At 44.6% G+C, this 124,923-nt stretch overlaps 9 protein-coding genes, 1 long non-coding RNA gene and 1 other non-coding gene across 28 annotated transcripts; 6 read left to right on the top strand and 5 right to left on the bottom strand.

Moving 5' to 3' along the window:
• Positions 1–5,656: 5,656 nt before the first annotated feature.
• aldh16a1 (aldehyde dehydrogenase 16 family, member A1) lies at positions 5,657–14,585 on the bottom strand. Its single transcript, XM_040189913.2, has 18 exons — positions 14,470–14,585; positions 13,922–14,235; positions 11,815–11,914; positions 11,605–11,731; positions 11,364–11,521; positions 11,211–11,288; positions 10,263–10,450; positions 10,022–10,180; positions 9,678–9,836; positions 9,300–9,456; positions 9,107–9,182; positions 8,765–8,870; positions 8,547–8,683; positions 7,944–8,114; positions 7,256–7,460; positions 6,940–7,125; positions 6,133–6,258; positions 5,657–6,016 (listed from the first exon to the last, which is right to left on the bottom strand). Exons 2-18 carry the CDS (start codon positions 14,009–14,011, stop codon positions 5,855–5,857), a joined length of 2,385 nt encoding a protein of 794 aa, XP_040045847.2. The 5' UTR covers positions 14,012–14,235; positions 14,470–14,585; the 3' UTR covers positions 5,657–5,854.
• Positions 14,583–29,203, top strand: LOC120827216 (histone acetyltransferase KAT7). 11 transcript variants are annotated; one of them, XM_040189917.2, is made up of 16 exons: positions 14,584–14,797; positions 16,235–16,379; positions 18,026–18,247; positions 18,981–19,262; positions 19,374–19,456; positions 19,855–19,941; positions 20,517–20,615; positions 20,716–20,826; positions 20,944–20,991; positions 21,614–21,805; positions 23,026–23,115; positions 23,848–23,988; positions 24,210–24,303; positions 24,645–24,791; positions 25,406–25,512; positions 25,638–29,203. In XM_040189917.2, the coding sequence occupies exons 1-16, from the start codon at positions 14,783–14,785 to the stop codon at positions 25,734–25,736; spliced, it is 1,962 nt and encodes a 653-aa protein (XP_040045851.2). In that variant the 5' UTR covers positions 14,584–14,782; the 3' UTR covers positions 25,737–29,203. The 11 variants fall into 11 exon arrangements, with proteins under 11 accessions (XP_040045853.2, XP_040045851.2, XP_040045850.2 ...); XM_040189916.2 differs by having other exon boundaries at positions 18,978–19,262; XM_040189915.2 differs by having other exon boundaries at positions 14,594–14,797; positions 18,026–18,259.
• A 1,347-nt stretch (positions 29,204–30,550) lies between these two features.
• On the bottom strand, positions 30,551–32,485 carry LOC120827837 (uncharacterized). The gene is made up of 5 exons (XM_040190961.2): positions 32,221–32,485; positions 31,468–31,564; positions 31,257–31,289; positions 31,113–31,166; positions 30,551–30,871 (listed from the first exon to the last, which is right to left on the bottom strand). Exons 1-5 carry the CDS (start codon positions 32,344–32,346, stop codon positions 30,840–30,842), a joined length of 342 nt encoding a protein of 113 aa, XP_040046895.1. The 5' UTR covers positions 32,347–32,485; the 3' UTR covers positions 30,551–30,839.
• Positions 32,486–53,627: 21,142 nt separating this feature from the next.
• Positions 53,628–57,470, bottom strand: LOC120827430 (uncharacterized). The gene is made up of 4 exons (XM_078084731.1): positions 57,335–57,470; positions 56,405–56,601; positions 54,469–55,318; positions 53,628–54,325 (listed from the first exon to the last, which is right to left on the bottom strand). The coding sequence occupies exons 1-4, from the start codon at positions 57,468–57,470 to the stop codon at positions 53,709–53,711; spliced, it is 1,800 nt and encodes a 599-aa protein (XP_077940857.1). The 3' UTR covers positions 53,628–53,708.
• A 1,468-nt stretch (positions 57,471–58,938) lies between these two features.
• eci1 (enoyl-CoA delta isomerase 1) lies at positions 58,939–61,902 on the top strand. Its single transcript, XM_040190304.2, has 7 exons — positions 58,939–59,250; positions 59,802–59,927; positions 60,146–60,273; positions 60,536–60,682; positions 60,771–60,892; positions 61,105–61,283; positions 61,494–61,902. Exons 1-7 carry the CDS (start codon positions 59,208–59,210, stop codon positions 61,658–61,660), a joined length of 912 nt encoding a protein of 303 aa, XP_040046238.1. The 5' UTR covers positions 58,939–59,207; the 3' UTR covers positions 61,661–61,902.
• A 664-nt stretch (positions 61,903–62,566) lies between these two features.
• On the bottom strand, positions 62,567–71,180 carry dnase1 (deoxyribonuclease I). Its single transcript, XM_078084730.1, has 18 exons — positions 71,060–71,180; positions 70,829–70,967; positions 70,175–70,263; positions 69,939–70,022; positions 69,488–69,582; positions 69,068–69,180; positions 68,774–68,925; positions 68,561–68,648; positions 67,957–68,003; positions 66,391–66,417; positions 65,690–65,828; positions 64,941–65,029; positions 64,752–64,838; positions 64,176–64,291; positions 63,829–63,941; positions 63,580–63,734; positions 63,361–63,454; positions 62,567–62,765 (listed from the first exon to the last, which is right to left on the bottom strand). The coding sequence occupies exons 1-18, from the start codon at positions 71,062–71,064 to the stop codon at positions 62,697–62,699; spliced, it is 1,701 nt and encodes a 566-aa protein (XP_077940856.1). The 5' UTR covers positions 71,065–71,180; the 3' UTR covers positions 62,567–62,696.
• A 1,304-nt stretch (positions 71,181–72,484) lies between these two features.
• Positions 72,485–81,858, top strand: naa60 (N-alpha-acetyltransferase 60, NatF catalytic subunit). Of its 4 annotated transcripts, XM_078084495.1 has the most exons (8): positions 72,566–72,780; positions 73,743–74,095; positions 75,350–75,465; positions 76,387–76,516; positions 77,989–78,085; positions 79,537–79,771; positions 80,080–80,246; positions 80,376–81,858. In XM_078084495.1, exons 3-7 carry the CDS (start codon positions 75,356–75,358, stop codon positions 80,234–80,236), a joined length of 729 nt encoding a protein of 242 aa, XP_077940621.1. In that variant the 5' UTR covers positions 72,566–72,780; positions 73,743–74,095; positions 75,350–75,355; the 3' UTR covers positions 80,237–80,246; positions 80,376–81,858. The 4 variants fall into 4 exon arrangements, with proteins under 4 accessions (XP_040046242.1, XP_077940621.1, XP_077940620.1 ...); XM_040190308.2 differs by lacking the exon at positions 73,743–74,095 and having other exon boundaries at positions 72,485–72,780; XM_078084494.1 differs by having other exon boundaries at positions 80,080–81,858.
• Positions 81,859–85,213: 3,355 nt separating this feature from the next.
• On the top strand, positions 85,214–95,642 carry carhsp1 (calcium regulated heat stable protein 1). Of its 4 annotated transcripts, none has more exons than XM_040190348.2 (5): positions 85,214–85,423; positions 93,446–93,564; positions 94,152–94,260; positions 94,421–94,543; positions 95,118–95,642. In XM_040190348.2, the coding sequence occupies exons 2-5, from the start codon at positions 93,495–93,497 to the stop codon at positions 95,278–95,280; spliced, it is 465 nt and encodes a 154-aa protein (XP_040046282.2). In that variant the 5' UTR covers positions 85,214–85,423; positions 93,446–93,494; the 3' UTR covers positions 95,281–95,642. The 4 variants fall into 4 exon arrangements, with proteins under 4 accessions (XP_040046282.2, XP_077940618.1, XP_077940617.1 ...); XM_078084492.1 differs by having other exon boundaries at positions 85,266–85,445; XM_078084491.1 differs by having other exon boundaries at positions 85,311–85,667.
• LOC144384611 (uncharacterized) lies at positions 91,154–91,724 on the bottom strand. Its single transcript, XR_013451417.1, has 3 exons — positions 91,584–91,724; positions 91,415–91,465; positions 91,154–91,296 (listed from the first exon to the last, which is right to left on the bottom strand). It is a non-coding gene; the product is annotated as an uncharacterized LOC144384611 (long non-coding RNA).
• A 3,640-nt stretch (positions 95,643–99,282) lies between the features above and the next one.
• LOC120827457 (neurabin-2) lies at positions 99,283–123,842 on the top strand. 2 transcript variants are annotated; one of them, XM_040190346.2, is made up of 15 exons: positions 99,283–99,518; positions 104,066–104,443; positions 105,588–105,784; positions 105,863–106,210; positions 106,320–106,991; positions 113,647–113,779; positions 114,174–114,294; positions 114,864–114,968; positions 115,116–115,251; positions 115,782–115,925; positions 116,013–116,066; positions 116,224–116,355; positions 117,667–117,764; positions 117,875–117,971; positions 118,215–123,842. In XM_040190346.2, exons 2-15 carry the CDS (start codon positions 104,146–104,148, stop codon positions 118,266–118,268), a joined length of 2,589 nt encoding a protein of 862 aa, XP_040046280.2. In that variant the 5' UTR covers positions 99,283–99,518; positions 104,066–104,145; the 3' UTR covers positions 118,269–123,842. The 2 variants fall into 2 exon arrangements, with proteins under 2 accessions (XP_040046280.2, XP_040046281.2); XM_040190347.2 differs by having other exon boundaries at positions 99,404–99,988.
• trnaa-agc (transfer RNA alanine (anticodon AGC)) lies at positions 111,462–111,534 on the top strand. The gene has a single exon. It is a non-coding gene; the product is annotated as a tRNA-Ala (tRNA).
• Positions 123,843–124,923: the final 1,081 nt, after the last annotated feature.

Genomic DNA, 124,923 nt, shown 5'->3' with positions numbered 1-124,923 from the left:
CGAGCCGACGGCGACAACCGCGGAGGTGTTCCGTGTCCCCGAGCCGACGGCGACAACCGCGGAGGTGTTCCGTGTCCCCGAGCTGCCGCCGCCGACCCCGGAGGTTTCCCGTGTCCCCGAGCCTGCCATTCTAGAGACGTTCCGTGCCCTGCAGTCGCCGCTCCGGAGCCGGCTTGGTGACCGCCCGCCGGGCCGACCCCCAGAGGCTCCCCGCTCGTCTGGCCACCCGCCGGGCCGCCCGCCAGAGTTTCCCGGGTGGTCCGACCAACGTCTCTGGTTTCCCTGCCCCCCCACCCCTTGTTTTGCTCTAGTGTGAGCCGCCTGGAAGTCGGTCCTTGAGGGGGGGGTACTGTCACGGTGTGGTTCACTTCCTGTCTTATTTTGTAGTTTTCTGCCACTCGTGTCCCCGGGTAACTTCACTTCCTGCCTTGTCGCGTCATTGTCTTTTGCCACGCATGTCCTTGTCCTGTCTTTTGTCTTGGATGCCCATAGTTTCATGCCTGAGTGTTTTTGCCCCTTGGATTTTGGACCTTTTGACTATTAAAGTATTTTTGTATTGGAAAAGTCTGCGTTTGAGTCCTGCCTTCCACCCCCAACCCTGACAGGGGGGCTTAGCCCCAAGGGGAGTGACGTGTTTGCGTGCGGCAATTATTTTTTTTAAGGCCCATTTGGGGCCGCGGATATCCATTGTTTGAGACAGTTCATAGATTGTTTTAATCAGAAATAGTGTGATTTTGCTCTGTAGTTTTGCTTGCATTCAGTATATGATAACACAAGAGACAGAATGTCAGGGTCATAGTGAAATTTGACAACACAAATATGAACTTTTCTCAAATAAAGAGAGAAATAATTTTCTCTGCTTTTATTTTAAAGGATTGCAATGTACAGAGAAAAACACTATAGGACTAGATCCAGGATAGCATTAGAGGCAGATAAAAATATACACAATACACACAATACATTCAAATTATTAAAAAAAGAAAGAATCCAATGCACAGGAGATTTCAGACAATTGGGAGAGGGTTGTATGGAATGACAGGAAAATGATTATTTAGTGGGTGGAAGCATCAAAAAAGGCCTTCTGTTTTTGATTGTGGCAAATCGGTCTATCAGTGTGCTGTGACTCAGTCCCCCTAGAATGTCACTTTCAATTGACATGGCTGCAAGACTGTGAAGCCTTTTCTGCCCCGTTGTCTTACGCAGCCAGGAGTGCAGGCGACGCAGTGCACTAAAGGACCTCTCACATGAGCAGCTGCTCACAGGCACTGTTAAGGCAACTTAAAAGGTTGCCTTCAGAGAAGGAAACATGTCGGAGTCTAGGAGGTTGTGCACAGCTAGCCTATCTCGGGGTGGACATCCAGCCTCTGTTTTGCGGGCAGGGAAGTTTCTGGCCACCAGAACCTCCTCTTTTTTCAGATTAATGCTGTAGTGCTTGGCAAGCGCATCCAAATGTGATTCACTTAAGAAGTTCGGAGATTTAGGGCTGCATGCCTGGATGCCTTTTAGCAGGCCTGCATCTACACTAGAAAAGCGTTGTTCAAGCTCACTAACCATCCGGTCCACACAGGGGGAAAGCAACTCTGTTATCAAGGTGTGTGAGCTGATCAACTCTGTGCCTGAACCCAAGGTTGATTCCAACACAAAATCCTCAATTTTTCTCTGTTTACGCCATTTCTTAGCATCTGGTTCTGGGATACTGTGGGTGTGGCACAGGGCCTTGGTTCTCTCATACAGCTCTGTGGCAAATACATCTGTCCCTCAGTGTGTCACATACAGCTTGTTTGCTGATAAAAGCTTCTGCCAGGTCTAAAGTCTCTTTCTGAAGGAACTTGTGTAGTCCTTCAGTTACAGACAGAAGTGTCTGAAACATCAGAAGTGAATAGACTGTTGAGAACTTGTAGAGCTTCGCTCTGAGACCAACAGCTATGGGGGATCCAATGGCAGAGAGACACTCAAAAATGGCAGGTAATGTCTCAAGAATTGCATTGATTGATCGTAGCTGGCATGCCCAGCGGGTGTTTGAAAGTTACGAGCTCAACTGCTGTCAAGCCAAGCTTGGACTGAGCCTCTTGGAACTTGTGATGATTAACTAGGGGGGTGCTGAAAAAAGAATACACACACTCCAACAAGTTGAAAAGCTCCACAGCCTCTGAAACAGCCCTGCAAGTATGGCACAACACCAGGTTTAGCTCATGAGCATAACAATGCACATATATAGCCTCAGGATGGAGCCTTCTAAAATGTACCTGCACACCTCCAGTGGACCCACTCATAACAGCTGCACCATCACACGTCTGTGCTACACTCTTAAGCTCTGCAAGACCACTGTTCTGGATCTGCTGCTGCAGCTCGTTTGCAATGGACTGGGCATCAAACGACATGATCTCTGTAAGTGCTAGAAAACGTTCCTTCACTGCGTGTCCCCCTCTGACACGTACCCAACACAAACAGCCAGCTGCTCTGACCGTGCATCCCTTGCCTCATCTGCCATAATGGCATACATTTTGGACTTTGTCATCTCAGATACAATGACACTGTTTACTTCTTGAGCACAACACTCAATCATCTCATTCAAAAGTTCCATGCAAGCAAGAAAGTTGCCTCTGTTTGTGCTGTCTTGGCCTTCATCACTGCCACAAAAAGGGAGTCCCTGTCGCCCTAACATGGAGGTGACTGCAACAATTCGCCTAAGATACTCCCTTCTCTCTACTATCTCACTTGCATGTGCAGATGCTATCATCTGTGCAACGTTTTCCCTATCGGCTAGTTGCCTGGTAGCTTTGCCATGCAACAACACTGTCCCTATGTGTCTGTGCCATCTCGTGCTTGCCAAAGATAAACAATGCTTTCTTCCAGTTCTTGCAACCACTACTGACCAAAGCATGTTTGATGTTTTTGCCAAACAATCTACATGGGAAGCAGAAAGCTGCATTATGGTTGACTGAATATTCCAACCAACTGTGCTTCTCAAACCAGCTGTGGTGAAATGACCTGTTCTGAGCACCAAAGCTGTCCTGTGGGTAACTCCTCAGCTTAACCTGTCTGGGCCCTGTGTCTTTTTCACCTAAATCATTAGTTGCTGCAGCTGCTTGGTCTCTTCCTCTCTCTGACTAGAGCAGCTTCCCTTTTCTGCCTCAGCCACTCCTTCTGCATGAGCCTTTAAGATAAGTTCAAACATTGAAACATTAACTGATCGAAATCCAGAAGCCAATTTTATGACTTGGCATAAAAAAAATAAAAAAATAATCCAGTTTAGGCTATGCCTTGGAGTAGCCTAGGCCCGACAACAAATGCCTATACATTTCTACCACAGTAGAAGAAAAAAAAAAAAAAACTCCACTCAATTCCTTCTAGACCTGTAGACCACTAACCTCCGTCACACCGGCTCCTTCAGCCCTGTCAATCTCCTGATTCTCTCTGTCATCTGACGGGGCGGAGCTGCCACCTCTCCTAAAGAATGTTCTTATATCCATCTGGTCAATGAATTGGATGATATACCGGCACAATAGCGTTATGAGGGACATTTAGTTTTCACTAGCATTAACTGATTATAAATAACAACATTCTATAGGGACTGATAATATTGTTTTGAAATACTAGAGAGATATATCAATGCAAAGAATAGAGAGATGTCGGTAGTTATTTCTTGTATTTCGAATTCGCTAGTTCACACTCTTAACTAACTAACTGGGGACAGTTTCTAACAAAGTAGCAAGCTAGCTTAGTTTTAACATAGCCCACTACAATATTCGCTTTCATTTGCCTCATATCAAGTAAACCTAAAGCAGGTAACACTCCTTAACAACTACAGATAGACACGTTCTGTAACTTCTTGTACTTACAATTTCACTCCGTGCATCATTTACTTTGAACTCCTTGGCTATAATACTGGCTGAGAGACGGCACTAGTGCCCGAGGTTTGTATCGTAAAGTATGATGAAAGGCTATTGGATTATAATTTGAAGAGGGAGTAAACATACAAACCAGAGCGCATGTATGTACATATGTACTATACATATGTAGCATGTTAGAGTTATAAATAACTTGTCCGTGTGGGAAACAATAGTTTAATTATTATTATTATTATTTTTTTTTTAAGCCAATAATGCCAAATGATTTGGGGGGGCTGAAGAACATTTTAGGGGGCCTAACGACGCCCCTGAATGCTCATATTTCTGTAATGTGAAAGTAAGTCACGAGATTAAGTCTCCCTACAAAGGGCAGATTGGATGACGAGCTTAAATAAAACAATGTCTTTGTCATTCCCTTAACTGAATTTAAAAACGTCTCTTCATTGTTATTGGTCAGCGTCTGTAGCAAACATGGTGCTAAAATGAGTTTCAAATTTTGATTTTGGGTTGAGGTTTGTCCTCATGTACACTTGAGTGCTTGTGGATATAGTTCAAGACATCATCTGTAATAAAGTGAAACAGCGACAAAGTTTTTCCACTTAACCATTAAGGGTCCCAACAATTACGTCTGATCTTTAAATCTCCGTTTTAATGTGGCTGGTGAAGATTACTTCACCGTGCAGATTGGTTTTGGGAGCAGTTATGCATCAGCTTAAACTATAGAAAGAATGTTTGCAGTGCTGACGTATGATCGTATCAGGTCTTGCTTACTTTAAGCCTCTTGTCTCATTTGGCAAACGGTCGCCATAATGACTGGCGATGACTACCACTAAAATAAATAATAGCATAAACACAGATAGGTCCTATCTCAAGGAGAAATGTTAGAGGGAGACGGGCTAGAAACAGGGCAGAGGTTAATTATATCAGATCGGGTGTAATAAAAAGCAGCGTAACTTGTGGCACAGACATATAGACAAATCCCACATTCTCATGCTTGGAATAAAGCGAGTCAGCGTTTCACAAAGCACCCGTCCTCTTTTTGCGCTGTGTCACGTCTGTCGACCTTGCACAACAGTGGTGTCAGGTTTGGGGTTTTTGCTGTGTCATTGTTGTGACTCAGCATTCCACAGACTCGAGGGAAGAGTCCTGTGACCAAAAGGAGCGTCCGACGGAAACTTCACCTCAGAGCTCAACTGGCTGAAACCAGTTTGAGAAAATCGAGGAACAAGAAAGTGAGAGAAATAAAGGAACCGAGTCGAGACCTGACCGAGGGGACGATGTTGCTGACGTTCGTCTGCTGGACTCGACCAGTGAAAACTCTCAACAGCAAGTTAGGCTTCTTTGTATTTTGGATCCATTATACTGCAAACTACTAAAAGACACGGGTATAAATTCCCAGATAGAAAAAGTGAATATTTAATCATGTTTTTATACAGTGAGACACCACAGAGCCTTTCCCTGGAAATACAAACAGTGTGACCTTTGACATGGAAACCAGTTTTCAGAGGGAATGTTTGCACCAAGTGTGCTTCCACAGAAAAAAGGTCACAGTATAATTGAAGTGACAAAGGTACATCGTACTGTACACATGACCAGTAGATTCAGACTCAGCGTCTTTTTGTTCAGTCATTGACAGAATTCCAAGGCCGATGTGGTTTTAGGTTGTAGATTGTAAAAAAAGAATGAATTTGTTTACATTTCTAGAGAAGAAGCTGAAAATGTATTTTCCCGTCTCATTTTTTTGCCAGGGCTTCGTTCTATGTTGCTCTTTTTCTGTACCCAATGTGTGAAAACAGGTGAAAAAATGGTTTGGGAGGGATTTATTTTTGTAGGACCGAAACAGAGAAGTCATCATCATGACACATCTGGATAGTTAGATAAACTAAGCAGATGTTCAATGGCTAATGAGAGAATAGAAGATGGAGGTAGAAGGTCATTTTCTCCGCGTTGAAGCTCTCCAAAACAGCCCGCCACCTTCCTCCTTCATTCTCCCTCCCGTCTCTTTATGCAGTTGGAATCCAGACACTCTTCCACTGGACGGCACTTCTCCACATGTCCTCCAGGATGGAGGCATGAGTCCAGTCCTGCCCTCCGTCCTCCTTTGGACAGGACAGGCGCAGGGTTTTCATGGGGCTGGTGCAGGCGTGCTGGAGGTACTGGCAGCCCTGTTGGCGAGGAGACAGAGAGCGGGGCTGAAGACGGTCGCACATGGACGGCACACGCCCCTTTTCTCTGAATGTAAATTTGAACACTGGTGTAGGTGTTGGTGCTCAGCCCTCACCTCAGCACTGCCCCAGTACCAGATGGCCTTAATGACGCTGTGATTAGCCAGAGCCACCGTCATCTGATCCCTTCTTCCCGAAATGATGTTTACCAATCCTGCTGGCAGGTCTGAAGACTGAAGCACCTGAGGAGGAAAATCCGTGTTTACGGATCCATAAACAGGCGTTCTGAGAGGAGATCACTGCTGCATTCATTACGCTCTCTTTTGAATGCTGTTAACCAAATACTTCACCAAAGTTGCAGAATAAGAGGAGAGACGGGGGAAATGAAGATAACATTGTTGCTACCGGTTACAACCAGGATTGTTGGTGGATGCCATTTGTAAAACGGGATTTGATGTTTTTCCGACTTAGTTGAAAATAGATTGATGTAACAAGTTAACAACATGCCTCAATGCAACACTATATTCTACTTTCTATTTATTGAGGACAACAGATGTTAAAGTTAGTGTTATGTTAGTGATGTTTGTGCGAGACATTTCTGTCAAATAAATGTTCCCACACTAAGAACACACTGTGTTTTCCCAATAGTTCTCTCTCACTCTGAAATCGTCCACTTTAACCGAACTTCTGTCGAAACCTCTGAAGTTAGACACTATGAGCGAGTCTGACCCGAGATGATAATCCTTTATTAGTCATTTATAGGATTTACAGCCGCAAAGGTCAAAGTGCAAACAGATCAAACCAGTACGTAGATAAGCAGTAATGAAACAATAATCCACAATAACTGAAATACTATATATAGTCAGGATTACATTTTTAACTAATTTAACTTTGACTAACTTGCGATCCACCTTATTACTTGCCTGAATGAATGCCAGGGCTGGTAGTGGATTCTCCTCACTGGGGACCATGACGACAGCGTTGCCATTGCCGACGGCTGCTCCGAGAAGCGTCACCATGGAGAGAAGGGGACTGTTGTCTGGGAGAACGATCCCCACGACTCCAAGGGCCTCTGGGAAGGAGAGAGCAGAGCCAGACTGTGGCAGGCTCTGCAGGAGAGGAACACAACAAGCAATAAATGCACTTTATTAATAATGCGGTCAGAAAAGGAGAAATCTAGTTTGATCATCATTAGAGGAGATTATCCTGTGAACTTTGAATAGTATAAATAAGCGTCACCGGAGTTCCTCCTTGGACTTTGTCACAGTAAGCCGCCCAATCGCTGAGTCTGGCGATGCTGAGCTCCACCTCCTCATCAGCCTTGTCCATTGAGTGGCCGGTCTGTACATTGATTGATGCAGCCAAGTCCCGCCTCTTGGCCTCCAGGCCCTTGGCCAGAGAGTAGAGGGACTGAGCGCGTGCAGACGGACTCTTTTTCATCCAGCTAGGAGAGTGGGAGGACGTTAAAATAAATAAAATGATACATCTTCGCTATTTCGGTTAAGAAACAAACTGTGAAAGCTGGTTAAGATGTACATACTGAGATGATGCTGTGCTGTACTGGTTTACGTATACTGACATTTATTATATTTCTGCATTTCGTTGCCTCAGTACTTGTACCCTGTGCAATGACAATAAAGTTGAATCTAATCTAATCATCGTTTGCTTGTCACGCAGCCTACTGGGTTGTTAAATAAATTGCCATGTCTCTGGAGGGCAGCCATGCTAGCATCTCAAAGCTGGAAATAAAAACGTTTATGAAAATAGCACAAGTTTCATGATTGTCCCCGAAACACATTTACATTTTCCCGCAGAAAGGAAGTGTGTTTCACCCTCGGCAAACGATGGAAAATGTGCCCTGTTTATTTAGTATGGTGGACAAATGTCTGGAAATAGTGTCTGCATCTCTGTGTGGTGAAGCTCTCACCCAGGCTGGACTTTGTCAGCAGCCTCCACGGCGTTCCGGACATCTTTTGGGCCTCCGTCGGGACAGTGGGCCAACACCCCTCCGCCCCCTGGTGACTGCACAGCTATACTGCAGCCAGACACCGACTTACACAGCTTACCGCCAACAAGCTGCAGGTAGACCTTCGGAGCGCTGAGGGGGGCGGGGGAGGCGATTGAGTGATGCATGTGGATGGAAATGCAACCCAGCATGTATTATTGTATTTTATTTGAATTATTTAATTTTCTTTATTCTGTTTTAACCCAGAATTTCTGCATAGGATAAGAGATTAAAACAAGATTCCAGTAGTGATCCAAACACTTCCAATGACTCAAGAGCATTGAATAATGAATAATAAGTTTTCTGCTTCAATCATTATTTGTTGTTATGTGTTTAGTTTTTAAAAGCATTTTCACTAAGGTTTGCTCTTGTAGTGCTTGTAGCACAAAATAATTATTTTTTATTTTTTAGGGGGGATATATAACACAAAAAAAACATTTGGTTCAGCCCCGACAGCAATAATACAACATGTTGCCATGTGACACCGTACAAACAGGAACTAAAATAAGGAAGAAAAGAGCTCACCCGGCCGGGTCTGAGTCCTCTGGAATGATAGGTGGGGATGCTGCTGTTCCAAACTTTGAATAGTCCATGGAGACAGGGGAGGAGCGAGGAAGAGGAGGGTGCGAAGAAGAGGACGGGCGTAGAAACTGGTACAGACCCTGGCAGATAGCGCAGAGGAGGTCGTTACGTCTGTTCCCGGTCGTGGTTGGTGATTAAATAATGCAGACACAACTGAATACCTGCTGTCCTCCGTCAGTGCAGGTGCTGCTGTCTTTGTGACCGGAGACGGGCAGACAGGGGTCCGACACCGAGTGGGAATTCACCCACACTGAGCCTACTGACAGGCTGAGGGGAGGGAGAGAACATCAGGAGGGAGTCAAAAGTCTCACGGACAGGACGAGTGAAGGGAAACAAGTAGTAAAGTAACTACATAATAAATGGACATTCAGGTATTTAAGCTGCGTAACAATTATTGTAATTAGGTATGTTTATCCTGCCGGTTGACAGTATGAGAGAAAATGTAAGAATGTACACACAAGAAAGGGGATGGAAGGTGGAAGAGAAAGGGGAAAAATGTGTACCTCTTGGCCGTCTCCAGAGCCAATGTGAGGTCTTCAGTCCAGATGGAGGCTGCCTGGCCGTCAGGACTGTGGTTCCCTATGTAGTGAGGAGGCCGTGACCGAGGTTCAAAGGTCAAATACAAGTGATATATATATATATATATATATATATATATATATGAATAAACATCTACATCCCAAGAGACTTCCTTACCGAGAGCCACTGCTTCTGTGTTGCTTCTGAAGGTCATGAGAGCCAGCAGTGGTCCGGGAGAGGGCTCAACCACAAATGGAGAGGAGGGGGCCGCCCCACACAGCACCGTGGGAGGATACTGAGCACTTGACGGGGGGGCCGCACATGACTGAACCAGCTGAAGAGCCAGAGAGGGAGAGAGAGAGAGAGAGTAAGAGTCAGAAAAACAGCTGACTGTTGTTTTTAAACTCCTTCATTTTTGGACTTTTTGGTCGAGACAAATAAAAATATTAATTTCTTAATACTAATTAACACCATTAATATTAAGAATTCAAGTTTCAACTGTCTAAATATTAGTCTTAGTGTGACCCTAGTGTGACATTAGTGCATCTGACCCACCGTGGCCCCCTGCTGCTGGGCGCCCTGCACCGCGGCGTCCACCAGGCCCCGGTCCCCAACGCTCTGCAGGGCCACACACTTCATCCCCGCCATGCGGTGGCCCAGGCGGGCCACGACGCTGTCCAGCACACTCTCCTGCACGCACAACACCCAGTGGACCTGAGAGGAAGGGAAAGATGTTGTACTCCGGTCACGAAGGAAGCGACTGCTTTGGCCAACGGAGTCCGGTAACTCTGAAGAGAGCGGACCGAACGGTTTAATAGAAATATAGAGACTATGTACAATTCTCTATTGCATAGAATTGCATACAATTCCCCCCCTTCATAGTCTTCAGCGTGAATCACCTCTCTTTTCTTCTTGAAGGCCGCCTCTATCACCGCGTCCACTGCGCTGTCGATGTCTGCGGACTCGAAGATGATGAAGGGACACCTGGCGCCGACGTTCTGGGAGACGGAGACGGGCACGGCCATCCCCGCCGTGGCCCTGCATAGCAACACGGCGTCCTGAAAGAGGAGGAGAGGGTGGTGGGACCACCAAGCTTTGCAACACATGGATAGACGGGCTGCCCGTTTCCCTCACACGTACCGGCTTGTTGCCGCTGTAGCTGACGTAGCTGACGTTGGCGCTCTGGGCCACTTTGGCACCCAACTGCATGTCACTTCCTGTTAGGACATTGAGAGCCCCGGCAGGAAGTCCTGCTCCCGTGAAAAGCTGTGCCAATAGGAGCACTGGGGGGGCGCTGCTCCGACCGGGGACAACGATGAGGGAGTTGCCTAGAAGGACAACAGGGTTTGATCAGAGCTGCAACACACGCCAATTACGCAACAGAATTGGCTCCAAACAAAACTACAGTTTGACAGAGCAGGAAGATACTTTCCGGCGGTCTTTAAACGCATCATGCGCGGCAAACGCTTCTGTCAGAAGAACGATTCTCACTTAAAATTGTGATATTGCAACAAAACATTTTATATCTAATATCTAGATATTTAATGTCTAGGTACTCAACCAAATAAACCGTTTGCATCAAACGAAATCCTCTCATAACGGCGCATACATTGATTCTATTGCTTTCCAATTTTTGTAAAACGAAATCTGCTTTTTTGTGGTTGTATGATTTATATATTTATATTTATACTAGGCGCAGCCTTAGAAGTTGTACGGTAACTTTTTGACGTGTATCTAATGCAGGGTTGCTCAATACGTCGATAGCCATCAACCAGTCGATCTCAAAGGCAGTACCAGTCGATCGCGTGCCATCGATAAAAAAATGACGTCACATCCCACATGCACGCTCTACCGCGGGAGATGACCGAAACTAACGGTAATGGGGTTTAGCAATTCTTGCTTACTAACGGACAAATTTAATTTCCTTCCAAAGCAACCCAGTCGCCCCCCGTCGGCCAGCATCGCCATGATCTGGTTAGTTGAAAAGTAGCTCACAAGCCGTAAAAGTGTGGGCACCCCTGATCTAACGAATACAGGGCTTGTGTGTGGTTGTGCGTGGTTGTGTGTGGTTGTGTGTGGTTGTGTTACCCATGGCCAGTGCTGGTAGGACTTTGAGCATGAGGGAATAGAGAGAGCAGTCATCAGAGGAGACCACTGCCACCACACCTACGAAAGAAGGAAAGCCAAAGGGTTGGTCTACCGAAGGCGAACACTTTACGCGGGATCTTGCGTCGACCTCACCGAGTGGCGTCCAGTTGGCGATGAGGGTGTCTCTGAGCTGTGCCCAGCTGCTGTAGTACTGCAGCAGTCGGACGAGGCTGGATGGCGCGCAGGAGGCCTCGCACAGCTCGCACAACTCCGCCACGCATGGGCCGTGCCGCCCCAGAGCGCTCGCCGACCTGTCAGCGAGGGGGGGGGGCGGGCCGTTAAGTCAGGTGGCCTCTGAGGTTCTCGGAGGAGTGTCGAGGTGCGGTTGTCCTACCCGAGCAGCACTTTGGCCCGCTGGTAGCAGCTCAGGTCCCCCCAGGCCTTGTGGCCCTTAACGGCCGAGGCGGCACACTGGGAAACGTCGTCCTCCGCGGCGCACGCCGTGCTGCACACGGTGCCCCCTGGGGAGCGGTGGAAAACACACGTGCAAATAAAAAATAATAATAATTGTAGGAGGTCTTCTTGCATCATACGCTGCTTTTACCTTTAGAATCAACGAAGCAGCGACTCCGTCTGTCGGCCGGTAGAACAAACTTGCCATCGATGAACAGGCCCAGAGTTCGGGAATGGTGGTCCAGCCAGGCCTGGGGGAGGAGTTGAGCCACACTCACTATTTAAGCTACTAGGGGCCTAAAAGGGCGGAGGATGGAACCTGATCTCAAAGGCAACGTTTGTAGTTTGTAGTTATTGATAAAAATATGTTTTGATGAGTAGACAGCCCCCAAAACGGCTAGTCAAGGTGCACCGATCCAGACATCCAATTTGTACCCAATGAAATAGCTTCAACAGGAAATCAATGACAATCAATTAAATTCAATGTTAAAAGAATGTATATTGAAAACAATATGTTGCTCATTGAAATAAGTTCACACTTGAATTCATTTTCAAAAAGGTTTTCAATAACCGGGAAATTGGCAATATAGTTCATGTCACATTTATTGAAACTCTTAAATGTGGAGTAACAACGCACACACACTTTTCAGTTACGGCTAAACACATTTCAAAAGGAAGTGATCATTTGACCTCTTCCAAACTACTACAAAAAAATATTCAACTAACTTGCACGCCTACTCTTTAATCATCGTCTATGTTTAATATTCCTATTACGCATCCACACAGCCGGCTTCTTTCTGAGGCCTGTATTATTCCACTTAACACTAACGTCCGTTCATATACATCACATATTTCACATCGACCTCACTTGTTTTGTTAAGTCAGTGAAATACGCTCTTGTAAAAGATTTCTTTGGTGTCATTTTTTTTACTGAACGATGTGCATGAAATGAGAGTGAAAATGATAAATGAGATGGCTCGATGTAATAGGAAAGGTTGGGGATGCACCGGACACAAAAGACCTCCAGAAAACTGACTGCAATCTCTCGGCCTCTGTCTCTGCAAAAGCTGGCAAGTGGTTAGAGGTCTGTTCACAACGCTAGTAGAGCACATGCTCAGACTTTGAAAGGAACAAAACTCATTCTCAATTCATGAGAGCTCATTCCAGGAACAAATAACATTGATAATAGTGCCCATCGAACATGTTACATGAGATCTAGAGAAATATGCTCATATTTCACTGGTCTGGAAGACACCAGCTATGCTGGACAGTGACTGATAAAGGACGGGTGCAATGTGTCAACTATTTACAGACAGAAGACCAAAGTTCAGATCTGGAACTGAATCTGTTTTTTAGAATTGTCCACAGCTAACCAAACACGTATCTTTAGATTTTGATGACCTCGAGTCAATGCCCTGCATAAAGACACACTGTAGAGATGACGTCAACTATAGAAAATTAGTGCCGTTACGTCAAAGTAGGACAACACTAACTGTAATTACATATCAGCGTTTTTTATCCATAGACAACTGCACGTATATGCTGATGATGAAGGCTATTTAAATAGAGACTTGCGGAGAATGATAGAAGTATGTGTGTACAGGACCCCCCTGACTACTCTTGTACAATAAATGAAATATTTTTACAGTAAAAATTGAGGTAAAAGCCCTATAATTGCAAGTTCAAAAACACCATTTCTCCACGTTTGAACTGCAATAGTTCCAGACAAAGACCAATGCATGTGTGTTAAGGACCTCTCGGACTACTAGGACAATGAAGACGAAGTGTTTTTATTGTACAGATTGGGAGAAAAGTATTTTTATTGCACTTTAAACTTGAGAAATGTAATTTGAACAATAGGATAATTATCTAACTTTGTACAGTGAAAGTATTCCTTTTTTGTACAACAGTAGTCAGAATTGTCCTGGACACACATACTTCAGTCATTGTCCAGAATCTTTGATTAAATAGCTTTTATTCCGGTTACTTGTTTAATACCGTAAACATCAGCATACACGTGCACTAACATTCAAGTGTCTGCTGTTTTGACCGCAGTCGGTCGTGTTGTTGCTATAGTGTCACGTGTTTGTCTTGCGAGTTACAGGCTGCTAAAAGTCAGTGAAGTGTGGGTGAAATGGTCTTAAAGGAAAATGTCAAATCCCGAGGAAACATGAAGCACAATACCATCAGCCCATAAGCAGCATGGAATTGGACTATGGCCACCATGGCCGTGTAATTAATAAAGTTGATAGCTTTACCTGAGCAGTGGCAGTGCTGGAACATGCTGCTGGTCCGTACTCCATGCTTTGAAAAATGTTGTGCACAGTCTCGGAGGTGCAACCAGCCATGATAGTGAAGTTAAAATACGGCGAGGAGGGAAGTCTCCCCGTTCGTTTACGTTGAGCTGTGTGGGGGGAGCGGGCCAGCAGGAAACAGAGGTCCGACTTCGCGTCAGAGGCGAATTGCCGCCAGCGTCCCGCCCACCAGCACGACGTCCCCTGGACGTGCAGAGATAACCGGACGTGCAGCGAGAGGACTCACTTCTTCTTACTTCCGGTGTTGTGTCTGGTTTCTCGGGGTTCGCTCGTTAGACTGGATGAAGCAAACAACGTAATACATATGTGTTTCTGTAAGCTACTGAAAGCACTAAAAAATTTGATGTATAATATATTTCTCACGTATTTCTAGTTGTGTTCGAACACTACTCGGGGGTCCCGCTCTTTACTACCCGAAACACGTTGTGTTCGTTTAGACGCAATTGGTGATGACTGTGAGCAGTTAGTTGCCTTGCGGTTTAGTAACTGACCTGTAATCACTATTTGTTGACGTTCTATTTTAGAAATTTGAGACGTTCCTGTCTTGCCATTATCCGATGGCGCGGAGGTCCGCCGCAGCTGCATGTTCCACACGGAGGCATTTTGTGGACGGACCCAAATACTAACGCGTTTGCGCTGTGCTCACAAGGAAGTGCGGAAAATTGGTGCACCCTTTTCAGCTGAGTTGGCTCATATAAGAAGCTGATGATTTCCTGTTCTTTTCATTTATACAACCCTAAATAAATTGTCCTCACAGTGGGACGTAGTAATTGGCCACGGGCGCCACACGTAACACCTTTGAAAATGCCCCGGAGAAAGGTAAGTCGGATGCATGCAGCAGACAGCCGTCAGGCTGCGGGGCGGACACACAACAACATAACGTCATAGTTATTGTTAGCCATCACCTGGCCGTGTGGAAGAACTCTGGACCGCCTTTTGTGAGCTGAGAATTCTACAAGATGTCGGTTAATAAGTTGTGGGTGTGTGGTGCATGCGGGCGTTCAGCAAAGCTCCTCGACTGGGCTGTCGGGTTTGTGTTGTTGCTAAAAGCTACGCTTTGCAGTTTGCAGGACGTGTTGCAGTTTATTCAGCGTCGCCTCCTCGTGCGATAGTGTAAAGCGCTTTGAACATTTGCTTAGCGTCATTGTGTCTGACGTCAAGCAGCCGGTGGCGAGCACGGGGAAGCTGAGCAGCTCTCGCGTCGATAACGGCCGCTAGAACCGTTTAAAATGGACCTGGCTGTTCTTCAAGTGCGAGGTTGGAAACGCGGCGTCCGGACCAAAACAACGCTGTGATTGGACAGAATCTAGAATCGCGTTTCTTTCATTGGTCCAACAGTCTCTAACCACACCTCCTCTTTAATGTGATTGGTCGTATGTAAATGAGCCTCCATCCTCTTGTTGTGAAGTTTGTCAAACGCGCTTAATGTCGAATGTGCGCTGTGTTGCACGCTGCACTGTACAATACGATTTTTGTATTTTTTAAATTTCGTTAATCGTTTTGGTACTGACTTCTACTTTGTTATTACCATTAATAGGCAAGTAGCCAAACAGTGAGGTTGTCATGGCTATTTTACACAGCCGCCACAATAATTAACACGCCTGAACTGATTTAAACTGGTATAAAGTACTCAGCTTGGTAAAGCCTTCTTATTTTAATTTGATTTGTATCTGTGAATAGCTTTAATATACATTTGATTCATGGTGTAGCTTTGCTCACATTTTCTTTTTTCGGGACACCTATCCACGTGCGTATCAATAAAGGGTTATCATATCCTATTCTAGTTTTCGACGGTGGTGCTGTGTAAAAAAAAAAAAAAGTCACCCAAATATTAAGGGCAATGTGTGAAATACACATAAATCCGCACTATTAATTTACAAATACATTTATAAATACATTCATATAAAATAGTCAGGGTATTCTACAGGGTAATATATATATATTATTTTTTTTTTTAAACCAATGGTATGTTGGCTCCTTCAGTACTCTTGGCCCTCCCCCTCCCTGCCACATTAGTGTCTCTCCTGGGGTGAGTTAAGCATCACCCCGTTCATTCCGTGTGACAGACAGACAGGCAGCCTGCACAAAAAATAGGAGGTGACACAAGTTTATGGGACGTTTCGTTCATTAATTTGTCTTGTCGACTAGGCTTATTTTAGAGCATGTATTGAGACTTTTTTTCAGGGAGGGGGGGGGGGCGGTCCCGCCCTCTCTTTAATCACGTTGGTAGCTGATGCACATTGTGTGTTTTTGCAGAGGACAGCGGGCAGCAGCTCGGACGGGACGGAGGACTCGGATTTTTCCGCCGACCTCGAACACACGGAAACAACCGAGAGCGCGCACCGGCGCAGCAGCGCGCGCCTGACCCGCGCGTCACTGCGCCTCAGCCGCGGCTCACGAGGTAAACATTCAAAGACAAGAAACAAACCACAGAAATGACATACGTCGCGAACTTATTATATTCATATGTGATGGGTAAGAACAATTGCAATATAGGAATGAAAACGGGGGAACAAGAAACAACATTAGGGCATTTTTTTCCGCACGGGGAAAGGAATATTTAATTAACTAGATGTAGTTTGTAGGGTTAGCATGAGTGAGCTACATGCTAACGCCTCGGCTCTATCAAAATAGTTATTAACGTTTTAGCTTGTTAACGCGTACATTATGCATTTACTGTTGAAATAATTGCTTGGGTCGGTTGTATTACCTATTTTAGTTAGTTGTCGGTGTCTGTGTAATGTGTTGCCTGGCTTAGCAAAGCATTCTACCATTTGTATGAATGTTAACACATTGTAAATTCAAAAGGAGCCTCATGCAACGTGGTTGTATCAACTTTTTCTTGCCGCCAGCCTTATTTGGAGACTCTTTTATGGTTTCGATGAAATATCTTTCTAAATTATTAATCCTAGTTTGGTTCTCTTTTTATTTGGAGTGGATTTAAATGAGGCAGGATGTTTTCATTGCCGCAGGGAAACCTCATCCCCCCCCCCTCCATCCTCTCCCGTCAACAGTGTCTAATAGATATAGGCTGGCCTAATTCATGAATAGGTTCAGCAAGCCTGACCGCCCCCACCTCCACAGACACACTACCCCCTGTGTGACCTCTTTCCGCCGGGGCTGCCAGGGGGGATTTACAATCCGCTTGTTGTTCCTGAGAGAAGCTGGCTGTGCTGTCCTCGGCCCTGTGGAGGCTTAATACAACACACACCGGCTATTTCTTCCCCCAAAACAGCGGATTCAAAGGTCTTCCTTTCTGCCGCAGGATTAATCTCATCCTGATCATTGAGGCCAGTTACAAGTAACTCTGCCATGTTGTTACCGTTTGTTTTGAATGGACTTTGTCCGCCACAGACCGCGTAGGTTTAAACAAATTCTTCCGGAATTTGAGCCAATTCTAATGCAGTAAAGTAACTTTCCTAAACTTACGTTTCAATTTGCTGCAATTTTTCTGATACGTTATAAGGTAGACAATGGCCGTAGAATGTTATTATTTTCATCATAATCCAATACGTTGATTCATTTCTTGATTACTCTCTGCTGATGAAAATCACCTTATCACCTAAGACCTAAATAAAGTAATTTGGCTACATGAGACAAAGAGTAACAGAATCTGAATCCTGTTTATTGTCAAGTAGGTTTTCAGACAAGCCTTGGTGTTTTGGTGCATAACATAAAATAATAGAAATATTAACAGCAGGTATTGCGAACCCATAGATACATTAATAAAGCAATAGATATTAATTCAAATCAAAGAGCTGTGCGATTGTTACAATATTTAGTATGAAATCCTAGTTATGTAGGCTAGGATATTTCTGCTTTTTAAAAAATAATCTTAAATGACCACTTAATCTTCAAAATCTATTAAAAACCCACTAAAATTAGCAATGCCATAAAGGAAAAGAAGAGAAAATATTGGCAGTAAGCTGCATCCAAATTCTATTTCTCAGTGGATTCATATTTCAAAGGAATATTATGTTGTTGGCAGTACTTAAAATCATACTGGAAATTATAAAGTGAGCTATTTTCTCGTATTGCGTGTTCTAGATAACTGCAGCTCGGTACGGAGCAGCTCTCCTGCGGCCACCGGTCCAGACGAAAGCCCAGATTCTGCTGCAGAGACGGCGGCGGCGGTGGCGGCAGTGGCAGCGTCTGTCTTCTCCTCCGGGCGCAGGATCACACGCAGCCAGCAGGGGGCGACAAACACCGTCGCCAAAACATACCCACTGCGTCAGAGCAGGTCATCTGGCTCAGACACCGAGGCTAATGGTGAGAGCACTAGTAAGTTCTTTAATGCTCCAGGGCGTAGGATGCTTTTTAACCGTTTCTATTCAAAGTGAACGCTGTTTGGTACTTTCATACAAGAAGGAAAAAGAGACGAGGGTAGACGAGGGTACTGCCTAAGTTAGGCAGTAAAGTCAGAGAAGAGTTTCTATCTGCGTGTTTCATTCAATGCCATTCCGCTAATGTCACTGTCAATGTAGTCCTGATCACAGTGCAACATTACAACAACCTAAAACACAAAACAAGATTCCTTCAGTAGCAACAGATATGAGGGCCAAAAAGCCAAGAGGCCAAAAGTGAATGGCTCCCCTTTAGCAGAAATCCTCACAATATGGCAACAAAATAACTATAAACGTATCATTAATAATTCTTTAACGATGAAATCTATTATTGATGCTTGCGCATTAAAAAATCAGTTTACAAACATTGGGAAAAGGCTGTAAATTGGCCCCTTGTGGAACACCAGATTTAATGTCAGTCAATTCCTCCCTAAATTGATCAGGACCATGACCTGGATTATCACATGGGACACTGGTGGTGCAGGAGTGAGTCCTAAAACCTGAATAAGTTGCTTACTGTCTCCACATGCAGTTAGAACAGGTGGTTCGATCCCAGCTCTGCTATCACCACACAGCGTAGATGTCATTTAAGTTAAAAACCATAGACTTATTTAGAGGTCACCGTCGTTGCAATCACTCATTCCTCATTGGCTCAGCAGACCTGAAGCAGGGGGCGGACCGGGACGAGACCCCTCCCCGGACCCCGACAGGTAACGCCCCGTCGTCAGAGTCCGACATCGATGCTTCCAGCCCCAGCAACGACCTTGTGTCGTCTAGCAACGACATTGTAGTGTCGCAAGAGGAGGACGAGAGACTGGCCAAAGAGCTGTCGCTCAAAGAGGCCGCCGCCCACGACCTCTCCCACCGGCCTAAACGACGGCGCTTCCACGAGAGCTACAACTTCAACATGAAGTGTCCCACACCCGGGTGCAACTCCTTGGGTAAGGGCGCAAACACTGCAGCGTATTTTTCATTTGGTTAGATGTTCCGCTCCCACAAACCAACCCTCAGCGCTCCGCTCATCTCTCTCTTTCTCTTTCCTTTTCTCTCAGGTCATCTAACAGGGAGGCATGAGAGACATTTCTCCATATCGGGATGCCCTCTCTACCACAATCTCTCTGCTGACGAATGCAAGGTACACACACATACGCACAAAGACGTCAACAGGGTAACGAGTAGTGGTAATGAGTAGTAGAAACCATGACAGCTAAAAAATATTCCACAGGAAGCTCTCACCAGTTTATGTATTATCTGGTATCTTCCTTTTTTCCATTTTCTGAGAAAGTCTAAAAAAAAATGATGCTTTTTATGAGATTATTCATTAGTTAAACCGAGTTTCCCTTGTGGGAATATCTCAGCCATCGCACTGCAACAAAGTGTCCAGTGCAATGAAACTGAAGGAATGCAACAGACTTAAATCAAAGTTGTCAAGCTGCGAAGTTTCCAGGAACACAAAGGGGTCTCTGCCTTTTTTTCCTCCCCTGTGGGGGTTGTGAGTCTGTGGTGGCAGACACAGTGCTGATGTTTTGTTAGGGCAAGGCATCGACGCGCGACAAACAGGCCGAGGAGAGGACGTTGTCACACCGCCAGGACGAGAACAGACACTCCACAAGAAACCAGGTAACACACACACACACACACACACACACACAGGCACAACAATGAGTCACACATGCTCCCACCTCAAACAGAGAAATACATGCACAAACACACACACACACACACACACGTATATATGATCTTATGTAACACTACTTAAATGATCCAGGGAATCATGAGCTAAGGGCGCGTTTGGGCGGCGGCGTGTGCGTGAATGGGGAAGTCCTCGTACTGCAGCATTAGTCTTAAAGCAGTGAGGCAGAGTTGTCCCATGTTTTCTATGGAATAAGCGGTTAAAGTAATGGCACAGTGTGACACTGGGTAGTTTGTTGCAGACTGTATGTAATAATCCAGGAGAAAAGCAAACACTCAAGGACATCGATAACTGAGCACTGAGAAGTGTTTTCTCTAAAAAGTCAGCTGATTGAAAACCTTTTGCCGGCTCTGGATTTCCGCAGTTTGTGTTCATTTTTCCAAGTACTAAAACATAAAAAAACACAAGTATTAACTGATATCGAAGTGCCTCAGGATCACATTATTTTTAATAAATTCTCACGCGGCTGTGAGTCTCAGCGTTTGTGTCCGTGTGGTCTCAGGCCCCGTCGGACCGCCAGCTGCGTTACAAGGAGAAGGTGACGGAGCTGAGGAGGAAGAGGAATTCTGGTCTCAATAAGGAACAGAAGGACAAGCACGTGGTAAGTGCGTGTGAAATGAAAAGGGTTTGGTGCCTGGCACACCTCCGCATGCTTGCACGCACATATTTTGAAAGCCCCCCCACCATCTCTCTACTTGCAGGAGCACCGTCAGAGCCACGGAGCGAGCAGGGAGCCGCTGCTGGAGAACATCACCAGCGACTACGACCTCGAGCTGTTCAGGAAAGCGCAGGCACGTGCCTCGGAGGACCTTGTAAGAGAGAAAGCATCATCACCTCCCCCCCTTACTCTTTTCTCCCGCTTCCCTTTATTTTTTGCCCTCCCCCTCTCACCCTTTTCTGCATATTATTCCTCTTCTTCTCTGTTTCAGTCAGAAAACCCTCCTCTGCAGCCACAGGAGGAGTCTGAGATATTTTTGGTAGTTTGGACAATCACTTCCTGTTATTCTGTGGGTTTCTTTTCTTCTGCTGTGTTGATTTGTGATTCAGATGAGAAGGTGCTGTTGTCCTCCGATCACACAGACGGTTTCGTATGTTTTTAGTTGGTCACCTACAGACGCCATGTGCTCACATTTTTAAACTGTAATAAACTTGGGTTGTATTTCACGATTTGAAAAAAAAGAAGCAATCTTTCAAAATGAACAATTTGTCAGAGTGATGTTCTCATTACAAGGTAAAGCAGCCAGTTATGAATTAATCTTAAATTCCTTTGCCATCAATTCAAGGCCTTATATCATGTCCACAGGATCAAAGTCATAGATTCAGTCTAAAAAATACTGAGAAAACACAATTTCAATGCAAGTCTATCCTCTTTGTTCCTCATTCTCATCCCTCCTCCTGCATCTTGTCATGGTTTTATGTGGCTGGTTGCCTCCACTGGGGTTGTCCTATGTATGATCTTTGGTTCACCGGATCCTCTGCCCAGAATAATTTGGATCTTTCTCCTTTCTCTTCTGTTCTCTCCTCCCCTCTTCTCGTCTTCTTTGTACCCTCCCCCCCCCCCCCCCCCCCCCCCCCGCACCCTTATCCTGGCCTACATAGGAGAAACTTCGGCTGGCCGGCCAGGTGTCAGAGGGCAGCAACATGATAAAGACCATTGTTTTTGGCCGCTACGAGCTGGACACGTGGTACCATTCGCCGTACCCGGAGGAATACGCTCGCCTGGGGAGGCTCTACATGTGCGAGTTCTGCCTCAAGTACATGAAGAGCCAGACCATTCTGCGCCGGCACATGGTAAAGGTTTTTCTACGGGTGTCTGAAATCAATCCAATGTACTTTCCACTAGCAATCAGTGCAATGCGTCTCAGGGTCTTACTGTATTAGACTCATCGACACTGTCGTCTTTGCCTTCTGATTTAGCTGGTTTACACATGAACTTCCAAGAGGTCCATGTTTATTCTCTTGGGTTTGAAAACTTTTATCTTAGTAATTCTTTGCATTTATGTTGTAAAAGTCTTTAATTCAGTGTTATTAGACCTGGCGGTGTGTCTAATATCCTCATTATGACGGCACAGTAACCGGTTAATATTTGTTCTGTGTAAACACCTCATATTCACATTACACTGTAACATTTAAAGGGAAACGTTACACGAAGCGCAACGCCTACAAATTACGGGATGCTGCGTAATTAACGGACAAAGTAATTCACAAGAACCAGTCACATTTATTTACAACAAACTATGACAGAATGCTGCAAATACACAGGCTGAATCTCTCTTTAAAACAAGCTGCAGTGGAAGCAGCAAGAGAGGAAGACAGGAGCTGTGCTGTGAGAAAATAAGCTAATGGGGAAAATAACTAATACATGTAGTGTATTTATAATAAAATAAAAAGCTCTAACAGAGAAGGCTCTCATAGAATTTTCTATCCTTATCCCGCCTATAAATAAGGGTAAAAGAATGCCGCTATATGCTGCAAATTCTGCCCGGTGAGGTGAGGGAGCGTCACTTTATCGTAGCTGAAATGTCTCTGATCGCTGATCAAACAGCTTCCATTCAGTGATGTCGAAGCATAAAGTGAAAATAGACTGCGGCACGGAATGCAGCTGCAACTCTGACCTCACTATCTCAACGCCTGAGGCAACTCATGATTGTCTTCCTGGACCATGCAGACTCTATTTAGATTTAGACTGTATAACTTTGCTCTACTCATGCAGGTCACACTGTTTCTATATTGGAGTGCGAGAAGCGTGAAGAAGACCTTTTACCAGAGCGGCGCTCTTCTGAACTACGCCATTGCCTGTGGAAGATTGTGGCCATTTATGCAATATTCATATGAATTTTCAAATTGAACGTGGAAACAATTAAGAACAGTCCAGCGGGATTAAAAAGATACACTATTATAGTTTAAAGGGCGTATTCTGCACATATTACATGTAATGCAAAAGGAAAACGTTTGCCATCTTTTTATATAAGATGACCTGTGCTGCTTGCTCTTATCTCCGTTGCATTAAGGCCAAGTGTGTGTGGAAGCACCCGCCAGGTGACGAGATTTACAGGAAGGTGAACATCTCTGTCTTTGAGGTGGACGGAAAGAAGAACAAGGTAAAGGAGCACATTCCCCAAGTTATTTTTCATCCTTTTTCCGAGTTCTAAGGGAACTCTCCAGTGCGTCAATGTGTCGGTAACACTTGTTTGAGGGCTAACTGTACTGCTTCATTACAACGGAACAAATGTAGCCAGCTCAGCGGTCTTCTTAGAGGACCTTGCACGAGGAAGTTGTCGGAGTGGCAGAACTTTCCAAACATGTGACTGAATGTTTTGGACCAGAATTTGTCAGAGTTGCATGAAACGAATGTAGTCTCAGTAAACCATAAAGCCATGAAGATATTATCAAAGGAGAGAAGAGTGAGATTTACCAGCGTCAGAAAGGGCCGTCTGAAGGTAAGGTCAAAATATCCAAACTATTCCCTGTAAGGAATTCTCACGTCAAATAAGGACTTGAAGGCAAACTACCTGTACATTGTGAATATCATTTATCCTCACAAAGACTAGAGCATTTACGAATGCTACAGGTTCTCCTAAACCCCTTTGTCACCGACCCCTGTCAAGGGTCCCTTCTCTTTTTGTTTGATAAGCTGTGTGCATGTCTACAAAAAAGGGCCCTTCTGGTTTGGTTTTTCGCAGCTTTTCTTTAGCTTTCAGTAGAACCTGCGTCTCTGGACTTTATAACCCATCTTGTGCCTGAAGGTAACATGATCACATGATCTGTCGGTGTGCGGTTAGCCAGCTGTGTCTCCTGTAAACTGTGATGAATTACTCTGCTCTTGCTCACAGATCTACTGCCAGAACTTGTGTCTGCTGGCAAAGCTCTTCTTGGACCACAAGACACTATATTACGACGTAGAACCTTTCCTCTTCTACGTCATGACCGAAGCCGACAGCACAGGGTGCCATCTGGTGGGATACTTTTCCAAGGTAGCATGGAAGACATGGATAACCTGTACACCAAATGTCCCGTGTTTACCAGAGAAAATAAACGCGCTCGAGTGAATATGCACAGCCAGAGTGAGATCGCTAAAAGTTTCTTTTTTTGTCCCCATTGAAAAGATTTAAACATCGGCTGAAAATACCAACTTCCTCAAATTCCAGAATCTTGGTACAGATGTATGACCTGACAAATTATTCTCCCTCTGCAGGAGAAGAACTCTTTCCTCAACTACAATGTGTCGTGCATCCTCACCATGCCGCAGTACATGAGGCAGGGCTACGGCAAGATGCTCATAGACTTCAGTGAGTGCAGACGTGTGTGTGTGTGTGTGTGTGTGTGTGTGTGTGTGTGTGTGTGTGTGTGTGTGTGTGTGTGTGTGTGTGTGTGTGTGTGTGTGTGTGTGTGTGTGTGTGTGTGTGTGTGTGTGTGTGTGTGTGTGTGTGTGTGTGTGTGCGCGTGTGCGCGTGCTGTCTGGAGCACTTTCCCTTTGCAGGAAAACACTTTTTAGCTCTTGCTGTCACTCATTTCACTTGTCGACTGTATTCTGTCTGTATCCATATTTCCTCAGTGGGAGGAAGGAATGTTTTGGTAGGAGTGTAGCCAACAAAAAAAATAAAGCTCTTTCTGATCTGCGATTTTTAAGGTTACCTGTTGTCCAAAGTGGAAGAGAAGGTGGGCTCACCTGAGCGCCCCCTGTCCGACCTGGGCCTCATCAGCTACCGGAGTTACTGGAAGGAGGTGCTGCTGCGCTACCTGAATAACTTCCAGGGCAAAGAGATCTCCATCAAAGGTCAGAGCTGGGCCAGCAGAAGATCTGTCTGTGTTTTTAAGTGCACTCATGCATTCATGTGTGTCGCCTTTGAACGGACCAGAGGACACTGTCAAGTCAGCGTTCAGGTGATGAGTGAAGGTGGATGCACCCAATACTTTAACTCAAGCAAAACGGGCTCATCCCAAACCCATTTAGTATCTCCTGGTTCTATCCATTCCAGAGAAAAGCCAAAACCCCAGACAGAGATTGTTTGACTAGGAGCTACAAATGAGTGTTATTTTCCACTTTTCACTGATAACCTACTTTGGTCCAAACTACCAAATATTCATTCAATTTCAGATTTAAAAAGTAAATAATTTCATTTTTTAGACCTTTTTTTTTCATATTTAATGTTGCATTTTGCAAACATTTAGAAAACAATCTACCTGTTTAGTCTTTATTCTAAGCCAAGCTAACCAGCTGTAGCCTTACGTTTACTGACACATTGGAGGAGCTTCCATCATCTCATTTAGCTCCGGGCATGTAAGCTACTACTTCTTTAACTTGTCACTGAGCTTTTTATCATACAGGTCTCAGCACTTAGCTGATTGTTGTTGAAAGCCGCCCCCTCTCGTCCCCTCCCGTGTCCACAGAGATCAGCCAGGAGACGGCGGTGAACCCAGTGGATATCGTCAGCACGCTGCAATCCCTCCAGATGCTGAAATACTGGAAGGGAAAGCACCTTGTTTTAAAGAGACAGGTATGTTACCAAACCATCGAATTTAGAATTTCTTTCATGCTTTCATCAGGGGGGACTGAGGAAGAGCACGTTTCAGCTTCATCCCGCTGCTCTAAATTAGGGGAGGGGGGGCTTTCTCTCTGCAGGACCTCATTGACGACTGGAAGGCCAAGGAGACCAAGCGCGGCAACGGCAAGACCATCGACCCCAAAGCCTTAAAATGGACACCGCCTAAAGGGACGTAGATGAGCCTCCCATCACACTACAAACCCAGAAACACACACACACACAGACACACACACTGACACAGATACTCCACCGCACGCTCACCGACCCTGAGCCCACACACTCTGTACAAAAGCCTCTCCGCGTCCACTCGTTGTGTCGGCTGTTAACTCTGGGTTCAGAAGTCAATGTCACGGCTCGGCGTGAGACACCAATACGCCGACTGTTTAAGCATTAAAGGGAACGCATCAGGATTCTGTCAGTCAGGGTTAGTTTACGGTTTTGATTTGAAGCAAATTAAAAAAATATAAATATAACAACTTAAAATGTCCCTAAATAGTTTTTAGGAAACCAGAGCGAAACACAATATATTACATTACCGCCCGTTTATATTTAGGTCATACATGTAAGCAACCGCCCAGCACACTGGCTAACACATGAAATTACACGGCACTTCAAATTGAGTCAAATTGAATGGAATTTTAATAATTTAGTGTTGATTTGCAATTCATTAATGTGATTATTAATCTAATACGGTCATTTTATGTGTGTAACAGTGACCACCTTGGGGTTCCGTAGGAGAGCGCCATTCCTCTTTACATTTGATATTGCCGGTTTCAGTGTGGCTGAGGAACAAAACCATGAGCAGAACAATGTCTCCTCGACCTCATTTTTTTTTGTCTGACCAGTGAAAGTATTTGTGCGTTGTTAGTGCACCTCCTCCCCGGACACTAGATTAGCACCGAGCACCAGCCACCCCCGCTAACCCAATCTGTGGCAGCCGGTATTGAACCGGTGCTGCTTTTCATTCCGTTCCGGAGGTTGCCGACACAACGCAGGTCCGCAGCACGTTGACTCACGCGGTGCGTTTCGGCAGACACACACCAGCTGGCTGTGATTACGCCGCGGCAGAAAGAAAGATGAATGGAGTTTATAGGAACAGGAACCGATTTGGCGCTGAGGTCACGTGGCTTAACGGAGAGAACCCCGACAGATCTCGTCGATAATTGGAAAACTAATTTGGAACAGGAGTAAAATCTGTTGAAGGCATGCGAGTAAAGAATTGTGCCGAAGCATCTTTGAGAGTCTGATGCAAACTAACAACTTTTATTTTTCCCCTGCAAATGTAAGGAAAGCAACATCAAGGAAATGTATCAAAATATTCATTTTATCACTTCCCGCTCAGAGCTTCTGTGAAAATGTTATTTTCCATTTTAGCTTTTGTCACTTCACGTGCTGTAGTACTTCACGTGTAACTGGGTCTACGCCAGTGGTTCTCAACCGCTCCGCCTGTGTGACCAACCGTCACAACTCAAACTGATCTAGATAATGCATAAAATATATAATAGTAATAATATACATATAGAATATCACAGTACGCTGTCACAAACTATTTCAACACAGAACCAAAAACGACAATTAGTTGTATCAAATTAGCTGTATTTGAATTCAAACCATAAATAACGCTTAAGGACGCAATGTAACGCAACATACGGACACAACAATCCAGTGACTTACAAACGGTGCTTTTATGCACAGACATGACATAAAATAGTCGAACTACTGAGTAGTTTAAAAAAAAGACTAAGAACCACTGGTCTAAGCTACAGTTACATTACTTTACATCATACATCTGCTACAAAACAATATTATTAAATAATAAAGTTAAAAATACTGTAGAGCCCATCATCCGGTGACAGATTTTCCTTTTTATTTAAACAATAGAACCAGACGGAGTGTACAGACGTTTATGGTTTGAACCCAGAGCTAACCCACAGCTCAGCATCGCTCTCATGCAACACACACTCGTCACGTGCACTATTGAACCCGCGGCACCAGCAGCCGCTCGGTCAGAAGGCTATAGCTGCCATTGGTCTTCTTTGGACCTCTGTTATGTCACCGGATGGGACCGACCTGCCTTCCCCTCGTCTTCGTTTCTCTCGGTAAAGGCTGCGTTGTCTTATGATGTCATAGAGTAAAGGCTCATGGGGGATCTCAGCCGTCCTCCGCGTTGGAGCAGAACACGTCGCCATGCTCTGTGTCATTTGTGGTGGTCTCAAGTTCTCAAGGACCTTTTTGTACGTGTTCTACCTCTGAGGTTAACCACTGTATAAAAGCTCAAACGGTCCATTTTAAGCGTTTTTGTGAAACTATAAAGTTGTGTTCAGCCTGTTTTGTTTTTTAACTAGAAAAGAAAAAAAGGTATACTATTTATATTCTTAAAAAATATCTTAACTGCGTATAACGTAAAAGAAAAAGTCCGGTAAAGGATTGAAACTCTAAAGAACTGTCTGCCTTGTGAATATGAATATTTATCTCTAATTTGATGTAGATTTGAGTGTAAATTACAGGAAATAAACCTGTGAAATGTAATCAGTCCTTTGCACAGAGACTAGAAGCAATAGCTTACTAAGCTTATGCTAAGCTAACTTGCTATTTGCCCTAGCTACATGTATAACTAACATGGGATGGAATCATCATTCTCATATTTTCTATTAAAAAATATAACTTTAAACATTGATCTCACGCCTAGACAGCAGCTGGCGGTGAAATTGGAGGTGTGCTGCCAACAATGTCAGATAGAATCATCTTTTTGTCTGTTTTGGGGCGGGGGGGGGGGACCTTTTCTCTTCTCACTTTTGTCAATGACAATTTTCATGTGTGGAGGAATCTTTGCGTTAGCAGCCTAGAGTTCCATTTGCTGTTCCTCTTCCACAGTATATGAAATGTTGCCTTTAAATACTAAAATGTTGGAGATATATTTCTGAATGTCTGGTCTTATTTATTTACGCGTTTGAAAAGGAAATGTTCGTCCACTAGATGTCTCGGTGGTCTCGCCAAAATCTTAAGTGCATTTACAGAAAAGTGCACTTTCACACAACAAAAAATCCATCCCAAAACACAATGAACCACACGAGACTGGGCCAATTCAGCTCATGCTTTTTGCTTTTGTGTAGTTGCGGTATTACCTGTTTAGGTGTGACTGCGCTGCCATTTTGTTCAGATGTTTTATGTGGAATCATTAACACAGAGAATATTTGCCAGAGCAGAAAAGGAACATAAATGTGTGGGTTTTTTTTCTCAATTGTAAAATGCTGATTGAACTGTGAATTAGAACACTAAAAGATCACAAATGGATCATATGTATCCCTGAGAAATGTCCCTTTAAGCCGAGTCCTTTTGGTCCGTCCGTCTCTCCATCCTGATGTCTTGCCCTTCCTCTCCGGGCCGGTGGCAGCTATAGACGGGCGGCGTCAGAGCTCCTTGCTGGTTACCGACACATCCGACGGCTTACGTAGAGAAATAACACGAGTTATTCCATCACCTTACAAACACCACCAGGGAGCTGTTGTAGTACCGCAGCACTTGAACGCACCGCGCTACCTGTTGTAAGCACAAACGCAGCGACTCATCGATGTGTAGCTCGGTTGTCCTTTGTACTTCTCCGCATTCGCTCCTCTTCAATAAATGCAAGTGATGAAACAAACATGTGTGTGTGTGCGCTGTTTCCCCCGGCAACAGTATGAGGGGGGTAGAGAAAACGAGGGAGGTGTCATTAAGTCTGAAGTCTGTGCTTACAAATTATTAATAGACTTTGCTAAAAGTTACTTTACTATTGTTTAGACCAGAGGTCTTCAACAGGGGGTCTGCGGAGTTACTGCAGGGTGGTCGCAACATTTTTTCCACACAAAATTTAAATGTCATCAGAATTGTATTTATTGTCTTTAAATACACAGTCACATGAATCCAACATATTGTAGAGAACGGAAAAATTGATGGAGAAGACGTTGTCTTTCAGTCCGCAACACACACACACACACACACACACACACACACTCCGCTTCCCTCAGCAGCTCACACGCTGGCACCGGTTCACTCACTGCGCCTCTCACGCTGATACGACAGCACAGGCACCAGCCAATCAGATCGCGTTTATGCTCACGTCTAAAGAGTGTGAAGCTCAAAAATAAAAGCTAGCGGACCAAACTCCATAGAATAGGGGGTCCCTGCTCCATCTCTCCATCAGTTTGGGGGACCTTGGCTTGAATAAGGTTGAAGACCCCTGGTTTAGACAAACCGTATGAGTGACTGATTTTTAAAAAACGTGAATGTCTTTACTTATGATATTACTGCTCTACGGAGTAGTTTGGGTTTACGGCTTTAATTTACAATGATGATCACAAACAGGAACCGAGGGAAGGAAGCCGACGTAAGAACGTTGTCTACTCTCTAAAGGAGCACCAGCAATGTTTCACACAAAGGTCAGTTTGGTCACTGTGGGGAGAGCTACTGTTGAAACAGCTGAATAATGAATAATGTCCTCCGTGGCTTCAGCCTGACAAAGTAAGGCGATGTCACAGTGATCACGGATCACATCTGGAACAGAAAGGATGCGTTGAGAACTGTCGACTGTTCACGGGGCAAAGCGCTGCTTTGGGAAACAGGGTGGATCCGGTGGTCTTGGAGTTGTATACCAGTGACTAAAAGTCAGGATTTCTCTGTTAAAGGTTCGACACTATAAACCACTTGAGTGCACCTTGAAGGAATATGACGCAAGCACAAATTTACCAATGTTTGATACAGCGATTTATAAGTAGCGAAATAACTACGTGGACAAAATAATGCTTTATTCATTAAGTTGTAACATTACGCAAATATTATATAACTATAGCTTTATTTCCTCAATAATGAAAAATACTTCAAAATCAGCATACAGTTGTTTTATTTGTCATGATGGTTCATCTCGATGGGCGTTAATATTTATATTCTCTATCGTCATGATTCATCCACATTAATCTTAACAGTGGCAACACAGAATAAAGACTCACGTAGATAATGTTATCAGCTTTAATGGATTTAGAATTAAAAAACATCAAGAATACTCTTAAAAGACATACGGCTTACATGTACATTGATTTAAATACTACTGATAATATTGATAACAATAAGCATTATGGATCAGTGATGATTTCAGTTATTCGCAGCAGATTAAAGACCTTTTGTCCGGCTGAGACACTCTACGTCCAGTTGATCAACAACAGGACCGAATTATACACAAACAATGATGTTTAATCTCAGCTTTGATTATGGAGATTTTTAGGTTGTTTCATTTTTCATCTTTATTATGAGTCAGAGTTCCATTCCTCTTCCACATCTGGAAAAAATAGAGAGAAAAAGAACAAATATCCGGAGTTGACAACGAGGAATGTCCTCAGGCAGAAACGATGAGAAGGACGCCATGAAGAATAAAATGTGCACAAGCGATGAAGAATAATTACACCTGAGACCTTTAGCACAAAATGACAAATATCCTGATAATGATAATGATCATAATACGGTCAGTGCTGATTTGACAGGAACAGAGGAAAATAAGAATTACAAAAAAGACGTATTACCTCCATCTAAACTCCTTCTGCCCATGAGTCCAACAAACATCTCCCCTTTATTTCCTGATGAAGATACCAAGAGATAAAAATGCAGGGGTTCAGAAGAAACCAGATTATGATAACAACTGGTGCTAAAACTGTTGTCTCACTCACTTTTCTTGCCCAATCTCAAAGGTTGAGATGTGCCTGAAACAAAAGGAGGGATCCAGTGTTTATTTTTCCTGCTGAGAAACTACAAGTTTTACTGCAAACTTTAGAGGAGATAAATAAAAATAATAAAAATACATTGTTTAAGCATAATAACTATAACATAAATAATCCAAAAAGTGTCACGATTGTGTGATCACTTGTTTTGTTTGTTTACCCGAGCTCCTTCCCATCAGGCCGTGGAAGTGCTGCCCGTTGGACCGCTTGATGAGGTCCGCCAGCCGGATGGTTATTCCTCTCTCCACCGGGTAGCTCTGCACGCACGCGCACACACACACACACACACACACACACACACACACACACACACACACACACACACACACACACACACACACACACGTCGTGAGTCATCGCATTGTTTGCCACAGGAACGTGAGTAAGTCCAATATTTTCCTAAGTCATCCACTGTCTGCTGGTGCTGTCCACGGTGCTGAAACTGAGGATGGAAGACGTCACAAACAAATAGACGATAAGCGGAGGACGGTTGTGAAGACTTCATCTTCATCCCCGTCTACCCGACACTTACAGTTTCAACTCAGTTCTACTTGTACTGAAACGTCTGTTCTTCACTAAAATGAGCTCCGCTCATCGTGTTCTGGATAACGCGCAGCTGTTCTGTCTGATCCACTTTCTTTGGTTTGGAGAGCACGCGTGTCTGCAGGCAAAGAAGACTTAGCTCATCTTAATAGTCGCTCCAACTAATGGTTTGGGAAAGAAATACAATAACTGACCCAATATAAACTTTCATAGGCGTCAATGCATTTCTTTTTCATTACGCACGGAAAGAATCTTTATCTCCGAAGACATGAATGCAAATGCATTAAGCAACACATCCACGATAAAGCTATAAACCAAAACGCATCTGAATCCGCCTCTAAACACGTATCCGGTGCCGGTTCCCTTTTACCTGCCAGTTCTCCACCGTCCAGATGTCCGCGTCCTCCTCCTCGTTGGAGATCGGCGTCCCGAGCGCGCCGAACACCTGCACGAACACGACCACCGACAACACGACGGCGAACTTCAGAGCCTCCATCTGAGGGCTGACGGAACAAAAGTGCACGCAGGCTCGGACAGGAGACCAAAAGCTTCACGCCCAACACGGAGGTAAAAAGAGGAACACGTGGGTTTGGTTCTGCACTTGGCGCGTTGGTCCTGAGTGCAGGTCTGCGTTTGCTCTTATAAAGTCCCTCCGCCCCCCGCCCCGCTCCCCCACGCCCACCAACCCCCACAAGTAAATATGTGTGTCCGCAGACCACGTTTTTTTATTGTCTTTGTCTCTCAAGTGACGTATTGACAGCGAATACTCCCCCCCCCCCCCCCTCCCCCATGTCTAAAGCTAACTGAGCACTTCTTAAACTGGGAAGGATGGACGCGTTGGTTTGTTGATTCTTCTTTTGCGTGCATGATTGAGGAGCTCATTAAGCAGCTAAATGGTATGAATGAACAGAGGGGAAGCTGATGCCTCAGTGTGTGTTCTGGTTATCAGGTGCACTGGAAAGAACCAGATGGGGAGGGGGAGGGGGGGCAAACCCAATCACAAATAATACACAGCTTTATTTTCAATTTCAGGCCTGCCTTCAAATCTGAACAACACCTCATGTTTTGTGTCGCCTTTATGGCTCGTGTCACCAACAATTTGATTGTTTCAGCTGTGATGTATTGCTCCTTTCTTTGTGCGTCTCTGCAGATGCGTGGGCAAGTGTTGTGCGATACATATTATACCATAAATAATCAGTGCAGACAACAATATTTGGAATTCGGCATTTGGGGCATTTCCATGATTCTTGTGCAACTCTAAGCCAAAGGTAGATTTTTGGCCGGCGGGGTTGTCAACACTTTTAGCTCTTTCTTTGGTTTGTGCATGCATCACCATGAAGATATATCTACAACAGTTTTCCTAAACTGTGGGTTGGGGACCCCCCAAATGTAAACCTGGGGATCCGCAAAGCGATTAACAAGGTAGGGAAACATTTTTTTACACTAAAGTCAATTTCTTATTTGAAAAAGTTTTAAGATGTATTCAAGTTGTTGTTTGCTGTTTGGAAAAACAACAGTTAAAATCCATCCGAACAGAGAAAGAGAGCGTGGCGTTGGTGGAAGTGAATGATGTTGTTATCTGATCGTTTTTCTTTGGTTACATTCCAAAGCACAACCTTTTTTAAATTGGTTGATAGCAGCCGGAGGCATCTTCACCCTGCTGTGGACGGCCTGTGAGGTCTGTGAGCCTCGGTACGTCACAAAGCAGGAGTGTGTGACCTGGGTATGAGAACGAGCTTGGGGGGGCACCTACACTCGGGGTCTTGATGTCCAGACAAGTCCTGAAAATACAAAATAAGAAGAAAAGACAAGAGACTGGTAGATAACACCTGAAAAAGTCAATGTCAATTACAGAAAACTGAAAAATCACTGCGACATTCATATAGTCAGGTTTATGCAACAAAAATATGTCCTGAGATCAGTCTCATCAACTCTTAATATTTATGATCCCAAAGGAGTCTTCTGAGCTTCTACAAAACACTTGATTCTTCCTGATGCCTGGGCTGAACATTTGAAACTCATGCACACACACATTCACACCGAGAAAAAAAGAAGCATGAGAAGCAAGTGATTCAAGTTTTCTAATCGGCCGGAGATATGTTCGTCATTGTCAAAGTTCATAATCTCTTAATATATATCCATGTGGGAAATGAAGCTCTCTGTCAAATGGGAGTGTACATCATCAATGTATCTTTTAGTCATCCATACTTGTTGAATCAAATTCAAGGTCACAGAGCTGACCTTCAATCAGTCATATTTAACTGCACCATTGACTGTGGTTGACCCTTGATTTTTAATGTATGTATCCACTTATTTCATCTAATAATAGTAGTTGGAGTTAAGGTTAAAATGAAATTGATGCAATCAGTCTCCTTTAAAAATCAGGAACTATTGAGAATCAAACAGATGACCGTTTAATTCAGTTTAAGCCCGTTGTTATTTGTATAGTCCAATATCACAAATTAGCATTTTAGGGTTTACCATCCTTTGCATCAAAAAAGAGAAAAAGTAAGCATTGACATGAATATATAGAGCCTTGCAAGTATTCACCCTTCATTTTCGACAGTTACAATCTGGAATTCAAATAAACTTTTCCCCATTTGGTCAACACAACATGCATACTACTTTGAAGGTGCAAAATACTGTTAAGTTTGACACAAACAATGATGAAAACAAAAAAGTTGACACCTGTTGGAAGTATTCACTGCCCCTCCCCACCCGAGCCAATACTAGGTAGAATGCCCTCACGGTGCAATTACAGTTGCAATTAAAGTTTGTGGTATGTCTCCACCAGCTTTGCACATCTAGAGATGGAAATGTTCGCCTGTTCTTCTTGGTAAAAAAGCTGAAGCTTAGTCCGATTGAAAACAGACATTCTGTGAACAGTAATTTTCAAATCTTGGCATAGACTCTCCATTGGATTGAGGTAAAACCATTTTACTTCAAGGATTGCCGCGTGTTTGGCGCCATCCAACTGTCCCTCAATTCTGACGAGGAATCACCTCCACCACCATGCTTCACTGTGGATATGATGCTTCCACCACCATGCCTCACTGTGGATATGATGCTTCCACCACCATGCCTCACTGTGGATATGATGCTTCCACCACCATGCCTCACTGTGGATATGATGCTTCCACCACCATGCCTCACTGTGGATATGATGCTTCCACCACCATGCTTCACTGTGGATATGATGCTTCCACCACCATGCCTCACTGTGGATATGATGCTTCCACCACCATGCCTCACTGTGGATATGATGCTTCCACCACCATGCCTCACTGTGGATATGATGCTTCCACCACCATGCTTCACTGTGGATATGATGCTTCCACCACCATGCCTCACTGTGGATATGATGCTTCCACCACCATGCCTCACTGTGGATATGATGCTTCCACCACCATGCCTCACTGTGGATATGATGCTTCCACCACCATGCTTCACTGTGGATATGATGCTTCCACCACCATGCTTCACTGTGGATATGATGCTTCCACCACCATGCTTCACTGTGGATATGATGCTTCCACCACCATGCCTCACTGTGGATATGATGCTTCCACCACCATGCCTCACTGTGGATACGTAGACAATTTGGTTTGTGGAGCCTTTAAAGATTGTTAATGGACGTTACAGGAAAACTGCAAAAAGCTCAAAGCTTTTGGGGTTCCAACGCACACATTGAGAAACGTTGTTTTCGAAACACGAAAACAACATTTATTTTCAGGGTTTTTTTCAGTTTTCTTTTTGTTGCTAATAGCTTTTTACAATAACTTGTGAGCAAAGTGATAAAGTTGAACTAAAATCCAGTTCCCCACCAAGGGAGCAGTTTTGGGTACACAAGGCATTCCTCACTCACTATCAACACAACACACCTGGTAGGACACACTCCAAGATATCGCCAATCCATTTAAGACACATTCTTAATTAATTTTTCCTCATGACTCTAATAATAATAGTAATAATGATAATATCAAATCACAGTGATGATACCCAGAAGAGGAAAATTAATCAGGAATCAGGAAACATTTATTGCCAAAATATGTCAAACATACAAGGAATTTGTCTTGGCGATCATATAAACAACCAAAAGAAAGTAGGTGACAGGAAGATAGTGTTGTTGAATTGGGGTGTATGTTTTTTTACATTGAGCAATTGAAACAATAACAGTGGAAGATTTACCGCCTAATTAGTGCTGTCATTTTTTTAACAATGAGTCCTCAGTTTTGCATGCAAGTAAACATTAAAAAGCTTCAGGTTTTTAGGCAATTATGCCGCTGTAAGACAATGCTAACACTAAAACTGTATTTCCAGTGAGCCTTTTAATGTTTACAGCTTAGGAAACATCTGAGGAAACATCATTTTTATTTTATTGCAGTGTGGCTAGCACAAGTATTTCAAATAAAATGTTAAAAACTGTAAAAAGACAAAACTTTCCAAACTGATTAAATACACAGAATCTCTCTTACTTCATGCACAACAGAAGTGTCATGAATATGTTGATACATGTAATTTGAGCTTGCTCCTGAATTCAGTCCCATGCGTCGCCACCTTTAACCGTGTCCTCCATTTTTCTACAAATGCAATTGCAAAAACCCAAAGTGACGGCGGTAAAACAGAGGAGCAAATAGGACATTTGTGTGCGGCGTGAGGGGTGGAGGCAGGTACAAATTAAAGGAAAACCCAGAGGTGACGAGAGGCAGCTTCTCTTTGGGCTGCCAATCATTTTCACAGCAGATGCAATCAGCCTTCATTTGTCCCGTCAGATTCCTCTCACCTTTCCCTCCCCGTCAGCTGACTCGATTCACTCTCGCTGTCTAACGCTGCGAATGAAAAACAGAGTGGGCAACGTGCAGCAAGCAGACAAAGGAGCACGAGGTCAGCACAGGCATTGCAGGGCGCTCCCTCCGACGTAGCTTGTGACTGTTTGTTCCCCTCTTCTCTCCCCTGTATCCGTCTCATGGATGCTGCATATTTCTACTCTAGAAAGCTCAATTTAATTCATGGTGTATGTACTATAGAGGCTCATTTTATCCCCCAACATGTTGCTTGCAGCGACATAAGAAGGGATATTTATTACCACAATTTTCCCCTATATGACTTTGGTAGTCATGTGGCCTGGGAGGCAGTTGTTTCTACAGTGGCAACAAGGGAGAATAAAGACAGCATAGGCAGCAGGACTATATTTGTGGTTTATTGAGACGGAATACAAACAGGAAAATATGTATCAGTCCAGGCGCGCAAAACACACATTGCAGCAATGACCATGTTTCGCTTAACCTTTAAATGACACTCCAGTCACTCAGGCTGGTTTCAAATAGTCCTCTTTGCTTTGGAAGGTTCCTGAGTGAGTGAAATGAGCTGCAGGTGGTGTAAGTGGCTGCCATGATAGGAGCTGTTCCAATTCTCTAAAGGAAGGAAAGGAAAGGAGCTTCAATGCTTCCTAACTAAGGGTCCTTTAGCACAGGAACCACTGCACCTTCCTTTACAAAAGGAAAGGAGATGAACGTGTCCCACAATTCCTTTAAGTTTCGTCACCACAGACTGACGTCTTCCGTCTCTTTTCCTAACTCCTTGTTTCCTTGACCCCGTGACGTTTTCCACAGTGGTTAGGAACGGACGTTAGGAGGTAACCTTTTGGACTAATCGAAAACGTAGCCTGCTCTCGTGTCTCCTCGCCCCCAGAGATCCTTCCTCGCTGTCAGAGCAGAAATAAGAGCACAGAACCACTTGAGGCAGCGAGGAGAAAATGATAAATACCCCACCTGGGACGGGGGCAAAAGTGGAGTGGTTCTTGTTCTTTTTTGTCTTGAAAAGGTTCCTAACTGAGTGAAACTTATGTTTAAAGTTATTTATTAGTAATTTATTCAAATTGCAAAAACCTCTATTGACAACCACGAAACAAAAAATAATGTTGTTTCCTCTCACACGGCCGTTAGATGTTAAAATGTCCAACTGAATACAATTGTTTGGTGCGTTTGTCGGCTATGTATCGTTCGCTGTGATGTGGGAGACTGACCTGAGGTAAACAGAAAATAGAATGCAACCTTCAATGTTTTAAATGTATACATTTCAATATGACAGCCTGAACACACATGTGCCGTCCTCTTTTTTTACGCCACCACGCTTTCGCTGGTTATCCCGTTTTTAACATCACTGTTGCACATTGTCTGCATCCAATGCTGACTTACAGAAAGGCTTCGTAAAGGGCTCAGAATGTCTGCTAGAGAGTCTCATCCACTCTGCAGTGAGACAGTGGGACAGGACCAAACCCTCACAGTAAGTGGGGGGGGAGGGTGGAGATTGGAGCCTCCGGTAGATGGCAATAATTCTTACACACTGCTCCTTTTAGACAGAAGGGAATGAGAATCACGTCTCCAGCAGAAACTACATTACACTGTTTCACTTATATTACTTTACTTAATGATGTATCTACAATTTTTCACAAATTATATAGCTTTGCAACACTACATTTGCAGTTTGAGGAGAAGTTTTGGCCTGGAGATGAAAAGTGTTGTTTGAGGTCTACCTTAACATCCCACATTTTTTCACTAGCCATGACAAATTTTAAGTGAAATGTGAAATGTCATGCTTCAGACAACTGAAATGATGACTCGACAATAAGCTTCCTTACTCAAATAAAGTAAATGTTTCTTTTTGTCGATTGACTACATATCCTTACAGATACCTTTTTAAAAGATATTTTGCAATTCATACTGGGTAACAAATGGCATCAAACATTAATGGCTCCTTTAAGAGAGTAGGCAACTTTACGCATGCGTGCATCTACATAGATATATATGTGCATCTACCTAAACTTGTCATCGGGGCTTTCCCGGCCCAGAAGCTCTGAACCCATATTGCATTGACTTGCTCCATACAGTATGTTGCAACAGTAATAAAAACAGTTTGTAAACCACTGGATTCCCCCCAACTTCATAATTAGACCGCTCAATCTTTGCCTTCTCGGGCCTCAGAGAACCAGATATCTGTGTGTGGTGGGGTGTTTTTTTTATATACCGAATCTGAGCGTGCATCGGGCACGCGCATGTTTATTCCTCTCGTGTGAATGTGTGTGTGAAAGCTTGCGTAGAATTTACTGCTGCATACATGTGTTGCCTCATGCCCTCTCTTCCTCTCTGAGGTCCCCTGGAATGCAAGAGGGGGATTGAGTTTGTGCCAGAAGGAGAGATGTATGCTGCTAATTTCCACATTGTTTCATTCCTTGGGATCAATTCCATGAAACCTTTGCTAATTTGCTTTTGCTAATTGTGTTCAGTACTGTTCGGAGTGTTGCTTCTAAGCAGGAGTTGCATGCATTTTTCTCGTCAATCTCAGCTCAATGACCAGCCGAATACTGTTTGTCTCTACATTATATATCTACAACCACTAGTTTGGCTTTAGTTGAGCACGAATAGTGAAAACAAGTGAAAAACAGGTGACCCGGCTGTCAAAAGGGGAGAGGCACATTTTGTTATCTTTGGACAGCTGCAGTCTAGCTCTTTATGCTAAGCTAACTATCCAAATGCTGGTTCTAGCTTCATATCTACCGTACAAACTTTAGAGTGCAATCAACATTCTTATTTAATCCTTGACACAAAAACAGGAAATAACAATATTTCTAAAAAGGTTTATCTATTTATCTTATTCCCCCAGAGCCTTTCACCACCCTGGAGAACAGCTGCTCTACTTGTTGTCATTACAATTATTATTACTGAATTAAAAAGGTCCAGACCAGCACGGATTGATTGATCCTAGTCACATTCACAAAGTGTTCTCTATGTGATTCAATTCATCAGGTAAATTTCAAATGCACACAGAGGTGGGTGGGTGAGTGTTGATTGAGTGATAAGGAGAACCTGTTTAGCTGATAACCTGGTTTGTGCACACAACGCTGGATAATCATGTCTTTTGACAAAACAATGGAACAAAATTAAGTGGATCTTAAATTGCGGCTGGAGGATGGAAGACAACAAACGCTCTGAGCAAAGGATGTAATAGGATGGTAGTTACTACAGTGAAATATATATTTAATCACAATAATCGATTAGATGAGAAAATGACTGTACTTCTCACTTGATTCACTACACCAGTAAATGTTGTCAACTTGAGCATCTAGTTTAAAGTCTTCTCTATTGCAGCATTATGTTCATGTTCACTCCTCTGGATCCCGAAGATGGTAACCTGCGTTCATTGGCTCCATAGTTACAGGCTATGCTGAATAGGCAATGGTTTGTTGCCTATTCAGGCAACAAACCATTGCCTATTCAGCAGAGGTTGGAATAACGGAGGATCTGAAGTTGTTTTCACTTCCCCTGCTAAGCATTTATTTGAACGTGACGGCCAGTGCTGTAGTGGTAAAATTAGAGGTGGGTAAACTCTGAATTTTGTGATCATACAGACCTTGACGCGGTGCGAAGCAACGCAACACAAAGCGTCGCGACTCTTGTAAGGCTGTCCTGGCTATATTGCATTATGTTATCAGTAAAAGTCATACACAATCAATGACAATGAATACATGTGTATGAACAACATAAGTTAAAGGAACACTCATGTACTACCTATGTCATCATAAATAGCCCATACAGCATGTTTTTTTCACGTTGAGAACTTACTTGTTTTCTAATCTACGCGTCACCAGGCGTTTTTCTTGTCCTTTTACCGTGCACGACCAGCGAACACAGAGCGCGCGACTACTACCCCCCCGTCGGTCGTTCCGGCCGCAACGACTACTACACCCCCCCCCCCCCCGTCGGACCTTCTCGACCGGTCCATGAAATATTGTCTGACATGAAACTGGTCCGTGAGGTAAGAAAGGTTGGGGACCACTGGGCTGATCCACAACGTGTGTTTACACACCTCCTGGATCCTGATTGGTGTTGCTGCTGCAGCCGCAAGGCACTGATTGGATGCTCACAGACCGTAATACAGCGCAGTTGAAAATGATTCAGACTACGGGGTTTATATGTTCAACAATAGGAAACGTAGTTTTAGCTGTTTTAAAATTACACCAAGTTTATTTCGGATTATTGCAAAGGAAGAATACAAGGCGCAGGGAACTTTGAGGTGCGTAAACGCTATTTATAGGTGCGTAAACGCTATTTCCAAAATTATAGAGGTGCGTAAACGGCGTTTACGTGCGTTTACCCTCCACTACAGCCCTGGTTATATTATATAGTTTATCACTATATAATCATTTTTACTTGTATGGTGACTAACCATTTAACTTCATGCCCCCTCAACGGTAAAACATATTAATTAATACATGAATTTAGTATTTAGTAATAGAACATAACAAATAAAAAAGGACAACTAGATGTGTTAATGATTGTCTTGAACATCAACCCCGAGAACAAACCTTCTGATTCGTTGGCTGATTTTAGTCACTAAAGATGTTTGAGATCAAGTTACCATTAACATTGGAGTGAGTAAATTATCCTATTAGAATATTTAGAATTTGTCATTTTGGGAGCAGTTAACACACATTTGTCTGATCCGTTTTTTATCATATTTATTTATCTAAACTGTAGGAATGTTGAAGGGCTGCAGCTCGCATGCTGCAGCGTGGCGGTTCATTGAGTTTCTGATTGACAGCGAGGGGGAGAAGATATCTGTCGCCCAGCAGCAGAGAGAACAAACAGACATTCGTAACTCTGGAGTTGCACTTGACTGCGTCATTAGAGACGCTCACACGTCCCGATGAACTTGGGGTTTGAATTTACTTTATTTGTAGAGAATTGAACTTGTTTGTGCTTTGAGTTGCCTGACTTCATTTTTTAGAAGCATTCATGTTTTAATCAAAATGTTCCATATCGGAAACACGTTCATTGACTAAATATTCTCTTCTTCTTCCGCCTGATGTCTGATTACAGGAGGAAGTGAGTCAACAATTGAAATCAGGCTTAAAATGTCGACTGAAACCTTTGTGTGTCATTAAATACACAAACGCTCATTAACTCAAGATCATTGTTGTTTCACTTCATTCAAGTCAACCAGTAATAAAGAACATGTGATTCTCTTTGGTCTGAAGCAAAAAAGACGGATTCATTTGGTTTTATTTTTATTAAAATTTATTTTCATTGTTAAAATAATGAACAGACGACATATTTAACAATAATAATAACACAATCATTGGGAAAACATCTGAAGCAGTTCCTGAGAAGAGAGAAAAGGAGAAAAGTTATTAACATGTTAATGTTGTTAGTGTGTCTGTGTGTAGATCTCATTGTTAGTGTGTCTGTGTGTACATCTAAATGTTAGTGTGTCTGTGTGTACATCTATATATTAATATGTCTTTGTGTACATCTAAATATTAGTGTGTGTCTTTGTGTACATCTAAATGTTAGTGTGTTTCTTTGTTTAGAACCAAATGTTGGTGTGTCTGTGTGTACATCTAATTGTTAGTGTGTCTGTGTGTACATCTAAATGTTAGTGTGTCCCGATGACGTAGCGTCCCGATGACGTGGCGTCCTGATGGCGTCCTGATAGCGTCCTGATGGCGTCCTGATGGCGTCCTGTTGGTCTGCAGACAAGGAGAAGAGACGTGAGGAGGATCATCAGGATGTGTCCGTGTGTACATCTAATTGTTAGTGTGTCTGTGTGTAGATCTAATTGTTAGTGGGTCTGTGTGTACATTTAAATATTAATGTGTCTTTGTGCAGAACCAGATGTTTGTGTGTTTTAGTGTACTTCTGAATACTAATGTGTCTGTGTGTACATCTTATTGTTATTGTGTCTTTGTGTACATCTAAATATTAGTGTGTGTCTTTGTTTAGAACCAAATGATAGTGTGCCTGTGTGTTTATCTAATTGTTATTGTGTCTTTGTGTACATCTAAATATTAGTGTGTGTCATTGTTTACAACCAAATGATAGTGTGTCTGTGTGTATATCTAATTGTTATTGTGTCTTTGTGTACATTTGAATGTTAGTGTGTGATTTTGTTTAGAACCAAATGTTAGTGTGTCTATGTGTACATCTAATTGTTAGTGTGTCTGTGTGTGGATCTAATTGTTAGTGTGTCTGTGTGTACATCTAAATATTAATGTGTCTGTGTGTACATCTAAATATTAATATGTCTTTGTGCACATCTAAATATTAGTGTGTCTTTGTTTAGAACCAAATGTTAGTGTGTCTGTGTGTACATCTAATTGTTAGTGTGTCTGTGTGTACATCTAAATGTTAGTGTTTCTGTGTGTACATCTAAATATTAATATGTCTTTGTGCACATCTAAATATTAGTGTGTCTTTGTTTAGAACCAAATGTTAGTGTGTCTGTGTGAACATCTAAATATTAATATGTCTTTGTGTACATCTAAATATTAGTGTGTGTCTTTGTGTACATCTAAATGTTAGTGTGTGTCATTGTTTAGAACCAAATAATAGTGTGTCTGTGTGTACATGTAATTGTTAGTGTGTCGGTGTGTACATCTAAATATTAATATGTCTTTGTGTACATCTAAATGTTAGTGTGTGTCATTGTTTAGAACCAAATAATAGTGTGTCTGTGTGTACATCTAATTGTACATCTAAATTTGCCAGCGTGTCTAAATGTTAGTGTGTCTCTGAGTACATCTGTGTGTGTGTGTATCATGAGTAGATCTGAATTTGCTCCTGTGGGGTTGACGTGGCGTCCTGATGGCGTCCTGATGGAATCCTGATGGCGTCCCGATGACGTGGCGTCCTGATGGCGTCCCGATGACGTAGCGTCCCGATGACGTGGCGTCCTGATGGCGTCCTGTTGGTCTGCAGACAAGGAGAAGAGACGTGAGGAGGATCATCAGGATGTGTCTGTGTGTAGATCTAATTGTTAGTGTGTCCGTGTGTACATCTAATTGTTAAGTGTGTCTGTGTGTATATCTAATTGTTATTGTGTCTTTGTGTACATCTAAATATTAGTGTGTGTCATTGTTTAGAACCAAATGATAGTGTGTCTGTGTGTACATCTAATTGTTATTGTGTCTTTGTGTACATCTAAATATTAGTGTGGGTCTTTGTTTAGAACCAAATGTTAGTTTGTCTGTGTGTACATCTAATTGTTAGTGTGTCTGTGTGTACATCTAAATATGAATGTGTCTTTGTGTACATTTAAATGTTAGTGTGTGTGTCTTTGTTTAGAACCAAATGTTAGTGTGTCTGTTTGTACATCTAATTGTTAGTGTGTCTGTGTAAACATCTAATTGTTATTGTCTTTGTGTATATGTAAATATTAGTGTGTGTCTTTGTTTAGAACCAAATGTTAGTGTGTCTGTGTGTACATCTAATTGTTAGTGTGTCTGTGTGTAGATCTAACTGTTAGTGTTTCTGTGTGTACATCTGATTGTCATTGTGTCTTTGTGTACATCTAAATATTAGTGTGTGTCTTTGTTTAGAACCAAATTATAGTGTGTCTGTGTGTACATCTAATTGTTAGTGTGTCTGTGTGTACATCTAACTGATAGTGTGTCTGTGTGTATATCTAATTGTTATTGTGTCTTTGTGTACATCTAAATATTAGTGTGTGTCATTGTTTAGAACCAAATGATAGTGTGTCTGTGTGTACATCTAATTGTTAGTGTGTCTGTGTGTACATATAAATAATAATGTGTCTTTGTGTACATCTAAATGTTAGTGTGTGTCTTTGTTTAGAACCAAATGTTAAAATGTCTGTGAGTACATCTGTGTGTGTGTGTGGGTGTGTGTGTGTCATGAGTAGATCTGGATTTGCTCCTGAGGGGTTGACGCGGCGTCCTGATGGCGTCCCGATGACGTGGTGTCCTGATGGCGTCCCGATGACGTGGTGTCCTGACGGCGTCCCGATGACGTGGTGTCCTGATGGCGTCCCGATGACGTGGCGTCCTGATGGCGTCCTGTTGGTCTGCAGACAAGGAGAAGAGACGTGAGGAGGATCATCAGGATGTGTCTGTGTGTACATCTAATTATTAGTGTGTCCGTGTGTAGATCTAATTGTTAGTGTGTCTGTGTAGATCTAATTGTTAGTGTGTCCGTGTGTAGATCTAATTGTTGGTGTGTCTGTGTGTAGATCTAATTGTTAGTGTGTCCGTGTGTACATCTAATTGTTAGTGTGTCTGTGTGTAGATCTAATTTTTAGTGTGTCCGTGTGTACATCTAATTGTTAGTATGTCTGTGTGTACATCTAAATATTAATGTGTCTTTGTGTACATCTAAATATTAGTGTGTGTCTTTGTTTAGAACCAAATGTTAGTGTGTCTGTGAGTACATCTGTGTGTGTGTGTGTGTGTGTCATGAGTAGATCTGGATTTGCTCCTGAGGGGTTGACGCGGCGTCCTGATGGCGTCCTGATGGAATCCTGATGGCGTCCCGATGACGTGGCGTCCTGATGGCGTCCTGATGGCGTCCCGATGACGTGGCGTCCTGATGGCGTCCCGATCTAAATGTTAGTGTGTCTCTGAGTACATCTGTGTGTGTGTCTGTGTGTGTGTGTGTGTGTGTGTGTGTGTGGGTGTATGTGTGTGTCATGAGTAGATCTGGATTTTCTCCTGAGGGGTTGACGCGGCGTCCTGATGGTATCCTGATGGAATCCTGATGGCGTCCCGATGACGTGGTGTCCTGATGGCGTCCCGATGACGTGGCATCCTGATGGCGTCCTGTTGGTCTGCAGACAAGGAGAAGAGACGTGAGGAGGATCATCAGGATGTATCTGTGTGTACATCTAATTGTTAGTGTGTCCGTGTGTAGATCGAATTGTTAGTGTGTCCGTGTGTACAACTAATTGTTGGTGTGTCTGTGTGTAGATCTAATTGTTAGTGTGTCCGTGTGTACATCTAATTGTTAGTATGTCTGTGTGTACATCTAATTGTTAGTGTGTCCCGATGACGTAGCGTCCCGATGACGTGGCGTCCTGATGGCGTCCTGATAGCGTCCTGATGGCGTCCTGTTGGTCTGCTGACAAGGAGAAGAGACGTGAGGAGGATCATCAGGATGTGTCTGTGTGTACATCTAATTGTTAGTGTGTCTGTGTGTACATCTAATTGTTATTGTGTCTTTGTGTACATCTAAATATTAGCGTGTGTCTTTGTTTAGAACCGAATGATAGTGTGTCTGTGTGTACATCTAATTGTTAGTGTGTCTGTGTGTACATCTAAATATTAATGTGTCTTTGTGTACATTTAAATGTTAGTGTGTGTCTTTGTTTAGAACCAAATGTTAGTGTGTCTGCGTGTACATCTAATTGTACATCTAAATTTGCCAGCCTATCTAAATGTTAGTGTGTCTCTGAGTACATCTGTGTGTGTGTGTCTGTGTGTGTGTGTGTGTGTGTGTGGGTGGGTGGGTGTGTGTGTGGGTGTATGTGTGTGTCATGAGTAGATCTGGATTTTCTCCTGAGGGGTTGACGCGGCGTCCTGATGGCGTCCTGATGGAATCCTGATGGCGTCCCGATGACGTGGTGTCCTGATGGCGTCCCGATGACGTGGCATCCTGATGGCGTCCTGTTGGTCTGCAGACAAGGAGAAGAGACGTGAGGAGGATCATCAGGATGTATCTGTGTGTACATCTAATTGTTAGTGTGTCCGTGTGTAGATCGAATTGTTAGTGTGTCCGTGTGTACAACTAATTGTTGGTGTGTCCCGATGACGTAGCGTCCCGATGACGTGGCGTCCTGATGGCGTGGCGTCCTGATGGCGTCCTGATGGCGTCCCGTTGGTCTGCAGACAAGGAGAAGAGACGTGAGGAGGATCATCAGGATGTGAGACAAGATTCATAGATCCAATTATTTTAATTTGATGCACATTTTAATTATTTCATGTTTGTATGGATGTGTAAATCTACATTACATATTTGTGGTTGTTAAACTGTATTTCTGTATTTGCTTTTTATGTTTAGCTAGTCTCTGTGCATACCAATATGTTAGTGCGTCTCTGTGTAAGTACTTTTTACATTACATTACATTTCATTTAGCTGACGCTTTTATCCAAAGCGACTTACAATAAGTGCATTCAACCATAGGGTACAAACTCAGAAGTGCAATTTCCTCAAATAACTTTTATATATTAGTGCGTCTCTGTGTAAGTACTTTTATATGTTAATGCGTCTCTGTGTACATCTACATGACAACAGCAGGAATCAGAGGTTTATCTCAAGGTGTTTGCTCTAAATCACAGCCTTCTCCACCCGATACATCTACACTACTATCTACTACACCCAATACATCATTCACAGCAGTAAGGCTGCAGTCTGTCTGGATTCCTCACTTACCTTGAGCTCTGTTACGTGCAGCAGAACGCGTCTTCTTCCCCTCTACAGACTCCTGAGGCATTACATGGTTGCTTTCTGCAAGTGTAGGTCCGGAAAACTTCAGTCTGTAGATGCGAGGTTTGAAACTGACTGACTGGATGTGCAACAGACTGTGTTCTTATGCTGTGGTGAACGGATCATAGAACATGGAACATGGAACATGGAGAAAGGTTCCATCATGATGTAACGTCTCTATGGTTACAGTGAAGGTATCTACAATATGCAAATGAGCCTTTAGAGTAAATGTGTGTGTGTGGACGGTGTATTTGTATTGATGGAGCTCATCCACTTGACATGGTGCATAAAACACTTTGCTCTACTTGTTTTTTTCTATGACCCCATCTTGATCTTGAAAGCAAACACTTTAAGAATAAATAAAGAACGATTTTTTTCCATTGTTTCATCAAGTCGGAAATTTGTAAACTGTTGAATCCGGATTTTTAAACATGCCTTCGAGCCCTCTTGTCTCCAGTCTTCATGCTAAGCTAACTAGCGGCTGGCTTTAGCTTCAGCGCGCAGACATGTCACACGAGAGTAGGGATGAGTATCGTTTGGGTTTTTTCCGATACCGATCCTAAACAGAGCCTGAACCCAAACACAATTGAAGAAAAGTTCTTTTTCACTTCAAACTATGCACAATATATGAACTTTTGAAAGTTTACAGTATGATTACAGTGTTTCCCCTCTGTAACAGCGGAAGTGTAGTTAATTGGAATTTGGGGAATATTAATCATTTAATTTGAGATTCATGTTCATTGTGCAGGAACTAAAGACATTTATTGAAAAGCATTTACGTTAGATTGACGCTCCTTGTTTGTCTCAAAGTATTGACGTGCAACACAGAAGAGCTGCATGAGGCACGAGAGCGCATCGCTTTTCTATTGTGTAGAGAAATAAATACGAATAGAAGGTAGATGGCTAGCTAGCTGCTGTAGCTACACAAGCGGTGAGCCATCGTTAGCTGCTGCGAGGACAGAGTTATCAGGCTGTTTCATTAGGGGGACCAAACGTCCTCTTTTCCCCGGACATGTCCTCTTTTTGAGACCTAAAAAATGCGTCCGGCAGAGATTCCAAAAACGTCCGGGATTTTGCTTCGTCGTATATTTGTGTTTCTCTGGGTCTTTCACAAACTAGTTATTACGCCCTTACCAGTTTTGGAAATGGTGTCTCCCTTACCTTCCACCTTCTTTCGCGAGCTCTGACTGTAGAGAGAACAGATATTGGTCAACCGATCTCAATGTTGCCGGATACACGATAATTATCCTCCAAATACGACCATTTTGAACCTTTGGTACGATACTTCACCATTTACAATCTGGCAACACTGAGCACTTTGCCGCCTCCACTAGTTGCATTGTTTACAGCACATCTGCAGCCATGCCGAAACGTAAATGTAAGTTTACGGACGAACTAAAAGAAAATACGTATGTATATGTTTTCGCCTCGGCCGTGATGCTTCGGAAGCTTTTCTTATTTTAATATGTGGCTATATAAAGCATTTACTATTTATTATTTGTTTATTTGTTATCATTATTGCTTCAATATGTGGACAAGACACATTAAAGAAGCGCTGGACTAAATCCCACAAAAAAGATTTGTTTTACATTTGCACTTTTCAGTTTTGTTAAAGTTCAATAAATAGATGTTCATATAGTCATTTGTGTCATTTTTGTCATTTCATTTCACCAATATGGCACCGGTGCTCGGTACATAATCCTACATGAGAGTGGTCAAATCAACTAAAGGTTTGGAATAGCTCAAATTCAACGAACAATATCTATTTAAGCCATGGTGTAGTCTTTGGCACTGCGTTTATTGGAGGCTGTTTAAGCCCTAGATGAGAAAATTGCCCCTTCTGCTGGAGCACAATTGTTTCTTCATTCATCAAAATTTTAGAATAACTATTACTCGCACTGTCATCAAATCCCCCCAAATGTGTTTTGACATTCGACGAGGCATTTATTTGAGTTCTTGTGAGAATTTCACCGAACTGCTCCGCGGCGCCCACAAGCCGCGCTCCTTCCTCCTTCCTCCTCCTCCTCCTCCGCCTAGTGCTCGTGCAGTGCTGACACACAGGTGATGACGGTGTTTGTGAAATCCCCCGACGTCGTTTAGTGGTAAATTACTACCAGTACAGATAGTTTTAGGATGAAAATAAAAGAAATAAGCCTCGCCACAGCTCCGTCACTTTCTACCCTGTCTCCTCCACCTGTCACTCACCTAATCAGTTCATTCAGTGCACCTGCTAGTCACAAACACTACTGAGACATATACGGCCCTTTTCAAACGAAGACGCTATGCATCACGAAGCTAATTGAGCACGCTGCTTTATTCACATCCACCTGTACGGGTGGATGCACGACATGAATTGAGCAGATTGACAGGTGCGTCATTCTGAATGATGATGCTTAGGGTCGTCGTGGCGCAGGGGGTTGAGCGGGTGCGCTGGGAACCGCAAGGTTGGTGGTTTGAGTCCCGGCTGCCCCATGTCTCAAGACAAAGTATCCCTGAGCAAGACACCTAACCCCTAGTTGCTCCCTGGGCAAAATGTAAAAGCCGTGGGTTTAAAGTGTAATGTAAGTCGCTTTGGATAAAAGCGTCAGCTAAATGACCTGTAATGTAATAATGATTGTGATGATTTTACATAAGAATTGTCAGAGAAACAGCAGAGTCATGCACCGCAGAGCAGTAAAAAAAAAAGCCAAAGCCAAACCAAATATTATAAAAATCCCCCTTCTGAATTGAATGAAAATTCAGTTAGACGGATTAATAGCATAAGTAAATAAGGGAGATATTTGTGCACTAGTGCGTAATTGATTAGTTGTCAAAATTATATAATTGTATAATTTAAAAAGGTTTCAAAAATTTAAAAAGGTTTTAATAAACTCTGTCTCCCTCCGTTAAAATAAATTCAGCGGAGCTTCAGCCAGACCTGTCAGATCTAAAACTGAGCTTTGGTGGAATATACAGCAGGACACTACTTCTGCTCTGTTTCCGTAACGTGCAGATGTATTTCGGTAATCGACTTGCAGTGCTGCAGACAGTAGTCTACTGACCTCTGGTGATTATTTGGGGGAAATGTTATTGTGAGTAATTCTCCATGCCTGATTACAACTCTTCACTAGGGGAAGAAAATCACTGCGCAGTGAACTGGCCATGGGCACGGAGCAGAGGGTCAACGCGGTAAGTCGTGTCCTGATGGGTCGGTCAGACGCTCCCAGTGGACGATGATGTGGACGTAGAGAATTGAGGGAATATGCCACGGTGACAAGCAGGCCACAACCTCCAGGCCTGACAAGTCCAACCGATGCCTAAGTGACATGAACTTACATTCTTTCCAAGGGCCATAAAGTGGAATCTCTACTTGGAAGAAGGCCGATTGTTCGGAAGTCAAGAGACAAAGGCTCTACTTCTCACTTGATTAATTACCTCAACAAACACTGTGAACACAGATTTTTGGTCTTAATCGCTTGTCAAGTCTTTTTCAACACAGCTGTTAGGAGGAGCTACGTTGTGACTGACGGGTTTCTACCAGAGCTGCATACGGCGTCGCATTGTGTCAATCATCTGAAGTCCAAATATGGTCACTGTTGCAAAAAAACACAAGATACCGATTTTAAAAATGCTAAACTGGAGGCTTCAAAACCACGTAACTGCCAAAAGAAATACTTTGATTTGGTGACTTTTGGAGCTAGTGTTGCTCGCCACACACACTGTGAATACGTTGTTAACTCTTGGCTTTCTGATCCAATCCAGCCTCTTTCCTCGATGAGAGGTCATTTAACAAAAGGTTCTTACTGTTCTTTGTAAAAATGGGTCCAATGATACTTGGTAGATAAGTGGATACGTTTTATTATGGCAGTTTGAACACACATCTGCCGTCCTCTTCTTCACGTCGCCATGCTGGTTTATCCTGCCTTTAATGTCACTTTGCAATGACTATTTCCGTCTGACTTTCTCATTTTTACTCAAGAAATCTCGAGTTACGTTTACTTACCATTGTCTTAACGTAAGACTTACAAAACAGCTTATTTCAAACTTCATCTGGCAACTGCTGACTTTGGCAAAAGTGTTAGTGACAGACAAACACACATCCCAACATACAGTAAATAACATTGTTTGCATTGCCAAACAAAACATGTCTCAACCGCTGCTGCCAATACAATACTCAATTTTCAAAACCTGTGAGGATATAATTAAATAGATAAAATGTTCAATGAAATGTAAATGTGTAAAGTCCTATCAATAAACACACTTGAATTACTAACACATCCCTTGTTTTTAGTGTTTTTTAAAAGGGAAACCAAACCATTCACGGTTTAGGAATAAGAATTATTGCAGCCACCATAATTCAAAATATTTCCCTACTTTGAAGAACATTTTTAATTTGAATACGACAGGTACTGCTGGAAAAAAACCTGTATTCTAGAGGTTTTTTGTGCGAGGCCCAGACTTCTTCAGGACATCAAACTGAAGAAGGAGCTTCTGAAACCCTTCAACCGCACATCTCACCTTTGAGCACCTTTGCAGTCATCAAGAGCCTCTTTTCCCTCCGACGATGAGCACTTTGTCAAAGGACATTGTCCTTCCTGTGCTGCATTTCCATGGATGATAAAGATCTTCATGACATGTGGAGCACAGTCCTCTTTGATAGCACCTTTGGTGACATCCTGCCTAAAAAAACTACAGATATTTTCCTCAATTTCTCAATATGGAGCAAGGTTGAAGTTGCCAATTGATAATCTATAGACACAGTAATGAAAAAGAATAAAGATGCTCACAGAGTGATTTTGGTTAAATACCAGTTGAGTGATCAGGTTACTTTTGATTAATCTAATAGTATGAGGATAAAGACTAAAAGGTAAGTAAGTTATTACAAAGTTATTACATATACATTATTACAAACAAAATATATTCAATATCAACTATTCAATTATCACATAATTACAATAACCAGGGGAACCTAAAACATTATTGAGTTAGATAGAGGCTTAAGGGACCAGTTCAATGCTGATGACAGAAACATTTAACGTTTAAATATGATCAAATGTTTGATAAAGTGTATTCAACGTTAATTCACAGAATGACGTTAACTTTCCTCAATGGCCGTTCATGAAGTCTCTCCTCCATTAACCTCCTTAGTCCTTTCCAGACTTCTTCTCTCTCGTCGTGTCGCCCCTGACGTCGCCCAGAGTGCATGCAAGGTTTCCAGTTTCCCTGGTATTATCCAAGTGGATTTTACTTTGCTGTGCCACGTTTTACAATCACCAGTTTAGTTAACATGACTGGGTATAAATAATCGGATTTACTTATCAAAATGAGGATACATCATCACTAACACTCATTCAGAAAAATGTGATATTTTGAAGTAAAAGCCCTCATGCAGTTTACAAGAATAATCAAGGTAATTATTACAGTGAATAAGTGAGACATCGATACGTCATCAGGCTGTAACCAAATCATGATGATGCAACAATCTCTTTCAATGTGCTCAGTGTACTTTGACAGAATAACAGATATCACTATGATTACGCAAGTAATTGAGCCAGAAAGCACAGAAACAGCTGTGTGTCTTATATGAAACACTACTTAAGATATGACTTTATTGATGCTGGGGGAGGCCTTACATGTCAAACACAAGCAAAACATTAGATTCAGCACATCCTTTTTTCGGCATTTTACACTACATGTGAGAGACTAGAAAAGAAATGACTACATTTTTCTTATACATTTTTCAAATATATATATATATATATATAGCTAAATACGTACATGCATTCTTATAAAAGACATGAATTCATGGCACAAATGGCCAGGGTTACCGACACAATCAAATCAATTGTCCTTCAGCCCCAGGGACAATCTGTCCAGCCAACTTGAGGAAATCCATTCGGTGTTTCCTTCTGACAAAAGCGCGACTAATGTAACCAACATAACCTCCTCCGCGGAGGTGATAACACCTCGAGTGTGAATCAAATAGGCATTTATATCAGTATCTGAACACGTTAATGGAATTTATATTACGCCAAAACACATCAGCTTGTATGAACCTATGAATCAAAATGATAGCCCTATTCTATGTTTGTGTGGGTGGGTGTCTGTGTGTGGGGGGGGGGGGGGGGTGCAAAGTATCTGGCTGCTGTCACCGCACCTTAGAATATGCCTACAGTTTGTCCTCTGTAAAATGTGTATAAAGTGCATCATTTACTTTGAAAGGTCCACATTCTCAAAGGGAGTTAGCCCTCTTCACACATGAAGACAGACGATGTCAATGAGCAGTGACGTGTTTGTTCCTGATCCTATTTAGTACACCACAGACAGAGACACAAATCAACAAAAGGACAGTTAAGTTGGAAAATAAAATAAAAATAATATATATCTATATATAAATATCGTTTTATTTCTAAAATAAGTGCATATTACCTTACCTTAAATTAATTGTTACAAAACATCAATACAACATCATCAAACGTATAAAAATACATTTTTCCTAAGCGACACCTAATTGAGAACAATCTTTTAAATACATGTTAAACTGAGGTCAGGGCCATCGCACGAGTACGAATGTGCGTGTGTGTGCGCGCGCACTGTTGCCCCCTCACAAAGTGGTCGTGGAGGGCTGCGACGTGAGCGTGCGCAGGCGGCGCGACTGCGTGTCCGCGCGCGCCAGGCTGCGCACGGCGTTCCGATACTTGGCGGACATCAGGTTGTACAGTAACGGGTTGACAGCAGCACTGAGGAAGAAGAGGACGGAGGAAACCAGGTTGAAATACTGAGACAGATAGTATAAAAAATAGGAGTGCGTGTCAGGCTGATTGTGCGGACCGGCAGAGCGCGTGTCATTGCGCGCGTATTTGCGCGCGTCGTCTCCGTCGTACGGGCCGGTCGGGGTCGCGGTGTGTGCGCGCACGGCGGGAGGCGTGTGATCGGGAGTGTCGTTCTGTGAGTGTGCGCGTGCTGGCGTCCCGCTTTGCACGCGCGTGGTGTTTGCGTCTCCCATGTGTGTGAATCTACCCGGGTGTGTCTCGAAGGGCGCGTGCGAGTCCAAGTGGCTAAAGTTGGTATCTGCGTCCGTGAGGCCGTCGATGTCAGCGTGCACGTCTGTGTCCGTGTGACCGTCCTGTGCGTCAGAGCCCGTGCCCATTGAAAGTGAGAAGATGGTGCGACCCACGTGGAAGGGCAGCCAGCACAGGACAAACGCCAAGACGATCACTCCTGGGGAGGTGGAGACACCGAGGGGAGTCGTTAGAATTATTCCTACCTGGCAGTGGGCCAGGTGGGCTCCAACACTAATAAAAACAGGTGCTACTGCTTTGGATTGTTGCTGAAAGCAGCGTTTGAGGGTGTGTGTTTCTCACCCAACATTTTGACCGTGTGCCGGTGACTCTGGTCTCTGCGGCTGCTTTGGGGACGGAGGCACAGCGTCCGTCCGATCAGGCTGTAGACGAGACCCAGGGTGCAGAGGGGAACCAGGAAGTACAAGTTGGAGAGAACCATCATGGCTGACAGCAGGCCGGAGGAGACGGCGAACTGCGTGCAGCGGCACTCTCTATTGTCAACCTCGCCCCCACCGTCAGCGCCACCTTCCTGTCCTCCTCCCTCATCCTCCCTCATCTTATTTTGCCTCTCTCCCTCAACTTCCGTCTCCGAATCTTCTTCCCCTCCCCCTTCATTGGCTCGATCCTCAAATTCTCTTTTTCCTCCATCTCCTTGAGTCTCTTTGCCGCTTCCTTCTGTTGCGGCTTTTCTCTCCCCTTTCTCTCCAAACCATTTCGACTCTCCGACCCCTTTACCCCATTCCTTCGTTTTTTCTCCCCACTCTTTTTCCTCCAATCTTCCGTTGTGCCCACTTCCTCTTTCGCCTCCACCTGTCGTATACCCTCCCTGTTCCACTTCACTGCTCGCCCAACCTCCATCCTCCCTCCATCCCCCGAGCTCGAGTTCCTCTCCTCCAACATCCTCCACTCCAACCATGACCAGCACCGGTGCCGCGCTCACGGCTGCGCCCAGCCACAGGCAGCCGATGAGAGCCCTGGTTCTGCGCCGCGTCAGCACGGTCTTTGCCGTAATTGGCCAGCAGACCGCCAGGTACCTCTCCAGGGAGAGGAAGGTGATGTGGAGGATGGTGCAGAAGGTGCAGCACTCTGAGAGGAACATCGTTAGCTTGCAGGCAAGGTCCCCTAAGGGCCACGGTCTGGGCCTCCAGAGCTGGAAGAGACACAGCGATTATTTTACCCTGGCGTCAAATTTTTTTGACCGCTTCATTTGTAGTTACGTCGAACGTAGAACGTAGAACGTCTAAGAATCGTTATGCTTCACAACAAGATGTTCGTCAACCAAAGAAATGACATTAGTGACAATCTCCACAAAGGTGGGACTGACAGTAAACACGTGGTCAATACTGAACTGGCAGTGCTAAGCACATGGAAGCGCTCCGTGTGTTAGAAGTAGCCGCTCAAACCAGCTTGCCTAGTTGATCTTGGCAATCGGAATGATGCACTTTTTTGCACCCCACTAGCAGCGATGAGGTTGTCCGCTCTCTGAAACACTCAAAATGCTTCCTCTGTCTCATTGTGGTAAATCAAAGCTCCGACTGACCGAACACTGCAAGAATTATGCTAAATTGTTTTTAGAATAGACGCTTTAGGCGTTTAAGTGTTGCAGCTGGTTCTGGGCTTCTTATTCTTAATGGTCATTCATCTTGTAACTTCAACCCAAATACAAATTCCTGCTCTTAAATACAGAATCTGTCTGCAATGGGACAATATTTCTGCACCGTTCCCTCCGGCAACACTGTTGCCGTTTTTACTGTTTGGGGTTTTAACATCAAGGAGGCATTCTCTCTTCTGTGAATAATCTATTAACAACCTTTAGAAATTATTTTTTTCTAAAGTAAGAATTACCTTTGAATAGCGGTGGCCACGAGGAACGCACTCACTCGCACAAACGTGCACCTAAAGGCACACGTGGCCCGCTGGGCTTGCTGGGCATGCGTCACTGGTAAAACTGCGGCCAACTGTGGTCTTTATACATCCGCAGTTGCCCCTCGGGGCTAAATCGCTCTCAGGCCGATAGCCGCTGGGTTGCGGCATTGAGGGGAAGGTCACAGGTTGTTGTTCATTAAATCGCCATTAGAACACAATTTCCCAAAGTAAGAAAATCCATCATCCCCCTTTCAGCCATTTCTGCTTGCATCTTCAGCAAAACATCTGTATCTGGTCCGACCTCATCACCACAACATGCATGAACAAAAGGACACCTTGTGTGTGTGTGTGTGTGTGTGTGTGTGAGTACCTTATACAGATCCAGAGGCAGCAGTAGGAGAATCAACAGGTCACTGACAGCCATGCTGCTCAGGTAGAGGTAGGTAGAGCTTCTCATGTGAGGGCGGAGCCAAACCACCAGAATTGTCAGTATGTTTCCCAGAAGGCCAAAGAGCATCAGTGGAACGTAAATGACAGTCACACACACTAGAATAGGAGATATCGATATATTTTATCAGAACCACTCTTAGTCCACACGTTGTGAGAATGTAAAATAAAATAAAACATGTAACATGCAACATTTGAAAGACTAGGACAGCTAGCCAGTGGAACATTTAACGGAATATGTTGACATTATGGGGAAATTCATTCCAGCTGTTATCCAAGCTTCTAGCTTCAGACAAGTTCTAAAACCACTAGAAATGTGTGAGGCTTTTTGAACGTTGCATAATTATTTAAAAAATACATTTTTTAGAACCTTTAATGTTAAGCTAAGCTAACCGGCTTTGGGTATCCTCCTTTTTTTGGAATATCAAAGGAAACAGACAATAAGATTCAATGAGGTTTTTAATTGGACTGACACAACAATATACTTAAATAAAGCAAGATCAAAGTCAAAGGGGATACCAGAGTTCTTATTTCTTCCCCACTTTGTAATCTAATTTATTTCTTTTATCTCCACCATGAAAATGATGCGATTGTGACTGAATGTGCATCTCTGTGTCTGTCCTTCAATGCAAATCTTGCATTCTGAGCAGCAAACTGCATAATAATTTGGGTGGCGAGTTTTAGCTGCATGGTCAAAGACATCTCTTGTTGGCGGTTAACTGCACTTACTCAAAGCACATTTAAGTTCCTTTTTTATACGGCCATTTGTTTTTCTTTGTTGATTGTATTTTGTGTTTTATTGCCCGCATAAATCAGCACTTGTATTTGAGTTTGACTTTTTTTCATTACCCACCTAACTCAATCAATCCGAACAGCGGTTCCTCCGAGTGGCAGTCTTGGTCCAAGCAGTCCTCGGGGAAGCCAGATCCGTGGCTACAGTTTTCATTTTCGCAGCCACTGCCCATGTTTCTCCACTCCACAAGATCCATGATCGCACAGGGTGGGGTAGAACAGTGCGGAGAAAGCAGCGGGGGAGAGGTGTGTGTCCCCCAGGCTACAGGACGCAGAAGTGACGCACACTGATGGATTTCCTATGTCGCTCAACAGCAGCTCACACTGAAGGGCAGTCTGGACAAAAGAAAAAGAACATGTGATCACATTAACAAGCGATGACACATACAAATGTGTCTCATACTTTGTGCTTTACACACATGAGGTAACACACATGTGCACAAATCAACACTAAATGCCACTCTTAGTGTAATGTTAATGTTCCCTATGAGTTCCAAATCTGTTCAATGTGAACCAGAAGAACGTCTGTACACACATGAGAGAACGCATCCTTAATCAACAGAGTTATGGTTCAATCATGAGAGATTTACAATTCAATTCCTACTTTTGTTATTATTTTATCGCTGAAACCATCATGATCCATGCAAGTGGACCATTTAGAAAAATGTTGTTTGACAACCAACCAAAACTGTCATTACCATTCACAGTTGTGAAAAGAACACAAACAAAACACTTGGAACTTTCACGTAAGATAAAGTAAGTTACTCACTGACTGAGAGGAGCCTGGCTGTGCGCTGTGTCTCTCTGCTGCGATCACGCACTTGTGCTTTGCTGGGACTTCGAGACGAACATCTATCTCTCCCCTCACTCACCCTCTCTCTCCTCTCTCCCCCCCCTCTCTCTCTCCTTTCTGTCTCATCTTCTACCACCTGCTCTCTCCTGTGCACTTAAGCCATTTCACGTTATGCAACTTTATTGGAAGAAATGTTCACCAACAGGCAGGTTTAAGTGGCTGTAAAAGACCTTTTCATTGTGTTATTAACTTGTCAAACAATTTGCATACCATACACGTTCTATGGTATGCATTAGTTCATTAGCTCTTTAATATACACTGTGTAACATCAAGGGCTCGTGGGGGAAGTATTCAGACCCGTTACCTTTGGGAAAGTAGCAACGCAGCAATATAACAATACAGCATTACAATGAAAGGTCCTGCCTTTATTCCTGTGGTACCATGATACCATATTGGGTATCTACTACAACGTATAAATGCTTTGAAAAAAAGTAATATTGTCTGTCTGAATGTACCGGTATTCACCCGCCATCAAAAACACTACATTTTAGTCCGTTTCTTAGTCCGGAATTGCGTTGGATTGTTTTTGGACCTGATGTACTGATTCCCGAAAAATGAAAAACACAATTGTTTTTGAATTCTCATTAGTATGAAAATCCTGTCGGCCCGTCGCAGCGGTGCGTATTTCTCCATGGATCGACCGTTTAGATACTTTCACAATATTTAAATGGAACTTGGACCTGCCTCATGGTAAAGAAAACATTAAAGTGTTTCACAATATGGACATCTTTAAAAGTATGATATGATGAAATGCTACAAAAAGAATCTGAGTATGAGGAAAGTAACTGTGGCACATTGTGCTCATAAACGTTGGTATAGTAACAGGTAACAGCAGAAGAGGAGCAGCACAGTAGAGTTTGACCATATAGAGGAGATAAGAACTTATGCAGAAATATAGTGTTGATTCTTCTTGAATCATCGGTACTATCGTTTCATCGCACTGCAGCTTCCGGCACTGCAGGTGGCGACTGCGCGTCTCCAAGCAACGATCCACCATTAAAGCCCACGAAGAAGAAGAAGGAGCCGGAAGTCTCTCCCTGCCGTCTTTGACCCAGAACCGAACCAGAGCCACCGAGGCGCGATGGCCCTGCGAGCCGCGTTCAGGAGCAAGTGCGTTTTCTCAGGTAACGTCACGTCTAAACGCGCACGCGCGCACGCACGCAGCAAACTAACGCTGGCGGTGTCAGACGTGTTGAGCTTCCTTTAGCATCGCGAACTGTGGTCCACTGCAACTGGAGCAAAGGTCACAGGACGCGGCATGAAAAGAGGCCATCTGCCCCCCCCCGCATCCCTACGTCATAACGCGTACCTGTTTGACCCTGGAGCAACACGCGATAGTTCAGCTGTCACCGTCACTGCATGCTAAACGCATAAAGAGCAGCTGTAGTTCTAGCTGTGTTTTATACTGAAATTAGTGATGTTACTAATCACGTCCCCTCGGGCTGACCTTTGCCCTTAAATGTGGTTTTATATTCAGAAGAAACTTCATCATCAACAATTAGTACATAGGAATACTGTATATAATTCCTATGTAATATTATTTTCTAAGTGCTAAAAGAATGCATATGTGATCTAATGAATATGTAGATAACTACATGTAACGAATATTTCTCTCCACACTGTGTGTGTGTGTGTGTGTGTGTGTGTGTGTGTGTGTGTGCGCGCGCATGTGCAGGTCTTCTTTCCCAGCGATCCTCCTGCAGCGGTCATGGCAGAGTTTGTGTGTCTCCCGTCCTCGCTGCTCAGCGGAGGAACAACTCCACCTCGCCTAAAATAGACGTGAATTTCGACCAAAGCACGGGTAAACAGACCAGTCCATCTTCTGCACGTTTCCATGAGTCGAAGCTGTTAATGTCTGCGGCCCACCATCCTACAGCAGTTTAAATGTGACAGGGAAATGGAAATTATTGCTGACAATAAACACTTAACGTTCCATGTCATCATTTCTTTGCCCTTTTGACGTGAATTTGCATCAAATTTTACGTCAAAAATAAACGGACACCACCTCTCTCTCTGCAGGTGTGGCTGTGATGAGCCTGCAGAGTCCGCCGGTCAACAGCCTGAGTTTAGATTTCCTCACGGAGCTCTGCATCAGTGTGGAGAAGCTGGAGATGGATAAGAGCTGCCGAGGCCTCATCGTCACCTCGGTACAGTCCGACTCCGTCCTTTAAGACAGCGGCAAAGACGCTGTGCTCTGTTTTTATATCACTGGGTGGTTAATAACAAATGATCATTAAATTAATGCTTCCTGGTTTAATCCTCTTATGTTTTAGAATGTTATTCTATCTGTGTCGCTAACATTTTGGATGCTGGTGTTTGACAATTTTGAAATATTGCACCACAATTGGACGGTTTGCCCTGAGTGTGTATTCATGTGTTTGTGTGTGTGGGTGTGTTGTTTCAATCCAGAGCCAACCTAAGGTGTTCTCAGCCGGACTGGACATCACGGAGATGTACGGGAAGAGTCCCGAGCGCTGTGGAGAGTTCTGGAGAGCCGTCCAGGAGATGTGGCTGAAGCTCTACGGCTCCAACATGATCACCATAGCTGCGATCAATGTACGCCAACACCACCGTCAGCAGGAAATTGGTGAATCAAATATCTGGCATATTTCCCCCATAGCCAACCTTGTCACTCCCTCTGCAGGGTTCCAGTCCTGCAGGCGGCTGTCTCATGTCTCTGACGTGTGACTACAGGATTATGGCGGACAACCCGCGTTTCAGCATCGGCCTCAATGAGACTCAACTGGGCATCGTAGCTCCTTTTTGGTAAGGAATAATTAGCATGGCAACAGCGACTCACTCTGCGCATCATCAACGAGCATGTCCTCCTCATTAAATCCACTTCCACCAGAAACGGCAGATTTATCTGCTAAAGCTGGCAAAACTACGCAAACCTTCATTGACAGAAACGGTAAGTTACGGTAACTGCTACACGCGTTGACTGATTAGCGATCAACAAAAGCTGCTGATGTCTGCAGGTTTAAGGACACCATGACGAACACAGTGGGCCACAGAAACACAGAGGTAGCTCTTCAGTTGGGGCTCCTCTACAACCCGTCAGAGGCCCTGAAGATAGGACTGGTGGACCAGCTGGTACCCGAAGACCAGGTCCTCACCACGGCCAAGCAGAACATGACCAAGTGGCTGGCTATTCCAGGTACAATGGCCCCTTTCGTGCATCCTCAGTCAACTTCTCCAGCCACATTTTTTTATCATTTCTTTTCCGCTTGTGAGTGCGTGATCATATGTAAGACTATGGATGTTGTTACTACTTATCGACGCCCCTATTAATGTAGAGGGGGGGTGGGACAAATAAGACTCCACTTTTGGAATTGGCCAGCTAATGGGTGATCTGTCCACTTCACAGACCACGCCAGAGCCATCACCAAGTCCATGATGAGGAAGCCAACCATCGACAAGCTGGCGTCCAACAGGGAGGCCGACATCCAACACTTTGTCGACTTCATCACCAAAGACTCCATTCAGAAGTCGCTGGGCATGTACATGGAGATGCTTAAAAAGAGAACCCGATGAGAGGGGCAACCTGTAGGATGAGACGCGCGTTTTGGGGGAGTTAGTGACACTAGTTGAGAAACGCATCTGCCTTCGTGTGTCGCATGTTCATCGGTGCTGAGATTGTTTAGTGCAGCTCCCTCCTGCAGCCCGTGGAACAGCCGTCACCATACGTGTTTTAGTTTGACTCATATGTACCACAGAGGGAAATACAACTGCAACCCTGTTTTGTACAATTACAATAAATCAACCCGTGATTGACACCAATGCGTCTGTGACAAATGTTTTCTCCAAATGTCTTCAAAGTAACATCAAAAAGGCTCCAATTTACTGTGTTTTGAGATGTTATCATTAAGCGAGTGCCGTGTTAGTCGGGGTTTATGACAAAGCAGTAAAACACAAATCCATGTTGTTTATTTTTATAGCTAAAGTACCACTGATACAGTGTGAATAAATCCCAAACTTCTAACAACCACCATGCTGTGTCACTGTCGCTAAGCTGTTATCAGCACCGCCCGGGCTCCACTCGGGGCGTAGCATCACTGCACTGAACACAACTAACTAAAGTAACCATGGGGGCTTTTTGACAGCCCACAGTGGGCAAAACCTCTGACAGATTTATCTACATAACATTTTTTTTATCCTGTAAATTTCCGAAAACAATGATTTTTTTTTAAATGGTCATAGAAATTATTTGTGTGATTAAAGATAAAGATAAGTAAAATGAAAATTCTTTTTTTTGGTTTTGGCAGTGCACTGCGTTCAAGAAAATGATCGTCCATTGTGACATTATGAAATACCGGTTGGAGGCATTTCAGACAGTCTTTCTACTACTAATGCTTAATGCTTCTTTACCTTCGGCTTGATACTAAAGAGGTGCGTTGACTTTCTGTTGCTGCTTTTTTTTTTAAATGACCGCTTCAATAATAAAGTAGCAGAAATCATGTGTTTATTTTGGTCTCGTAAATTCAATGCTTGTTGATTTCAAAGCTCCTCCACTGATCTGGCATGACTGATTCAGCCTGGAGGTTTCTGCAGGACTTTGGGGAGTCGGGATTCAGGCGGCAGCAGCAGTTCGGCCAATCAGCTCCACCTGCACAGGGAAATGGTCGCTGACAGCCAACGCCTGAGAGGGATCGACAGAAAACAGCAGGTTTACCTTTTGGCACAACTTCTAGTAGGTCCAGCTGAAGCGCACAGAAAATTGTCTTGGTTAAACAGAAAACAGACATTTTTCATGTGCAACATGCGTTTGTTATGTTCTGTAAAACTTAAAAGCTCATGAAAATATTCCCTTTTCACTCACTTCCCTGAAGGACTACATACAGGGCTGGTTTAGGGTGGATTCTTTATATACGGTAACGATATATTTAATATTACTTTTAGAGGTACAGAGTCGTTCCCTCTGGAAGGATTCAGGTTAACTTTTGGAACAGTTTATTTTTACTTCTTTTCAACCTATCCTGCATGTCTTTGGACTGTGGGAGGACATCAGGCCCCCGGAGGGAACCCACGCAGACACAGGGAGTACACGCAAACTCTCCACCCAGTAGGCGATGGGGGGGTTTGACCCCAAGACCTTTTTGTTGTGAGGCGACGGTGCTAACCGCCACAGCACCGTGCCACCTGCAAGTTCAGGACTAACAAGGCCCCTTTTTTTTTACTCTACTGCAACCATTTGGGACTCTAAAGAGGAGAATTAAAAATAAAGTCGACTTCACCAGACTGTGGCTGAGATTCAAGTCCGCCATGAAGTCGTAGACCTCGGCGCTGCCGGGCACCACTCCCCTCATCATGTCGGCAGTGACCACAATCCTGCAAGTACAGGGAGATGGTTGGAATTAGGAGGCTTTACGTGTGTGTGTGTGTGTGTGTGTGTGTGTGTGTGTGTGTTTGTGTGTGTGTGTGTGTGTGTGAGAGAGATCAAGTGTGTGTTCCACCTGTCATAAGGGCAGTTAGTGTGTGACACTGTCGTGTCGGCCTCGTCGGGGATCAGCCAGTGGAAACCTTTGTCCGTGAACAGGCGGATCTGCTGCCAGTCGCTGCCAGACACGTAGTTGCAGCCTGCGTTGAAGTCGCCCAGCAGCACGATGTCCTGCAGGCGGGAGCAGAGACCACAGATGATTTATCCTTCGCTCTCTTTATCCTTGACGGATCCTGCGTGTGTTTTCCTTGAGGACGGCGTTCACATTGGCGTTCCAGCGGGCGCGGACGTCAGCCACCACATCGTAGAGGGCATCGGTTTCCCTCATGGCGTAGTCTGGGGACGTGTGCTGCGGGATCAGAACAAAGGTCCTCACAGCTATAAAACAGGAGGAGGGAGGAAGGAGGGAATGAGTGAAGGAGTGGAGACACAAGTAGAGGTTGTGGGTTCTGGCGGACAATAGCAGCTTGTGTGGGAGAGGATGGTGTGGTGGGTGGTGCTGTCGCCTCACAGCAAGAAGGTCCTGGGTTCCAACCCGCCCAGCGTTGGCATCTCACACTATGGTGTTTACTAGGTAATTGACACGAGAGAAGAAGCTCCCCCGCGGCCTACCGGTCTGTTTGGAGGTGAACATGACGACGAAGGGCTCCCGGCTGAAGGCGTCGGTCCCGCACGGCTCACAGCCGTCGTCGTAGGTGTAGTTTTTAGCCACGGACACCGTCTGCTCCCTGCAGAGGAAAGATGCTACACACCGTCACTGACGATAAAAAACTACTTTACTTTTTTGGAGTCCTGTGCTTTGCAGGGCCGACCAGTAAGGGGCAGCGTAACCCTGAAGGGCGATGTGGTGTGCAGATGTGTCATGGCTTCACATTTACAATTATTCAGGAATTTTACAGAATGCTAAAATTTTTGGAAATGTTTCTAAATCATTCACCTCTTTTCATCGACCAAGTTTACGTTCTTTTACGATTATATACAAACCTATAACATTCGATGAATTGCTGCATTCTGTGTGGTAATACGTGAGATATTTGTGGGATTTTGACTTGCAGTGGAGCGTTCAAACTGTTTCATAGTAGTTTTATGGAGGTATCAAAGGATGGTTTCTGTTTCTGTTCAATGACGTTGGATCCCAAAAGAGGAATTCCTACGACAGAACGTTAGTTTTGGCCCGTGTGTGTTTACCTGTAGAGGAAGAGATATCTCTCCTTATAGGAGCTGCGACCCAGAGGCTCGCTGACGATGTGTCTGTACCTGAACTGGGGCGAACCTCTGTGAAAACACACACAGTTGAATCTTAATTTATTTTATCTTACATCATAACAAAGATCACTATAATAATGATGATGTGCGCTTTGTAAGCTGCAGTCTAACTTGTTGACGTGCTCCATGAGTTTTTCGGTGGCTGACAGGTCGCTGTCTCTGACCTCCTGGATCAGGATGATGTCATAACGATGGACAATCTGAGAAACACAAAACAACACGTGTCCTTGTCATGTGATTGGAGTTCTCTGTACTGCGATGTCTTAAATGAGTTGATGGTGCTCCTAAAAACAGAACTCAAACCAACAAATCATCTCTTTCCCCAGAACGATTAAAGGGCTACTCGACTAATTCTACACAATAGAGTGTACAGGTCTTGACAGGATTTAAGTCACCTCTCGATATCCAAAGTGTTTTATTTGTTAGCGGTTATTAAATAACAACACAACAATTTTATCGTGATGTTTTTTCTCTATTTTAAAACAACACGGAACTCTTTCTCATGCTGATCATTGTGGTCCGTATGGGACACACGACTCTCAGTACCTCTCATAAAGAGCCATTTAATGTCTTCAGTGGCGCTGGAGGAAGAAATTAACCTTCTGATGTCATAGTGATGTCATTACGGTCATATGGGCTCGGACAGCAGAAATGAAAAACATTCATTGTAAACCGGGTTGAGTTTTAGTTGTGTATTTCATTTTCCTCATCAGAGTACCTTTAATCTGCATCCGTAGTTGATGCTACGAAGACATTAGAATGGATGGGGAGCTAAATATCGTGGTATACAAGTTACTGAGCACCTTTCAAATCATAAACCTCAAATGTGGCCATAAAGAATAAACAAATACAGTCCCGACCGTAGTGATGATGTTCATGAGCGTCGCATTGGAGGCTTTCTTGTCTCCAAATGACTTGATGTTGAAGGCTCCCAGCAGCAGGGAGGTAGACAGATGCAGCAGAGCCGACAAGAGGCCCAACGCACACACCCACCGCATCCTGGGCCAAAGAGATGTTCACAATGTTAATTGATTGTGAATCTGGATTTCATGACTCGTGGACGGTGAGCATGTAACAGATACTGCACATAATAATAATAATAATAACATAGAATACTTCATGCTGGAGGAGCCTGAAAGGCTCTCTGCTCTGTTGTGTGAGTCAGAGGCTCATGCAGCACCTGCACCCCTGGACACACGCCAGCAGCCTCCCTCTCCCCACAGGCATGTGTTACAGCGAGTGGTTTAATGCTTTTTGCAGAGGGGATCCTGCGTAAAATAGTTCTTTTGCAAGCATAAAGGAGCATCTTCGCCTTTTAAAGAAATGCGTCACGCTGCATTGCAGCTCCTGGGCATTGTGTTGGGTGATCTGCAATAATTGTGATTAACAACAAACAGGTTTACAGCATGGAAGTAATTAATGTTACTGTGAAAGAAGATTTACCTGCTTCTGTGAGTCGTGGGGAAGGAGAAGGTCTGTTGTGAACAAGGCACAGGCTTGTTTGCATGAAAGTTCTTCTGAGCAGAGCGATCGGTGGTGTCTCTCTGAGCTTTTTATTTACCTGCAAAGTGCATGTGACCGGGAAGGGCTGAAGGGGAGGTGCAGAGAGGAGGTGTGTTGTGCATGGGGATTGGGGTGTTTTCAGGTTAAGCAGGTCAACTTTCAGTCAAATTTCCCCTCATTGGTTTTATGTGTCGGATTCAACGTGGCACTCTTATAATAGTGTAACGTCACAGGAAGTCGCTAACAAACAGGGGAAATTAGAAGGTTTACCAAAAAGGTAACGTTTTATTCTCCCACAAAAACAGGCAACTTAAGTAAGCTCTTCAAACCAAAAATGTCCATCACCAACAAAAAGTTTCCCCAGGGAGAAAAACAGGTTTCTAGTGGACTCAATCCAGCGAGTTTCCGTCTCAAGTCTTTTCCTCGTTCCTGGATCCTCCACGTAGGTCCGGTTCCCAGTCCGCTCTCTTCCCCCCCTTCCAGCCAGGTGTTGGTGTTTATATTCCCCAGCCTGGCCTCATTTAGGTGCCCTAAACACCTGCAGCTGGGGGATTGTTGAGGCCTTCTGGGAAATGTAGTGTCAGCAGTGGCGGCCATTTTGTACCAATCCTGTGCAGGGATGCAGCGGCCCTCTGGCTCCTTGTGATGCCACAAAGTAATACACAGAAGTGCTGCTTCTCACTCCCCGGGTTGATGGGTAACTACTGATTGAGTCGACCGTCGACACCGCTGAGAAATCATTGAACAGGACATTTATTAAACACTTGCAAGCAGGAGTTGAAACACAAGTCACGCGTCAAGGCTACTGAAAGGTTTCCTTCTCCGGCTTTGAGTAATATGGTCGGAACATCTGTGCCCCAGTGGTTCCCCCCACATCAAAGAGAGCGATGGCATTGTCATCCGTGATTGTAGGAGAGATTGGAGAACACTTTGTTTACAACTAAATAATAGGATATCCTGATCCACAAATCATCCTGAACATCTGCTTCCCCAGAGCACCTTGTGTCTCAGTGAGAGGTCACAGACTCGCTGTCCACTAAAGACATTTAATGCTTTCCCTACATTAATATTCCCAGGGATCCAGCAGGGGCCTCAGCGCAAACTTAAAGGGGGCCGGGAGGACTTGTAAACCATTTAAGGCTGCCGTTTTGGTAGAAAATCCTTTATTGCTGAAATATTGAAGAGCAGAAGTAGTTCTCAGAATATTTGTTCTCTGCACAGTGAAATAATCACAAAGCGTCTCAGTGAAACACTTTTTATGATACGTTTGTCCGCTTGATTTATTTAGTGCCTTTATTCAACAAATGAACCTTGATCCATCGATTCCGTCACAAACAAATGTTTTAAATGTAAATTTTTTGACATTTAAAACTCACAAGCCGACATGCAGGCAGCTTCAGATCTTGATACATGACTCTTAAAAACTGTGCTGCTACCTGATATAATGAGGTGAATGGAATTTAGTTGTAGCGACTTCAAACATTGGAAAAAATGAAAAAATGACTCTCAACAAATGTAGAATAGCAGGAATGATGAGTTTATTTTGATGAAGTCAATTCAACGCTACATGGTTGCAGCGGGTGCCCCACTGGTTCGTGGTCAGTCTGATTCACCTGGAAGTCTCTAGTTCAGCTCCACCTCCACAGGGTAATGGTCGCTGACAGCCAACACCTGTCAGAGATGGAGAGAAAACTCAGTTGTAGGTTTCCCCCGTGGGACCATTTCTAGTATGTCCGGCTTCAGCAAGATTCCCTCGGTTAGGCCGAAAACTAGTTTGTTTATTAGGATCTGTTAAACTCAATAAGTCATCAAAGTGGCCTCTGTCACTTGCATCACTGAAGGACTGTTTTTTCACCATCAACGGGGGGCGTGCAAGCTGAACTCAGTATTTCTGCGCTTTAATGGCTGCACAGGGCGGGTGTTCACAATGACTCCTTCCTGACAGCTCCTCTTGTAACTTGTCCCTGCAGTGATGTCCCCGTGTATTGGGACAAAGACAGCATTCAGGACTAACGGAGTTCATACCACACGTACGCCGAAGGCGGTGTTTTTCGGACCGCCCTCAGATGGAAGGAGGCCATAGCTGTTCTATGTCCGTTCTACTTCGTATTTCTACGGTGAAACAAAAGAGCGTTGAGCTGCTCTTGATGGATCAGGCCTGTTTGTAAATTACGACTGATGTGAGTTTTGTCACTTAGAAGAATAAAAGCCAAAGATGTATTTACAACCTCCTGTTTGGTGAGACCCTGGTCACGGTCGTAGCGATAGACCAGAGCGGGCGTCAAACTGGGGAGCATCTCATCGGTGACCACAATCCTGCAGGTACAGAAAGACGATTAGTGTGTGAGTGTGAGTGTGTGTGTGTGAGTGTGAGTGTGTGAGTGTGTGTGTGTGTGTGTGTGTGTGTGTGTGTGTGTGTGTGTGTGTCTGTGTGTGTCTACCTGTCATAAGGGCAGTCTTTCGCCACTGAAGTGAATTGCGTGTCGTCGATCAACCAGTGGAATCTTTTCTCTGTGAAGAGTCTGATGTGCTTCCAGTCATCCCCCTTCACGTAGGTGCAGCCAGCGTTGAAGTCGCCCAGAAGCACAACGTTCTGCAGGTAAAGGGGAAAGTATTTCAACCATCAACCATTTCATGAATTTGAACTTATTAATTATCGTCTGCACTACAGTTTTTTTTTTTACATAAATCCACCAAATAGTTGATTCTGTGTGTGTTTTCTAGAGAGCATTTACTTGGGTTTTCATTTTGCTGATGACATCATCCACCACGTCACGGAGGGCATCAATTTGCACCACAGCATCTTGAGGCCTGGTGTGCTGGGGGATCAGAACAAATTCCTTCGCAGCTATAAAACAAGAGGAAGAAGTGGATTAATGGAGATGGAAATGTGAGAAGACAAAGGACAAGCTGAGCGTTTTGGATGTGGCAGATATGATTGATAGCAGGACCGAGTCGCCAGCCCTATTTGGCTGACTAAGCGCCGTATGGCAGTCTGCATTCAACTGAAATGAAGGCTTTTCTAGAGGGGCCTTGCGGACCAGCGGATCTCACACACGTCAGGTGTTTGGTTCTCAGTTGGTCGCCTAGCAGGGAGGCGATCTACCTCACTGAGGAGTTCAATCACTCTGTTCTTTGCAGCAGTCTCAGCTTACCGGTGTGTGTGGAGGAGAACTTGACGATGAAGGGCGGGCGGGTGAAGGCTGCGCCGTCGTATTGGTAGCTGTCCACCACGGACACCTGTGGTTCCCTGCAGAGGACAGTTAGTACTTTACCACATCTCTCACTAACGGAAAACACATCAACATTTGAGTTATCTGTACTTGAGTGTTTCCATTTCCTGTTACTAAATATGTCCGCCCACTACATCTTAGAGACAAATACTTACAATAAATGTTTACTTCAGTTAATCTCCAGATTGTGGTTTCACATGCATTCATTCATGTTCTACACCACTTGAGGTCACATGGGCTGAAGACAATCCCAGCTAACAATTGGCGAGAAGCATCGTTTGCCAGTAAATTGCAGAGCTGCCAAAGAGACAGACAGAGACAGAGAGACAGAGACAATATGGACAAATTGTTGTTTTCGCCTCTCTCTGTTTACCTGAAGAGGAAGACATATCTCTCATTAGTCGGCACGTAAGTACCCAGAGGAGCGCTGTAAACGGCGTTGTACTTAGGACACTTTCTGCAAAAACACACACAAACACACAGATGTTAAGCATTATTGTGTTTGTCTTAAATAATGATGTGAGTTTATGAGTCATCCAGCTAAACTTCCACAGAAGGCCACCATATAGTGTGTATATAAGCACTATATAAGATGTGTGTTAGTCTAACGTGTTGACAAGGTCCTTCAGTCTGTTGGTCACTGTCAGATGGCTGTCTCTGACCTCCTGGATCAAAATGATATCATAGCGACAGACGACCTGAGAAACAGAAAACAAACACGTATCTGATTAGAGTTCTTTAGAGCTGTCTCATACGAGTGGTCAGTTTAGTGTAGTGGACTTCTCCTAAAACAAAGACAAATAGAGCTGAAAGAGGTGAACATATAACCTCTCTTTTTCCGGTCAAATTAAACAATCTGTCATCGTTATTGTTCAAAGTAATAAAGTGCGGCCTCGCTAAGTCCTCACATAAAAGAACACTTGTCACGGCAGGATTCAATGTTTTCACTACACCTCATTTATTGTTTACGACGTGGCATTGGACTTGCATCGGGACTGGGTGAACTTGTGGTATTTTAAAGTTACTCAGCACTGTTGAAAATATATAAATTTAAAATTTTGTTTTTTGATGAGATACAGTCGTACAAAGAAGGATAATTCAATGCTGCCAACTTATTACAATGAAAGGGGAGCTAACATTCAAGCAAAATATGGTTGTTAATAAGTTACTCAGTACCTTTGAAAATAAACACAAATGTGGCCACTTGTATTAAGACGGTCTGAAAAAAAATTAGATGAAAGAAAAAATGAATACAATCCTGACCGTGGTGATGATGTCCATGAGAGTCGGATTGGAGGCTTTCTTGTCTCCAAATATCTGGATGTTGAAGGCTCCCAGCAGCAGGGAGGTAGACAGATGCAGCAGAGCCGACAAGAGGCCCAACGCACACACCCAACGCATCCTGGAGCCAAAGAGATGTTCACAATGTTAATTGATTGTGAACATGTAACAGTTACTGCACATAATAATAATAATAATAATAATATAGAATACGTCATGCTGGAGGAGCCTAAAAGGCTCTCTGCTCTGTTGTGTGAGTCAGAGACTCATGCAGCACCTGCAGCCCTGGACACACGCCAGCAGGCTCCCTCTCCCCACAGGCTGTAACAGCGAGTGGTTTCTTGCAGAAGGGATCCTGGGAAAATCATTACTCCAGCAGGAAAATCTTCATTATGTTACCCCGCTTCGCTGCTGTACTATGTTATTAAAGATCAAGCTAAACACTCAATGGGACCATTGTTGGATCATTTGAAAAAATTGTTCACCAACTGTGTTACAAAAATAGGTTCCATATTAGTAATGCTGATAATACTCTACTCATGTTATGCAATTAAAAAATACTAACATAAGATTTTGGACTTTTTTAAAGTGTGAGTCACTCTCCACATTCATTGGGCTACCGTGTCAGGATGATGAATCCAGTTTGAGAAAATGAAGACACAACATAGGATGTAGACTCTACAGGATGAATTTTATTTAGATTTTAAACATTCTATTTGCTTGTAAAAATTAGTGCATACAACTGCTTCAGAAAAGGAACAAAAAGTGTGACATTGTCACTGTGTGATATTCAGAGTGTGTACTGGTATGATGTGTGAAAGTGTAGCGTCTTCTGTAGAAAATATTTAATAATAGATTTTGTTTCGGGATTTAGAAAGAAAAATTAACTTCCACACTTCTGCCTTAAAAGCAATATTATCTTTTTAAGTAGAAAGGTTATTAAGGATTACTCTCTGTTAATTCCACTGGTCAAAGCACACTTGACTCTTGAACTAGAGTTTGATGAACAGGATATTTTTACCTGCGGCTTTCACAGTATCAGTGAGAAGGAGGTGAGAACGCAGCAGATGGCAGAACGGTGATAAAGGGAGTTGATTCAAGGTCATGTGTGACGCAACATGTCTCCTCTATTGATCCAAGTTTACACGGTTTTCATGCGTAAATTGTAAAGCAATTGGTCTCCCAATCTCCCAGTAAAATGGGGTGAACTAAGCTACAGCCTGGTAATTCAACGTGTGTTGTTTTAAGACACTCACATGTGTTCTGAATGATACTTAGTTATATACGCATTAATTTACTTTTTCAGTGGTAGATACGTTTTTGAATATAATCACTTACAATTTATCATTACATAAATTCACAACAATTTCATATAGCAATCATTAGACATGTTTTTTTATTTTCCATTCACACTGCTGGGATAAAAATAATAAAAGATAACAATTTATAATTTGATGAACAAGTCATGTTTCACACTGCTGACGAATTCAATCATATTTCAAAAGATGGGCAGAGGTGAGTAGAAACATTTCCTTCAGTTTAGGAGTTTTAATGATTTATTGGTCTCAAACAAAAAATGTAATTACCAAAGAAAATGATTTGTGAAATGGGGCATTGTGCACTATTTTACCCCAGTAGGGGGCGATAAAGCGCTAATGTGTTTAACACCTGCCGCCTTCATAGCGGAAGGAAACGCAGCGTGACGTCACACGTTCAGCAACCACAAACAGGAAGAAAACATACAGCTGTTATCTAAGCAGGGAGGGCTTTGGCTAGCTTAGCACCCCGTGTGGCATTGTCACAGTAATGAAACGGCATTGAGAGTCGGAACAAACTGGTGTTTGGTCATGCTGTGTCCGGAGTAGCGGTCGTATCGATAGATACCAAGAATACCGTCCTCCTCGACTTTCCTTCGGCCCGGCTGTTGAACCGAGGTACGTTAGCTTAGCGGCCGAACGTTAGCTAGCGGTAACTGAGGTTAGCCGTGTTTGCTAGCTAGCGAGCAGATGTTATATGCTTGTAAAGAAACCGCTTTACCTGCTGTTTTACACTGCAAACGAATACACGGCGACTTTGTGAGGACTATTTTTTCATGTACATATTTGATGGACTGTGAAGACAAACGATACCGTTCAAACCAGTAGACATCTGGTAATGACAATATATCTAAATCTATATTCTCTCCCGACGTGTGTTTAACACCCTGCAAAGTAATAGTGCTTCATAACAGATCCTATTTTGTTCATATGTCTAAACTGCGCTAAAATACGCCTGATACAGAGTACTTGAATGAATGAGGAAGTGAAAGCGCGCTGTTTGATTGGCTGGGCTGCTGTCAGAGCGGAGACTGTGAAAGAAAACTATTGAAAAGAAACCTGCTCCCGACCAGGTGAGGTTCACCGGCTCAGTTACCATGGTGACCGACCCTTTGTGAAACAGACAAGCCAGAGATTCCCTCATCTCAGGGTTAACCAACTCTGAGTTTCCACTAAACCCGCTTCTTGTAGGTGCTCAAGCACCTGCCTTTTGCCCTGGATGAGAAAAAGGCCCCTTCTGCTGGAGTCAATTTTTTCTTCATTCATCAATATTTAAGAATAAAATGAATCTCTTTGTCATCAATTCCCCACAATTTTGATATCTGACGCTGCATTTTTTTGAGCTATTGCGAGAATTTCAACCCAAGGTGTTCCGCGGCGCTCACAAGCCCCTCCTCCTCCTCCCCCCCCCACCCACACTTGGCGCTAGTGATGTGTCGTTCGTGAACGATTTGTTCATTTTGAACGAATCCTTACAAGGACTCGAGACTAACGAGTCCTCTCAAAAAAAGATTTGTTCATTTTCTCGTGGCCACGTGAAAAATGAACGATGAATGAATCATTGATCTTCTCGGTTGCAGATGAACGAAACATTGACCCAAAGACACGGCGTTAAACATCACCACACTGTCTGCACGAGAAAGCTTCACGCAGCCACTGCGCGGCGACCTGCCGTCGCCAACTTAATTAAGCCGCAACTAGTGGCAGCCCTCGCACAAAGTCCTCAACACTCTGTGCGGAGAATCCCGCACACAATCTACAAACCATAGTTGGACGTCTGCAGGGTCCGCGTCACTTCACGCGAACACAGACGAGCATCGGAGACGTTAATCAAAAGTTTTCCAGAGTTTCTACTTGAGGCTTCGTGGACCTCTTGAGCCGTGAACGATCCTTCCGTCGCTTCGAATTAAATCCCCACAGCACCGAAGTCCCGGTGGGTTTCTGTCGCTGTGGTTGGAAGCAACATTCCCGCTTGAGTCTCGGGGTAGAAAAATGAACGATGAACGAATCATTGATCTACTCGCTACCAGTGCTGAGCCTATGCAGGTCACGTGAAAAATGAACGATGAACGAAACATTGACCCGAAGACACGGTCGGGAGGTGAACGATTCAGGATACAGATCTTTAGATCATTTTTCACGTGACCTGCATAGGCTCAGCACTGATCCACGCTAGCATCGGGCTAACGTCCCCATCCATCCTCGCTAGCATCAGGCCAATGATTCGTTCATTTTACTGAACAAGATTCAAAGAACCGAGTCGGTAAAATGATCCGAACTTCCCATCACTACATGGCGCTCGTGCAGTGCTGAGCGCCAAACGGCTGCAGCAGGTAATGACGGTGTTTGGTGATAAATTAACCACAACATGCGCTGCTGAAAACATTACGTCGCAACTGGTCCTAAAACAATAAACAAACAAAAAACTTGTCCAGCTGTTTACTGACGTTTGTCATTTAATAAAGCGAGAGAGAGAGATGCAGGCAGACAAGAGAGAGAATTAAAAGTTTGTTTTACTGTTCAAAAATTAGACAATTTCACTTTTGTTTAACATACAATTATTGGAATACAGTTGAGTTACATGACAGTGTGGTGTGGTATAGTGTGGTATATTCTTTTAATGCTGCTTATGTTTCAACCGTAAAAGAAAACGGTAAACATCTTCCAAGAGATGGCACCAAGGAGGAAGCTCCTGTAAAGCTCCTTTAGTTTACTCAGAGCAGAGTTTTGATCACTTTTAAGTTGAAATATTTTTGATTATTTTGTTATACAATATCGCCTTGTTTTGTTTGTTTTTGCCTGATATTCATTTATTTATTCAATTTGATATTTTGAGATAGTTAACAAAAATATATAAGATGAAAATATTCTGTGTTTTTATTTATTTATTATTTTTAATTTCATAAATCATTTTGGCGATGGGTGCCCTTTTTTTTTGGTTTGAGCACCTGCCCCCTAAAATGTCTGTGCACGTACCTGCAGCACATTGAAAATGACACGGTACCAGTGATCATGTTTGACATGTGAGAAACTTACTTTGAACTCTTAAAGAAGCATAGATTTTTATTGCCTTCCTTACTAACGAACGGAGGACTTAAATTGGGTTAAAGTCTTGATGAACTGAAGTAAATTGGAATATCAAAACAACCACTGACATACCTTTCTTTGCTGTGTGTCGTCCCTGCAGGCGTGAATGAGTGACTTGGTGTCTCCCACAGCTCTCAGTGAAGTCCAGCTCCGCTTCCTCTGCCACGATGACATAGAGAATGTCAAGCTGCTCTGCGGTGATTGGTTCCCAATCGAGTAAGAGTCCCACTCAGTGTGCGTTACACCATTACAACACGAGTTGTTGGAGTTTGACGCATTATGTTTGTTGTTTGTCTTCTTTGGGATGAACAAACAGCATAAATCTAACTTTCTTTCAGGTGTGACGTGCATCTATTCACTGCACCGCTGGCCACACATTATAAATATGGCATGACTATTGATTGCACTTTATTCACAATGCTGCCCATTGGAGATGTGGAAAACACAGTAGTAGTTTTCGTGTGTCAGAATTGGCACAATAATAATAATAATATTCCAGATAGATCAATAAACGGATCCTTTTCACGTGCTCTGCCCTCACTAATATGGAGGGAGTGAAATTACAGATCTGTTGGGGAGTTGATTAAATGGCGATTATTGTGATGTGGTGTCAGAATTAAACTTAAAATAAAAATACTTATATTTGCGTTTTGTGTGGACGTGCTAAACTGTACTCTAAGTGGTGTTTAACTTAATTTATCTCTGCAAGACTATTTGCATTTTGTTTTGTTGTACAAAAACCATGTATCACTCTCTTACCCAATTTCTTCATTTTATTATCGAAGCCACCCTCTGTTTCCCTTTACACACCCAGTGGTCAGAGCTCACTCAAAGTTCCTCTATTGTGTAAACTATGATAATTAAAGTCAAGCCGGTTAGCTTCTGTATCATGTAGATAAGCTTTTGATGACCGTCATCCTGCATACATGTATTCCTTTATGCAATGCTCAAAGTACGTAAAGTTACTGTTACTGGCGTAACTTGCGCTTATGCACTTGATACCAATCCAGTGACGGTTACACGGCAGCCGTTAAAGCCCATTAAAGGATCCTATTATTTGCCAACCCTTGTCAGGACTGGGCCACAGACTCCAACACATACCTGTGCTCAAAGGCTAAATCTGACCTTTGCCTGCAGGTACCCAGACTCATGGTATCAGGACATCACCTCCAACAAGAAGTTCTTCTCCCTCGCTGCCACCTTCAGAGGAGGCATCGTGGGAATGATTGTGGCCGAGATCAAAGGCCGGACCAAAGTACACAAAGAGGTACACCGCTTTGAAGATGTGCTCCGTAGGAAGGGAACGCTGTCCCTGAGTGTGTGGTCACTTCAGTCTGTCCTTTAGATCTGAATCTGTTTTAAAGACTGCCAACGAGATCAACCCGATGCCCCCTGACTGAGTTGGACTGCGTCATTACACAAGGTTGATAAAATAAGGGATCGTCGGGTTATCATCTACAATGAGGGAGTTTAAGGAAAGAACGTTTCACTATCATAGTCATTGTGTCCTCATCTGAATTGGCGTATATGTAAATGTCCCACATATCTAGTGTCCGCTAACTATAAAGCTTTTGACCATCATACTATGCAAAATGGCTGAAATATGTGGTGGTAGTAAAGTTCTTAAGGCACATATGTCACCCCCCCCCCCCCCCCTCCCAAATAGAGGTTATTAAGATACAGGTGCTGCCGTTACTATAACTGCATCCAACATGTTTATAGTCCTGCTCTGCACTGCAAATATGAAAAAACAACAAAATGGGTGACCGTCGTTCTGCAAGATGGCGTTCTATTGCGAAATCACCAAACACGCTGCTCGATAACTGGTCCACAAACAATGGGTGTCCACTTATTATATCTGTTTGTTCTGCACAACCTGATTAATGCCTTTATTAGCCTTAATACAATCAGTAAAATCAACCTTGATTTAAAAAACCGTACTGTACTCTTGACAAAAGAATGTTTTAGGAACATATATCGGAGGGAAAATGAATCACTTGTGGTTATACAGTTTAGAGATTTGCATCTCCCTCGTGTTCTGCCTCACTCATCTGCTTCATTATGCTGCATTGAGATACGTTTGAAACTACATTGGTCGGGTGGGTGCAGCATTCATGTGTTTGGATGTACAAGCTGCTCGAGGACTTGTGTCCTGAAATGATCACATACCTGCCGATGCATTAATGAAATACAGGTATTCATGTTCCATTGGTCTCATATCAGATAACTGTTCCTCTCAATTTAGGCCACAAGTTATCATAAACCTCATAAAAGAGTTTACCTTGATTCTTCCTTTGCATTTTCTTGATCTCTGAGTCTGGAACAATATTAAAGATGTGCTGATGAGGGAGCATAGACAGCGTATTCTGAGGGAGACTTAATAACAAAACTGAAATTGTGTCTCTTACCCAATTTCTTCATTTCATTATCGAAGCCACTCTCTGTTCCCCTTTACACACATGTTGTTCCTCTATCTTGTAGATAAGTTTCTAAAGACTGACATGACTTGCATACATGTATCCCTTTATGCAATGCTCAAATTAAGTAAAGCAGTTATTCCTCAGTATAAACAAGCGGTAACATGTTGGTTGGGTGGTTTCTTTGTTTGTTTACTGGCGTAATTTATTCAGATTATTTCAATTACATCAAGAAATCTATATGTAAGGGAACATAGGAGATGTTTCTCTTAATCTGCTTATTTCTCTGTTTCTTGTGTGTGTGTGTGTGTGTGTGTGTTAGGATGGAGACATCCTGGCCTCCAGTTTCCCTGTGGACACACAAGTAGCCTACATCCTGAGCCTCGGAGTAGTCAAAGAGTTCAGGAAACACGGCATCGGTACCTTTCCCCGCCGGCTCTCACACACACACTCACACTCACTTTGGGGGATATTGCTTTTCACGCCTGTACGACATCCCCCACAGGACGGCACACCTGTTGAAACCCACAGCAGCTTCGAGTTCTTATTGAGAATCTGGCTTATTTACAGAGAGACTTATCCTCGTCATTGAAGACGCTCAGAAATCATAGAAAAATAGACTTGCCTGATATTTGCCTTTTTTATATTTTCTTCAGTGTCAAAGCTCTTCATGACATTTTAATTTACATCCACTGGTGCAGTTGAACAGGAGCTGCTAACGGCTCATTCTGGACACTTTTAATAGCACCCGTTTGTCAAAATGTTAACAAATAGAAGGCAGGAAGAACAACGTTCAGGTCGTGTCAAGACAATGATGTATGTGTTTAAATGTATCGACTCTACATCCACATCCACTCCGCTCACATCAGCTGAACAAAGCGCATGCAGTGTTGTCTGTGATTGTAGGCTTGTCCCTGTCACGGCCTGTGGTTATACAGTTTAGAGATTTACATCTCCCTCGTGTTCTGCCTCACTCATCTGCTTCAATATGCTGCATTGAGATACGTTTGAAACTACATTGGTCGGGTGGTTAATAGACCGATACCGCCATTATTAAAACGAAGAATGTTTACGAGAGAACGGAGCAGATTGAAGAACTTCTAGGGGTCGTCGTGGCGCAGGGGTTAGAGAAGGTGTGCTGGGAAGCACAAGGTTGGTGGTTCGATTCCAGGCTGCCCCATGCCCCATGTTCCATGTCGAAGTGTCCCTGAGCAAGACACCTAACCCCTAATTGCTCCCCGGGCAAAAAAATGTGAAAAAGCCATGGGTTTAAATAGTAATGTAAGTCGCTTTGGATAAAAGCGTCTGCTAAATGAGCTGTAATGTAACTTTTGTCGGAAGGAATGCATAAATATGACCGCTTACACAAGCCGTCATTAGCGAACTATAAGGACGCGCGGACGGCCTCTGATTCACGAAGGGAGACCTCCACAAACGTCGGTTTGCCGGTCGAGGGGAACAAATTTGTGGAGGAAAATACGGGACAAATGTGTCCGCGATGAAAATCAGTAGTGGCGATGCACGGGGCAATAAAGTCTATGATACATAAGTAAACAAATGAATAAATAGACGTGACTCTCTAGGTCGTCTTCAACAAAACACATCACTCCGCCTGTTGTTCTGGAGGTGAATTGCTCTGCAACACACGCAAGACTTTAGAACCATGAATTGAAGTATTGAGTGCGTCGACAGACGACGCAGACGCATGCGCCAGGCTTGAGTTGGTATTTGTTCAAAACACATAAATTACTAAATTAATCCAAACTTTTGGATTTCCTTTAGCTACATATACTTGTAGCAAAGACCGGTTAATGTCAAACATATTTTTAATTGATTATGATTGCGCTCACTTTCCTTTCTTCCAATCCAGGCTCCCTACTGCTGGACAGTCTGAAGGAGCACATCTCAACCACGGCCCAGGACCACTGCAAGGCGATCTACCTGCACGTCCTCACCACCAACAACACCGCCATCTACTTCTACGAGAACAGGGACTTCAGGCAGCACCACTACCTGCCGTACTATTACTCCATACGAGGCGTCCTCAAAGATGGCTTCACATACGTGCTCTACATCAACGGGGGTCATCCGCCCTGGACCATATTATATCCTTTTTGTGGAGCGGGAACGAGGAGACACTTGCTCACTATTACATGTGTGTGTGTATATATACTGTACATACATACGAACACTATATTGAATTGGGAGAAGTTTAATTATAACACGATCATGATGCGTTCAAATGTAATCCTGTAAAGTGTATTTTTTAAACAAAAACGTGGATGATCCAGTTGCTGTCATAGCACTACAAATATATATTAGGAAAGAAATTTAAGTACATGTCAGTTAGCCGAAGCTGTCAGGTTGGACTTTTCGAGAAATCGTTCCCATTTTCTTTAACTTCCTGTCCCACTGACTATATCCAGCACATCGGTTCCGCCCTGGCCAGCCTGAGCCCCTGCTCCATCCCTCAGAGGCTGTACCGGCAGGCCCAGTCGCTGCTGCGCTCCCTGCTGCCCTGGTCCAACATCGCCTCCAAGACCGGCATCCAGTACAGCAGAACAATGTGACGGCCACGTGGTGGGTGGGAGTCGTGGGGAAATCACAGGAGCAGACTTTAGTAGCTAACAGGCCGGACTTTCTCACTCGCTTTTATTGGATGTTTGATTTCCACGTCTCTCTTGTGTCTTTCTGTTTTTCTTCTTGCAGGAGTGCAACCGCTTCACCATCAGTCTTCCCCTGTACACACGTAGATGTACACCCACATCCTCTTAACGGCGCTCCACACCCTGTGTTTGTCACAGGACCGGGGTTCAGCCTGCGTCAGACCGCCCACATCGCACAGTGTCACTCCCGGTTTCCAATACGTCTGTCACAGTTCCCACGTCTGCTAATTAGGATCGTCTTAATGCTTATTTTACACTGACAGATCTAGTCATATGATTCAATACATATATACTACGACACTACCCCATAGATACTAAAGTGACCTGCATACTTGTGTACGCAGAGCGCGTCGGACTCGCTCTCGCCCCGAGCAGCGGAATAGAGCGGAGGACCCAGGTCATGGTTTGGTGTGAATAGGGTGTAACTCACACTCTCACACTCTCTCACACACACACACACACACACACACACACACACTGGGAACCCGACAGAGACTAAAGGATCAAACCTGCCTATCGTTCTGTCTCCTCCCCTCCTGTCCACCACTGTCAGAGACTATGTACACTGTTTGTATATTATATATACTGAGCTAATATATATATATATAAATGTATCTCTATGTATGTCTGTTCTACGCTGTCGCTGGGCCCAGTTCAAAGATAAACCCCCCTCACCCCTTTTTTGAGTGTAAAGTGAATCTAGATTCAATTCCACTTTGTAAAGTAGAGATTGGAGAACACCTTGGATTGAATTGGTACTTGAATCTAGCTGCGCTCGCAGGCTAGAGGGGTAGAATAAAGCAAACTATACACAGGGAACTTTGCGACACAATGTAGATAAGGTCGTATATATTTGCTCGCAATCTTTTAGCCACAAAAAGGAGCTCCCATTTTGCCGGAGAAACATATGAACATGTTGTAGCATCTGTCATTATTAACTGCAGGGCCAAGTGTACACACACACACACACACACACCGTGCAGTTCTGTGTGGAAGTCTGCATGAAAACACCAGAGCCTTTCCACATTGTTTCCCAATGTTGCCCGTGTGTAGTTGGTGCCGGCGGCTGGGTCCTTATCTTAGAGGTTTTAAATGGCTGCAGCCCTCATCCGTCTGCCTTGGGGCTTAAGATTGCTGCTAACGTAAAGAAATGGTCACTTTGGCCAGATTTTTAATGTAACGGCCGTGCAGTGGACATGAGACCAGTTAAGTAACGTTCCCCCAACACACACGTCACACACTACTACTGATGCATACGGGGTCTGAATTCAGTACCCGACATGTTGACTGTGTGTCAGTGACTCGCTGGGTGGTTCCTCAATTCTATCGCGTTGTGTGGCAACGTACACGTCAGCGTATCCATTTGATACGGGACGCAGCACTGAAAAGGGTAAAGGTGTCCGTGTACAGAAACGTGCGTTGGTTGTAACAGAGGTGAAGGTTGAACGAGTCAGCCAGCCTTTGGAAGGGAACTCAAAAGTACATTTCAAACATTGTGTATGCAATAAATTTATTTCATTTAATTTCATTTTGGTGTGACCTTTCCTGCTGTATTTGATCACCCCTGTCATTATTTTCTACATTTTCATTATGTCATAACCCTGCGCCTTGTTGACGTTCATGCCCACTGCTGGTGTGAACGGGCCCTCGTTTGGTGGTCATAATTCCACACAGTATAACACACAGACACATGTTGTGAGTGTCACCGGTTCCACGGTGGGTTTTGGTTCCCACACACTACCAGTTTGTTTCTTGATCTCTAAATTGTACGTTTTGTGATGCTTCTGTTGAGGGTAATTTTGAAAAGGACCTTTTTATAAAACTTTGTGCTGCCTCAACTTCCCACGTTAAGATGCCTCAGGGAAACAAAACACTGCGCCATATTTTGGCTTGTCCTTCAGTTTGAGATATTTAATACCCCAAAGAAACTAATTCAAACTGATTGTTAAAAAAGGAAATAAAATAAAAGTCTCTGTGGTAAATATGAATGTTTTTTGTAGATTTGGTAGACAACCACAGCAAAATCCTCAAAATTCAGACTGGATCGTCTTTTCCTGTAATCTGTAATCGGATGTCAGAAGACCGAGACAATCAATGATGGTACGCCATCAAAATGTTGTTTGGCAGAGGTCTTCAACAAGGTGTCCACGACCCCCAGGGGTCCGCGGAGGTACTGCAAGGGGGCGGGGGTATTTATTTATTTTTTTGTCTTCAGAATCAGAATTGTATGTATTGTCTTTAAATACACAATTGATGGAGAAGACGTTGTCTTTCGGTCCACAACACACGCGACATTCATCTTCCCACCGGTTCATTCACAGCTCCTTTGAGGCGGCACAGGCACCAGCCAATCAGATCCATGTTGTGCTCACTTCTAAAGAGGGACGCTCAGAAATAAAAGACGGCGGACCAAACTCCGTAGAGTAGGGGGTCCCTGCTCCATCTCGCCATCGGGTTTGGGGGTCTTTGGCCTGAAAAACGCTGAAGACCCCTGATCCAAAGCTTTCCTAACTCTTTGCCCGCACACGTTTCTCTTCGCATTTGACTGGTATTCTGTACAAATATAAAACACACATTAGACTCGTGCGGGTACATTTCGTACGACCAGCCCGGTGTTGCAGAAACAGGACTAGACGGCATCAACATGTCGTCCTTCCTGTCCGTTCAAGTCCATTTGTGGTCCATTCGTTGTCCTGCTTCCTTCATTTGTGGGATGCCAGTGACCCCAGCGGTCTCCTTCCTGCAGTCACATCAGGCCGCCTCAGGAAAGGAATCAGGAATCAGGAAACAGCAGATAGTAGAGAGGCTTATGGTGGCCGTGAGGTGCGTCAACGTGGATGAATCATTTGCAGATGCAAATGCAGCACAGAGGGAGGGTGGAGGTGGAGGTGGATGTGGGGGGTGGGGGGTCTCTTCAGTCAACTGAACAACTTGTGACAGACTCAGACAGCACATTCAAAGGGGAGATGTGAGAAGAGTTAAATAGCAGTCCCAATATTCATGGGATGTCCGTTCAAGAAGAGCTTACAAAACAACAAGGGTTGAGCAAGAAATCATGCTTTTTGAGTGTGTTTCAATATATTATAGATGGCAAATGAAATGTACTCAAAGCACTTTAAGGCTACGTGTCATCTTTCACCCGTTCATACACAGTGACACCTGCCGTCAGTAACGGGAGCCACGTTGGGGTTAAGAGTCTTGCCCAAGATGCCAACATGCGGAAACCACGAATAAAAAGCCAGAGAATAGGACATAGAAATATGTAATGAGAATGTGAGAGGTGCGATAGTAACTGGCGCCGCCAATCGGACAAATGTGAGGAGGTCCGGTACAAAGAGGCGGGTGTTGGTTTCACGGGGTATTGATGAGTGCGGTGAGGAAATACAGAAAAGGGAATATGGCTTTTAAAAAACTAAAAACAATCTCAGAAAATGTTATAACGTACAGAACAATGCAAGTAGTAAAAAAAATCAAGTAAGTGGGAATAGATTTCGTTACTCTACCATGAATGCAAGTGAATGCAATATGAATAAAACGTCATGTAATTACTGTACACATTAACATCCTGTCACAATGTAATGTTAAAACCTGGAGACGGGAGCTAATCTCCGTCCTTTATGGAATCCTCCCAATTTTATCCCCAAAAAGTTTTTTTTTCTCCTGTCAGGTAGTAAATGAGCAAAGGATGTACGAAGCCCTGCAAGATAAACATTCTGATTTTGGACCATATAGAACTGAGTTAAACACAATGGGTAAAATGTGATGTTGTTCACATGAAGAAGCTTTTAGCCAAAGGTGTGATCATTGAATGTACTGTAGTATTAAGTGAACAGGGATTGATCAGGTCAGTGAGGGATCTCAGATTCGACCATGAGATGGAGCCAGGAGGGAGTCATGTGATGCCTTGGAGCAGAAAGGAATTCATGGGGGAGGAGCTGGGCTTGAATGTGGACTGGACCAGGGGACTTCTCTATTTTGAGAAATATTATTATACTACTCATACTTTATTTCACTTTGTAAAGTCGTTGACTTTTTACGACCTCTGTTACCGAGGGTAACAGTATAGTTCCTTGATCAGAAGTTCAGAACCCTACAAGATCCGGGGGCTTCCTCCAGGGAACATGTACACCAGCATCCGCTGTATGCATGTACACCCGAATGATGACACAAACTGTTAAAGCGCTTTGAGTGCTCGAAATGGACCACTTGTATAGCGCTAGAAAAGGGCTATACGTGTGGTCCATTTTACCATTTTCTTGGTGATGAACAATCTGTGTTAGCTTGTGAGATGATGCCCATAGTTATTACCTGCATATGGAGGGCATCAGGCCAGAGAAAGTAGACTAATATCATCATACTCATGTGCAATTTTATGAGTTTGAAATGTTGCATTCCAGAAGTAGACATGAGTCCCTGCTCATGATGAAGTCAATGGGGATTAGAAGGTGGAAAAAGAGGCAAAAAGTGTGTTGAAGAGTTGGAGTGATAATTTTTATGTAAATATAAGAAAGTCCAAAGATAAAATGGTCATTTGGGGAGAAGGGATATGGCAGAATTATTGTAAAGGCAGGAGAAAGATGTCTTCTTTTCTTTTTTAAAAGAAGGAATGGTCATACTGGGCCGGACACATAAGTCAGCAAGAGACCTTTTGAAAAATGGACAAACAGTGATAGAATATAGAAAATATAATTAATCTGCTAAAGAAAAGTTTCTTGTGACAAATGTTGGAAACCTCTTCTAGACTATATTTGTCATATAGACTTTTCATTCATTATTTTTGTCTCGTTAATTGTTATTATTCCCATTGTTTTGATTGTCCTACCAGAGAGGGTGTCCTCAGTCAACACTCCACATTAGCTGGTGGCGGTAATGCGCCTGAACGATGTTTGTCGACTGCCATTGAAAGTAACGAAGAAGAAGAGGAAGCCACGCCCACTGAAAGGCAGCCCGCTGCTTTGACTGCGGCACGCGGCACTTCACTCCGGACGAGTCTCAGCGCAACAAACCAGACGGCAAAAGCCAAAAGCCACACAAAGTTTTCTTTTTGTCTCGTCGGACGCGTTTCACCGGCGAGTTGTTGAAGGGAACCGGGTGAGTGAGGCACTTCGTCCCGGTAATAAATTACATCAGCAGTTATGTTGCGCGGTCATAAAGTGTTAATTCAAAAGCTAACGTTAAGTGAGCTGCTGGGCTTTAAGGATAACGTCTATTTCACTAAACAATTAACTTTACAGAATGTCAAACTTGGTGTTTGGTGACGAAAGTGGACATTTAGGGTTGCGGTCCAGGTTCTCACTTGCGTTCTCCTCCCAACTTCCTATTGGCGCTCAAGTCGGTGAGTTCCACGCGCCTCCTTTTCCATCACGGACAGCGCTGCTTCTCTGGTTTTGGGCGCTTTCCTTTGGAAGGGAGGGAAAGGGGGGTGGGAGGTAGGGGGAGGGGGCAACAGGCCCGAGCAACAACAGAAAGAGCGCAAGTGTGCGCGGCTCTTTCCTGCAAACATTTAACGAGGTGTTTTCTTCCATCTCAACCCTCCCTTCCACCCAATGAAGAGGCGCAGGATGCTGCGGCGTCTCGCGGCGGCTCATTGTACGTGGGAAAGGTTTGAGTGCGCGTGCGCGTTAACCAACCAGGGGCGCATAAGTGGAGCGAAAAAACCCTTGTTTTTGAGTCCTGGTACAGACCTGTTGTTGGTTGAAACAAAACAACAAACGCATCAGCCGATGTGGCGGTAAAGGGACTGTGTGTGTGTGTGTGTGTGTGTGTGTGTGTGTGTGTGTGTGTGTGTGTGTGTGTGTGTGTGTGTGTGTGTGTGTGTGTGGGTCCAGACCTCTCTGGAACAGAGGGGGATGGTCATGACACAGTTGCAGGCAGGATGTGGCTGTGAAAGTTGTAGGTGCCCCTGTGGCTCGTGTGATCTGCAGGGTGACTCGTTGCAAAAGAACAAGCTGAGATGGCATTTATTCATTATCTGTTCCCCCTCTTCACACAGAAAACTCGGTGCTTGGTGACGGAAAGGGTTTTGTTGACCATTTAAGTTATCATGCACAATCATTGTATTTGGTTGTTGCCCTTTTGACGTAATGAGTAAAAACTGTCCTTATTCTGCATATGCATGCTGGGTATAACGGGCATGATTGTGCTCCGATTCAGTGTGCATTGTGTATGCAATATACAAATCCGTCGAATACTTTGGTATTAGGTTGTAAACATAAAACTCAACATACTTAAATACTGGAGCGGTTTCAGAATCCATCCGCATTTAGTTCCATTCATTTCTTTTGACTTTTCGACTGTGAGCGGCTCCCACATTTCCTTTGGGCCCTGCGCTCATTGGGCCGCTCCAAAAACAAATCCAGTGATTTAGTCTACATTTTGAGTGTTCTTTGTGTCTGCACTTATCTCTGGAGCACACTACAAACTCCACTCTAACCCTCTTACGTTGACTCTGCGGTATCGATGTGGGACCAAGGTCCAACTTCACCAAACGAGGACAAACCGAGGATTCAGATAGTAAACTATTGAGCGTTTTTTTTTTTTTTTTCCATTTAACCCACTTGGCACTGAACAAAAACAAACATAAGATCTTCTGGCGTTGTCACAAGGCCAAAGGCACACAATCTGCCAATGCAACGTCCTAACGTATCATGTGTTTTATGGCCGTGGCTTTTTACAACCCGGGAAGGTGTGAAGGCCTTAAATGTGGTTGTGCAATAAGATCTGCTGCAATCATCAACCCCCCGCAGGGCAGCAAAGCCATGATAATGACAGAGAGAGCTACTGAATCGGAGATTCGCGGCCTTCTTCAAACCGCTCAAGGGCTCAAATATGTTTGTATGCTGTAATAAGATTTAAAGTAAACGATGAGAAATCACGTGTTTGATATTCCAGTGACCTTTGAAATTTGCTCCGACGTGTGTCAATATAACATTGCGTGACAATATATGGATATGGTGATTTGACACTGGATATCATCTTTGACTTGGCCTGTATTATTGTAATGTCTCAAGTGTTGTCTTTTCCTTGTGCTTGGGCTACATTACAGTAAATATTATTATTTTCTGAACCTTCTAGTCTGTTCCAGCTGCTCAAATACTTGCCTTTGCTCACTGTGTTCACTAGTAGACAACGAGTATTACAAATCTGACAATATTAATATCGAGGTTTTTGGTCAAAAACATGTAGTTCTATTGGATTGTCCATGAGAACGGGACTGCTTGTCAATGGCGCAGGAAGATAAAAGTGAGTGAGTCACGTTGTAGCGGCTCGTCTGCTTTGTCAAACCGTTGTTCATCGCCGCCGAACAAGGTCGTATTCCTCCTCTGCATGGAGAGGAATCGCCGCCATGGAAACGGGCGACAGCGACGGCGTTGAGCGCCATGGCTGACTTGACCCTGCCTGTTTTTAGTTTGCGTGCACACAAGAAACCAGCTAATATAAAACCCCAACAGGACTATTTGAGGCTGTGTGCAACTGGTTGGCTGGCTGATTATGCAGCGAGAGAACGTTCTCTGTGAGGAGAGCAAGCAGCTTTTCACTAAACAGAGACAACACGCTGGAATTTAAAGGCCCAGGGAGAAATAGTTTCCCCAGTTTTGATCCTAGGTTTATTATTTATCTTATTATATGCCAATGAATTAAAAAAATCGCATTGGATCAGATCCCTTTCTACTCGATCTTGTCAAATGTTTTATGCGCACTCAAAGTATCAGGTTAGATTTTGCGCACATTTGAACTTTTAGCTCGGTGGCGATCGCCGAAAAAAAACCCCGGAATTCTCACAAATGATCGTTTTCAGGCAGTGCGAGCTTTCACAACCGGACAATTAAGGTGGACGCCATGAGCGATGTGAATGAATGAGATGCTGCGGGACCGGACGCTGTTTACGTGCACGTACAGGGGCTGTTTTTTCTCTGGACCACTGAAATGAGATACACAACGTTTGGTGGCTCCAACTATTTTGGGCTGAAAGGCAGCTATTTACTTACTAATCATAATTTAGCTGGTAACTGTATTATAAAAGCAATAAGGTACTTGAGGCAGTGCTTTATCTTCAATAATGTAACAGTTACCTTACAACGCCCGACCTGTTACATTATTGGACGATAAACAGCCTCTCGTACCGTATTGTTTTATTAAAGACTGAATCCTGCAGCCCTCTGTTTGCAGGGAGCTGCGCATTGAAGGCTGCCGTCTGCGTCTTTACGCACCGTCGTGTCGACGCACTTGTTTCAATTCATGGTTCTAAAGCTCTTGCGTGTGTTGCAGAGCAATTCACCTCCAGAACAACAGGTGGAGTGACGTTTTTTGTCGAAGACGTGTGGAAGTCGTTGGTTTGTTTATTTACTCCGACGTTTGTGGAGATGTCCCTCCATGAATCGGAGGCCATCCGCGCGTCCTTGTAGTCCGCCAGTGACGGCTTGTATAAGCGCTCATATTTACGCATTTTTTCCGACAAAAGCTCTTGTCGAGCGCAACAAACACCACAGCCCACTTCAACGCTTTACGCACAGGCGCGCTGACAGAAAGGCTGCTCGCGCTACAGCAGCCCCAAAGTGCCAATGTCTGTGTGCCCTTTTTATAGTTTTAATTTAGCTCCTGCTAATTCTTTTTCTGATGCAGTGTGATTGTGTTGGCGGGCGTCGCTGGTACATTTTGGTTGATTTTGCTTAGGAGTAGCCTCTACTTTGGAGTAATATATATAGTTATATACTTTAATTCTTACAGTGAGACCATGTGCCATATCTTTCAAACGCGCACCAATGCGTCTTCAGGTTCTGCAGCTGCAGCTGTTGCTCATTCTAGCCGATGGCAGAGAGGAAAAAACGGTGGCGGATGTTGCTTGATACCATAGATTTCAGTTGGTGTCTTTATCATATAACTTCATCCCATAATTCCCACTCGTGCTCCCCACTGCCTCGGCCTCGAGCTCGTCCTCATCCAGGACTCGTCGTGAGCTCACACACTGTTCGCCGTGGGTCAGACAGCCGCTGCTCTCGTCTCGGTTCTTCACTGTGTGAGACGTCGCCCTGACTTGACACGAGTCCATGTAGAACAAAGGGCATCGCTTCCACAACTCCTCAGCAGCTGGGAGGGTTGTTTGGAGATGTTGAAATTTAGCGACGTCTATCAGCGACCGTTCAAATCCAACGGCTGAGCGGACGAGACGGAGCTCCGACTCTTTGATGTCCTCGGTGCTCCGTCTCGTCCGCTCAGCCGTTGTTCAGTAAGATCATTAGTGTCTCGTCTCATTCTGGGCCGACACGACGCAGAGGAGAAGAGAGCCGCCTGTAACAGGCCCACTGAGTCACAGATGATGGGCCCACGTCTCCCCCCCTCACGCCCCTTCTCTCTCCGTCCTGTTCCTTTCCTTTGGTGATCACATTCACTTATCTCAGCGTGGCCACTTTGACCAGGAAATCGCTTTTCTCCGCCCCAGTTTCGCCATCCAATCTGTCCAATGGTCGAGGGACACGACAAACACAACACCCCTCCATCAAGTAGATTTACAACCAGTACACATACGACTTGGCCAGAATGGCAGCAACAGGAGGAAATGTACATATATAATATACATAGAAAACGGTACAGGAGCGAAAAGAAGCTCAGCAACTGAATCATTTCCCCTCTGGGGATTGGACAGGATGAGGCGGCGGCCTTTTTCCTGCCGTGATCAGGAAGTGGTGACGGTCAGGCCGGGTCACGACGCCCGAGGAGAGGATTGGAATGAGGAACAGGAGAGTCCACCTGCAGCAGAGCGCCGTGCCCGCTGGTCCTTGAGCTGGTGTAAAAAAACAGAACGATCGCAGGTCGTAATATGCAGCGCCATGAAAGCACGGCGGATGAAAGGAGGACCTGCTACTTAGCGGCTATTCTGATCTTCAGCTGGTTTGGAGGCCAAAGAGCTTTCCTCCCTTTTGGCTTTTGTCTCAAGTCGTCTCGATGGCGTCGAAGGTTATTGACTAGGGAAGAAACTATGATAGAAATGTGGGCTTTTAACTCCACACCTACTCTTCACTCAGGGCCTGTATGAATGCATCTACCGCCTCGCTGGTTCTAATGTGACGATTAGAGAAGCTCCTTTCACCGTGAACACAGATGATGATGTGTGTCCGTCACAAGCGCGAGCCGGGTAGAACTATGGGACGGATTCTGCACTGACGCACTTCGGACGGTGAGTCATCAAATTTTAGGATGAGGATGTCTCGGTCTCACGTGTATTTATCACATTTATCACACACAGGCGGTGTTTAATGGGCAGTTAGCGCCTCAGGTTAACGCGTATAATGCGTTTAAAGCAGATCCTCTCGTTCCTTGTGCACATGCGCCGCCTGCAGCTGTTGACAAACCACCGTCAGCGGCTGCTTAACAAAAGGCCACAACGACTCACAGCCCGTCTTTTCATTATATCTACTTTAATGTGTCACAGCGACTCAAGTTGGTCATCTATTTGTAAATCGCAAAAATCCAAGTATTTATTTGGTATCACGGCTAAATAGTCTGACGGTAGTTAAGCCAAGTTAACCAGTTAAAATAATGTAGTGTGAGTTTATAGACCTCCTGTTACCCGGAGGAGGTGGTAACATAAACGCATCATTGCAGGAGCCTCAGTGCTTGTTGAGCTCTGGTCATCTCGACCTGGACGACCTTTCCTCTGCGCTGTGCACTCCGGAGGCCAGAGGGAGCCGAGTGAACGTGGGAGCGAGACAGCGGGGGAGAGAGACTCTAAAAGGCTGGATGGGGGGAGCGGTGATGGACACGCCATGCTATTGGTCTCCGCTCAGCTTAGCACAGAAGCTGTTTAACACGGATATTCAGTTGCAAGTATAAAGTTCTGAATCAAAGAAATGACCAGAACAGAAGCATATGAGAAGCACAAGATGCTTAGTTTTTTGATATCAAAGCATCTTAGGCCTCTGGAACCGAAGCTGCTTCATTCATGGTGCTTTGCTTTGGTTCTCTCTCTGGAAACAATCAGGAAGAGAGAATCTCAGTCACAGGGCTGTAGATCATGCAAATGTCTGATTTATTCATTTTCCCATATCTTTATATCAACATTAACAAACATAATGAGTTTCCTACCATCCTCTCCTCTCCGCTGTGCTCACTTTCCATCAGGACTTCCTGCTTGAGCTGTGAAAGATGAATTAAATGTTTTTCACAGGATCTGGTTTCACACAAACGGTTCATATGGGTCGAGATCTTGAATGACTCATTTAGAGCGTTTGTAACACGCGATGCGTTTGCTTACTGTTGGTAAGATGGACGTCTTTGGCCGCTGCTTGATTTGGGGTTCATGCATTTTTAGTACATCTTCCGTTGAAGATCAGAGAGATGCTGTCACAATGCAGACGTATCTGTGCACACACTCAGTGATCTGGAAACATGGAGGACGGCCCTTTACAAAGCCGAGCGCCGCTCCCACATGAATGGATCCGAACTGAAACTAAACCTGCCTGCAAAGGCCTCGCTGGTCACACAACAATGGCATCACAATGTGTGTTTGCCTGAGAGCTCATGTGTCTGTCTGTGGGTTTGGACCCATTGGTGTGTGTCTGCGTGTGCGAAGTCTGTGTGTACACATTTAGGAGATCAATAACAGGCAAGTGTTTACAGATGATCACAACTCCTCCTCGTCACAGTTTGTTGTTGACACCACTACAGTCGATGGGTGCGCTTGTTTCGGTTTCTCTACAGTTTGTGTGTAAGCCCTGTGGGAGAACGTTTAAACGTGTCTGTTCCTGCAAAGTTGGAATAAAGAACAAAGAATTGCCTGTTCCACTTAACTGTGGAATTCAAAGGATTCACATTTCCTGCTCTTTGGAAAGCTCCGTCCTGACCTTCCTGTTTAAAGAGCCCTGTGGGCATTGAACGCCAAAACATAGCAGGCCGTCCCTGTGGCCCCTTTTTTCAAAAAACCGTTAAGACTCGACTAAGTCTGTCCTGTGCTGGTCTCGTTTTTCGTGCCTCCCTCCGTCTCATTCCGTCCCCCGTCTCTGAAGACCAGCTGTTTGCTCTCTGCATCCTTGATGATGATGATTTGTACTTCCAGGCTCGTTCAGATCCCCTCAGTGGTTTTAAACAAATACTGTGAGTCTGAGTAGATGCATGATGGATGGTGGGGATTCACATCCCCAAAGTGTGTGTGTGTGTGTGTGTGTGTGTGTGTGTGTGTGTGTGTGTGTGTGAGTGTGAGTGATCCCTGCTGCTCTCCCCCAGTCAAGAAGCATCCCGTCCAGCGAGGCGGTGACGTCGTCGTCCCTCTGGTGTATCAGGTTGAGATCAGACGCGCAGCAGACTGCAGCTCTGTGAAGCTTCCTTTAACTCCAATCTCAAGTCTGGTAAACACGTTTGTGTCGTTCATCATCAGCCAGCTAACAAATCTCAGAGCTTGATGATCCAGCAGAGTTTAATGTGTCAGCTGCGGGAAGTGAAGGAAGTTCACCTTAAAAAGATCGATCCTTGTGAAACAGCTTTCCTTCAATTTCATTGTTTCAATTTCATTGTGTGCAAGTTAACGTTCAAGCCAAATCCCTCCTTGCTAAGTCCCGCCAGCTGAAACGCTGCGTGTCGTAGCGTAGCGCATTGTAGCGTAGCGTAGCGCATTGTAGCGTAGCGTGGGTCGGCTTTACTGGGGTTAAACAGCAATCCGGCTTAATTTGAACTGAATGAAGAATAAAAATAGTTTGAATCCTGTTTTTAGAACTACAACATGTAAAGTACTGACGTCCCGGAGCGGACTAACCTGTTCCTGCTGCCATTGTCTCCTTTCATCAGATTTGCCTAACACCACCCCCCTCAATCCCCACACCGCGTGTTTTTTTTTCTCACCCTCTTTGAACAAAGAAAGCTGTGACCGAAACGTCCATCAATGGACGTTGTTCCTCTCCTGCCTTCCCCTAATTGGTCGGCATAGTTTGTTGTCATGACGGGTGACGTAAGCCCCACTCCGAGTTGAAAGAGGGGACTGTTCCCCCCCCCGGGGCAGCGCCAGGCCGCTCTAATTAGTGTTGCCACAGTAACCAGGGTTCTGAGAACGGCTCCAGTGGGTCACCGTGTGTGTGTGTTGCAATAATGTTGGTGAATAACATCTGCTCGTCCTCCTCTCCCCAGGTGCTTAACGTCTTCTTCAGTGACCGACGCCCCTTTTGACTCCATCGCCATGTCATCTCAGGCCACACCCATCCAGGGGTCACGCCCCATGACCCCACCGCTGATCTCAGTGTCGCCAGGTGAAGACACATTCTTCTATGGACTGTTGACTAGATGCACTGAACCACAACTTAAAGGGGCAGTGCGCTGATTTTGAAGACACCGTGAGATCCGTTTCCCACTGAGCCTGTGACGATGTAATATTCTCTGGACAAACCAGTCTGAGCTGGAGTTTCATTCTAGTAGAAAGCCTACGTTCCAAACAGGAGTGTGGTTTTTGTATCTAATGTAATCAAACCGTTTGGTGTTATCAACTTGCATTATGGGACAGAATCCAGCTCTTTAGTGTTTTTATTAAGTCTGATAGTTTCTGACAACTTCCTTCATCTCCCCGACTTTGTATAAGAAGTGAAACCGAAACCACACTATTTGTGTGCAAACCGATGCATCACAGGGACGAAACAAGCACGTGTACTTTTATACTTTGAGTCCATTTAGTAGCCATCTAATACTTCTGCCCCTTTGCAGGATTTCTGGATTATTTTTCTGTATTACTTTATTTTACTAATATACTGTAAGTTCTTCCCCCATTGATGGTCAATCACTCTACGGGGGACTTGACGTGCCGTGTGTCCTTTGTCACCATGTAACGCTCTGTCCCCGTCAGAGTCCCTGCACCCTCCGGCCAGCAGACACAGAGACCGCTCGCCGTCCCCCATGAGAGGCTACCTCGTCCCCAGCCCGCTGCCCACGCGCAGGAACAGGACCTACTCGGCGTGAGTGCACACGCACACACAACGTATGCCATCCGAACGTCTGCTTCTCTGTTTTTTTGCCTCGGGGATCTCTGTTGATGGAACGCTCACTTTGTGTCCTCTCTCACCTTCACCCGTCTCCCTCCTCCCTCCCCCTCTCTCCCCCCGCCCCCCCCCGCAGATCGACTCGTGCGGCAGAAGGTCCGGCGTTTACCGGCGTGTGTAAATGCTTCTCCCGCTCCAAGGGCCACGGCTTCATCACGCCATCCGACGGGGGCGCCGACATCTTCGTCCACATCTCTGAGTAAGTGTCGGTGTGCAGCGACAACAGAACTCACCAGGAAACGTCCTAAATGTGGAGCTGAAGAGGTTTTTATTGTCGTTCTAGTGGTTACCAACTGCATCCAACAAGAACAAATAAGACGCATAGAGGGAATAAAAACGTTACTAAAGTAAAACAATTTGTACAGTTCACTAACCTCAATAAATGTCAGGGTCCGAGTGGGAGTAGAGGGACACACACACACGCACACACAGTAGCTGCAGGAGTGTGTAGGAGGACGGCAGAATATCTGATGACCTTCACTCCGGCGCTTTACAGGCTTAAAACCCCATAGACAGCAGTGTGCGCACACTTACACACACACTTTGACCACGGCAATAAACAAGCTCAGCTCATATCTACTTTCAATAAGTAGAATGTGACATAACGTAAGCCTGATCTCTGTGCCGCCCTCTAGTGGGACCCTCCGGTAATACCAGATCATCTCTGCTTAACTGGCAAAAAGACCACTTGCCGTACCCGTACAAGCACACAATGAAACGTTTGTGCTTCATAACCTGTAACCTTTAACCCCCCCCCCCCCCCTCCTTCCCAGCATCGAGGGAGAGTACGTGCCGTTGGAGGGCGACGAGGTGAGCTACAAGATCTGCTCCATCCCTCCCAAGCAGCAGAAGGTCCAGGCGGTGGAGGTGACCATCACCCACCTCAAGCCGGGGAGCAAGCACGAGACCTGGGCGGGACGCGTCGTCAGCGACTGAGCGCTGTCCCTCATCGGGGGCGTTTGGGGGGAGGGGTGATGATGAGTAGTTGGGTGGTCGGCTCTCCTGGGGGGTGAGTGAGTGACTGAAGGAATAGATGTTTAGCTCACACTATACTACTTCTACTACTTCTACTGCTACTTTGGGATTCATATGGGAGAGTTCAAGCCACAGTGAGGGTTATCGTGGCGACGGCAGAGAGCTGTGGGTTTTGTTGGGGGGGTGTTCCGGTTTTACTGCGCGTCACTGCTTCTACCGAGAGGACCCGCTGCTCTGTTTGTGTCTGCTTTTACCGGCCTCCCGTCTGTATTTCACCCTGTGGGGGGGGCTGTATGAGTGAATTAAAGCTTATTCAACCAGGACATCTTGGTGGATTCCACATTTGTTTATCTTTTATCTTATCTGACACTGATTGGACAAAAGAAAAGTCAGCGAAGTGACTGTTTAAAACCAGAGACATTTTTTAGCTGTTGTCATTTTAGCATTTTGTTAATGTAATGCATATATTTCAGCAGAGATGTGAGTGTAATCTTTTTAATTTGGAGGACCAGGAGAGAATCCACAGAGACGTGAGAACATGCAGACTGCACACAGAAAGGCCGCTGGGTGCTTATGAAGCAGCACCAACATGCCGCCCACACACGAGCCTTATTATGAGCACGGAAAGACTGGAAAATCAGTCCCGCCTAGTGTTTATTAAACATGATGTAATAAAAATGTAAGGGATATAAATATATAAAGACCTTTTGGTATTTGAGATCAGGGCCTTGTTCCTCGTACGTGGTTCAACTAAACCATTAGCCAGATCAAATTGAGACAGCGTGAGTGTGAGACAGTGGATGCTCGGCTGCAACATGTGGTGTTCATCACGTTTCGACTCGAGAAGATCTTCAATACTCAAGGTTGGGGGCTCTTTAAATAGGAAGGTTAGGAGGGACCTTTCCAAAGAGCAGAAAATATGAATTTGTGGTCTTCAGGAACGATGGCGCTCGTACAGGACGTCCTCGTGATGTCATAACGGATCTCAGAAGTCTCTCTTTAAAACGTTAATCTAACTGATTTGGCTTGTTTGTCAATGAGGAGGTGAGCTGCCCTTTATTCCGGGGGAGTGATGAACTAATCCAGCTGGTTCAAATGAATCTGTGCCGGAGCAGGTTCAAGTTTTTGGATGTGTTGCTATGGTGATTCAGACAAACCTGCTTCAGGGAACCGAAAAGCCTGATCTACATCATCTCATCCTGAATATTATCCGGCTAACTCAGTTAGCCACGTACGAGGAACAGGGCCCACGACTGATGGGTTAAAACGTATAAACATTTAATTTATTCTTCTGACACAGTTTTCTCTTTTGCGTAACGAAGCTTGAAGCTTATTTAGTGGGATTCTCCTGTTTTACAATGAGCACTGCAATCATGTCTAACCGTCCAGAAATGAGCCAACAGCTGACCTCCAGGAGTGACATGTCATGTCCCCCATCACACATCGCCGCTATGCAACATAGCAGGAGGTTGTTTTTCTCCCCACAAAAAGATGTACTTTTTGCCCTTCTTTAGTCAAAATATCAAATTAGCAATATTAACTATTTGAAGTGACCCTCATGTAGATGTGTAGAATCTTTGTGTTTTGTGTAAAGCGTTTTTTTTTCTTCAAAACACAGGATTGACTCAAAAACGGAAAATTTTGAATCATCTGCACAACATTTTTATCTTCAGCTTTTTACTTTTAATACATGGACAGGTTATGAAAACACATGATCAGCTTCTCTTATTTTATTTACTAGCTTTATTTTTGACATAACACAAAACCGTATAAATAATATATAATATAAATGCATTGTATAATAGTATTGTTATCGTAGTAAGATGTGATCTTTATCTGCATTTAAGAGCAATCAGCATGCTGATCTTGTTAACAAATTGTAGTTACTTTACTTTGAAATGACACCGGAAATAGATTAGTTTTCGTGTTCGACTCTCGTTGAAAGACGTCATTAAACGGCTTTGCGGCTGAGACCGTCTCTGCAGCGCGTTACACGTCACGCCGTGTTCGGTAGTAGTCACGTGACTGTCCATATGTGCATCAGTTACTTTGATGAATCTCTAATTGTTACATTATCAATAAACTCACCGTGTATTGGCATGAATTTAAACCAGTGTTGCAGTTCCACGAAGCAACCGCGGGAGGGCAGCAAAGTCTAATCATCGTCAGGACACAAACACACGATACCAGCGTTTCCGATGAAAGCAGGTTTCAAATTAAAACGAAGACTTGTCCTTATTGTTTAAAAATGTACGTTTCTGCAGCAAATCATGTGATCAGGCCAAAAAATACTTTTTATTGATGCTTTTAGAGTCTTAACTCGAGCTCGCAAGACGGTGCAAGTTATGACTCGTAATGTTCCCACCTGTCATGCAGTGTTGAGGAATTGTATTTACAAATGAAGTGATTCACAAAATGTAGTCGTAAAGGCCTTAACTCATCCAACAGAGTGATAATCAATGTTCTTGTTTTTGGAAACATTGGAAACAAATGTCTGTATGTCTTTTCTAGTATTTAGTTCTGTTGTATTTGTCTTTGCTGCTTTTTATATGGTGTCTGGAAATAAAGTTGAATATAGTCATGTTAGCTTCATTTCATACACGTTAAAATCATATAAATATGTAATTTGAAGGAGGAAGGTACATGAGTACATTTACTCACTTTATACAACTTTACACAGCAACTTTACTACTTCACTACATTTTAGAGAGATAGTACAGCATTCGATGCTCACTAGCCCATTGGAATTACCCACAAGTCATTGCAATGTGACGTTAAAAACGGGATAATCAGTAAAAGAATTTAAAAATGTCAATATGTATTTTAAACTTAAGGAATTAAAGAGGGAAAACGTGTCTATATTTACCAATGTATTTATCATATATTTAATTTACATTCACAACACTAGCTGTACTCATACTACTATACTACTTTGTATGCCAGAAAAGGATTTAGTATGTACCAGTACACAACATGTCAAATGCAGTGTGCCAAAAAATACCAGGACTTACAGTATTCAAATCAGCATGCTTTTCTGGCCATTCTGGCCATTCTGACCCACAATCCTTTGCAGGGCTGCTATACGAGTACAAGGTGCCCTGTTATGAGGAAGTAGCAAGTTCCAATACATACACATGGCGGGTTAAAGGGCAGATGCAGTGTGTATTAAAAGTACAAAGAGGAGGTGTGCGATTAGGAACAATTCATGTAATTATATTTTTATTATCCTCATCCATGGGCCTCCTGGAGGCCTGTACGTACCACTGGACTAAACTACACAACCGCACACAACGTAGTGACAACTGTACAGCAACAGTGAGCTGTTGTCTGCACATTAGTGCGTCGGAAACAACTATTCAATAAAGCCACATTTGATATAATACAGGATGTCGTTCACAGGGAACAATGTTTTGCTTACTTATTACATTTAATACTAACTAAAAGTATTTATTGTATATATTGTCGCACCTTTTACTTGAAAATGCGTTGTATTGTGACGAAGTACTCTCAACCCTCTAGCACATTATTTTACTTCTCCCTCCACAGCAGCACCAGTCAACCAGAGTAACACCTGCAGTACCAGCAGTACTCTGATGGGCTCTAGTGGTACCTGAGCTGGCCGATAGGGGGCGCCGAGTCGCCACGTTGTGACTGAAATGCTGCGTTCACAGTCCAAGTTCTGCAGAAGGGTTTTTATAAAAGAAGTCTGCCAGCTACACGCAAACACACACACACACACACACACACACACACAAAAGAGACTACCCCACACAGCTGAAAGCGCGAGGAAGTGGAAAAGGTGTTACATAAGGAGAGTAAAAAACAAGATGTTGATCTTCATCTATTGAGGGGGAGACTACTTATGATTCACCTGATGGGGGGTGAAAGGGTATGAGGGTAGACGGGGGGCTATAAATAAGGAAGTCAAATTAAAAAAATAGGATGGGACAAAGGTAAAGGTGAGAGGGTGTAAAGTGGAAGGAGGAGGAGGAGGAGGAAGGAGGGACGCAGAAGAGCAGCAGAGGAGCGAGAGAGGGATGGAGGAGAAGGATGGGAGGGGGAGGGAGGGAGAGAGGGAGGAGCAGCAGAGAGCCTGGCACTCGGTCTGTTGTCTCGCAGGAGGAATCAGCAGCAGGACAATGGACTGTTTCGGCCACGGATCATAACGGGCCGCTGCTTCGGACACACCGGAACACGAGGTATGGATGCCGGCGCGCGGAATCTCAGGTCCCCGCGTTAAAAAAAAAACAATGAAGAAAATACTAATGAATAAATAAAAAGCAGTGAAAGGCGAGAGGCTGCGGGGAGGAAGCGACGCAGAGCCGCAGACAGAGGAGACACCGAGCAGGCCGGTGACACGTTACCGCACAGACGCGAGCCCGAGGGCTCCTTCCCCCGGGACGACCCCCCGCAGCGGGACCGAAACACATCCGGAACGCGCCCGCCTCCTTCGGCTCTTTTCCCCAAACGACGCCGCGACCGAACTCCCTCGCCGATCCCGCTGTTTTAGTTTCTCGGGCTCGAGCGTCGAGGCGAACCTCGCTGCAGGATGCGAAACGGGGACGGTTTGGACACCCGGAGGTCCTGCGGACATTTCGGCTGCACGAGTGACTCATCAGAGCCTTTTTAGTTCAAGTTGGACAGGAACCCAGCCGCGGGTCGCCCCCTGGTAAGGTGTATGCGAACGGAAGGGGAACAGCGGGGCGACACGCGAACAACGAACGCCAGCTTACGTTCTAACCGTAAACCTCCCGGTGACCGTCCCTCTTTGTGTGACCTGCACGCCGGATTCACGGCGTCCGGCTGCTCTCGCGGGAGACGCGTCGTCCGCGTGCTTACGGAACATGTCGCGCTCCAAAAGCCACGCAACGATAAAGACATGGCGTTTTTTTGCTCGGAGTCCGGCGATAGCGGCGTATGTCGTGAGTGCGCCAACAAAGCCTCTCTTCAGCCAGCGGCAGCGCGCACGGTGCGCGCGTGCGTGCGTGTGTCTCCCAGAACCCGTTGTTCGAGTAGACGGGATTCATTGTAGGAGCCTCAATGTGGCTTCTGTGTGACGCTGCGCGCACACGCACACACACACACAGCCGGGGAGATGGTGCACGCAGACTTGGGGACTCTCGTCTGAACGCGCGGGCACATTACGCGTCCGCGCGGAGAATCCCACAGCGGCGGACGCGAGTTCGCGTCTCAATCGGGACCATTATGACCATCATCACACCCGCAGGCGTGCACGCGCAGCTCCAGGACGGGATGAAGGTCGTCGATGCCGGACGAACCACCCGAACACGTCTCACAGCGTCTGCACGCGCAGAGGCGGTGCGCGCGTGTGTAGCCCGTATTTAGTGAAGGGAGGGGCTGTTTGCACGTCAAGATATTACAGGTCAATAGCCGTGTACCTCCATATGGTTATTGGTGCAGGCAGTGATGGTGTTGTTTTAGATTGTGTTGGCCTGATTGAGACTGTGTGTATGTGCCATTCGTAGGAGGAGGAGGAGGAGGGGGAGGAAGGCAGCTCTCCCTAAATGCACCTCGTTCTAATCTGGTTACAAAACAGAACCGAGGTGCACAACGTTATTTGATGGACCGACGTCTGCTTCGGGTTTTTAATTCCAGCGCTGGGTTGGCGGTCGGATCCGCCGGTTCAATGTGGTCAGATGGAGGCCGATTTAGCTTGTTTCTGTGGTGCATGTCAGGTTTATGCACGTCAGAAGAGGAGGACGGAAATAAGGCCCAGAGCACTATCAGCTCCGTGTGTGTCTGTGTGTGTGTCTAGAGGCGTCTGAAAGAGTTCTTTGCTTCACAGACATTTGCCTTTCTTATAAGATCGCATGATCAGTGTGTGAGAATTTACTATTCAGCAAGACAGTGTCACAGGACCTCCTGTGTGTGTTTTGGTCCCTTTGTGGTCAGCGGTGTCATCAGGGGTCCATGTGGGCCCCATGCAGGCAGGAACATAACCGGGTCCTACCTAACTTCCCCCGGTTGCCCCGTCAGCACACTTTCAACAACGCTTTGCTTCATTTCATTTACATTTGACCTATGAACGGTTTTGTTCCGTAACAACGCCGCCTGTGTTTGTATCCAGTCCGTGAGAGCGTTGCCATGGAAAAGGATGCAAGGAAACTTTGGTTGAAGTTCACTGCATGTTGGAATGAGGTGCCCCTCGCTCTCTTGCTTCCATCAGGGCTTCTCTCTGCTCACGTATCGTGCATGGTTGTGCACGTGAGCTAAGCTATCTGTTGTGCTAGTCCGCTAGTGGCAGCTGCTCTGCACTGCCGTTACCGCGGTGACCAACGGTGTAAAATCGTGGTAAATTAGCTCCAGCTAAAGGTTGTTTTAAAGCTTGTAATGTCTGCACTGGCTCTTACGCCGACGCAACCACAGATCTGAACCTCTTTATTATGCTTTGATGATGAGGAACTCAACACGACATCAATTAGTGATGACATCATACAAAGCTGTGATGCGGGGGCCCCTCATTTGGGTGTCTTTGGTTTAACATAGTTGGAAAATTAGACTCTAGTTTTTGGCTTGTTCAGACTCAGAGAAACAAAGTTCAAGGCAAGACGGAACACGAGCAGACTACCGCACATCGTGTCAGTTGTACCTTCACTGATTGTTGAATCAGGCTGTGTTATTGCAACGATGTCGGTATCAGAAACCTCACACTCTGGGTGTGAATTTTCACACAAAACCCACAGGAAAAATGAAAGAAAGAAGGACGCTCAGTCCACATTGGATAAAGTAATCACCTGAGTTGCAAAAGCCATTGATGTTTCGTAATGTGGAAAGTATCCGTTTCATAACGCGCTCGTTCAGAGCTTTGTCCTGGGGCCACGAGGAGGACACCTGCCCAGAAAGGGCTCCTCAAGGCGAGGAACATCATCAACTTTGGTCTACAGGACAAAACACCGGGGGAGACGTTATTGTTTTGCACGGTCCTGCGCTTGCATTTTTTAGCTTATGATACCCTGAAATATCGCATCGTAGACTGTCTACTTCATTAACTGAACCTTTGTAGTACTGGTAAAAAAAAACAGACAGATAAATATTACTGGTTGTATTGACGATCAAGATTTGACTTAAAAAATCAATCAATTGAAATGTGCTTATTATTTATCAAATAATCCAGCGTTATGTACTAAGTTAAGACAATTCAAGTACTTCACTGGACTGTAAAACCCCTGAAAAACCAACTTGGTATTCTGCAGTCAAAGACATCCGTAAAACACATTCGGCGGATATGATTTCCAAATGGCCGTGTTGATCGACCTGCGTGGACGCGCAGATGACCGTGGATTTAATCAGCAGAGGTATTTTGCCGGCGGTAACGTTGTTAGCGTTACAGGCCAGTATCAAGTCTCACACCAGGGGGACGGGCTTGCTCCCGGGGGGGGGGGGGGGGGCAGACATTTCTTTAACAGTATCTTGATGAAATAAGCATTTTTCTTAAGCCCTTCATACAGACATTGATTACAACCTGCCGATTATGGTCTCAATGAGTTAATATCCATACCCGGTTTTTACGTTTCTTTATACTTCGTCATTGCAAGACGCAGAACGAGAATCAAAGCCCGATGAAAACATCCCACTTCACTGTGAAGCAGAAGGCAAAAGCAGTCAGCCGCCTAATGGGATTGTGATCATGAGAAGGCAGCTTGATACCTGGGGAGCGTCGGAGGGGGGGTCGGGGGGGTTACGGGGGGGTCGGGGCTTCTGTCTTCCCGCGCTGACTTTGTCACAAAGTAAGTTTGGCATTTGCAGAAGCAACATTGAAGAAGACACACACACACACGACACGTGAGGCGAGGTCACAGTGCGTCAGCGTTTTAATTGGATTATTTTGACAGCTCCCGGAGCGCCTTGTGGGTGTTATGAAATGAACAGCGATGTCATCATCGACAACTCTGTCGGATTGGTCATTTTCCGGCGATTCTCGGAGGTTATTGATGAAAATTGTGATTGGGGCACTTGAATGAAAAGGATCAAACTTGAGGCAGAGACACGGCGTTTTACTCTTCCTGTGGTGCCGCACAATGTGATCTTCATCTTTTGGTAGGGTTGTAATGGAAATTAGCAGTTGAGAGCCAAAATCCAAGATAACGCTGATGATGAAAGCTGAGTGTTGAGAAAGTTACTCCAGAACAAATAAGTGAAACTTGATTGGTCTCAGTCAACTAGTCGGTTGTTTTGGTCTTGATTTATTACTATTGTTTTGAGTCAATACGTCTTGTGTATTTCAGTATTTGCAGTATTTACAATAAAGTTATGAGCATCTCTTATGGATTTAAATTTAAAGTGGTGCTCATGTGCGCTTCATTTCACAGCTCTGTCAATAAAATCAACTCAGCGATTTGTTGAGGAAATCATTTAATTGTGTGTCGATTAAGATGTTCTGAAGAAGGGTTAAGAAGTAGAAACCTTCATGTCAGGTAAACCTACTAGTTTGAGGTGCGGACCGTGAACCGCAATTTCAATTTGATGGTTCAAAAACAGCTCCGAAACAAACTGCGTATCAATTTTGAATGCTGATAATGTTCTTCTTGACTGGAATGTGAATAATTTATTTAATTGATTGATAGACGTTGTTTTCATCAAGCAAAAAGAGCATAATTCACTAGTTTTCAATTTGAATATCTTTAGAGTAGAAGTTGATGTTCAATTTCATTCGTTCTCTTCCATCTTGGGCATCCGTTATGATTGATAACATGTCATTGAACCGGATGTGATCTGTGTGATGCAGGAGGTCAAACAGCTCCACGATGCTGCCGTCCCCGTCCCTGCTGACCTGCTGTTCCCCGGCTGGCATCTGATCTACCAAACATGATGAAGACCGAACCCCCGGCGGCCCCGGGGGGCAACGCCGGCAGCGGGAGCGCGAACCTGCGGAGTCCCTCGCCCCACCGCAACGCCTACGAGGCGGGCCTGGCGGCGCTCAAGAAGGCCACCGACCACCTCAACAACGCCGCAAATGGAGGCGCTGGCCCCGCCCACAAACCCGCCCCTCTGCCTCGGCCGACCGGGAGGGGACGGAAATACGGTTCCAATGTTCACCGCATCAAGAACATGTTCATGCAGATGCAGTCGCCTGGCGACGAGGAGGACGGAGACAAAATGATCGGTAACTCGTTTGGTCATGGTCTTTAATGGACGTTGTGAGGACAACTCAATGACGTCCACTAGTTATTTTCATTATTATGTTACTAGTTGGTCACCCACAATTTACATTATAACTCCTAATCTCCAATTTGAACCCAATTCAGGCTTTTTCAAAGACCTACACGCAGGTGTTCCAATGATAGGCTGATCGACCGGTGGTCAGGCGGGAGTTGGGTGGAGTTGGGTGGAGTTGGTGGAGCGATGTTTGGAAATGAGTGTTCACTGATCATACCAACCAACACACAATTCAGTTGTCTAAAAACATCAGCAATTGAGGCAAGGCATGTTGTCATGTTGAAGCACTGTATAAGTGGCCGTAATGAGAACAATATTTTGTAGAGTTAGTTTAGATACCCTTTTTTTTAGCCTTTCAAAAAATGTTAGCATGCATATTAGCATGCCCGGCTGACTAGCTTCTAACTGCTTTGTAACCTTCTGAGGCTAAAAGTTAGTGCATTATTTGCTCTGCTCATGTTTGGGGATTTTAAAGCAGCGTTTCCAAAGGGACCTTTGATTTACAAGAACAATGCTGCGTCGTCTACATTGATCCACCAGTGGAAACCTGTCAGTGTTTTTTGGCACTTTGCAGCCATGGAGCGCACTATTAGGACTAGCTAGCTAACGCTATCTTAAGTAGCTAAAGTTAGCTGTCCGCACCAGACTGTCTCTGAAATCATTTTGGTGTAACTTCAACGAGAGTCGTAGATAAGAAAAATAACGTCTTGAATTAACCAATATTCCTTTGTTCAGTAATCATTTCCACAGATCCACATATAGACAGAGAGGAACAAAAACAACACCAAATTCAAACCTAATTTTACATGTGTGATTGTGATACTGTGTGCCATTTAGAAGAAATTAAATCAAAATAGACAACAGAGAAACTATTTGGGTTTTGTTCTTGTATTTTTCGCAATCATTTCTATCGGTATTGATTCTACTCGGACAACCAACGTAACTGCTGCAATGTGGAAGATTAATACATTATCACTGCCCCGAAACCCAATGCGACCAATGTGGTGTGAAACTGGAATGTTTTCCCTCTTCCTTTACCCTTTTGCTCGTCACAATCTTTCGATCTGAATTACCTCCCTCGTCACCGCCAGGTGTCGAGCAGTCGGTGAAACTGTCCCTGCCGAGGGCGTCCAGCCTCAATGAGAACGTCGACCACAGCGCCCTGCTCAAGCTCGGGGCCACGGTGTCCGAGAGGGTCAACCGCTTTGACTCCAAACCCGGCGGAGACGGTGGGGGCTTCTCCAAACTCCAGGAGACCAGGAGGATCTTCGAACAGCGGACTCTACAGGTAGGAAGGACGTCTGCGGTACCTTCTTGTTTATTCTCATTCTGACTCAAGGCCGTGACTGACTGGTGCCTCCTCCAGGAGAAGCAGGCCGCCACCAACCGGATCTTGCTGAAGAAAGAGCGCGCATCGGGCTTCCAGGACAGCCGCCTCGATGTCGTGGCTCGCTTCAACGGTTCCACTGAGGCTTTGGACCGACTGGACGACCCCCCGGCTCCTCTCCCGGCTCCTCTCCCGGCGCCGGCTCTTACCGCTGCCGCAGCTTCAGTTGGGCCTGGAGACGCCGTCAGCCCCACCGTGAGCCAGCTCAGTGCGGTATTTGAGAAGACCGACCCGCAAAACAATGTCGCCCTCCCCCAGCGTCGGTCAGGCCCCGCCCTACCGCCCAAGCCCAAACCTCCAGCCAGAACGGAGGCTACCGGAAAGAAGGTGAGAAGACTTTTCTCGATTTGGAAATAAAAGAACATCACAAATTTTGGTAGAAACAGAAAGCTTGTTGGAGGAAAAACAGGATTTTTTCTCCTTGTGTCTCTTTTAGGGGAAAATGCTCCCTGTAGGTAACGAGGACGACGAGGAGATGTCGGCTGTGAGCACTCAGGCAGAGGAACAACCAGGAGAGACTCTAGAGAGGAGCATAGGGGAAGAGATGGCCAGCGAGGAGAAGAAAGGCTTCATACAGTCAGGAGACAATCTCCCCAACTCTTCTTACTCGTCATCGTCCTCCTCTTCTTCGGGAATCAAGCCAGAGTCGGAGCACCGGCCGACAGCCACTGAAGCCAGGGGCTCAAGTACGGTGGCCGCCCCGGAGCGAGACGGCTCCACCGGGGGTTCTGAGGCCGGTGCCAGGCTGGTGCAGGCGGAGGTCCACGCCTCGTTGGAAAACGGGGAAAAAGAACCTCCGGGGTCTTCTCCCTCTTCAGAGGAGGAGGAGAAAGGAGGGGACTCTGAGAGGAGGGGCGAGGAGGAGGATAACGATGAGGATGGCTCAAGGAAAGAGGATTACTCGGAGGGCGACCTGGTGGATATCAGCGCGTACAGCGGACTCGGGGAGGAGGACTCTGGGGGCAGCCAGCTAGACGACGAGGACGATGAGGAAGATGAGGAGCCCTATCAGCCGGAGACCAGCTGCTCCGAGATCCCGGGTCTCCCTGAGGAAGAGGAACCCCCGCCACCAAATAGGAAGATTCAGTTCAGCACTGGGCCAATCACAGTGAGTGAGGTTTTGCCGGACTTAACATAACGTAAATAGTCTCAAAGGGTGGTCTGAGACGTCCAATAGCTGATTCGCTAAATTGTATGTCACACATTTATATCTTTAATCAGCAATTGGCCAGACTGCTTTATAGACCCGCCTCCTGTGGGCCATTTTTGCGTGGCCCCAGCGCTGCCAAGACAGGCAGACAGGACGTGCAGAAAAAGCATCTATTTTGGGCAGATAAAAGGTTTTACAAATATAATTGGGTACATTTGATATCTATAACACACAAATATATATTTTTTGGGGGGTTGGTCAAGGAGAGGCGCTCACGGAGGCCCAATGGCCCTTTATCGACCAGCTGACCACTGGTGAAAAGCTGATAAATATTCAGATTTATTCTTTGGGGGAGATATCTCCATCAGTCCATGGAGAAACCTGCTGAAGAAACAGCATGTTCAATTCGCCGTGCGTTCGATATCAAAGCATCTTATTCATTACCTCGCTGCATTATCGTCGTCTCTCTGAGGAAGTGTGGCGTCAACGAGACGACTTCATTCTGACGCAAAGACCTCGACCAGCTGACCGCTGCAGTGAAGCTGGGGAGGAGGGGGGGGGACGAGCACTCAAGCACAGAAAAAGCATTGTGTGAAATCAAGACCTACGCCTATGAGAACACACAAGCGCACATGCACAAAGTTTAAGCTAGAGTCAGCAGGAAATACTGTGGTGATGTTAACGGAGGAGGAAGTCGGTGCCTCTTTTCAATCATTTCCTTTCTCTCTTAATCTCTTCTCTTTAGCTTCCACGGTATTGCAGATAGCTGCACACATGCACATCCTCACTAAAGATATTTACCTGTCCTTCTCTCTAACTTTATTGTATAATGACAAGATACCAACTGTCCTGTGTAATATTTCTCAATGTCCACGTATGCAGGCGGCAGAAGATCATAAGGAGGAACAGGTGTTATTTCTCAGTCAGGAAGGAATTCTTAACATTTCCTTGGACATTTTAACCACTGACCTCTTTGGCAACAGTGCGGCTGAAAGTCGACTGGTAGCTTGAGGCGGTGCCGTTTACTACCGTGGCAACTGTTAGCCTTAGCTGCCTAGCGATAAAAGTGTTCTCTGATTCAGAAACGCAAAGCATCCCCACTGTGGCAGTCATGTGGTTTCTAATCGCTGTTGAAAGTGTTGATGAAAGTGTTCATCACACTATACAACAAAACACTGTCACATTCTCCTCGGAGATGAAGAGAACTCCTTACACTTCCTCAAAAGCAAGGTAATGTACAAAAGCCTGAAAATAATAACTCATGCTGTATATTAACTCTGTCATGGAGCAAAAAAAATACTGAGCCTTGGCCGGTTGGTAATGTTGTATATTCATATATGTCTATTTAGAATAACAGCAACAGAAGTGGGAAAGAGAAATCAACTAGTAGTGACGCCGCATCCATGTGGATTCAGGTAGACGGCCGATAGCAGACGGACAACTCACATGATTATATGTTGCTATGGTGATAAAATAATAAGAAATTGAATAACTTTACTGATTTCGTAATGCGTGTAGCTATAAAATACAGTATTATTTCGCCTACTTAGGCATACTTCTCCCGTGCGAGGGACACTCAGTGGTACATTTTGTGGTTGATATAATATATAGATATAGACAATACATATTTTAACTTTTGGACGCCTACCATTACCGCAGCCGCTGTTGTCTGCTGGTGTTACTTCATTTTACCGGCCTCCTCTTCTCTGCTGAAATGATGTCTGGTCTTTTGTGTGAATGCAGCATAATCATTACCTTCATTTATTTGTTCAAAGAGGTTCCCTGTACATGAGACAAGCCACTTTGTAACGCACAGGAATGAAATACACAGACGCAGAGTTTCAATACGTTTTTATTCTGCTATTCTCTCAATATATTGTATTCGACAGTCACATGGAATACAGATTATTGTAACGGTCACATGACTTCAAAACGGTAGCAGCATGCAGCATGGACTCGGAATGGCAGAATATGAAGTGAAAGGAGAAGGAGGGAGCATGAGACTCCCTGCCTGGACACGTTGGCCGCTGTTACACAATTTCTAAGCTGGTTGGTGATTGTCGTTGACATCACGAGGGCACACACGCAAGAGAAACACTGTGGGATGTTGACACTTTTAAGAAGCTCAAACATGTGGCTAAAGGGTGATAAAGGATCAATGACAGCCGGGCGGTGCTGCTCACACACACACTGGACCGGGCCGAGTGCTGCACAAGGCCGCCTCTGTGCGTAGGCGAAAAAAAGCTGCTGGAATGTTGCTGGGTGTGTTTGTTTTCCTTGAAAACGCACGTGTACTCTCTCTGTCTCTCACACACACACACACACACACACACACACACACACACACACAGAAAAATATACGAGGGCAGGGGAAGCTGATTGATAGGAACTACAAAGTGGAGCTTTGTGTGGAAGGCGTCACACCAGGGGTCCGTTTGAAGAAGCGGGTTTAGTGGAAACAGAGTTTGTTAACCATGAGGTGAGGGATGTCTTGTCCGTTTCACAAAGGGAGGTAACTAAAGCTCAGGGTCGGTCACCATGGTAACTGAGCCTGTGATTCTAACCTGGTCGGGAGCAGTTTTCTTCAATAAACCTGGAGTTTCCTTCACAGTCTCCTCCCTCTGACAGCAGCCCAGCCAATCACACAGCGGCTTTCATTTCCTCATTCATTCAAGTACTCTGTATCAGGCGGATTTAAGCGCAGTTTCCACATATGAACAAAATAAGATGTTACGTTAAAGACCGAAGTGTTTTGTGGAACATGGCGCGTACTTTTCTGGACAGTCCTGTTGATGAAGAAGCGCTTTTACTTCGCAGGGTGTTAAACACGTTGGGAGAGAATATTGAGGCCTGATTAGGTATATTGTCATTTCCAGATGTCTACTTGTTTAAACGGTATCATTTTTCTTCACAGTCGATCAAATATGTACATGACCTCACCCGTCCTCACAAGTAACGTCACTCATCGTGGACATGTTGTCACATACAAACACATTCTTGTGTAGAATTACCTTTTCTGCAAACGTCAGTTTCCTTTACAGCATTAGAATATTAGTAAAGCTGCTGTATGCAGAGCCGTGAGAAACGTGTGCGTCGCTCTGAAACGTCTTTTAAACATTTTTGTTCCCTGGACACGAACCAGTGAAGCCATTAAAGAGGAGTTCGTGAATAAAACACATTATAGGTTCAATACCATTGTACCAGTTTTTACCAGCAATATTGTTGTGATTAAATATGAGCAAATAAGTGCATTTCAAGCCTGTGTGTAGTGCATTCTAACGAACAGTGTAAAAACTGGGAATTAGTGAAACGTATGGATTATGATTAGTGTGAACATTAAATGTTAACTGACAACACTATATTGGAACATAGTCTAATCTTTTGCTGCAGTATCGGTGTTGCTTTTCTTTCTAATTACGGGTTCATAATCGTCGTACGCTTGCATTAGTATTTGCAGCTCAATAGGGGGTGAATATATTGTTTGTGGTGGTTGCCATGGTGAATCGTGGTATCATGGCTCCATTCGTGCTGCCTTCATACTGTGGCGCTGCACGCGCTCAACTCTGCGTCAACCTACTCCGAGTTGATTGAACCAATTCTAAACAGCTCAGGGTAAATCAACTCAGAGTTTAGGGTTTGACTCCGAGTTTGTTAAACCTCCTACTTGAAACGGACCCCTGGGGTGTGTGTGTGTGCGTGTGTGTGTGTGCGCGCCGAATAGCCAGTTGATCATCCTTTGACGGAGTTTAGGGACGCACCGGTTCCTGATGGAAATCATCAAAAGGAGAAGAGAAGGACTGCGTTTATTTCGGTTGTGGGCCTTTTTCATCACCACGCAGGTGTACGGTGATCATTTTAGGACATCCTCAGATCTCAGACAAAAGCAGCCGAAAATTTAAGGCGTGGATGGCGAGGGGGGCGGCGGGAGCGGACGCACCTCGACGCATCGATCGGACCCTGAAAGCACCGTCTCCACCTCACTGTCAAAAAGAACAACAGCGAGCGCGTAGAAAACTCCTTCGAGCGCGAGCAGAGATTCTCCTCGCGAGCAACGAAGTTCACGTTTCGCAAGCGAGCAAATACCTCGCGAGACGGACTTTTGCTCGCGGATGTTTGATTTTGGTTAAATTCTTAAGGTCATTTAATCATTATGTTTTGATCAGAGTTGTGATTAAAGGTTTGGGTGGGCCGTGAACGATTTTCATATTTCAAATTGGGAGTTTGGGAACCGCTGCCATGAAGGAAACGATTCAAACGAAACATATGTTGTGTACTATCATAGACCTTCTGCTAGTTTGTTAAGTCTGACTAGCTAGCAAACTTAGGTTAGTGACAAGTGGATGCATTCATTTTAAATGTTCATAAAAATGTCTTACTTTATTTTCTAACACTGCTTTTTTTATAGGTACTATTACGGGTTGCAGCAGTGGGGGATTAGCTCAGATGGTAGAGCGCTCGCTTAGCATGCGAGAGGTAGCGGGATCGATGCCCGCATCCTCCAAGCGACTTATTGTCGTAAGTAACTCCAAACTTATTGTAAGTCGGTTTGGATAAACGCGTCAGCTAAATCACATCTAATGAGCAGCTGTTTAATATCGCGCGTGTTGATGACGTGTTATGATGCTTCAGCAGTTTGTTTGTTTGTTGTGTCCATGGCGAACGCAGGACTAAACGTGGAAAATAACTATTTTGTAAGTTTTCTTGCTGTACCAGTTAAGATTAATTGATACTTTAGCTAATTCAGGAAGCTAGTCAACAGCTCCCTCATCTAGCTCTGACAAGTTTATTTCTGACAAGCTTTTGTCTGACTGAGGAAGAATGACGCCGTTTGGTTTGACGGAGTTTTGTGTGAGGATGACAGAGGTTTTTCTGAGTCTGACGCCTTCTCGAGTCTGACAATCGAGTCTGAGACCTGAGGATGTCCTAAAATGATCACCGTACACCCGCGTAGTGATAAAAAAGGCCCGCAACAGTTTCCTTCAGTCTACAGGAGAAAGTTGTTTTTATCATTGTATGATGAAGCAATGCAGCTAATTGTCACATTTTGAGAATTCGATCTAAAAGACTCTTTGCCTGAGAAATAACTTGAGCAATTTAACAAAACAGTTTGCGGTTTCATTCGCTCTTCAGATGAAGTCAAATTTCTAAATTGAAACTCTCGGTGCGGATGGTGTCCGACCTTCGGGACATCCGTGCAGCGTGAATCTGGCATGGATGAATGAAAATGGGTTCTCTAGATGCCGACAAGTCTCAACATGATAACATCACGCAGTGGTCTGTGATGCACATCTCCACCACGTCCCAAAGGTGCTGTAGTGGGTTGAGAGGTGGAGACTGTGGAGGCCACTGGAGAACAGGGAACTCATTCTGCTCAAGAAACCAGTTTGAGAAGTTACGTGACATGGTGCGTTATGCTGCTGGAAGGAGCCATCAGAAGATGGGAAGACCAAAGTGTGCCAAGAAAATACACCTCCACACCGTTAAACCACCACCAGCACCACATACAATTATAATCAAATGAAAGTCCAAGACTTTATAATTCAGTGTGTAAATGCTGATATTCTGATGGTGGATCAAGTCTACATATGGATCTTCTTGGTCACATGACCACAGCAGATCAGACTTTAAAGGGGCAGTGCAATGATTTTATGGTTTTACTGCACTAGTCGTTTCAGTGGGGAGTGTTTGTTGTTGTTGTTTGTTGTTGTTGTTCTGCTTGTCGTCTGTGATTTCATTGTGCGCTCTTGTGTCAGTGGCAGAGTAGTGATTGTGCGTACGGGGAAGTCTGTCGAGCCTCACAGAAACGCACCAACACAGCTTTAAAGTTACTCAACAGGAAGGGAACGCGACTACAGGAAACAGTTGAACAATCACGCCCTCTGACCCTGTTTGTGTCAGAGTGTGTGTGTGTGTGTGTGTGTGTGTGTGCGCGCGCCTCAGTCCTCTAATTCAAGGGACTCTGTAACCAGCACGTCCTACACAGAAAGTCCTTTGACTCTTTCTGTATGTCGTCTAACATACATTAGCATATCTGCCAGACAGGGACAGAGAGACAGAGACAGATCAGTGCCAAACTCACACTGGGTAAGCCTGTGGTTGCCAAGGAAACCAAAGCCATGTGATCACGGAGATGGCCACCCGGGAGACCGATGCGGCTGACCTTCCAAAGAGGGGGAGGGGCGTGATAGAGCTTACAGAAGGGATGGGAATGGAGGTGGGACAAAGTGGGAGACGAGTCACACTGCATGTCCCCCCCATGTGTGCCTCTTCCTGAGGACGGTGCGACATGAGTCCGCATGTGGTCCGGTGAGGACAACGTAGACAGTGTTGGTCTCTGCTCATGATGGGTGGGAATCAAGCGTACGTCTTCAGCACGCACAGCGCATGGATCAGGCACCTGGATATTCATCCTCAATGTAGAAAATAAAGTACAACATTAGAATAGAAAGAGGATGAAAACAAATAAAGCTGCACCAATTGATTTCTTTATGTTCTGGGACCAAGTGATTATAGCTAATCAATGTTTTTTTTATTAACTACATTTGTTGTGCAGCAGAATTGAACTGCAGTAAAGAGCCCCTCTGACCTTTCACCTTTTCACCCTTCGGCGCAGGTGTTCACCACCTACTCCAACGAAGACTACGATCGGCGCAACGACGACGTCGACCCCATGGCGGCCTCGGCCGAGTACGAGCTGGAGAAACGGGTGGAGAAGTTGGACCTGTTTCCTGTGGAGCTGGAGAAAGGTACATAAACACACACACGCACGCGCGCACACACACACACACCCACACGGCCTTACGACCATCGGGAGTCACCCAGTCAAGCCTCTCATGTAACCGACGGGGAGCTGGTGGACGCTCGCTGTCCCGCCAACAACCCTCATCCCCTCATGGGATTACACTCAGCGCCGATTAGCCCAATTAGCCGCTGGTCATTCTGAAGGTAATGGATTGGAACCGGCAACCCTCCGTGAAGGCTGCAGAGCCATGTGTGAGTTTTAGAGCATTGAGTGAAGAAGAGGAGGGAGATGAACATGTTAACGTGACCTAATGTGTGTGTGTGTGTGTGTGTGTGTGTGTGTGTGTGTGTGTGTGTGTGTGTGTGTGCGTGTGTGTGCGTGTGTGTGTGCGTCTCCAGACAGCGAGGGTCTGGGGATCAGTATCATTGGCATGGGTGCAGGAGCTGATATGGGTCTGGAGAAACTGGGGATCTTTGTGAAGACGGTCACCGACGGAGGAGCTGCACAGAGAGACGGCAGGTACCCTCTCCACCCGTCCTCCACCCGTCCTCCACCCGTCCTCGTCCACACGTCTCACGCAGAAAAAACACCAAAAAACTATAAATAGTGCCTTCGTTTTTTTTATCCGTGGATTGACACGCATTGTACACAAGATGTATTTTTGTGGTTAAACGTGACATGAGGGCATTATGGCGAGACCATGCCGGTGTTGGTAGTACGTGGGCCCCTCATAGCAGACCCTCGCATATTCTCTCCTAACATCGCTGCCCCAACATCGAACGAGGCTCAAAAAGTGCCAGAAGTCACAAATCTCCACTGCTAGTTATCCTTTTGTTACAATGTATTAATAACAATATGCATGATGTATCGTAGTTTTGTACAAGAAATGCAGCGTAAGGCTGAAATGTGTGTCTCTTGTTAAAATAAGACAAAATGATATAATATATGGAATGCATTACATAAAAAGCTAATAATCATTTTATAAAGCAGTAACGGCGTATTTCCCCTCGCGTGTTTAAAGTTGAAAAAGAGACTTCCTGACCCCCCCCCCCCCCCCCCCACATGTGCTCCCTTGTGTCTGTGTGCAGGATCCTGGTGAACGACCTCATCGTGGAGGTTGACGGGACCAGCCTGGTCGGCGTCACTCAGAGCCTCGCTGCCTCCGTCCTCCGCAACACCAGCGGCACCGTCAGGTGTGACACACACTCTCTGCGCCGCCGCCCGTCCTGCACACACACTTTGTTTTTAGCGGGTGCTGATTTTTAATTTGTAGTGCTTTTTTGTAGATGCTTTGTCGTGGACTTTACGTGTGGAATATTGACTTTTCTTTCGACTCCCAGCTTCGTGATTGGTCGGGAGAAGCCTGGGGAGCAGAGCGAGGTGGCTCAGCTGATCCAGCAGACCCTGGAGCAAGAGAAGTGGCAGCGGGAGATGATGGAGCAGAGATACAAGCAGTACATGGACGACGACGAGGAGGTGATGCTCTCAGGCCGACGACTTGGAACATCTGCAGCCGACGCCTTCGTTAGCTGCAGGAAGTCAAGAGGGGCTGAAGTGTGTGTGTGTGTTTGTGACAAAATGTCCGTCTGTGTGCCACCATGTGGCCGGGCACTTTTCAAACCCAGTCCAACTTCTCCACCTTGTGGTCAGAGAGGTTTGGACACTTCAGCGGGACGACTCTCCAAAACACTGGGGGCGAGTAGAGGGGAGTGGGGGCGAAGGTCCGGTCGTCCACTGGGATTAAACCCATGACTGGGGAGAGGGTGGTGGGGGAGGGGGGCTCACAGCCAACCATTGCACACATGCTGCACATTTCAGGCCTGATTCTGAAGTCAATTGAATGTCTCACCAGAGACACATAAAGGATTAGAAATCCAAAGGTAACGAAATGTGCCAGGCAGCACCTCTAAGGGGCCCGAAGCAGCATTATCCCCGTAACAAACCACTTTTACACTCATGGCGACAAATCGACGGCCATAATGCGTTTCTTGTCATCTTTCCTGCAGACGGGGGAATATGCGACCGACGAGGAGGAAGAGATGAGTCCGGTGTTTCCCAACTCCATTGAGGTCTTCGACCTGGCCGAGAACCAGGACACGCTGTCTCCCGTGGAGCTGGACCCCGAGAAGCTGGCCCACAAATTCAAAGAGGTGCGGGCGGCGTTGATGGTTTCGATGCGGCATTTCATTATTTGACTCCCAAGCTGGATGTATCATGCGTTTCTTTTCATTCCGCAGCTCCAGATTAAACACGCAGTAACACAGGCGGAGATCCAGCTGCTGAAGAGGAAGGTGAGAATGTTCAGCCTCCACGCAGACACAAAATACAGTGACACATCCAGCTAATCTAGCACCACACCGGTACCTCGTCTTGTTTAACGCTGGCTCTGCCTCCCTCGCACCACCTCCTCCTCCTCCTCCTCCCACATTCACACCCCTCTGCCTCCAGCTGGCTCACGCGGAGCAGGATAAGTTGCGCTGGCGGATGGAGCGCGCTCAGTTGGAGCAAAACATCCGGGACAGCAAAGAGAGGATGGAAAAGCTAGAGGGCTACTGGATGGAGGCGCAGTCGCTGTGTAAGGTAATTCAAGGCAGAGCGGACACGAGGAAGCTGTCCGTCGCCATGGTGCCCCATCACTTGGGATATGTGAGGTTTCACATTATTTTGCCCGTTGATGTGAATGGCACGAATTGCTGATTGGAAGTTAAACACCTAGAACTAAAACACCTATAATGAATATATAAATATGCGGTGTAGCCAAAAGAACACTCAGTCCTTACAAACAAAAAGGTCCATAATAAAACCCTGCATTCTATTATTCAATCTGAATCCAAGCCATCTAATCTATATTTTTCACTATTTACCGCAGGTACATATTTCCCTGGTTTTATATTGGAGGTATTATGGAGCACTGCCGTGTTTTATGCAACACGTCAGAATCAATGTAGCTGCTTTTCATTGAATTATTCCAGACTGTGAAAATAAGAATAAAAAGTTCCTTCTTATTTACCGTACAAAAGCTTTTTTTTTTGTAAAAATAAGAGTTGTATCTTAACAGACTAGCACGTAAAGGGTTACACTTCCGACATGTTCACTATGGTCGGGCTGAAGTCGGGTAAAATATTGAAGTCTGTTAGAGTGGAAAATATTAAATAATATATAATAATATGGCCATTTTTAGAATTTTTGTGCCAGCAAGACACCCAATGAACTTCTTTTAAAAAGAAAGTTTGACAGTGTCAGGATCTCCAATCCCCCCGAGTTGGTTGATGAGAAGAATCGCAGCACGTTGATCAATTAAAGTCAAAAAGTTAACATTTATTTAGAAGATAAAAAGATTACATGAGCAATTCTCCGCAGATATCTGGCTCTAACTATTGCTTGCAAGCAGGAGGTCAAACACAGCAGCACGTATCTCAGCGCTCGGTGTAATGGCGTCTCCGAGCAGTAAAAACGCTGAGTTTTTATACACATGTGAAGGACATTCTCCGTGCCAGTTACGAGAAGCTACAAAGCAGGTTGAGATAAGAACCCAGGTGAAGCTGAGGGTAGCACACACACACAAGATCCTCCTCAGTGGCCGGTGCAAATCATAATTAATTGACATAAAGTAAAAGATGTGGATCCGGAACTTTCGTACCGAATAAGATATGAACCAAGGCCATGAACAGAAGTCCTTTGTTGTTGTCAGGACACAGCTGCAAACTAACATTTTGTATCATGCTGCTCTTTGCACATCAGGGTCAAATACACGACACTTGAGACACGGCTTTAGCACAAACCAATGTTATAATATATTTTACCAGTACATGCATCTCACAACAGCTAAGATGTGATATAATTTCCCCCTAAAAGGTATAGATTGAAGGTTGTGTGATTTTGTGCCTGCAGGCGGTGGACGAACACCTGAAGGAAACCCAGGGTCAGTACCAGACCCTGGAGAGGAAGTACAGCAAGGCCAAGCGACTGATTAAAGAGTACCAGCAGAAGTAAGGAAGCAGAGATGCACCCAAGGACACCGAGAACACAAAAGAACACAATGCTTTAATGGGCTGTGTGTGTGTGTGTGTGTGTGTGTGTGTGTGTGTGTGTGTCGTAGGGAGATCGAGTTCCTGAAGAAGGAGACGGCTCAGCGTCGGGCTCAAGAAGAGAGCGAGGTGACACACAAAGAGGAGGCAGACAATTTACAGGAAAAGGTCAGTAAAACCGTTTCCTGTCTGCTCCTCCCTCAGAAAACAATACTGTTTGCTTTTACATTTTAATTAACAAAAGGCCCCATTTTCACTCCTGTGGATTATCTGTAGTTAATAAAAGAACTACATTTGCAGATGCATCGTTTATCCCCTTTAGCAAACAAGAGCCTGTTCATCCAGTCGGTGCTTTTGTGAAATTCAACTCGAAGCGTTGATGTTTTTACGGCTCTGTTGCTTTTTTCACAGATTTCCGACCTGGAGACCAAAGTGGACGCCCTGAAGACCCCCACCCCCTCCTAGACCGCAGCCACGTCCTACCTCCTGTCTGTGACCAGGAGAGAGGAGCTCTACCTTCATTCTGACCCGGGCCGTCACTTCTATTCCAATCAACCATTCGCTGCACGGACAGGTAGCAGGGGGGCGTGAGGGGGCGTGAGGGGGCGGGACTAGCAGGAAAGACTATTTTAAAGCAGAGGATCAGGATGGAAAGAAGCACCCGTTCACCTGACACCTGCCGGTGCTCCGTCAGCCGTTCCTTGGACGCTCCCCCCTCTGTGATTCCCAGAATGCTCCCCGTGTGTCTTCCCAGAAAAACCACATTCAACAATCCGTGCTTTCACATATCGGACGGTCCGCTTCTCCTCTCTTCAAATAAGACCACCTTCACCGGATCCAAACCCATTTCCCGAAAGCGCTTTAATTGAACAGGCTTGCCACAAAGTGCTTTTATAGAGTGACGGAGGTCACAGACGCGCAGGACCGCAGCGGATCAGCAGCCGACGGAGGTTATTTGATTGTTGTCGTGCTACTTTTAAACTAAGCAGATCGCCGAAACCGTTTCTTTGTGGACAAATGTGTTTTTTTTGTTTTTTTGTGGCGAGGGATTGATCGCACAAAACAAAGAACGAACACGGAGAAACGGCCACCGCCGTCTTTGAAAGACAAACTGTGACGTGGAGCCTCGCCAGTTACAACAACAACAACTTTGAATGGAAATAACCACCACCTGCGGATAGTTAAGTAATAAAAACTACGATAGAAGATGGCCGACAAATTTCTGATTAGTAACAACAAAGGTGCCGGCCTGGCCTTCTCTTTTCCTCCGGTGGGGGCTCTCCAGGTCTCAGCTGTGGTGGCGAACCGTTTGTATATCTTCTACACGTGTATTTAAAAGTGTTCAAAAGGGTGAAAGCAATTCCGTGGACGCGACCAGCCGGGGCGGCGCCGGTTGGTCTCTTTTCTATGGAGGCGAAGGGCAAACAGGGTGTGAATAGTCCAACGCGAGCTTCTAGTGGTGTTTACCGGCTGGCGTTTCAACCAACGTGATCTCCAAAACCTGTTCGTAAAAATGTATACGAAATATTTGACATAGAAATTCGTAACAATACATACTTACTGGCGGTGGTTAACCACGCCCCTTGAGTGAACGTCTCTCCGCCATGTTGGATTTTTTGAGGGGGTTAGTGTTAGTATTCTATTCTTACAATTTAACATTGATTTCTCGTTAAAAATGCAATCATAACACGTTTATTTTACATCGTTAGACTTCACAAAATGTATTAACGGAGTGCAGGTCCCCGCTCACTTTGAATAGGGTGACGTCATCAGTTAGGGTTAGTCCGTATTTATTTAGTATGTATCACTACGAATTGGTATCTTCAAGATTTTCGTATACATTTTTACGAACAGGTTTCGGAGATCAGGCTGGAACTACAGTACCTGTGGCTTCACATGCACGCCAGCGCTCTGTCGACGCGCTCGCGTACCAGACACCTGAGTTGTTGCAGGGATTTAAAAAATCTTATCCAGGTTTTTTTTTTTTTGGGGGGGGGGGGGTTTGAATATGTGAATATGTTCGTATTCTGAGGCTGTTTAGCGTACAGCTTCCAGTCGCAGTCCCCTCATAGCTTCATGAGCCGGGGCGTCATAAGAGATTGAATATTCACTTATCAGCGGAAAGGAAGGACAGCATCTCCAGAGGTCACTTTATCAGTTCTTCCATCGTTTCCTGGAGGCGAAACCGCTCAACAGCGAAATGTCTTCAGTAGAGGTGAACACCAGTCGGTGTAGCCAGAGTGCCAAAACTTATACTATCACGGTATCGATGTTATAGAGTTCACCATAAATCAGTATTCCTTTCTAATATACATAACTGGATACAAGTATTTCTGTTAATTTGGTTATTAGAGAATGTTGGCCAATACATGTGCTGAGACATTGAAGTGAAGTAGTTTGTGCTCTCTAGTTTACACATTTTTTGGCATCTAGGATCCATCTCCTTCTCCTCATCAGTTAAAAGTTAAAACATGATATTGACTGCTACGGAAGCAAAGGAAAGCCACGGTAGTTTCATTTCATTTTTGTAAAGCAATTGATTGAGTTACTAATCATTACATTACATTTTTATTTTTAGTTTAGTTTAGTTTTACTCTGACATCTATGTCTGAATCTAGTTGGCCTTATTTCTCCTCTTCATGTCATTAAAATACAAATAAGCAAATGAAATAAATAACTTTTGCTAAATGTTAAACTTGTGGAAAAAGAAAGAATTAGGGTTTACAAGTCCCCCCCCCCAAAAGCCCAGGGCGCGAGGTTTAAAGAAGTGCAACACATTCAGTGGTATTCAGGTTTCAACATTCAGCAGTGGTCGCATTTCAAAATTATCTTTTTAACTTCTAATGAAACCGATTGTATTTATGATGGTTTTCTTTGCTTCCTTATCGGCCAGTTTCATTATCAGTCAGGCAGTAATCGCTTAATAATAAATGGTATTTATTGAGCGCTTTTCAGGGTAATCAAAGACGCTTCACTGATATTTGAAATTATTATTGAGAGCTAGACATGAAGAGGTGAGTTTTGAAAACTCAATTTCAAGTTACCTACTTAGCTTTTTAAGTCTTGTATCAATCCATGTGTGCTGTTGTAGCCCACTAATCCCTAGCCAACTCTATTTGTTATTGATATATTGATCAGTATTGGTCTTTTATAATCAACTGGATGGTTTCGCCTCTAAGGAATTTTCACTAAACTAGATCTTCAGTGTTTTTCAGAAAGCTGCGTGCAGGTAAACACGCCCCACGTTCTGTATAACGTGAAGAGGGTCCCAGCGCCAGTATTATGAACTTAAATTAGTAATATATGCCTGACAAATTCCAAATATGGGTTGAATTCTAAAGTGTTGCTGTGGTCGTTAAAGGTCAAATCATTCTCTCCTGAACTCAAAGACCGCTAGAAGTTCAAAAAGTCCAAGACACATACAAATGGTATTGCTATTTAAACAATTTCTTTACTTTGGGTCACAAAATGTATTTCAAATGTATTTGGGTCCAATTAGCTGATGCAGGATTGTCATAATTTGTCTGTGGAAATAGAAGGCATTAATCCATACAGAACAGCTCTGTTTATCCAATATGACTATATCTTTAAATATTCTACTTTGACTACTACTCAGTAGTTGGTGATGACTTTGCTCATACTGCGTTTCCAAATATGAGGCTCATATTTGCGTGTGGATGGCAAAACGGTGCTGAGGAAGACGGTGTTTTGGAACGGACGTTCTGCTGCTCGTCCACTATGGGGATTATTGTGAGTTTGTGTATGTCTTTAGGGAGATAATACAGCTTGCTGGCAAGCTCCGATTAGGTTGTATTAATGGAAAACAATCAGAAAACAGTTTGATTAGACTATTCAGTTCCGCCAATAACAAATGCAGACTGAAACCAGATTTTCTTTTGCCTGGTTTCTACAGAATGAGGTTACAATGAGTGATTTTCCTCCTGCACCATCGTCTGGTCAAACAATTTCTTCTTTCAATTTGTCAAATACTTTGGTTTACAAGTTTAATATTCCCATCTTAATTGTATTTAGAGATGATTAGCAAACGTTAGCATGCTAACACACCCAAAACCAAGGTAAATGCGTGCTAAACACTGGCATGCTAACGTTGTCACTGTGAGCATGTTAGCACGTCGACATTAGCATCGAGCCTCAAAGCACCGCCTTGATAGAGCCACTGCTGTGGCTGTAGACTCTAGTCTTGCTCTTATTATAAAATATTAAAAGTAATATTTTCATTGTTTTTCATTTTGCAAACATAGAAAAGCACTCACAAATATCCCTCTCGCATTTAAGTCGCTCGATAAAAACGTTCAAAACTAATGTTGTACTTCCAAATCGATAATAGTTGTTCTCAGAAACAGTTTTTGTCTTTTTGAAGGTATTTGCTCCCGACCTTCACCTCTGACCCACAGGAAGGTATCAGTGATTTTCAGTGACTCATGACTGGTTCCCTCCAGAAAAAGCTAACGAGAATCTTTCATTATCTTTATGAACTTTTCACAGGGGAACACCACTTCCAGGGTTTTTAGCGTGAATGCAATCGGCAGAAGGGAGAAGCTAACGCTAGAATCCAACTCCTCGCCTCTTTAGCAACTTGTTAGCAAACAAGTTTTTAACACACGTAAAAATCACAAAACTGTGGTATATTGACTTTGACTCTTTAAAACAAAATTATCTCTTCAATTTGTGTTTACAACAGATTGAAAAAGAAATTTGACTTTGAGATGAGATGAGGGAACCAGGGAGTGCAAAAAAATCGCTGACTAATTTCCTGATTTTAGGACACCAATGAGGTACTGATACGAGTTAGACAAGGGGGGGTCGAGTAGTACAAAGGTTGAATAACAAGTATTAGTCCCGACACATGCAGTATATTTACAATGTAGTCCTGTTAGACGGAAGCAAAGGGGCTTTGAGAGCTGTTTCTTTTTGAGGAATCAAAATCAGCCATAAGTCACTTTGTGGATTTTCCCTTCTGAAGTATTTTTTTATTACATTTTCATCTCTTATGTCTAAACCAAATGTGAGCTGTGCATTTGCTGTTTTTATCACCAGGTCAGGTCACTTTAGGTAGAACATGTGAAAATAGGAAGCGCTCACTTTGCCTTGTTAGGACTCGCTGTCATTAGTTAACGCGCTGCTTTTGCCTTCACGAAGCCTTCCGACTTGCGCTAGCTGTAGCTGACTGTCACCATGGTTACCCACCAAGTCCTCCCCTCGCTTACGCCCGCCTGAAAAAAAACGAGTGTTTAAAAAGCGTTTGCCAGTGAGCACGATAAGGACAACCCGCCATGTTGGACAGACAGATTGTAGCACCACACCATTTAAACATTGATCCAGAGTGACGCCTTTCTTTCCACTTCATACGCTTCCCGACCGGTGGCCTCCCGAGCTCCTCTGCGCGGAGGTGAGAGGGTTTAGTGCCTTGCTTAAGGGTTAAGGATAATAGTTGAGGGTGGGGGGGGCGCTCGCCCACCCAGGTCACCAAAGCTCGACACTTGTCAGACCTCAGCGCATGTCGGCGAGTAACGCCAGACGCAAACGGACCGTTGTACTTTCTTGCACTTGCACAAGTTTGACCCCGACAACTGGCACATTCTGTCCCGTAACCATTGGCAACCAGTCTTTAAACACTTCAACCGTTAGTAGTATCAGCTCGTGCTGACGTGATTTTGAGAAACTGTGGGCGGGAGGGTTAAAAATGACGAAACAAAAGCACTACAAGCGGTTATTCAAATAGTTTTTTGTGTGAATTTTCCATCTGCTTAGTTCTGTTGTACTCCAACCCCCGAACTTCTTGGCTTGATTTCAAATACATTGACGACATTGGCGGGAGGTTTGTTCGACAATGAGCGGGGGCGGCGTGAGCGGGTTAATCTGAAGGCGTGGGACTCGACCTCACGGGTGCGTCTCAGGTCCAATAACAGATTTCTTTTTCTGCCTGGTTCTGTTCTGTAGTTGATGCCGCCATGTGTTCCCAAACAATACCTGTCTGTCAGCATTAATAAATAAACATGAGATATGTTGAACAAGAAACAAGTTGTTTTAAATCAGCTACGAGCTACTCTTACTTTACATCTGAATACTTCCAGTGAATCTGACTTTACATTCATGTAAAACAACTTCCATTACAAGTGAAGGTCCTGCGTTCAAGGGCCCACTCGAAGAGGTGGGGACATATAAGCAGCGTAGGATACTTAAAGGGCCAGCGCATAATATATAAAGGGATTTCCTTTGGCAGAAATAGATTTTAATATTCAGAAATGTGTTACAAGTGCATAAGTGTGTCATTTAATAACAACCATTGTGAATCATGATATTTTTTGTTAAAATGCATATGACACCTGAAGGCCACTGAAGTTCTCAGACATTTAGAAGAGATGTAAGTGAAAAAACTCCCATATCCTTTAAACCAGGGGTGTCACACTCATTTTAAGTAGGGGGCCACATACTGTCCACTTTGACGCGGGCCGGACCGGTCAAATCATCGGCGATGGTCGACGGGGGCTGCGGGCGCTGCTGCTTGGAGGGCCGCTAAATACAAATTAACACATTTTCAAAAAGAAAAGTGAAATATGTTCTGCGATAATATTGACATGTTACGCAATTCATCCTCAAAACACAGCTGTTGCTTGTCAGATGCAATCAAATGGACGGTAATAAAATGCCATGATGCCGTCACAATGCGTAATGACGCGTAATGGCTGATCTTGCGCTCTTAGAAGACGTGGCACATGGAAGGATTGGCGCTGTAGTGCAGCGCCCCATCGGCCTGTTCAAGTGCGGATGGCGCTGCCTCGACTGCACTGGAGGGAGGTTGTTGTTTACTCCTGATAAGGTGAGTGTGTTGTGTGCTGTGCTACATGATGTGGCACAGCTTCCAAACGTGCCTCGACCCCCTGACGCCGATGTTGGCCCAGACCCCCGATCCCCAATCATTGCCGCCTGTCTCCCATCAGGAGGGGACAGGTCTGGTGTCCCCTTTCCCACCTGGGGCAGACACACTTTGGCGATGGCGCGATAAACGCTTTTTTGCATCCACTTTGATGTCAGACCATTTTTTCTTTATTTCGGCCGGTCCGAGGTTAGGAGGCTGCAGCGTTGCTGTGGTGCCTTT

The sequence above is a fragment of the Gasterosteus aculeatus genome, chromosome 11 (assembly GCF_964276395.1).
Source record: "Gasterosteus aculeatus chromosome 11, fGasAcu3.hap1.1, whole genome shotgun sequence".
NCBI classification, from domain to species: Eukaryota; Metazoa; Chordata; class Actinopteri; order Perciformes; family Gasterosteidae; genus Gasterosteus; species Gasterosteus aculeatus.
Note: the sequence above shows the minus strand (reverse complement) of the source record. Positions and strands in the feature narration are given on the sequence as shown.

Bases quoted from the DNA above. Each gene is read 5' to 3' on its own strand.
- aldh16a1 (XM_040189913.2), bottom strand. From the start codon at position 14,011: ATGGCTGGTTGCACCTCCGAGACTGTGCACAACATTTTTCAAAGCATG. The intron at 11,289-11,363 runs GTGAGGTCGACG...CTTCTTTCGTAG, and splicing joins CGCCAACTGGACGCCACTCG to GTGTGGTGGCAGTGGTCTCC. The intron at 8,115-8,546 runs GTGAGCTCTTTT...CGCCCCCCTCAG, and splicing joins GAGGACTCAGACCCGGCCGG to CGCTCCGAAGGTCTACCTGC.
- LOC120827216 (XM_040189914.2), top strand. The intron at 19,942-20,516 runs GTAACACACACA...GTGTGGTCTCAG, and splicing joins GACACTCCACAAGAAACCAG to GCCCCGTCGGACCGCCAGCT. The intron at 24,792-25,405 runs GTCAGAGCTGGG...CCGTGTCCACAG, and splicing joins CAAAGAGATCTCCATCAAAG to AGATCAGCCAGGAGACGGCG.
- LOC120827837 (XM_040190961.2), bottom strand. From the start codon at position 32,346: ATGGAGGCTCTGAAGTTCGCCGTCGTGTTGTCGGTGGTCGTGTTCGTG. The intron at 31,565-32,220 runs GTAAAAGGGAAC...GCGTGCGTGCAG, and splicing joins GGACGGTGGAGAACTGGCAG to AGCTACCCGGTGGAGAGAGG. The intron at 31,167-31,256 runs GTGAGTGAGACA...TATCTTCATCAG, and splicing joins TTTGAGATTGGGCAAGAAAA to GAAATAAAGGGGAGATGTTT.
- LOC120827430 (XM_078084731.1), bottom strand. From the start codon at position 57,470: ATGGATCTTGTGGAGTGGAGAAACATGGGCAGTGGCTGCGAAAATGAA. The intron at 55,319-56,404 runs GTACTCACACAC...TGTCTCTTCCAG, and splicing joins TGCCTCTGGATCTGTATAAG to CTCTGGAGGCCCAGACCGTG. The intron at 54,326-54,468 runs GTGAGAAACACA...CCACCTCCCCAG, and splicing joins GCACACGGTCAAAATGTTGG to GAGTGATCGTCTTGGCGTTT.
- eci1 (XM_040190304.2), top strand. From the start codon at position 59,208: ATGGCCCTGCGAGCCGCGTTCAGGAGCAAGTGCGTTTTCTCAG. The intron at 59,251-59,801 runs GTAACGTCACGT...GCGCATGTGCAG, and splicing joins GAGCAAGTGCGTTTTCTCAG to GTCTTCTTTCCCAGCGATCC. The intron at 60,683-60,770 runs GTACGCCAACAC...CTCCCTCTGCAG, and splicing joins TCACCATAGCTGCGATCAAT to GGTTCCAGTCCTGCAGGCGG.
- dnase1 (XM_078084730.1), bottom strand. The intron at 63,942-64,175 runs GTAGGCCGCGGG...CCTGTTTTATAG, and splicing joins GTTCACCTCCAAACAGACCG to CTGTGAGGACCTTTGTTCTG. The intron at 62,766-63,360 runs GTGAAGTCGACT...GATCCCTCTCAG, and splicing joins TGAATCTCAGCCACAGTCTG to GCGTTGGCTGTCAGCGACCA.
- naa60 (XM_040190308.2), top strand. From the start codon at position 75,356: ATGAGTGACTTGGTGTCTCCCACAGCTCTCAGTGAAGTCCAGCTCCGC. The intron at 75,466-76,386 runs GTAAGAGTCCCA...CTTTGCCTGCAG, and splicing joins GGTGATTGGTTCCCAATCGA to GTACCCAGACTCATGGTATC. The intron at 78,086-79,536 runs GTACCTTTCCCC...CTTCCAATCCAG, and splicing joins GTTCAGGAAACACGGCATCG to GCTCCCTACTGCTGGACAGT.
- carhsp1 (XM_040190348.2), top strand. From the start codon at position 93,495: ATGTCATCTCAGGCCACACCCATCCAGGGGTCACGCCCCATGACCCCA. The intron at 93,565-94,151 runs GTGAAGACACAT...TGTCCCCGTCAG, and splicing joins GCTGATCTCAGTGTCGCCAG to AGTCCCTGCACCCTCCGGCC. The intron at 94,544-95,117 runs GTAAGTGTCGGT...CCTCCTTCCCAG, and splicing joins ATCTTCGTCCACATCTCTGA to CATCGAGGGAGAGTACGTGC.
- LOC120827457 (XM_040190346.2), top strand. From the start codon at position 104,146: ATGATGAAGACCGAACCCCCGGCGGCCCCGGGGGGCAACGCCGGCAGC. The intron at 106,211-106,319 runs GTGAGAAGACTT...TGTCTCTTTTAG, and splicing joins CGGAGGCTACCGGAAAGAAG to GGGAAAATGCTCCCTGTAGG. The intron at 116,067-116,223 runs GTGAGAATGTTC...CTCTGCCTCCAG, and splicing joins TCCAGCTGCTGAAGAGGAAG to CTGGCTCACGCGGAGCAGGA.